General features: G+C 42.3%; 4 protein-coding genes across 7 annotated transcripts; all 4 read left to right on the top strand.

The window, feature by feature from the left end:
* Positions 1-28,838: 28,838 nt before the first annotated feature.
* LOC115170595 (aquaporin-5-like) lies at positions 28,839-30,956 on the top strand. The gene is made up of 4 exons (XM_029726856.1): positions 28,839-29,372; positions 29,697-29,858; positions 30,065-30,145; positions 30,272-30,956. The coding sequence occupies exons 1-4, from the start codon at positions 28,983-28,985 to the stop codon at positions 30,437-30,439; spliced, it is 801 nt and encodes a 266-aa protein (XP_029582716.1). The 5' UTR covers positions 28,839-28,982; the 3' UTR covers positions 30,440-30,956.
* A 745-nt stretch (positions 30,957-31,701) lies between these two features.
* itga2b (integrin, alpha 2b) lies at positions 31,702-45,849 on the top strand. The gene is made up of 31 exons (XM_029727337.1): positions 31,702-32,134; positions 33,705-33,835; positions 34,004-34,101; positions 34,502-34,673; positions 35,038-35,087; positions 35,268-35,313; positions 35,900-36,019; positions 36,279-36,323; positions 36,672-36,715; positions 36,806-36,871; positions 37,038-37,090; positions 37,264-37,339; positions 37,495-37,630; positions 37,941-38,126; positions 39,148-39,193; positions 39,332-39,439; positions 39,961-40,016; positions 40,115-40,266; positions 40,606-40,722; positions 40,882-40,949; positions 41,131-41,278; positions 41,563-41,655; positions 42,075-42,154; positions 42,468-42,548; positions 43,114-43,219; positions 43,458-43,610; positions 43,830-43,928; positions 44,209-44,325; positions 44,563-44,664; positions 44,847-44,969; positions 45,233-45,849. Exons 1-31 carry the CDS (start codon positions 31,962-31,964, stop codon positions 45,353-45,355), a joined length of 3,168 nt encoding a protein of 1,055 aa, XP_029583197.1. The 5' UTR covers positions 31,702-31,961; the 3' UTR covers positions 45,356-45,849.
* Positions 45,850-46,155: 306 nt separating this feature from the next.
* fam171a2a (family with sequence similarity 171 member A2a) lies at positions 46,156-114,617 on the top strand. Of its 2 annotated transcripts, none has more exons than XM_029727335.1 (8): positions 46,156-46,391; positions 62,690-62,917; positions 72,702-72,794; positions 95,652-95,810; positions 97,194-97,373; positions 104,936-105,049; positions 109,529-109,655; positions 110,105-114,617. In XM_029727335.1, exons 1-8 carry the CDS (start codon positions 46,226-46,228, stop codon positions 111,759-111,761), a joined length of 2,724 nt encoding a protein of 907 aa, XP_029583195.1. In that variant the 5' UTR covers positions 46,156-46,225; the 3' UTR covers positions 111,762-114,617. The 2 variants fall into 2 exon arrangements, with proteins under 2 accessions (XP_029583195.1, XP_029583196.1); XM_029727336.1 differs by lacking the exon at positions 46,156-46,391 and adding an exon at positions 60,437-60,715.
* Positions 114,618-114,916: 299 nt separating this feature from the next.
* On the top strand, positions 114,917-138,987 carry LOC115170936 (synaptogyrin-1). Of its 3 annotated transcripts, none has more exons than XM_029727331.1 (4): positions 114,917-115,548; positions 134,514-134,751; positions 135,730-135,875; positions 138,615-138,987. In XM_029727331.1, exons 1-4 carry the CDS (start codon positions 115,435-115,437, stop codon positions 138,822-138,824), a joined length of 708 nt encoding a protein of 235 aa, XP_029583191.1. In that variant the 5' UTR covers positions 114,917-115,434; the 3' UTR covers positions 138,825-138,987. The 3 variants fall into 3 exon arrangements, with proteins under 3 accessions (XP_029583191.1, XP_029583193.1, XP_029583192.1); XM_029727333.1 differs by lacking the exon at positions 138,615-138,987 and adding an exon at positions 137,192-138,056 and having other exon boundaries at positions 114,919-115,548; XM_029727332.1 differs by lacking the exon at positions 114,917-115,548 and adding an exon at positions 126,731-126,838.
* Positions 138,988-144,179: the final 5,192 nt, after the last annotated feature.

The following is a 144,179-nucleotide window of genomic DNA, read 5'->3' as shown; positions in this document are numbered from 1 at the left end:
TACTTAGGTATTTTTGTATTATATTTGGTCAGGACGTGGCAGAGTTATGTTTGGTTATGGTATAGTGGGGTTGTGAGTGTTGGTTTAGGTTCTAGGTTAGGTTTTCTATGTGTAGGTTGGGTGCTGGACTCTCAATTGAAGGCAGGTGTGTTGAGTTGCCTTTGATTGGGAGTCCTATATTAGTAGGGTGTGTTTGTCTGTGTGTTTGTGGGTAATTGTATTTTGCACTGTGTTTCGTTTCACCTGTGAAACTGTCACCTTTCTCCTTTGCGTGTTAATTTTGTTTTGTCATTTCCATCTATAATAAACATGATGTGGAACAGTCAACCCGCTGCGTATTGGTCATTGAGTGATTTCGACATATCTTCCGATGAGGGAGAATACGAGGAACGTGACAGTATCTCCTTTAGTTTTTGAGATAATGGGATCTCTGTCAAGGGAGGAGCTGGTTTTTACATATTGTGTATATTTATTTATTCTGAATACATTTCTGTTTGTTGTCAATGTAAATTCTTGCCAATTCTTTCAAAATGCTTACTTTTATTTTCACTAGCTGGACAGGCAAACACCTCTGAGTACTTAACTGTAAACCAATCAAAAATGGTGTACTATCCATCGTACTATCTCTGCTGATCACGTCTGCCAATCATGTTATCCAAGCCTATTGCTTCATCTTCATCATTAGAGTCAGTGTGCCGTGCTGGGCTACTCAAGGACATTCATAGACTTGTCCCGAAACCACTCCTGTGTTGTATTGTCTGTGTGCTTAGAATCTTTGTCCTGTTGGAAGGTGAACCTTCGCCCAGTCTGAGGTCCTGAGCAGGTTTTCACAAAGGATCTCTCTGTACTTTGCTCCATTCATCTTTCCCTCGATCCTGACTATTCTCCTACTCCCTGCTGCTGAAAAACATCCCCACAGCTTGATGCTGCCACCACCATGTTTCACCATAGGGATGGTGCCAGAATTCCTCCAGACGTGACACTTGGCATTGAGGCCGAAGAGTTCAATCTTGGTTTCATCAGACCAGAGAACCTTGTTTCTCATGATCTGAGAGTCCTTTAGGTGCGTTTTTGCAAACTCCAAGCAGGCTGTCCTATGTCTTTTACTGAGGAGTGGCTTCCGTCCGGCCACTCTACCATAAAGTCCTGATTGGTGGGGTCCTGCACAAATGGTTGTCCTTCTGGAAGGTTCTCCCATCTCCACAGAGGAACTCTGGAGCTCTGTCAAAGTGACATTGGGTTCTTGGTCACTTCCCTGACCAAGGCCCTTCTCCCCCGACTACAACAATCTATAGGACAAGTAGTGTAAATCTAATACAGTCATCAAGGCAGGACCCACTAATTCCATTCATACTGACAAATAAGACATGCCTCATTATCCCTGTCAATAGTTGGAGTAGGATGATTGCAGGATGTTAATTTAGCTCACAAACTACATTCCTTTGCTGTGATGATTTATTTGATTTATTCTTGTCTCTCACTTTTGTCTCACATGATCCCAGAGATCAGCCAAGTACTATTCACCAAGAAAGGGCTGATTCATTCATCTGTGAGGAGACCCAGCCCTCTGCAGTTTGAACTAGCCCTACTGTCACTATTTAAACATTGGGACCACATATGCATTTGCCTGTTTTATATTCTGGATTTTGTCTCACACAGTCTAATGCGTCTTAGAAGAACACCCACTTGAGATACACATGCTTGTTTGAGCATCTTTATTAATTGCCTCACTTTTCTCTCCCATGATCTATTCACCAAGTCCTTCAGTTTGAACTAGCCCTGCCGTCACTATTTAGACATTGAGACCACATGTGCATTTGCCTAGCAGTTAAGAGTGTTGGGCCTAGTAACTGAAAGGTTGCTGGTTTGAATCCCTGAGCCGACTATGTCAAAAATCAGTTTATATGCCCTTGAGGAAGGCACTTGTACTTAGTTCCTCCTGTAAATGGCTCTGGATACGAGTGTCTGCTAAATGACTAAAATGTCATGTAAATGTCTCACTCTACATCAATCAGCTACATTGGTGACCAGGGATCCTTTTGATATGCCTATGAGGCCTGGGCACACACATTTTCCTAGAGAGAAGCATGTGTTGATGACAGTTCTACAGTCTCCATTAGAGGCCCAGGCTTTTGGCATAGTTGTTAAAGCTCTCATTTCTGGACAGCAACATAGGATTGTGCCTTCCACAGCACTTGATATACATTGATTGGTAGGTTACACTACTGAACAAAAATATAAACACAACATGTAAACTGTTGATCCCATGTTTCATGAGCTGAAATAAAATACAATTTTCCATATGCACAGAAAGCTTATTTATCTCCAATTTTGTGCACAGATTTGTCGACATCCATGTCAGTGAGCATTTCTCCTTTCCCAAGATAATCCATCCACCTGACAGGTGTGTCATATCAAGAAGCTCATTAAACAGCATGATCATTACACAGGTGCACCTTCAGCTGTGGACAATAAAAGGCCACTCTAAAATGTGCAGTTTTGTCACAAAACACAATGCCACAGATGTCTCAAGATTTGAAGGAGGACACAATTTGCATGCTGACTGCAGGAATGTCCATGCAGAGCTTTTGCCAGAGAATTTAATGTAAATTGTTCTACCATAAGTTTACTCCAACATCATTTTAGATTTGGCAGTACGTCCAACCGGCCTCACAACAGCAAACCATGTGTAACCATGCCAGCCCAGAACCTCCACATTCAGCTTCTTCACCTGCAGGATCGTCTGAGACCAGCCACCTGGACAGCTGATGATACTGAGGATTATTTATTTTGCTAATTAAGACCTTTTGTGATGAAGCACTCATTCTGACTGGGCAGGGGCACAGCCATGGGTGGGCCTGGGAGGGCATAGGCCCACCCACTGGGGAGCCAGCCAGCCAGAATGTGAAATCTATAGATTAGGGCCTAATGAATTTATTTCAATTGACTGATTTCTTCCAGCCAGTCAGAATGTGAAATCCATAGATTAGGGCTTAATGAATTTATTCCAATTGATTGAGTGACTGAAGTTCAATTTCATTAAGAGAACAACAAGTGGCTGCCTCGCTAATACTCAGTCACATGGATTCCTAAATCATTGCTAAGAATATTGAACATTCATGCAGTTTTTAGATTGTTTACATTGGTACAAAATGTATAAATGTAAAGCTGAAATGTCCTGATTTAATAAGTATTCAACCCCTTTGTTATGGCAAGTCTAAATAAGTTCAGGATTCAACTTTTGCTTAACAAGTCGTAAGTTGAATGGACTCAGTCTGTGTGCAATAGTAGTGTTCAATATGATTTTTGAATGACTAAATCATCTCTGTACCCCACACTTACAATGACCTGTAAGGTCCCTCAAACGAGCAGTGAATTTCAAACACAAAGACCAGGGAGGTTTTCCAATGCCTCACAAAGAAGGTCACATATTGGTAGATGGGTAAAAAACAAAAAGGAGAAACCGAGGATAGAAACCGAGGATAGATCAACAACATGGTAGTTACTCCACAATCCTAACCTAATTCACAGAGTGAAAAGGAAGCCAGTACAGAATAAAACATATTCTAAAACTTGCATCCTGTTTGCAAAAAGGCGCTAAAGTAAAAAATGTGGCAAAACCCAAAAATGTTTGGGGAAAATCCAATACAACACCTTCCAGAGTACCATGCTCCATATTTTCGAGCATAGGGGTGGCTGTATCATGATATGGGTACGCTTGTAATCATTAAGGACTGGGGAGTTTTTCAGGATAAAAAAGAAACGGAATGGAGCTAAGCACAGGCAAAATCCTAGTGGAAAACCTGGTTCAGTCTGCTTTCCACCAGACAGAGATTCATTTACCTTTCAGGAGGACAATAACCTAAAACAGAAGGCCAAATCTACACTGTAGTTGCTTACCAAGAAGACAGTGAATGTTCCTGAGTGGCCGAGTTACAGTTTTGACTTAAATCTACTTGAAAATCTATGGCAAGACCTGAAAATGGTTGTGTAGCAATAATCAACAGCCAATTTGACAAAGCTTGTAGAATTGCAGAAAGAATTATGGCCAAATGTTGCACAATCCAAGTGTGGAAAGCTCTTAGAGACTTACCCAGAAAGACACACAGCTGTAATCACTGCCAAAGGTGCTTCTACAAAGTATTGACTCAGGGGTGTAGATACATATGCTGATCAAAAATATAAATGCAACATGCAACAACTGAAGATTTTACTGATTTACAGTTCATATAAGAAAATCAGTCAATTGAAATAAATTCATTAGGCCGTAATCTATGGATTTCACATGACTAGGAATACAGATATACATCTGTTGGTTACCTTTAAAAAAAGTACGGGGGTGGATCTGTAACCACCATTTGCCTCATGCAGCGAGTCATCTCATTTGCAGAGTTGATCCGGCTGTTGATTGTGACCTGTGGAATGTTGTCCCACTCTTCAATTGCTATGCGAAGTTGCTGGATATTGACGGGAACTGGAAAATGCTGTCGTACACATCAATCCATACCATCCCAAACATGCTCAATGGGTGACATGTCTGGTGAGTATGCAGGACATGGAAGAACTGGGACATTTTTCACCTTCCAGGAATTGTGTACAGATCCTTACAACATGGGATTGTGCATTATCATTATGAAACATATGGTAGATGACGGCGGATGATTGGCACGACAATAGGCCTCAGGATCTCGTTACGGTATCTCTGTGCATTCAAATTACAATCTATAAAATACAATTGTGATCGTTGTCTGTAGCTTATACCTGCCCATACCATAACCCCACCTCCATCATGGGACACTCTGTTCACAACATTGACATCAGCAAACCTCTCGTCCACACACGCAATACACACCATCTTCCCGGGACCGTTGAAACCGGGATTGATCCTTAAATAACACTTCTCCAGCATGCATACTAACGGCCATCGAAGGTGAGCATTTGCCCACTGAAGTCTGTAAGGAAGACGAGCATGCAGATGCGCTTTCCTGAGACGGGACAGTTTGAGCAGAAATTCTTCGGTTGTGCAAACCCTCAGTTTCATCAGCTGTCCAGGTGGCTGGTCTCAGACTATCCCGCAGGTGAAGAAGCCGGATTTGGAGGTCCTGGGCTGGTGTGGTTACACGGGGTCTGCGGTTGTGAATCCAGTTGGACGTACTGCCAAATTCTCTAAAACAGCTGAGGTGACTTATGGTAGAGAAATTAACATTCAATTCTCTGGCAACAGCTCTGGTGGACATTTCTGCAATCAGCATGCCAATTGCACCCTCCCTCAAAACTTGAGACATCTGTGGAATTATGTTGTGTGACAAAACTGCACATTTTAAAGTGGCCTTTTATTGTCCAAGGTGTAATGATCATGCTGTTTAATCATTTTCTCTATATGCCGCACCTGTTTGGTCGATGGCAAAGGAGAAATGCTCACTAACATGTAAACAAATGTGTGCAAACATTTTGTGATGTGCTTATAGAAAATGTAGGATATTTTATTTCCATAAATTTACATGTTGCGTTTATATTTTTGTTCAGCATAAATGAATTTCATTTAACAAATTTGCAAAGGTTTCTAAAAACATGTCTTCACTTTGTCATTATGGGGTATTGTATGTAGATGGGTGAGAAAATAAATAATTTTAATCAACTTTGAAATCAGGCTGTAACACAACAAAATGTGGAATAAGTCAATGGGTATGAATACTTTCTGTAGGCACTGTAGCTACCCCAGAAGTTGCTAATAACATCTGTATAAACTATATTTGTGAGTGACTTTGTTATGCTGCAAACCAAAGTCAAAGTACTAGGGACAATGTTGGCAAAATGATTGATTGATTATTTTTCTGTACTTTGACTAGCTAGAATGAATCAGGTGCAACTCTTTTGGATGTGGCTGGCTGGCAGGCAGAAGCATTTTACATGTCAAGTAGTGAATATTTGTTGTCCCGCAAAGACCCAAATGAAGTTCCATAACCTGGTGGCATATCTAGAACCAGACTAAAAGATGTCATGTCTAAAAACAGTGATGGCCCGGATGGAGAAATTGTATAAACTTCCATCATTGCTGAGTGGGTAGAGGACAGCAGGAAGGTGAGTGCCGTCTGGTAGCCATGACTGCAGTAGATGGAACTGCAGTTCTCCCTAGCAGTCATACGTAGGACCATATCTGCATTGTGAATTCACATGTCATTTTGTGATTTCTTTTTTTCTTATCCTTGAATAAACATTTAAGTATATAGCTTGGACGCATTTGTGACTTTCAGGTGAAAAGGGTCAAACTCTGTGATTAAAGAAATCTTCCTTTCCATTGAGCACCACTGTGCATAGGAAGTTAATGTATTGCTACCACCAATTCAGTCCTGAAACCATTTGGTCAAAAAAATAGATTGAGAAACTGGAAAGGATAAGAAAAAATATATATCATAAAAATTTTTCTTATCCTTTCCAGTTTCTCAATCGCTTTGGCTAATTTTTTTGAAGCAGTCTTAACATTCTCTAAACTGTAAGTGCAATTGTCACAACTGTTTTATGGGACAATTCTATTGCGTGTCTGCAAAATGTGGTAACTCACCCAAAACATTTAATTCATGCTTCAAAACCTAGTTATTGTGTCAGTAAATTGGCCAATGCCACCAAAATGAAACGTTTTTTTTGTCATCGTGTGTGTCGTACTGGTTTACAATGTTTAGATGTTTTTTCACCATGGCAGTCAACCCTGGAAATATTTGTTATATACAGCTTTTTAGATACCGATTTCAACAGTAGGTGAAAGTTTACTGGGAAAAGTCAATACTGTACAGTACTGTAGTACACAGAAAAGGACATGCATATTTGTATGTATACAGTACATTTGTTTTTGAGGCAATGTGTTACACGTAAACAGAAAATTCACATTTGCATGTCCATTTTTACATATTTCTTACATGTAAAGTCATATATAGGGAACAGAAAATTTGCCACAAAATGACATCCATGCAGCAACAAAAAAATACCCGCTACAATGAAAAAACCTGCTATAGCTCTGTAAAAAAACTATAAATTGTACCTCCTCACAGTACGTAACACTACAATTTCCCATCTTCTTGGTGGACCTCCTGTCACTATTGTTGGTCTGGCCAGAGATTTGTCAACGTCACATCTGATGTTTTCCCTTGCGATGCACCGGGGGGGGAAAAAATCTCCTTGCGTGGCGCAACCATCCCCTTCAATGATCGCCTGTGATGTCCTCACAAGCAGCATTCACGGCATCTAACAGGGACATCTGATCTTTTGTCTGATGGTCATATATTTCACCTCCATGCTGAAAAAACTCTATCGGATTCAGGAATGGGGAGGATGGTGTAAGGAACTCCATTGTTATCCTTTCATGCACAGCAAAATACGTCCCTAACAATGTTGGTTCGGGGGAAGCTGACATTATCCCACACAGTCACATCATTTGGCAAATCTGGTTTAACTCAATCTCTTTTGTGTTCTGGTACCAGGAGAATTTGGGTGTTGTAGGGCCCAATGTGTGGAATATGTGTGCTCACAGCATTCTCAGAAATGGCAGCACACATTGTCATATTGCCCCCACGTTGGCCTGGTGTGCCAATTGTGGCTCGGTGTCCAATGAGATTGCGGCCATGTCTCCTGCCTTTGGCTAGGTTGAACCCAGCCTCACCCACAAAAGCAAGAATGTGGGTCATTTCATGTCCTTCCAGCTACATTATTCTCTATATAGTAACACAGACACAAAATATACATTTAGTTTTACATAGCCTATTCTAGAATCAGACAGTTTAGTAAAGTAGAAATGTTTTCTGTTCTTATGGGTATCTACAACTTCAAGAAGTACATACAGGGATCATTGAAATACAGTAAAACTCCCTCCTAGTCATTTTATTTTTTTCACAACTCTGTCTACAGTGGAAATGCTGACAGAATTGATATTTGCGAAGATATTCTTGTCATTTATGATTGCACTTTGGATCTCTCTTAGCCTGATGGAATTGTTGGCTATGACCATGTTGCACATTTCTTGTTCTTGCTGATGGCTGCCACCAGCAGAGCAGCAGGTCATTGTGCAGTCCTATATATGACATGTAGAATTCACAAATAGATCATGTTACAGATAGTATATTGTATTTAATTTGTGCTGTATTATTGTATATTCCTCATACTTATCTTACAGTACATTGTGATTTTCAGATTTGCGTTTACCTTTACAATTGTTGCTGTATTGTTGTGAATGAAATTATGTAACAAAAGTTTTTTTTTTTTATTAAAAATGTTTTTAAGTAAAGGACAAGTACATATTTATCAGTTTTCCCTACGGAATGTTTGCACAATTGATGACACTGTGGACCAGTTTACATTAGGCTGTACTCACTGACCAGCCTCTTCCATTGTAAGACAATGGTTTATGACATGGTCCACAATTGTGGCTCTGATTTCCTCAGGGACTCTTATTCTTTGCCTTCTACCTCTTTGTCTATTATGTCTTCCCCTAACACCCCCACCACGCATTCTTTCTCTTCCACGAGCATGTAGCTGCTGTTCAGGGTTGTGATGTTCCTCCATGTTCAAAAATGGTAGTGATTGTGCCGCGGGCAAGCTAAGGGAAAAAAGTATTTGATCTCCTGCTGATTTTGTACGTTTGCCAACTGACAAAGAAATGATCAGTCTATCATTTTAATGGTAGGTTTATTTGAACAATGAGAGACAGAATAACAACAAAAAAATCCTGAAAAACGCATGTCAAAAATGTTATAAATTGATTTGCATTTTAATGAGGGAAATAAGTATTTGACCCCTCTGCAAAACATGACTTAGTACTTGGTGGCAAAACCCTTGTTAGCAATCACAGAGGTCAGACGTTTCTTGTAGTTGGCCACCAGGTTCGCACACATCTCAGGAAGGATTTTGTCCCACTCCTCTTTGCAGATCTTCTCCAAGTCATTATGGTTTCGAGGCTGACGTTTGGCAACTCGAACCTTCAGCTCCCTCCACAGATTTTCTATGGGATTAAGGTCTGGAGACTGGCTAGGCCACTCCAGGACCTTAATGTTCTTTTTCTTGAGGCACTCCTTTGTTGCCTTGATCATGTGTTTTTGGTCATTGTCATGCTGGAATACCCATCCACGACCCATTTTCAATGCCCTGGCTGAGGGAAGAAGGTTCTCACCCAAGATTTGACGGTACATGGCCCCGTCCATCGTCCCTTTGATGCGGTAGGACCTTTAATTGGAGGTCCTACCAAAACCCCAACATAGAAATAGAAAACTAGATTTAAACATAGAAATAGAAAACATAGAACCTAAACCAAAAACACCGAAACACACAAAACAAACACCCTCTGCCATGCCCTGACCAAACTACAATGACAAATAACCCCTTTTACTGGTCAGGACGTGACAGTACCCCCCCTCCCCAAAGGTGCAGACCCCGAACGCACCTCAAAAACAAAAACCCCACAAAAAAAAACCAAACTTAAAGGAAGGGAAGGGAGGGTGGCCACCGTCAACAACGGTCCCTGTGCTACACCCCCCCTTCCCAATCCTCCCACTACGGAGATGGCTCTGGGCGTAGCTCCCGTTCAAAAGACTCTAGGCTGAGGAGCATCGCTGGAGACTCCGGCCTGAGGAGCGTGGCTGGAGGCTCTGGGCTGAGGAGCGTCGCTGGAGGCTCAGGGCTGAGGAGCGTCGCTGGAGGCTCAGGGCTGAGGAGCGTCGCTGGAGGCTCCGGGCTGAGGAGCGTCGCTGGAGGCTCCGGGCTGAGGAGCGTCGCTGGAGGCTCAGGGCTGAGGAGCGTCACAGGAGGCTCAAGGCTGAGGAGCGTCGCTGGAGGCTCAGGGCTGAGGAGCGTTGCAGGAGGCTCAGGGCTGAGGAGTGTTGCTGGAGGGTGAGTGCGGGGAGCAGGAACAGGACGTACTAGTGACCGAGTGCTCACAGCAGGAACTGGCTGTACCGGGTTATGGAGGCGCATTGGAGGCCTGGTGCGTGGGGCTGGCTTTGGAGGCGCCAGACTAGTAACACGCACCTCAGGGCGAGTGCGGGGAGCAGGAACAGGACGTACTGGACTGGGCAGGCGCACTAGAGGCCTGACGCGTAGGGCTGGCTTTGGAGGCGCCAGACTAGTAACACGCACCTCAGGGCTAGTGCGGGGAGCAGGAACAGGACGTACTGGGCTGGTCAGGCGCACTGGAGGCCTGGTGCGTGGGGCTGGCTTTGGAGGCGCCAGACTAGTAACACACACCTCAGGGCTAGTGCAGGGAGCAGGAACAGGACATACTGGGCTGGGCAGGCGCACTGGAAGCCTTGTGCGTGGGGCTGGCTTTGTAGGCACCAGAGTAGTAACACGTACCTTAGGGCTAGTGCGGGGAGCAGGAACAGGGTAAGCTGGACCGAAGAGATGCACTGGTGGCCAGATGCGCTGCGCCGGCGCACTTCTCCCTGGCTGCCGGCCAACTCTCGCCCGGCAACGCTGCGGAGCCCGTACTAACCGCACTGGACTGTGCGTGCGTATCGGCGACACAGTGCGTATCTCCGCATAACAAGGTGCTTGCTTGATCAGTCGCTCCCCATAATAAGCACGAGGAGTTGGCTCAGTTCTCCATCCTGACTCTGCCCAACTCCCCGTGTGCCCCCCCAACATTTTTTGGGGGGATGCTTCTCGGCCTCATGTAGCTCCCTTAATTTCCTCTCCCAGAAACGTCGTTCTGCCTCCCACGTCCATCCTTCTCCTCGGTGCTCCAATCCTCGCTGCTTGGTCCTTGTTTGGTGGGTGGTTCTGACATAGGCGTCGTAAGGATAGAACCAAGGCGCAGCTGGTATAGTGATCATCTTCTTAATTTATTTAAAGATAACACTTAAACAAACTAAACAAAACAACGAAACAGTTCCGTAAGGTAACACAGGCTATACAGGAAAACATCCACCCACAAAACACAAGTGAAACAAACCCCAAGTAAATATGGCCTCCAATTAGAGACAACGACAACCAGCTGACTCTAATTGGAGGTCCTACCAAAACCCCAACATAGAAATAGAAAAATAGATTTAAACATAGATATAGAAAACAGAACCTAAACCAAACACACCGAAACACACAAAACAAACACGCCCTGCCACGCCCTGACCAAACTACAATGACAAATAACCCCTTTTTCTGGTCAGGACGTGACACCCTCAGGACACTAAAAAGATTTGGCATGGGTCCTGAGATCCTCAAAAGGTTCTACAGCTGCAACATCGAGAGCATCCTGACTGGTTGCATCACTGCCTGGTACGGCAGTTGCTCAGCCTCCGTCCGTAAGGCACTACAGAGGGTAGTGCGTACGGCCCAGTACATCACTGGGGCTAAGCTGCCTGCCATCCAGGACCTCTACACCAGGCGGTGTCAGAGGAAGGCCCTAAAAATTGTCAAAGACCCCAGCCACCCCAGATATAGACTGTTCTCTCTACTACCGCATGGCAAGCGGTACCGGAGTGCCAAGTCTAGGACAAAAAGGCTTCTCAACAGTTTTTACCCCCATGCCATAAGACTCCTGAACAGGTAATCAAATGGCTACGCGGACTATTTGCATTGTGTGCCCCCCCCGCCCCCAACTCCTCTTTTACGCTGCTGCTACTCTCTGTTTATCATATATGCATAGTCACTTTAACTATACATTCATGTACATACTACCTCAATTGGGCCGACCAACCAGTGCTCCCGCATTGTGTCCCGCCACCCACCACCCGCCAACCCCTCTTTTACGCTACTTCTGTTCATCATATATGCCTAGTCACTTTAACCATATCTACATGTACAGCCTGACTAACCGGTGTCTGTATGTGGCCTCGCTGCTTTTTTCACTGTCGTTTTCCCTGTTGTTTTTATTACTTTACTTACCTATTGTTCACCTAATACGTTTTTTTTTTCACTATTGGTTAGAGCCTGTAAGTAAGCATTTCACTGTAAGGTCTACACCTGCTGTATTCAGCGCATGTGACAAATAAGCTTTGATTTGATTTGATTTGATGTCTGACAGATTTTGATAATTGAATGGATCGTTTTGGCTCACATGATGAAAGAATGTTTAGAAGTTGTGAAGACTATGACAATTTCACTGAGAATCAACTCATCAGTTTTGATCAGCAAGCCATGTGCATGTAGTTATTGTGCAAATTGTAGACAATTTACTTACTCTTTTGCACACGTGCCAAAACACGTGCAATTTGCTTAAATGAATAAAAAAATGTAAATCTGGTGTGAACAAGAAACTTATTGTTCAGAGATTTTAACTTATTGTTTTGAAAAAATATATTCTAATTTGAAGATTGAGCCAAAGCGATTGCGAAAAACTGTAATAAACGTTTAAGTCTATAGCTTGGACGCATTTGTGACTTCCAGGTTCAAAGGGTCCCCCCTCCCTGTTTTTCCACATAAACATGGTTGACTGAAATTTCCAGCCCTCACTTTTTGAGGTAGCCTCTCGGGAGGACATTTTGGAAATAAGCCCTGAATATCCCTACTGATTTAATGTCCTTCTGGTCATAAAGAGCCAGTTGATGATGAAGAATGGCCTAGAAGACTGGTCTGGACTGGAGTATCCTCTGTCCAGCGTAAACCTGTTTTCCTGTAAAAACAGGGTGAAGTTAAGTCTCTCTCCAGTATAAACAAGCTGAGGGATTTATTGAGTGCCTGCTAAATTTTTTGGTTCCCCATCTTAGAAGATCCTCAATCTTGAAATAATAATGAAAACACATTATTTATGTGAGTGGAGTGTCATTGCATAGAATGCATACAATACATACCTGGAACTCAGCAGGTACAGTACATTATGGGGAGAGAGGTCTCGCTAAATATTACATAATTTTAGAAAATCTATCCGACACGATGAGACAATGAGTATGTGTTGTATTTCAACTTCAACTCTTCACGGTGATATGAACCTTCAGGGAGGATTCCAAGTATCATCGTAAAGTGGTTCCAAAGGGCCAATGTCTCTCATCGAGCACATTGTGATTGGTTAATGGGATGTGTAAGCTCCCATGGCTATTCCAGTGACATCTCTGGGTTTATGTACTTTGCAGTATTCCCACTATGTTGAGCATGTACTGTTTGACCACAGAGGATAGCGTTTGTTTTGGAATCACATTGTCAAAAATGACTACATGTAATATGTAGCATGATAAAGGCTACCAGAATATTGTGAATACTTGTGCAAATGTATCTGCTTTTGTGTTAATGATGAATATAACATTTTACAAATACGGACATAATGGTTCTTCTAGTGCTGAAAGTGTCCATTTAAGACCGTAAGTGGATGAAAATTGAACGTAAGAGTTTTGAACAGTTTGAAAAAAGGACAGATTATTCAAGAACAATTAAGCACTCTGTTCCAATCAGTGGCTTTATAGATATCAAAGACGAGCACAGCTCCTCAAACTAAAGCAACTGAATGGAGAGGAGTGACCGATAGAAGCCCTAATATTCTGCCACAGTTCACTGTAAACCCTCTCTAGGGCTTCTGCTGATGATCACCGTCTACCATTTAGCCATAGGAAACACTATCAAGCAATTGACCAGTTGAACAACACCCCTTGGCGACACTACCATTTATTCAGCTATTAGATCCTGGTCCAGTGTCATCGTGATGCGACGTGAACACTCCTGGCTATCACTAATCTGTCCAGAGCCGGAGGACAGAGAACGGGAGACCTTGAAGGCCGGTGCCTCAGCCTTGTTCGTTTTCTAAGGCATGCCACTTGCCTGCCAACATAAACTTCTCTCCACGTCAGCTCTTATTTCACTGTAATGTCAGAATACAATACTGAGCGAGGCACCATAGGATTGTTTGTGTTCCACTGGACCACTGCCTTTTCCCTATCCAGCAGTCTGCCTCTTGGATTCTTCCTGTCTCAATGTCTCTTTCTCTCTCTTGTATAGGAAGTAACATAAGAAATATGAACTAACATATTGTACAATTACTTGGCTTTTCATGTCATCTTTATAAATTGACATGTACCCTTTAAAAAAGATCATGGATACTCGGAGTTGTTTGATTAGGCTCACTGCTTTGTGTCGGTGGGAGCAATGAAGCTCTGTTTTAAATGAGTGCAGATGTTACCAAGGTAATGTCAATTACGTACAGACTTACTGTAGGAGAGGGATTTGTCGTCTTTTGGGGATGAAGGGTGGAGGAACTCTCAAAATCATGTTTTTGCACAGTTTATTTGCAAAACAAATCTGGAGCACTACATCAATGTACAAAAGAGATGAATGAACTACACTGTATTTTGAGAGAGGACCTGACGAGTGGATGATCAGTTCAGTTAAGTGTTATAGTGCTGGGCTGGAGTAAAAGCCTGCTTACTGAAGGTCTCCAGAACAAGGTTTGGTGAGTACTACTACAGTATATCTGACTGAGTTGGGATATTTCAAAGAAGCAATGTTGCCCTCTAGTGAAAATTGTCTTTAAAAGCATGCTGTTCAACATGTCCTTCTAAGCTTGTTTACTGACTTTCTGAAAGACATTAGAAAACTATGGTTTAAGAACACATGCGGCATGTATGCACAAGGGCATGCACACACACATTTTAAGCAGTCATCCATCTCCCCTTTTCTCCTTATCCCTCGTTTCCATTAATAATATTAAGGGTGTTTGACTGACGCATAGCTAATGTTTTCACAAACACAACTTAAACCATAACGCCTCTGAATGATTATTTAGCGTACCAAACATAGCATGAAAACAAGCTAACATTGACATTTTACCACATTTGTGATGGGCTTACTACAGCACACAAGCCTTTCCAAATAAGCTTTCCAGTCGTGCAATAAGAACGTGTTTATGATTCCTTCATTAGATTAGTTAAACTGCAATTAAAGAAAGCCAGAGAAGCTCGATAATAAATTCTCTGCTTCAGGAAACACTCTTTTTCATTAAGGTCTGACCATTTCCATCCTCAAATGGTTCTGGCAGTGTGCATTATGACTTCTGACTCTGCTGCCAAGGTCATATAGCCATCAACAAAATACAACTTAGCTGCTAAATGATGTTGGCTGCGTCGCAAATGCACCCATTGCCCTTGGTCAAAAGTAGGAGTGCCCTATGGACACTGGACAAAATAAGTGCACTATGTAGGGTGTCATTTGAGACGTAGGCTGTGACTCAGTTTTTCCAGCCCAGTAGAAAGACATAATGAGACAATCAGACCATGAACAGCACATTGGAACAGGTGTCATCAGGACTAATCACAATTTACAAGCCGTTTGCATTTGGCGTAACCCAACCCAGGACAGGCCAGGGGCCCCGAACAGGGCCTATATCAATGAGATCGTTGTGTTTTGTTTGAAGGGCCCCAAGGTAGACTCCTACACAGCTACAGTGCCTTCGGAAAGTATTCAGACCCCTTGACTTTTTCCACATTTTGTTAGTTTACAGCCTTATTCTAAAATGTATTAAATCATTTTTTTCCCTCATCAATCTACACAAAATCTTCTTGGGTATGCCGCTACAAGCCTGTACAGCTATTTTCAAGTCTCTCCAAAGATGTTCTATCGGGTTCAAGTCCGGGCTCTGACTGGGCCACTCAAGAACAGAGATTCAGAGACTTGTCCCGAAGCCACTCCTGGGTTGTCTTGGCTGTGTGCTTTGGGCCGTTGTCCTGTTGGAAGGTAAACCTTCACCCAAGTCTGAGGTCCTGAACGCTCTGGAGCAGGTTTTTATTAAGGATCTCTCTGTACTTTGCTCCTTTCATCTTTGCCTTGTACCTGACGCTCTGCCGCTGAATAACATCCCCACAGCATGATGCTGCCACCACCATGCGTCACCGTAGGGATGGTGCCAGTTTTCCTCCAGACGTGATGCTTGGTATTCAGGCCAAAGAGTTCAATCTTGGTTTCATCAGACCAGAGCATTTTGTTTCTCATGGTCTGAGAGTCCTTTAGGTCCTTTTGGCAAATTCCAAGCGGGCTGTGCCGTTTACTGAGAAGTGGCTTCCGTCTGGCCACTCTACCATAAAGGCCTGATTGGTGGAGTGCTGCAGAGATGGTTGTCCTTCTGGAAGGTTCTCCCATCTCCACAGAGGAATTCTGGAGCACTGTCAGAGTGACCATTGGGTTCTTGTTCACCTCCCTGACCAAGGCCCTTGTCCCCCGATTGCTCAGTTTGGCCGGTCGGCCAGCTCTAGGAAGAGTCTTGGTGGTTCCAAACTTCTTCCATTTAAGAACGTTGTAGGCCACTGTGTTCTTGGGAGCCTTCAATGCTGTAGACATTTTTTTGTATCCTTCCTCAAATCTGTGCCTTGACACAATCCTGTCTCGGAGCTCAATTAACAATTCCTTCGGCCTCATGGCTTGGTTTTTGTTTGCTCTGACATGCACTGTCAACTGTGGGACATTATATAGACAGGTGTATGCCTTACCAAATCATGTCCAATCTATTTAATTTACCACAGGTGGACTCCAATCAGGTTGTAGAAACATCTCAAGGATGAACCATGGAAACAGGATGCATCTGAGCTCAATTTCGAGTCTCAACCCAATTGAGATGGTTTGGGATTTGTTGGACCGCAGAGTGAAGGAAAAGCAGCCAACAAGTGCTCAGCATATGTGGGAACTGATTTAAGACTGTTGGAAAGACCATAATTGCGTTTGAGGTGTATTCTTTTTTTCAAAGTAGATAAGTTTAAGACTACCAAGAAACATTGTGTGACCCTGATTTAGCCCACTGCAGTAAAAGGTTAATGAGGGGGAAGACCTCAATCGGTATAAGACACAGGTTTGTGACAGGCCACCCATTGGATTGGGTCATGAGCAATACAATAGACCAGGCACAACTTTAAAAATCTATTTAAAATGTTATTACGATAAATACTTAGGACTACAATCACATTACTGTCACTTTTATAGCAATACGTGTCATCGTAGATCTTTTCATTATCATAACAACTCTACCTGGTGAAGCCACCATCATCACAAGTACAGGGGAGCACAGGGAGTGGTGCTTGGAGCAAGAACTACAAACAATAGCCTACAACCCTGAACACGGCGGGAACTACGTTTAGGAAGGATGCCAATATGAGTTAGCTCCAACCAGAGCTCCGCAGCTCAGACCATTGTAGTTTTGCCTGCCATCTTGTACTCCAGCACCATGGCCACACTCCTGCTCCCCCCCACTGTCCTAACAGCTGTGCACCACAGCTTATATAGGAGGCAGAGGGCGTTAACTGCAATGGAAGAGACAGTAGTTTAGGGGATGCTTCAATCACAGGAGGGTGGTTAAAAAGTTCAGACCTTTAGGCACAGCAAATTTCAAAGTCACAGCACACACATGCAATCAACTAAGGGCAATCAGCAATCAATTAAGGTCAATCATTTGTGAGAGCATGCAAATATCAGTGGAAATTCTATTCATAGAAGAGCTAAAGTCCACCCTATTATTTATTGAACTGCATTGTTGGTTAAGGGCTTGTAAGTAGGCATTTCATGATAATGTCTACACCTGTTGTATTATGCGCATGTGACAAATACAATTTGATTTGATTTGACATATACACACGCACCTTTATAGGGCCTATGGTGCTTCATAGATGGGAGGCCTGTCAGAAACTTATGGAGCTCTCTGGTTCTCACTCCATCAGTCAAAATAATGACTGATGGCTTTAGGTGCCACTGCCAATCAACTCTTACAACTGAGTTATGAATGGTTAACAACAAACATATTAATACTGTACATAAATTCGGCCTATTTGCTCTATCGTGAAGGTCAAGACATTGGTACAGTCTCAGGGTTTGGGGCCCTGAACAAGACTGGACATGATAGCTCATCTCATCCATGGCTCTTTCTGAATGATTTTCTATGATGAATTGGCACTAAAGAGTTTCACATGGGCATAGAGGGAACACTGGACTATTTGTGGGCACAGATTTTTGGCGCTGGAGAAAAACTGAAAGCCCAGGCAAACGCATGGCGCCAGAGTGTAGCCTACCAGACACCTCTTCTCTCTAAAGTAGGTCAACGGGATGCAATGTCTCCGTCCTTTAGGAAAAAAATATCAAAGAAGCAGTGTAGGCCTACCGTTGAGAGATGTTGGAATATCGTTAGAATTTTACAATTCTCCTGTTTTTTATTTCACAGGGTAAATATGTTTCCTTTAAATATGTTCCCTTTTGGCAGCAATTACAGATGTGAGTCTTTCTGGGTACGTCTCTAAGAGCTTTGCACACCTGGATTGTACCGTATTTGCACATTATTCTTTTCAAAATTCTTCAAGCTCTGTCAAGTTGGTTGTTGATCATTGCTAGACAGCTTGCCATACATTTTCAAGCCGAATTAAGTCAACACTGTAACTAGGCCACTCAGGAATATTAACTGTCATCTTGGTAATTAACTCCAGTGTGTATTTGGTCTTGAATTTTAGGTTATTGTCCTGATGAAAGGTGAATTTGTTTCCGTGTCTGAACCAGCAGACTGAACCAGGTTTTCCTCTTGGATTTTGCCTGTGCTTAACTCCCTAGTCCTTGCCAATGACAAGCATACCCATAACATGATGCAGCCACCACCATGCTTGAAAATATAAAAAGTAGTACTCAGTGATATGTTGTGTTGGATTTTCCCCAAACATAATGCTTTGTATTCAGGACAAAGTTAATTTCTTTGCCACATTTTTTGCAGTTTTACTTTAGTGCCTTATTGCAAACAGGATGCGCATTTTCAAACAGGCTTCATTCTTTTCACTCTGTCATTTAGGTTACTATTTTGGAGTAACTACAGTGTTGTTGATCCATCCTCAGTTTTCTTCGATCATGGCCTTTAAAGTTCCCATTGGCCTCATGGTGAAATCCCTGAGTGGTTTCCTTTCTCTCTAGCAACTGAGTTAAGATTAATATGATATTGCCCTCTTGCTCGATTGATAACTAAAGCAATAGATAAATGGATGTCAGCTCAACTGGATTTATAACTATTGCTGAGTGTTGAATTATACAAAAATAAAGCAGAAACATGTTATTTGGAGTCTCCTTTGGCATTCCAAATCACTGCTTAATTTTCATGCAAGGAAAACTGGGTCCGGTTTTATAAGGGTTAAACACCATATGACATGATTAGAAAAAATCTGGGCCCATCATAGCCCATATAAAACAATTTCACAGCTGATTTATTACTAGGGTCCGCAGTTGTATCTGGTTAGGTTAGTCTACCAGATCAGGAAAAACTCTGGGCCCCATGAAAATAAACTCACACCTCGAAATGTTGAGATAGTATTGACGTTTATATTTTAAACAATGAATGGTGGCAATGGGCATCCATACACTAGTGACATCTGCTGGTCAGGAATAAATATAAGCCTATTTGATGTTTACAGTTCCTTCAGAAAGTATTCACACCCCTTGACTTTTTCCACATTTTGTTATGATACAGCCTGAATGCAAATGTATGAAATTGAGATTTTTGTCACTGACTTACACACAATAACCCATAATGTCAAAGTGGAATTATATTTTTCTAAATGTTTACAAATTAATAAAACATTTTAAAGCTGAATTGTCTTGAGTCAATAAGTCCAGGAGTAAAAATGTGCTTAACAAGTCACAATAAGACACAATTCCTTTTGTGGTACTAGTTGCTCTCGTTCAGACTCACCACAAATCAAAGCCTTCAGTGATTGTCCAGAGGTTCAAATTGAACTTCCATTTTCGGAAATCAGGTCAGTCTGTTGGTAACTTTTGTAAGCTCTCTGAACATTGTGAGTTTGGGGCTATGTTAGAGGACATGCTCTGTGACTGATTAGTCTGTGGCATTAATGAGGACAGCACAGAGCGTCATTTGCTGGGGCAAGCCACACTGACTTTCAAGAGAGCATTGGAACTATCTCAAGGGATGGAGATGGCCGCTAGTAAGATATTCAAAAGACCAACAGTGTAAGTTGTGCAGTGCATCAGGTGACAAAAGAGGCGGCAGGAAAAATGGGAAAAGCAGTGTAAAGTTTCAGATGTGGGGAACACATTAAGCAAACAACTGTAAGTTCAAGGATACTGTATATCACAATTGCAACAAAAAGGGGTAATTAGCAAAACAATGCATGGGTCCTAGGAGCAAGCCAGATGGTGGGCAGACTGGGCAGATCATGTTCACAGCAACGAAGCAACAGTCAGCAGCGCACCACCTAGAGAACGCAGAGGAGGAAGAGCATTGTTCCTACAACATGTTTAATGTGAGTGAGCCGCGTGCAGAGCCTATCTATGCTACAGCGGAGGTAGATGAGGATGGAGGTTGACACGGGGGCCTCTACCTCTGTTATCAGCGAGGAGACCTACAAACAAATGTGGGGCTCAAAACAGGCTTCTGCCCTCACACCAGCAGGAATCAGACTGCGTACATACACCGTGGAGACCGTACCATTGCTGGGGGCTCTGGAGGTGGACATTGCATAAAACAGCCAGGAAGCGAGAACATGGCTCCTGGTGGTAAAAGGTAATGGGCCTAGTGTACTAGGGTGTGACCTGCTCACCAAAATACAACTGAACTGGGGTGAGATAAAACACACACCAGTGAGATTTTAAAAGATGAACTGGGCACACTGCAGAGCACTGCAGATAAACTGTTCGTGGATCCTCAAGCTGAGCCTTGCTTTTTCAAGCCCAGGACAGTGCCATACGCCATGAAAAAGAAAGTTGAGGATGAGTTGGAGGGGCTGCAGGAAACAAACATCATTACTCCCATTCAGTTCTCCCACTGTGCAGCTCCAATCGTCCCCGTTCTGAAAAGTGATGGCATGGTGCGTATATGTGAGGACTACAAGCTCACCATCAACAGAGCCTCTAAGCTGGATGCTTACCCGCTTGAGGACCTGTTCGCAACGCTTGCTGGAGGCAGGACGTTCTCAAAGCTTGACATGAGTCACGCTTACCAACAGCTCCTCCTGGACGAGGACTCAAAAGAGTATGTCACAGTCAACACGCACAAAGGCTTGTTCAGGTACAACCGCTTGGTTTTCAGTGGCATCCAGTCCAGCCATTTTCAAGAGGACAATGGACAATCTGCTGCAGGGGATCCTTCATGTAGCAGTGTACCTGGATGACATTCTGGTTACAGGGAGACGGAGGAGGAGGAGGACCTCCACCATCTGGATCAGGTGTTAGAGAGATTCTCCAAGGCAGGGATGCGCCTGAAGCGTAGCAAGTGCACATTCCAAGCACGGAGTGTGACATACCTAGGTCACAAGATCACACCGCAGGGTCAGCGCAGGGTCTGTGCCCTGTGGAGGACAAAGTCAGGCCAATCATGGATGCTCCAAATCCCAAGAATGTGTCTGAGCTCAGGTCATTCCTGGGCATGGTGATCTATGGTAAGTTCCTCCCGGAGCTGTCAACAGTGTTGGCTCCACTTTATCAGCTGCTCCACAAAGACTGTAAATGCAAGTGGGGGCCAACTCAAGCTTTCAAGGAAGTGAACTGCTGGTTAATTTTGACCAAGCCAAAGAGATCATTCTGTCATGTGACGACTCGCCATACAGTGTCGTAGCAGTACTCTCTCACCAGATGGAGGATGTTTCAGAGAAACTCATCGGATTCATTGAGAACTGTTATTCACAATTAGACATGGAAGGTCTGGCCATGGTTTTTGCTATGAAACTCTTTCATCAGTAACTCTATATGCACTGACCACAAACCACTGATGAGACTTTTCAGTGAATCACGATGCATTCCTCCCATTGGCTTCAGCAAGAATACAGTGCTGGGCCCTCACAATGTCAGTTTACCAGTACACTATTGTGTGCAGAGCAGGGAAGGACAATGCAAACACAGACGCATTCAGCCGTCTCCCACTACCAGAGATGCCCGCCACAACTGTTGTGCCTCCTGAGACAATTTTCCTAATGGAGAGATTGCCAAACTCACCTGTGAATGCCAAATAGGTCAAACAATGGACAGACCGGGATCCTATCCTGGCCCAAGTGAAAAGATTCCTTATGCAGGGCTGGCCTCCTGTAATAGAGGATGATGGACTGAGACCTGACGCCAAGCGCAAAACTGAGCTGAGTGTGCAGGATGGCTACATACTCTGGGGGTCCAGAGTGGTTGTTCCACCCCTGGCCGTTTACAAGTCATGGATGAGGTCCATGAGGCTCACCCGGGTGCCTCCCAGATGAAAAGTTTAGCCAGATCTTACATCTGGTGGCCTAACATGGATCACAAAATAGAAAACAGTGAAATCATGTTCTGAGTTCCAGCTCAACCAGAAGATGGCACCACCCGCGCCACTACATCTGTGGGAGTGGCCTGATCGCCCATGGTCCAGGCTGCACATAGATGTTGCAGGCCCTTTCGTGGGCCACATGTTCCTTGTCATGGTGGATGCGCTCTCCAAGTGGCTGGAGGCTCACATCATGAGCAACATCACAGCGACCACAACCATCGAAAAGCTTCGGCAGGTGTTTGCACCCAATGGTTTGCCTGACTCTCTTGTGTCCGACAACACAACAACCTTTACCTGTGATTTGTTCCAAGAATTCATGCGGAAAAACGCAATTCACCATGTCTGTAGCGCGCCGTTTCACCCGGCCTCGAACGGCTTAGCGGAGCGGGCTGTGCAGACACTGACAGAGGGGCTCAAAAAGATGACAGGGGGAACCATCACAACTAAGCTCTTTCGGTTCTTGTTCCAGTACCGTATCACGCCACAAACAACAACAGGACAGGCTCCAGCTGAGATGTTGACGGGCAGAAAGCCAAAAGCTCACTTGGATCTACTGCGTCTGGACATCAAAACACGAGTGGAACGGAAGCAGGAGAAACAAAAAGAGAGACAAGGTCACCACGCGAGGGATAGTTAAAACCCAATGACACTGTCTACATCCACAACTTCACATGCAGCTAACGTTGGTTCCCAGGTACCATTCTGAGTCAGGGTAGCCCAGTTTCCTTTGTGGTCAAACTGACTGATAGTCGAGTCATGCGCAGACACCAGCACCACATTCACCTGCGATATGACAAAGAAAACGGCATGTTTTCAGACAGAACAGCTGCATGTGGTAGTTTACAAGGGAAACCCCAGAGGAAACAGTATATGAGAAACAGGAGCATTCAGTGGATTCTGCAGAGGGTGATAGACTTCCTCTCACAAACACCCAACCCGCTCCTGTGCTCTCAGACCCAGCTCCACTGGGACACGCCTTACCTGTGTCTTGTGGCACACCAGGAGTACTGCGCAGATCACAACGTAGTCACAAGCCTCCTGAAAGACTAACTCTGTAGTTGAGACCGAGAGGCTTGTGTTGTTAGTGTTTGTTTGTAACAGCAGACTTAGTTGAAAATAAATAAGGACTGTCATTTTGTTTGTTTACATTTACAGTAACACTAGCAGAAGTTCTACAGTGTTGAAAAGAAAACTGTACCCTCTCTTCCCTCCCCCTGGCTCTTGAGGGCGTCAGTTTTCCCTGCATCACGCACTCCTGCCATCCATCACGCACACCTGCCTTCCCTCGTCACACGCATCAGCGATGTGTTCATGGTCATTATTGGCATTGACCTTGACCGTGACCTTTCCCCTTTGATGATGTCATCACCCAGAGTTGTACCTGCTCAATTCAACTCTACCACAGGTTGAGTGGGCTGTATCACTTTGCTGTGTTTGTATCGTTTGTACATGGCTGTACACCTTTCATTTATTAGGTTGAAAGTAAAGGAAAGTAATATTGAATTGCGTGTGGGCATTCCTTGTCAAGTTACTACAGGCTGTAATAAGAGAAAATTGAGGATCGATCAACAGCATTGTAGTTACTTTAAAAGCATTGTAGCTAATTTAAAAGTTAGAAATACATTTTAGCCAATATGGGGACCCGATCCTGTGCCTCCACAAAACAAGAATCTCACTTGTGACTCGTCGTTGCTCTACAGGCTGAGCAACCTGTCAAGTGATGGAGAAGAATATCTAGATGAATCTGTAAGTGGTGTCCAACAGCGTTCGATGTTTTGAAAGCCAACGTTGGATCAATTGAAGCATTATATGTCATTTATCACGTGGTAACTGCCTGTCGACTTTGCTTTGATTTTTAAATAAAAATGTTCAACTCCCCATTACATATTCACAAAATCTTTGGATAAATAATTAGCATACCAATAGCACCTAGAGCTGATTAATTTACAATCACTGTTTGAAAAAAAAATTCTAAATAGCCTCTCTCAAGATTCAAACTTAGTGTGCTGCGATTTCAAGGTAGATTGCTTTGCCGTGTAGTTTTCATTTGGTGGGGACTCAAACCCATGTCTAAGAGTTTTATGATGCACGACACTATCTGCTGTATTGTCGTTCAGGTGCTCTGTGTCCAATAGAGGTCAATGTTTGATAGCAACTTGGCATTGAAAGCATGGGATCTCACATTTTGCAAGACATGTTTTGAAAAAGCATGTGATCAAACAAAGCTTCGGACATAATAGATTTTTAATTTTTTTTTACAATGACGATCTACCAGGGCCTTGTTCAGGGACAGAACAACAGATTTTTACCTTGGGGATTCAATCCAGCAACCTTTCAGTTACTGGCCCAACACTCTAACCACTAGGCTACCTGCCGCCCAGATTGTGTGGTAATCTTACTTTAAAACCTGCGGGACACCTGTCGACAATTTACGGTGAAATTGGAGGGCACACGATTCAAATAAATAATCATAGAAATGATGGATATTAAACATTTAGGTACATACAACTGTCTTGCTCATCTAACTTCATTGTCCGATTTACAATAGGCTTAACAGCGAAAGCATGCCATGCGATTGTTTGAGGACGGTGCCCCACATCAAAATATTTTTCAACAAGCACAAGCTTCATGAAATCACAAATAGCGATTAAATATTCACTTACTTTTTGAAAATCTTCCTCTGATTTGCAATCCAAAGGGTCCCAGCTGTTAGATAAAATCCTTCTTTATATCCCAAAAAGTCTGTTTAGATGGCGCCATCGATTTGAGTAATCCACTCGTTCAACATGCAGAGAAAGGAATCCAAAAAGCTACCGCTAAACTTTGTTAAAACAAGTAAAAATACATGTATATTTAATCCTCAGGTACCCTAAAATGTAATTAAACTAAAATATTTCATATGGAAAGAAGTGTGTTCAATAGAAAAGCAAAATAAGCAGGTGCGCGTACAGACTGATTTCCAACTCTGACTCCCAGTACTAAAACAAAAAATTCTTCCTCGTTTGGGAAGAGACAAGCCTGAAACCTTGAACAAAGACTTTTGACATCGAGTGGAAGCCATAGGAATTGCAATCTGGGAGCTGGATTTGGATATGACCCTATACGTTCCATTGGAAGAGCATGGGCTCTCAAAAAAAAGAAACTGGTTGATTTTTCTTTGGATTTTTCTCCTACCATATCAATTGTGTTATAGTCTCATACATTATTTTAACATTTCTACAAACTTCAAAGTGTTTTCTATCCAATGGCACCAATTATATGCATATCCTGGCTTTTGGGCCTGAGTTACAGGCAGTTTACTTTGGGCACGTCAGTTAGACAGGAAGTGGAGAAAAATAGACCCTAGCCTGAAATAAAACGAGCATCGCTACATTGTGTTGGATCAGTAGTGATTTCAAACTGCATTGGACCATCGGTATCACTAGTATTCCAATGAGAGTTGTTCACAAACTAGTGCGGATGCAGCCACATCTAGGCCTTGTTTCAAAGCTATCAATAAATAACTGTCTTTGTACGCCTATCAATCACAAATGTACATTGTTTGTATCACTCTTTAAAAAGTCTGTTACAAATGACAGCTCCAAAAAGCCCCTTATTGTGAATGAGGCTTGTAGAATTTTTTTTTTTACATATTTATTTAACCTTTATTTAACTTGGCAAGTCAGTTAAGAACAAATTCTTATTTACAATGACTGCATACCCCGGCCAGACCCTAACTTGGACGACGTGATTCTCTCAAGTTTTTAGTTCGCTGTTGGAGGGTCCTGCCTGCTCTGGGCATTACTGAATAAAATTATTTATTATTTTTGTAATTTTTTGTTGGGGGGTTACAGGTACATTATCCATTTAAATGTTTACGTTTATAAAACATGTACCCGTATGCTGCCACAAAATGGAATAAAAGATAAAACAGTAAGAAATACATAGAGTTTAAGTAATAATACATTCTGTATAAACAGGAAAAGGAAAGAAAAAATAAGTGTCCTTCCACACCCAACCTCATCCCGTTCCACCAACCACCCCACATCCCCCACTCCCAGAAACCCTGTTTTCCACCCATTCCCACCTCCCCCATAGCAACTAGGGTTGTCCATCAAGGTCTTGAGAGGCAGTAGGGCTCATTTGTTTAGATTACTTTTATAATTTAAGATGAAGGTGAATTTATATATAATCTTCAATGCATTTGGGAGTGATTGAGATACATTGTCTATATATAGTAAAATATTGTCTGCGTATAATGAGATGAAGTGATCAATAGATTTTAGTGGAAATTGTTTTTTCCATCGATTGATGAATTGCCTTGTCCAGGGGTTCCATGGATAATAAAAATAGCAAAGGTGAAATTGGATTGCCCTGTCTGCTGCTTCCAGTGATTCTGAATGGAGCAAAGCAGATATTGCCTGTCTTTTGACTGAACAAGTTGAAAAGATCTGAGTTAGTATAAAGAGAAGAACTTGGTTGCGGTGCGTGTGCACGATGATATCAAGTCGATGTAAATTTTTTATGTGATTTCCTCATTTAATAGTATCGACTGTCCTGAGTTTTTAATAATGTTTTTAGCAATTAAATTAGACTTGTCATGTCCTTTTTTACAACAAGGCCTAGGCGTTTACAATCTATCTGGCACCCAATCTGTCCATTGCCCCTTTTTGCATTGGTCTTAATCTTATCTAAAACATGCAGAATTCCTGGGCACCTGCACATTTAATTCCCAGTGTGTCCCATGGCCATGCCAACGTCAAAAGTGAGTCTGGAGTCGAATGTGTTAGTGTGACCACTGCATGGGGAGTATTGTCAGGCCATTGAAAGTTCAGAACCTAATCTCCTAACTTACTCTCTGTTAGCTACAAACTGAGACAGAGTCCTCCTAACGTTTCTGGAGAGTGGAGAGGAGAGGGACTCACAAATAAGTGGGTCATCATCGGATACATGGGGAATGGGCCAGGCATGGGAAACAGAATAGGCACACGTAGCCATCTGAGAGAATCGGTCCCATAGAAGAAAAACAAGTTGCTTGACCTTTGCAGAAAAGCAAGGGAGAAGGGAGAAGTAAAAGGAACAAGTGCACAACACCTTAGATTCTGTTGCCGCTAATTCCCTGTGATGGTGCCATGGCACACGTGACTGTCACAGTCCTATACCCCTTTATCCATTAGTGGTAAGTACTGAGGGGCACTCAAAGCTGTTTTAATCAGGGGAGGGGGTGCATAAAGGAATTCTCTGTCAGTAAGGAAGACAGGAAAGCAAGAGAATGAGGAGACAAGGAGGCAGGAATCAGTAGAGATGATGGAGGATATGACAACGGATAGATGATTAATAACTGAAGGACAGCAGATTCTACACTAACTGAATTAATCAATATAATGTATTTCATTGCACAGCATCTGCAGCTAACCATTCTTAACTTTTGTTCTAGTTATAAGAAAAAAAGACTATAGTCTACTTTTTGAAGATATCCACCTCATGTTTTTATATGACAAACATTTCACAAATGCAGGCCTCAATAGTCTCCCCTTGTTAACACACGCACACACACACACACACACACACACACACACACACACACACACACACACACACACACACACACACACACACACATACACACACACACACACACACACACACACACACACACACACCAATTGATACTTTGTATAGTCTAAAGGCTCATACTGTAGTCTCCCTGTTTTCCGTTTTATGTATAATGTCCTACTATGACATTCCCTGTCATCTGCATTCATCCCCATCTCCACATGTTGTTGAAACACCATCTCTCCATATCATATTTTACACAGTTATCCCTGTCCTGACTCAACCAGCCTCAGGGACTGTATCAATTTCCATGACCTTGGTAGGAAGCTATCTCTGCAGGGGAATCTCAGTATAACTGTACTGCCATTGTTCCTAACTGACCTTCACATGCTTTACTGTGGTCGTGTTTAGTTCCCCCACCCTCTCTTAGTCACCCTGTTACACTAAAACTTCCCTGGCCACTCTCTGTGATGAGAGAGCTCCCTTTGAGGGGATTAAAAATGCCTCTCTCTTGGTATCCTTAAGCTGCTACGCTGGCTTAAAATGCTATATTTGGCTTGTTTTGGGGTGGACAGTATCTTGATCAGTTTATTTAAAATGATGATAATTGATCCTAAACTCTGGTTGACCCCAGGTTAGGAAAGTACACCTTTTGGATTAATCCCAGGGCACCACTAATTGCAATTCAGTTAGTTGGCTTTGGCTTGTTCAGCTCAATCCCCAGCCACACTCCTCTTCTACCTGAAAGATAGAAAGCTTCAGGTAACCATATATTCCTCTGTGGTGAAGCACTTTTCTTTGAGAAACAGAGGCAATGGTGTATGTGAGTTAGAAGAAGGAAGAAGGGAGACCCCCCCAGCTGCAAAGAGAGACCAGAAGCTAGCGGCCCCTCGCTAGTGGCCGCTCATTACCTATGGGTAAATCTGTGGCCCCCCAGAAAGAAGACACCACTCGACATTTACCGGCAGCCATCTGAGAGTACAGGAAAGCAGAAAGCCAAAACATGCATTGGCTAAGCTAAGCCTCCCCACCTCCCCACCTCCCCTCCAGGCTTACCCACCTTTAGAACACATCACAATACAAGCAGTATACTGAGGGGACAGGTAAGAGGCCATCTTCCTGATATATGCGTCACACAGCGGTAGATGCCCCCTCTATATATGTTCCCATTGCAGTCCCTTGTGGTTGTTTGGTTCTGCTGCTGCTGACTCCTGGATGTGTTTCATGGCAAAGCAACAAACAAACAGAGAAACAGGACAACAGAGAGACAGCGATTCATTCATCCATCATGCAAGTCCTTTCCAGTCTGGCGTTGGTTTTGAAGAACATTTGGACACTTTCCTTCCTCCGGGACCTCCTGTGTGAATTTGTGGGCACTACCATCTTCCTCTTCACCAGCCTGGCCTCGGTGGTGCTATGGCCCCAGCTTCCAGCCTGGGATGGGAGCCTCTCCAGTCCCACCAGTGATCATCATCTCCATGCCTTGTCCTCTGAGTCAGACCCATCCTTTCTCTCGGACGCCCAGCCCCTCTCCGAGTGCCACCCTGACCCCCTGCATGTGGCCCTGGCATTCGGGGCCTCCGTGGCTGTGGTGTCTGTGTGCCTGGGTCCTGCTACCTCTGGAGGAGGGGTCCACCTGAACCCGGCTGTGACCCTGGCTCTGGCTGCAGGACTGAGGGTGAGCCCCTGGAGAGCTGTCCTCTACGTGGGGGCACAGCTCCTCGGTGCACTCTGTGCTTGTGCGCTTCTCATGGGAATGGTGCCTGCTCCGCTCAGAGGGCATCTGGCGCTGAACGAGGTCACGAGTCACGTCTAATACATTTTTATTTGATTCTAGGTTGTAGTGAAGTATTGTTTTTCTGTAGTATTATAGCTATTATTAGAAATGTTTTGCCAAAAACGTCTTTGTATTTTTGTATGGGCTAAATTGATAATGGGTGTTTATAAACATTTTAACTCAATGAATCCAGGTCTGATATCTGTAAAGTGTTTATTTTTCCAGGTAGCTTTGGGTGTCCACCCATGCCAAGCCTTCACAGTGGAGACAGCCATCACCTTTCAGCTGGTAGTCTGTGTCCTCGCCACGTCTCGATCCAAATCAGCCTTCCACCTCTTGGGTCCTGTAGTGGTCGGCTTGTCTGTCATTTTGGGAAATCTAGTGGCAGTAAGGAAGATGCCAGATCCTATTTGTGTTAGTTTAAATTCTGTCTGACCATAATAGAATTTCTATGGGTAATTTGATGTATTTTGTCAATTAAAACATTTTGTAGATCTTTACATTTCTCCTATGACTTATCTTTTGATTTCATGCCCTCCTCTCTCACTCTCTTTTTCTCCCCCTCTCTCTCTTTACCTTAAACCTTTGACCAGATTGGGTACACTGGCTGTGGGATGAATCCTGCTAGGTCTTTTGGTCCAGCTGTGGTCACTTTAAAATTTCAAAACCATTGGGTGAGTCGGGCCAAACACAAGTTGACTCCATGAAATTACAAAAGTATATTGACACTATTTACTAACATCACACCACAGTTCACATATACAAATCTACTTACAAAAAACTTTCTCACTCCTCTGCAGGTGTATTGGGTGGGGCCGTGTGCGGGGGCGTTACTAGCTGGCCTACTACATGACTTGGTGCTCCACCCACGATGGGCTAGCCCTGGCGACTGGTTGGCTGAGTTTAAGGAACTGTTTCCCAAGGATCCACTCAAACAGCCCACCACCTTGGAACACACAGTGGAGTAGAGATGGAGGCAGTTATCTTACCATTTTCTGACCATTGACCAAAGGTGACCACACACCATTCTCTGATATCTGACAATTTGCCACTGGTGTACACAAGTGGTCATGCTAGCTGGGTCCATCGTTGAGTACCACTGAGTGAAGAAACTCAACATTTGTACACATCTACAGTATTCATGCACATCTACAATGTAGCTATGATAATATACTCTGCTGTATTCTCTGGGAGACTGCTTTCTTCTCTCTTTTCCTGAGTGTACTGGATAGTTTCCTTTCTGGCCAGTTCTCTGATATTTCAGAACTGAACAAAACACTAATCCACCATCTCAGGTTCTTCACAATCATGTTGTTTATCAGTTTGACTTCATTTTGTGAATCTTTGTACCTCTCTGAGGTGTTGAACCATCTGTAGAAGCAGATAATGTATATTCAGACCAAAGCCTAGACATGTCAATGAGTGTCCAAGGTGATTTCATTCAGGTCAGTTAAAGTACGGGTACCACCTGTATAATCATTCACATTATGGGACAGATCACTATAACATGTGTTTTTATATACCACTACCATGGGGTTTGTCTTGTTATACATATTTAAATGACAGCTGTATGACTCAGTAAAATGTTCTTTATTATATAATTAATTCTACATTTGTTTTTCACTATATTGAAACGGAACATAATGTTTTTCATGTCCTCTGTGCAAGAGTTTATTAAAGCTGAAAACCAAACTGAGTCGTTCTACCGTGTGTATGGGGGATGGGAGTGTAAAGTGAGTGTGAAGCTACAGGAGTCATTTTGTGACAGGTCCACTTACATTTTTCATCTGTTTCCATGAAATGTCATGCCCTGGGGAGGACTCATCTGGGAAGGAAGGGCTTGGGTGTAATTGACCAGGGTCTCCTTAATCTCTCAAACCCAGCAACCCTGCCCTGTGTGTGTTTCTGTGTGTCTGTATCTCTGTCTGTGTGTGTCTGTGTCTCTCTCTCTTTCTCTCTCTCTCTTTCTCTCTCCCAACTGAGAGAAGAAAATAGAAAAATGTGTATTTGGATGCACATCACGAGAGTTTTATACCTTGGTTATGCACACTCTTGAATCGTGTACTTATTTTTTCATTTATGTACTATGAGAGACATTGTTTACAAGTTAATATAACACTATAAATATAAGTGCCAATGTGTCTGAGAGCTGCAGTTCTGTTCTGACAGACTGACATCTCTTCACTTCATGTCACAAAATATTCTCTGCAAAGTCCTATCTGCAGGAAGCAGTTAGTTACACCCCACTCAACACAATGCAATGAGAGCCGCAAATACATTTTGCTTAGCAAGAAAAAAATCCTTCAACTCACATCAAAAACTCTGCACTATCTATGACAGCCCTCTCGACGTTACTGTGTAAGTTCCCTGCCTTGCGAAAAACAACTGAAGATGATAAGAATTACTCACATAGGAAGAAGAAATTTGGATTACAGTTTCACTTGCAGTGAGGGAGTTGACGGAGACATAGAAGAGCTGTAGCTGAAAAAGATGGAGGAACACCGGATTCATAGATCAATACAAATGATGGGTCTCCTGATATTTGCTCTCCCACATTACTCTGACACCTTAAATCTAAACCTGGTTAACTTCACTGAGTTCTCTGGCCCTGAGGGAAGCTTCTTTGGCTTCTCTGCAGATTTCTATCAGTATAGCAACAAAACGTGAGTATTGCAATATACTATTTGGTAAGTTTTGGCTTTGCTTCAATCAGTAGGAGTTGCATCGTTTTTATGGTATCTGTTAAACTACACTGTATAGTAAAAGTATGTGGACACCCCTTCAAATTAGTGGATTTGGCAATTTCAGCCACAGGTGTATAAAATTGAGCATACGGCCATGCAATCTCCATAGACAAACAATGGCAGTAAAATGGCCTTACTGAAGAGCTCAGTGACTTTCAACGTGACACTGTCATAGGATGCCACCTTTCCAATAAGTCAGTTTGTCAAACTTATGTCCTACAAGAGCTGCCCTGGTCAACTGTAAGTGCTGTTATTGTGAAGTGGAAACGTCTAGGAGCAACAACGGCCCAGCCGTGTAGTGCTAGACCACAGGAGCTCACAGAACGGGACCGTCAAGTGCTGAAGCGCGCAGCTCGCAAAAATTGTCTGTCCTCGTTTGCAACACTCACTACTGCCTCCGGAAGCAACGTCAGCCCAAGAAGTCTTTGTCGGGAGCTTCATGAAATGGGTTTCCATGGCCAAGCAGCCGCACACAAGCCTAAGATCACCATGAGGACTGCCAAGCGTCGGCTGGAGTGGTGTAAAGCTCGCCTCCATTGGACTCTGGAGCAGTGGAAACGTGTCATTGGAGTGATGAATCACGCTTCACCATCTGCAGACCGACAGATTGATCTGTGTTTGGCGAATGCCAGGAGAACGCTACCTGCCCCAATGCATTGTGCCAACTGTAAAGTTTGGTGGAGGAGGAATAATGGTCTGGGGCTGTTTTTCATGGTTCGGGTTAGGCCCTTAGTTCCAGTGAAGGGAAATGTTAATGCTACAGCATACAATGACATTCTAGACGATCCTGTGCTTCCAACTTTGTGGCAAAAGTTTGAGGAAGGCCCTTTCCTGTTTCAGCATGACAATGCCCCCATTGACATCCAGGCTGTATCACAACCGGCGGTGATTGAGAGGCCCAGCGTCGTCCGGGTTTGGCCGGTGTAGGCCGTCATTGTAATTAAGAATTTGTTCTTTAACTGACTTGCCTAGTTAAATAAAGGTTAAATGTAAAAATGTCAACAACAAAAAAATTGACAAAGCGAGGTCCGTACAGAAATGGCTTGTCGAAATCGGTGTTGAAGAACTTGACTCTCCTGCACAGAGCCCTGACCTCAACCCCATCGAACACCTTTCTGATGAATTGAAACGCCGACTGCAAGCCAGGCTTAAATCACCCAACATCAGTGCCCAACCTCACTAATGTTCTTGTGGATGAATGGAAGCAAGTCCCCGCAGCAATGTTCCAGTATCTAGTGGAAAGCCTTCCCAGAAGAGTGGAGGCTGTTACAGCAGCAAAGGGGAGAACAAATCCGGCTTAATGGCCATGGTCTTGGAATGAGATGTTTGACGAGCAGGTGTCCACATACTTTGGGTGATGTACTGTATATGCTGGTATTACTCTTATATTAAATTGGGAAAGGTATGTGGGGTTGGAATGGCTTTTCATCAGATGCTTGTCTGAAATCCCAAAGAGAATATTTTAACCCTAGTATTTTCTGTCCCACAGCATCAGTGTTGTGGTTGGGGCCCCCAGAGCCAACACCAGTCAGCCAAGAGTCACTGAGGCGGGGGCTGTGTATCTCTGTCCCTGGGCACAGGCAGGAGGGGCCTGTACTACCATGACCTTTGACACAAAAGGTAAACCTTTACTTATCAAAAGTTCTATTCATGCATTTCTCATTTTTTTCTAAAGCTGTGTACATATTAGCATACTGTAGATCAGTAAATAAGTAAAGTAGATATTTATTTATTCTGGGCTCAATTACAAAAAAGGTTGACAAACTGAGCTGTCTGATGTAACTACAGGTGATGAGGTTTATCCTCACCAGAACTTAGTGATAAGCTCTTCAAAGTCCCACCAGTGGTTTGGTGCTACTGTGCGATCCTCCGGAAACTACATTGTGGTGAGTTTTTCCAGACATTGTGGCACAATACTCTTCCCACTCTCTCACTCTTTGAATTCTCATAAACCAGTCACTCATTTTGCTGTGAGTCTGAAGGCCGCTGTATACAGTCACTGTGCATTATAGAATGCATCAGATATCCATCCTCTAAATCTTTTACAGAACCCCTCTCCCTCCCTCAATGTATTTTCTTTCCTCTCCCAACCACCGATCCCCTTTCTCTTCTACCAATGTTTGTATGACTCTGCTCTTTCTTAACTGACTTTCTTTCTCTCGCGGTTATTCTCTACATCACTTTGTTTTACCCTTCTCTTTATCTCTATATAACGTTCCTTCTCCTTCTCCCCCTCTTTTTCTTTCTCTCCTCCCTTCTCTCTCTCCCTCCCTCCCCCTGCGCCAGGCCTGTGCCCCTCTGTTCCACTGGAACGTAATAGACGTGGGGGAACGTGACGAGGCCCAGAATACTCCAGTGGGGACCTGCCTAGTGTTGAACACACTGACGGGGGAAACGGTCAACTTCTCCCCCTGCAGAGACGTCATGACTGAGAAAGTTTACGAAGCCCTGAAGTACAGTAAGAGATATTAGTCATGCCAGTAGTACCTGTACAGTACAGTAACAGGTTCCTCTGTTGTCCACTCAAAACTTAAAGGCTGCATTTACGCATGCAGCCCAATTTTGATCTTTTGCCACTAATTGCTATTTTGACCAATCAGATTGGGCAAAAGAACAGAATTAGGCTGCCTGTGTAAAAGCAGCCAAACAAGCATCTCGTCAGAACTGTGGCGGTAATTGAGTATCATTGTCACTGCTATGCCACAAAACTACTAGGATATTCCTTCTTAAAATAGCTGTTGACTTCATGTTCAAAAGTTTGCCTGCTGGTCTTTCTTTCTACTATGCGTGTTTTCATCTTTGATCCTGATCTTGATTCTCAGATAACGACAGACGATACTGTGAAGTGGGATTTAGCTCCGACATAACAAAGGTGCCCGCACTCCAAACATTTCTCATCAAAACTTTTTATTTTTTGATTCATATAATGTTATATACTACACGGTAATGTACAGTAGCAGAATAGATCAGTTAGATCCACATAGTTTATGATACTGTAAGGTAGTAATTACACCAACAATAATTTGATTTGTTTCTTGCTGTACTATTCTAGGATGGAAGGCTCCTTATCGGTGCTCCTGGAGGCTACTACTTTCAAGGTAACATGTGCCATCTGCTGCCATTATTAGCCTGGTTAAACTAGATTGCACGCTACACCTGAGGTATAACTGCTGGGGCATAACATTGCTGGGGCATAACATTTGCTGCTGGGGCATTGGAGCTGGATGCCACACTTGCTGATGCTGCTGGGGAATGGGGGTCGGTTGCTTCTGCTGCTGGAGCATTGAACAAAAATGGGGTGGACAAACACTAAAACACTAAGAACAAGAAATATAAAATGTCACTATATATGGTTCTTCGGCTGGTGGCTTCCATAATTATGGTGGCTTCCATTATTGCACTGTTCGACACTCCTAGGATAAATGTATACATTAATAGCCCTGTTGTTAGGACGTCTCTGGGAAGGTTGATGATGACTGAGCATGATTAATTATCATATTATTATATAGTCTCGGAAATGCCAGACCAACGGCAACAACATGTCAGAACATTGTTCATGTGGGAGGCAACCTGTCTGCTTAATTTGACTAATATTACTGAAAATATTCTGAAATATATATTTATAAACATTACCAAAGTGTCTTCTCCAAATGACGGTTGCGGTGCTTAACCTTTCTGTTGCAGGTCAGATCATCAGTGCAGGACTGCCTGACATCGTCAACAGTGCCAAGAGCCAGAATGCCAAACCTTATGTGGCAGGACAAACCTATTCCCCTGAGACTGGTGGATACGATCGTTACCATGGTAAGAGGGTTACACGCAAGACTTGTGGTCTAAAGCAATGGTTTTCAAGCCTCTTCTCAGAGACGCCAAGATGTTTCACAATTTTGTTGCAACCCTGAACTAGCAAACCAAATTCACCTAATCAAGGGCTTGATGATTAGTTGAATCAGGCGTGCTACCCCGAGAAGAGGTTTGAGAACCACTGGCCTAAAATATTCAGTACAATGATATTCAGTGACCTTCTCCTTAGTTCAATAAACCAGAAAGGTTTCGCCAACAGGGTATTCTGTGGCCACTGGCGAGTTCACTGGAGACTCAATACCAGGTGAGAAAGTTTCCGTCAAAAGTGTCCACACAACCAGATAAGTACTAGCCTGGTCCCAGTTTGTACTATCATTCCGACTCATTGTCATGCCAAACATTTGTTCATGTTTTGCATGACAAAGAATGGCAAGGAATGTAATATTAGCGTATAGGCCCATAGAGCAGTGCCCAGACTAGAGAATAACACTTCCTACACTTTATGTGCATGGTAGTGATGGTGACAGCTGTACACAACCTTCAAACATCTGTCAGTAAGATACAAAAGGTTGAAACATTTCTCAATAATGAATTAATGAAGTCTGTTTTATTGTGTTTTAAATCCGGTACAAGTATTTATTTTCTGTTTCAGATTATGTGGTTGGAGTGCCTAATGATCGCAACACAGCAGGCTCAGTATGTGCTCCCGATGGCGTTATGATCATTTACTTTTCATATTCATTTATTAGAGAGTGATCTAAGCTAACGCTGTGGCTTTGTATCCAGGTCAAAATCTATAATGGAAATACACGTGACTTTTTGGGAGTTAAACGCACATTCTTAGGCTCTCAGGTGAGACTACATTTCCATCACATTTTATTTTTATTTACTGGTTTACAGGAGAGTGATGAAGAAGTGATCCCTATGTGACATGTCTATACAGATATGCCTTTGTGTTGATATCTGAGTGATGAGCAACGTAGTCCACTCAAAACCACATGCAACTTTCACCTTGCAGGTGGCCTCTTACTTTGGCCACAGCGTTGCAGTGACTGATATTAACAATGATGGGTATGTCCGAACTCTCGTACTTACTTTTTTTAGTCCTTGATCATGGAAGTATTAAACATGAATGAACCACCTGATAACATCTAAGCCACTGGTTGCTGGCTTGCTGTCTCAAGGAGCCATGAAAAAGAGCTCAAATGTCCAGCCATTCTTGCTCTGTCCTCTGTCTACTACAGAATAGACGACATCCTAATCGGGGCGCCCCTCTTCATGGAGCGTGTGTCGGGCCAGCAGTTGCAGGAGGTGGGCCAGGTGAGTGAAAACCTGATGAGTCCTGGGTGGTCGAAATGTTATCAAATAAATCTAGCACATGGGAGCATAGTGTGCAGTCTCCATTCACCTTTTATTAACCTTTTAACCTTTTATACCCAGCTCCGAGACAATGGATGTGTGTAATCCTTTTGCAGGTGAGTGTGTACCTGCAGAGAGAGCGCTCCACCTTCCACTCCAAGCCAGACCAGAAGCTGACAGGTTCCCAGTTGTACGGACGCTTTGGCAGCACCATCGCCCCCCTCGGTGACCTGGACAAGGACGGTTTTAGGGGTGAGGCTCTGATATACAATCATTTGACTTATAATATACGTATCTTCCCTTTTAATATAGTAACTGCCTCAGGGGCAGCAGAATCAGTAGTATCTGCTTTTCTGGGTAACTTCACCAAGGAATGATATTAAATGTGAAAATATCCTCCGCAAAACACTTTAATCTCCTTTCGGAAACAATCTTTGATTTCATGATTCCCTCTTGAAATGCTAAATGTTCTAATGGTGGGGAATGCTTTTGTCATAGCAGTGTTTCAATGCACTCTGTCCATGGATTACTCATCACTATAAAGTGTTTCTGTCTCTCTCAGATGTTGCTGTGGGAGCCCCATCCTCAGACGTTGAAGGGAGGGTTTTCGTCTACATGGGGACTAGCGATGGACTGTCTCCCCAGTATACCCAGGTCATTGAGAGTCCCTTCCGGGCCCTAGGCTCTCCAGCACAGTTTGGCTTCACCCTGAGAGGGGCCACTGACATTGATTCAAATGGCTACCCAGGTTAGTCTGAAAACTAACTATTCGGAAACTGTAGGCTTGTTTACCTTGATTTAGAATAGATGTGGATTTGATTATTTTGGGTTATACATGTGTTTTGACTTGATTCTTTGATTCTAGCCCAAAAACGTGAAATAATAATCTCATCAAGATTTGAGAAGTTATGGAACAACAAACCTTACCCCGGCCAACAATTCCCAACAATGTCCCTAACTCTCTTGTCAAGCCACAGTGTCCATCCTGCCAAGACCACTTGGAGATGTCAACCTGCAAGATCACTTGGAGGTCACTCTCTTCCCTTACGACTCCACAATCAGCCTCTGGCGCAGTTCAAAAACAGCAGCAGCAAAGATTTCTGTTGTCTTTTTCATTGTAGCTGACTACTACCCAAGGACATATTGCCACTACTTAACAAAGTCCTCGTTCCTTTCAGTCCCAGTAAAAATGTCCTCTGACATATTGTTTGTCTCCCGTTCCCCTGGAGACGAAGGCAAAGTTTCTCGGACACACGAGAGAGAAACAGAAAGGTCACTCATCCAGTGGAGTGGCCAACATTTGTCGGGGGAGAGCACTAAATGGAGATATATTTAGTGTCCCTTGGAGACTAGTGAACTACTCTCAACACAGCAATGCTTTTTGATGTGCAACACCACTGGCTTTTAAAGACACTCATGGCGCTCTTTGTCTCTTGTCTCCCCAGTGAGACTGTTACAGTTCAACACTTTGAGACAAACTGGTCACTGTGAAAACTATTTCTTTTTTTCAGCTGACCTCTTTCCCTGAAAATAGTTTGGTTTCCTACTTTAAGTTTCTTAGGAGTCACTGTGATATGAAAGCAGAGGTCCTGGCTGTTACCAAAGAGCAATCAATCCCATGGACTAGTTTTTGATACCCTTTCATGAGAAAGTGCTATCAATCATGTCATTTTTTTCAAAGCTGTTTCATGACTGTATATTTCTTATGTTTCAAGACTAGAAAAATAAGAGCTTGCAACTTGTTATTATCAATCTTTGTTGCCTCACAGATCTAATTGTTGGTGCATGGGGAGTAAATAAGATTGCTGTGTACAGGTACAGTAGTGTGAGACAAACAAACAGTTTATTTGTTACTTTAAATTAACTTGAGAAATGTTATCTGGAGCAAGTTTAACATATGCGTTCACAATGTACCCACAACGTCTATTCTCTGTTTGTGTGGGGTGGTACCAGGGCTCAAGCCGTGGTGATGGCCAAGACCCAACTCTCCCTCTACCCTGACTTCCTGAACCCAGATCGGAAGGAGTGTCAGCGCCCCACCACCAACGAGCCTGTGGCCTGGTAAAGATTCTTCTCATACCAGAGTATCATACCATTAGTGTGGGCATTATCCATAGCCGCGGGAAGTTGTTTGGGGGTGGGGGTGCTGCGTTAATTATGATGTATATTTGATATTTTTGTATTTTCAAGGGGTGGGGGGGTGCTGAAAAAACATTTTGCCTGCACTAAAGACACTATATCGGTCCGCTAATACAGCACTATTAAAGGTCCAGTGGAATACTTTTGTGACAATTTTTTTAATCAATATTATTTTTTATTACGATTTTCAGGGGGTGCTGCAGCACCCAACTGGGAAGAACATTTATGATGGACAAATGTTTGTGGGCACGGCAAGCATGCACGTGTTGGCACTATGTAGAATTGCTGTAGTATCCTAGTGCCAAACATTTTATTAAGATATGTGACATGTCTGGACAGTTCCTGGTTGTGTTAGACTGATATTTCCCGTGATGATGTGTGAATTTGTTATTGTAAATTCAGAATGGCATTATGACTGATGCGGTCTGTCTCGCTCCAAACAGCTTCACAGTCACGATGTGCATTAGTGTGTCTGGCCACAGCATTCCAGAGGAGATAGGTAGGAGACGCATACTGAAGTCATTTACTCCTGTGGAAACATATTCTCCTTGAGTTTGAGTTTTCTGTTTGTTCAAGACACTAAATCCACTCTTGTAGTTCTAGATGCAGAGCTTCAGCTGGACAAGATGAAACAGACAATGGCCAGGAGGACCCTATTGCTGCAGACCAATCTGCCCCAAGAGTATTTTCAGCTAACCATTCAGAGAGATGTGGGAGTGGTCTGCAGGAACCAAACCGCTTACCTACGGGTGGGTTGCTTGTGCCAGTTTAGCCAATTTATAGGCCTGTATTTTGTATTACAATGGTCAGTGCTCAAAACCTGAAATAAAACCATAATGTTGCAGCAGTGTTCTTATCAGGCTGATGCCCCCAAGTGGCCATTCACAGAAGTGACACTACAAAAGGCTCCGATCACAATACTATTAGTAACCTCACAAAAGGTTGTGAACACTGCTATTGTCAGTGGCAACAGACAAACCTGAAAGGGGAATAGATTGATATTGTCGTAACACTACGTGATCCACTAAACTGCAGTAGATCTTTACTGAATTTCAATTTAATTGTGGGTTAATTGCATCAATGTCCAGCATGAATCAGAGTTCAAGGACAAGCTCAGCCCCATCTTCATCTCCTTGAACTACAGCCTGTCCAACTCCAACTCCCAGGAGGCCATGCTGCATGGCCAGAGAGCTGTTGTCACACAGGTAACATCACACATTACATTCTAAATCTATTAAAACATTTTAATTTGCAAAGGAATAACATTTTACAAGTGGTAATTACACAGTCGAAACCTATGCATTAGCATAGGTGTTTGTTTCTTTGGGCATAAAAATGTGTGCATGTGTCTGTGTGTTGTGCAGACCAGGATCATTCTGGACTGCGGAGAGGACAACGTCTGTGTCCCTGACCTGAGGCTGACTGCTGAAGCGTGAGTGTCAAACTCACCTGAGTTCCTCATCACTCAGTAGTGTCATCTGTTTTCTTGGTCATTCTACATTTTCAAGAATTTGACTAAGTAAGGTCTCGTGGGATCAGTGTGCGGGGAAAATAGGGTCTAGTTAGAGCATGTTATTCCTGTCTACTAATACAACCCTTTGACCCATCCTCAGAGGTACCGAGCGTCTTCTGATAGGGGATGACCACCCTGCCCTGTTGGTCATCACAGCGGAGAACAGAGGAGAGGGGGCCTACGAGACCGAGCTGGAGATACGCCCACCAGCTAACACACACTACCAGAGTATGGTGACTGACAGAAAGGTGACTGTGACTCTCCTGTTCATAATAAAAGGGAATTGTTAACAGAGTGACATCAACTGTCCCACACACGTGACCTGCAGGAAAAACTATGAGCCCAGAGTTTTGCTGGTCAGGTTATGTGGTCAGCATAGCCTACCGGCCCTACGTAAAACACACTGTCTGCGTCTGAAATGGCACCCTATTCCCTATATAGTGCACTACTTTTGACCAGAGCCTCATGGGCCCTGGTCAAAAACAGTGCACGATATAATGAATAGGCTATCTGAGTTTGCCATCTCTCCCAGGGCTTCAGCAGGTTGATCTGTGCTCAGAAGAAGGAGAACCAGACGGTGGTGGTGGTCTGTGAGTTGGGGAACCCTATGAAGCAGGGCCAGAAGGTAACCACCATGTAATTAAATATAGTAAAAGTAAATACCCTTGCACGTGCCTTGCATGAGTCAGAACGGCTCATTGGAGCAGGAGCCTATCTCCTGTTTCTGTAGCGTGAGGCAGCTTGATGGACACGACACTAATCTATCACCTTAATCTCCTTAAGGCTGTCTGAGTGCCAAGCAGAGACTCATTGGGTCCCATTTTTACAGTCTGTAGTATAACTTGGCCGGGGATCGAACCAACTTTCCAAACTCTGGCCGGACACACTGAGTTGGCATGGAATCACACATAGAATAATAGTGCCGTTCTGGGTCTTCACTGTCAACGGATGTGGGTGACATGTGATTGTGTGTTTGCAACAGCTCTGTTGTCCTGTCAGTCTGAATGATACAGTACAGTATGTTCTTCTCTCTGTCTGTCGTAGCTCCAGGCCGGTCTGTTCTTCAGCGTGGGGAACCTGGAGGAGGTGGAGAGCCACGTGTCCTTCACATTACAGATCAAAAGGCAAGAACAACACTTTTATCCCGTCTTGGGATTTTAATGCCTTCGATGCTACCAAGGCATTGTTTTTGTGTTTTTAATACAACATTTTAATGGGGAAATTCAAGATCACTAAAGTGAATGTTTAATGTAGAGTGATCAGCACAATGTAAGGTATATTTAGGGTCTTTGAGATACACATGGTTTACATGCTTGTTAATCCAGTTGTCTGTATTTTAGACATTCAAGGTGTCAGCTGAAGGTTCATGGCTTTTCTAATGACACAAGGGAAATGTTCAACATTCATTCAGCTTCTTCCTTCCTTTATAATCTCTAGCAAGAACAGCCAGAACCCTGACAGTAATGTGGCCCATCTGAGGATTGATGTCAGCGCTGAGGCAGCTCTGGAGATGCGGGGGTGGGTGGGCCTTCCTTCATTGTCCTCCAATTATCCTCCAATTATCATCAGAGCCATAAACTGTGCTGTTTTGTGCTACCATGGAAATGAGCACTCCTCCTGACTCCCGAGACACACTTTCTGTGTGGCAATTCAGAGCTGCCTTGCCAGACAAGTAGCAGACTGAATATCTAATATCCAAAAGGGATGAGTGACGTTTGCCATTGGAAGATGTTGTCTTAATGCGAGCGTATTACAGTACAGTAACACCATGGTTTCCTCTTGTCCTTGTAGTTATTGGCTTTCCTAGGACACGTAGTTACTAATTATCACCAGGACTATTTAACTATAAGACCAAGAGGTGCAAATTAAGCATCCTGAAGCAGTCTAATCCCTATATTCTACTAAGATCAGTGAGAAATGAGGCAATCTATTGGATCCCGGATCTGCTGTCCACGCTGCCATGCATGACAACAACCATATAATCATTGGCAAGACAGCACAAACCTATCTAGGACCAGGCTAGTGTTACCAGTGTTGTCCTCAGCATTTGGTCCACCCTTATAGCCTGTTGTTTTTTGGACAGGGGTTCCTCTCCACCTGAGTGTGTCCTGCCCATTGCCAAGTGGGAACAGAAGGAGCATCCTGCTGACCTAGAGGAGGTTGGCCCGCTAGTGGAACACGTCTATGAGGTAACCTTTTTACGGTTCACTCAGTGGTTCACTCAGAAAAGAATCAAAGCATTTAAGAAATTTGTCTCTCTGAGGTTGGTGCAGTTTTAGGTCAAAATGTGTGACATCTATTTGAAGAGTCCATAAGGCCCTTATAGATTATGTTTTGTATATGTTATGTCATATATAAGCAAAGACAATGAGATCCAACTTTGTGAGCGAAATCTGAAAGCATGTCTTTTTTTGTTGAAACACTCAGTTGAGAAACCTGGGTCCGAGCACGGTCAACGCTAGGGTGCAGGTAGAGTTTCCCACCCATCACCATGGAGACTTCCTGCTCTATGTGTTCGCCAACGCTTCTGAGGATTTCCTCACCTGCCACACTGACTCCCCTGACATCGACCCATATCAGGTGAGAGAGGTAGCATGATGTGGCCCTGCAGTATGCCAGACAGCAAATCTTTCTATAACGGGAAAACTGTTGTTTTTTCCATTAATTATGTTTAATTTAAAAGGAAATCACAATTTTATTTTATATTTGCCTTAAATAGATGCAAAACCAGCTTTTCTATTGTTCTTTTGATTATGTTTTGGTCATATGAAATTGGAGTACACTCTTTTGTTTTGGCAGTTGGTGAAAACCGGGAATGCTACTGTTGGTAAAGTGCACAAGGTCAAACAGAATGAGGTGGCACGGCAGGAGCCTCAGCGCAAAGAGACCGTTCACGTGGTAAACAAGTGTCGCCTCACGCGATTAACATAATGACATGCATCAGTGTACTTCTGACAGCAATACAATCAAACTGTCTTGTCTTTACTTGATACTGTACGATAGCCTAGTTCCTTTTTGCTGCAATTTCAGGGACAACTTGCATTATTCTGTATGTGCCACAAGAGGGGGCTGTACAACAAAATATTGCATCTCATGTGGATGGGTACATTCCATTGATGTGTAATGGGGGAAACAGGTTGACTCAGTTCGGTGTGTTCCTCTCTTGATTTCTCTACAGAACTGCACCAGTGGAAATACCTGTCTGAGGTTTGTGTGTGAGGCCAGAGGTCTGGAGAGAGGCTGGAGTGCTGTGGTGAAGGTGATGTCTCGACTCTGGGTACAGACCTTCCTGGAGGTGAGAGGGAAGAGGGAGGGAGAGGGAGGGAGGCAGGAAGAGGGAGGGAGAGATAGGGAAAGAGAGAATCACAGTGACATCTTTTCCACACAATTTTTCACTATATCTACATTCATAGGTGTAAAGGAAAAGCGCTCCAAGACAGCTCTGCATAATTTTGAGATAGCATTTTGTAAGATCTTACTTCTTTGACATTATTTCGTAACGATTATGGAAACCTCATTCTGTTTCCCCTAGAGGCCCTATGAGAATTATGTTCTCCACTCTACAGCACGCTATGAGGTTATAGGTATGCCCTCCAAGATCCAGCCTGAAGAGCTGCCAAGTGGACAGGCTGAGGTAAAAAAAAAGAAAAAAAAGTTTCCACTTCTACTAGTGTGCAGACAACACTTATTTACTAATCACATAAATGACTTACTTGAGGCACATACACAACCTTATCTCACAAAGTAACCATTTCTTCAGTAGTCATTGGACAGATTTAATTGGAGCCAGTTGACCATGTGTGTATGTGTGTGTAGACCCAGACCAGTGTGGTGTGGAGGGCTCCTGATGGAGAGAAGGAAGTGCCGGTGTGGTGGATCGTTGTGGCTGTGGTCTCTGGCCTCTTCCTCCTTGCCCTGCTAGCTCTGATCTTCTGGAAGGTAACGCACTGACATAGTTAAAACAGCAGGTGGCGCAAGATTGGGCCCTATAACTGGGTAGCATTTAGAAGGTGCTACTCAGCTATCATCTAAGTATTGATCACTCAGTCTTTTTTAATATGTTTTCTTAAACCTGTAACTCTTGTTTTAAATGGAGACAACTTAGAGGGGACATAAAGGAGAATGTCCTCAATGACACACAAATGAAACCGGAATCAGGAAACAATATGTGGAAATGTAAATGTTTTGTGTTTATGCTTCAGGTGGGGTTCTTTAATCGCAACCGTCCCCCGTGTGATGATGATGACGATGCAGAACACCTAGCTGGGGCTGGACAGTCAGAATATGCTGAGATGCCCCCAAACACAGATGACAAGCAAGCATAAACAACTGCTGTATCCCCCTGGAAGCCCTGGTGTTTTAAGTATTTATATGGTTTGACACAGACGCCCACACGTTTTCTGAGTGTTAAACTGTTTCACATGGTTTGTAAATGTTGCTGTGGGCTTCTTGTTTTACTCCGTATAACTGCACATTTTCTAAAGATGCACCCTAAAGATGTTTTTTAAAGGGTAACTTGTAGCTGTTGCATTTTGTATTAAAATGATAATATATTCGTGATTAAACACTTTGTGTCCTTTTGAAGCCAAACTGGCATTCCAATGTTCGCAGAGGGGATATCCTTGTTAGTGTGATGGCATCGACCTGCTCTCTAAGCAACCATTGTGTTGGGGAGACCATCATAACTCACTGAAGGCTGAGCCAGCTTCCTGTTGTTGTAGAGGGGAGACCCTAGTGACAATAACACTCAGACCCGGCAATCATGTGTTTATTATTAAAAAGAATAATAAATAAATACCCAGATATGGCAAGAAAAGTACAATACTTACACGTTTGTTTTTTTGTTACATTGACATTTTATATGCATTTCAAAACAACTGCAAAGTAATAGTGGCTATTGTGCATGCAAACAGATAGGTAGCCTACTCTTAAGTGAAATGGAACACTGTGTTCTTACATTTGTAATTACACTGTCCTCCTAATAGGGTTTGAGATGGACTTATAAGGGCCCAAAGACCTTCATATGAGCCCATCTGTGAACACACTACTTTGGTACCATTAGGGGGCGATCACGACCACCCACGAAGCAGAGCAAGCGTCCCCTCCCACGTAGGACAATGGAATTGTGAAGCCACTCCGGAGCGCGAGCCGAGCAAGGAGTAGGCATCCGAGGCAGCGCGAAAAGGGAGCAGTCAATGCCAACCTCAAAAGCAATATGGATGAATGGCCACCTAAGTGGAATTGATGATGTCGCAGTGAGAATGCCACCACCGCACATATCTCGTCTTCTTTTTATCTTTCTTTTTCTCGGCAATCTTTGGGAAGGACTTGCTAAATCCATTCCGGACCAGGGAGCACTTGGTGAGTTATTCGTAGAGATTCGTCAAGGTTCGAGTTTTGAGGGGAAAGTCTGTGGTGGCGAGTATGATAGGCTGCTATAGCTAACGCATTGGATGTTGTTATTATTTGTGCCCCTCTCAGTGATGAGGATGAGTTATTATGTAACCGTCGCATTTATTCGGCTATAACAGTCTACGCACGAATTAATATAATGTAGTCGCCGCATGCTCTGGTCTTGTGGCTACTTCATTGCAGAATAGGAAACAAAGGACACTGAACTGCAGCACCCTCCCCTGATGGGCCATCTGTAGGTTAAATCTGTAAATCAATGTAATTTAACGCTAGGCTATATATCCGCTCAATAGCAGTTGCATTATTCCGTTTCGATGTGCAATAGCAATTAGGCTATGATGAGGCGTCAGCTTAGTTCAAACTTCTATCCCAGCCCGTTAACTTTATGTAACTCTGGAAGATCCCAAATAGATCTTTTCAATTAGCAAACGGTCAATTGTCAGACACCAATGGTTAACAGAACTATTTAAAAAAATAATAATAATAATCATTCCATGCGAGAAAAATAGGCCTATAAGAGTTTCAAGTCTTACAGCCCGTATAGCGCAAGATATTGTGCATTAGTGAATGCGAGATGGTCGACAAGCTTGTTTTGACTACTGTCATTTGCACGCACCCATTGTTGACATTGTTCTTGTTGTTATGTCCCAAGAGGCATCATGAATGGCCAAAGGACATTATCATTTCAACAATGTTTGTTTTATGGTTCCCAGGACTTTTGACACATTTTATTTATCCTGTTTCAAATCAGTTTCTCAGCAGGAATCATTTCACCATTTTATACCACCATTTTATTATTATTATTATTAAATAGGCCGTCCTGGGACAGTAGACTATGGTTTGCAATTAAACAGACTGATATAGGCCTACTGTCTGTCATTGTAACTGAACAGGAGAATGGGGGACTTCCAAGGTGCTTGAAGTGGATGCTAGTGTCAATGCTTGGTAGTGATTTAGCCCCCCCTCTCCCATACAGTTCCCTATCCTTCAACTGGTCCAAGCACGGTTTAGTTCAGATGCTTTCAATATGTTGCAATTCCTTGTAGATGCCTCTTTTTATAGCTAAGAGGGCTTTTAAGAAGTCGTGTCAGCTATCTATATTTCATTAGCTAAGCTGTTTCCCCACCAAAGAAGCCTATTTCTGGAAGATGTGCTTATTGCTTAGTGCTTTGGACAAGATTGTCAAGACGGGTAGAGCTTCTTAACCCATACATGTCAAATTCAGTGTCATTTCATATTTTAGCTTCTCTAATATTATCTAGGAATAACCATAGATGATCCATGTGAATACCACTCGTTTCACAGACTGAGCAAACTGCTTGTGGTTGGTCTAATAGTTTGTCCTTGCAGAATAGCTATATAGATTCCACATTCTTGAAACACTTTCAAACGGGAAATCACATCAAAGTCTCTAGCACCTTGTCGTTACACCATGCTATTACACCGTGGGTTGATAGAAAGTATCCCAACTGGAGAGACAGGAAATGTTGATTCATTCATTTGAAGGTGTTGTCGTCAACCACGACCACACCTTCGCCCCATATTGATTTGTCAGACTGTGTTCTTTCATGACTTTATCATAGAGCTCATGACCTCAATCTCTCCTCAGAATTAGATGTCCCTTTGACGCAGTCAGAGAGTTTCCCATCCAAGCTAAGTCGAGTCGCTGAAAGAATTAGGCGTTTGTGGATTGAACTGAGGCCGGTGGGAAAAAGCTTGAGCTCTTTTTTATCGCAGTAGAAGTTCCTTTCTTTTAACAGCTCAGTAGCTCAGCAAGAATGAGATGAATCACCAGAGCCTATTAAAAAAAGTAGCACATTACCAATGAAATGCTTGGTCTAGGAAGTAAAAGGAAATTATTTCAGAGATCAGTGGAGGGTGATGCTGTGGACATAGTCAAATCGTGCCAGACTGTCGTCTTGTCAGCTCAGCTCCTCCTGAAGATTCATATTTAGTTATGGGTAGATGTTTGAATACGTCCCAAATGGCACCCTATGTCCGATATGCCCTGGTTAAAAGTAGTGCACTTCATAGGGAATAGGGTGCCATTTGGGATGCAGATTTTCGGTGCACACACTCTGCAGCATCAGTAATCAAGGCATACATATTAATGATATACTGTTGAAATTAATTATGTAGGGATTAAACCTAGCCATGGGGATGTTATTTATTCATAATTTAGTCTAATAGCACAATATTCAATGTAAGCCTGATGTCCCCAGAGAGCAGGTTTGTATGGTAGAAGAGTTAAGGATACTTAGAAATAATATATATGAAAATGGTCATACGGAAATCGGAAATCCTGATATCTGAATTATTGTCCTGAAAAGGAACTTTTGATTCCAGGTCATCTTCCGTATGATGTAAACCGTGATCTTGGTTTGTCTTAACATTATTCCATGCTGAATTCTGAGATCAGAGTGACTGAGTGGAACGTGTCTTCTCTTTGTAACTTGATGTTGTTGCCATTGTAATTTGTCCATGGTGAGTCCTGCCCCTTCCCCTCTCAGTGACCTCAATGTTGTCTCCTACCCAGTTGAGGCAGTTTGTCACATGTCCATTTGTGGCTTTCTTTTGAAGTTTGTGTTTATCTGTCTTACAAGAGCCAGGTGCTGTCTGTCATTCAGACAGAGATACTCATGCAATCGTTGATGCTTCTATGGCACGTCTCCATGAATTTTCAAACGTCTGTGGTGTATTTCTAGCCACTTAGCGCCTGAGGTTGGTTAGATTTTTTTTGGGTGAGGACGGAGGCAGTGTTGCTGTTGTTGAGTTCAGGGGTTTATGTAAAAGCATCAGCTGTGTATACTTGCGGACTGACTGTGCCCACTGCCCAGAGCAACAACCAAAGCATGAAAAATGTGTGTTATTCTTGGGCTGTTTCTGCATGACCAACACCTGACTGTTCTAATCGGTCTGACAACCTTTGCCGCCTGCCCAGGTCTGCGGACAATAGCCGGCTGAGGCCTGGCCAGGCAGGGGTCTAATGTGAGCTGACTGCCATGGATTTGTGTTGTCTGTACCCCCCATCTTTCTCTCCACTGCCGCTGGGCAGGTGAACCATACAGGCTCAAATTCATAATTGGTCAGATTTGTAATTGTTTAGCAGAAAAGTCCCTTCTGTACCCTGAGATCTAGGTTTTATTGTGTTTTTATTGAGCAAAATTATACATTTTCTTGTTTGTTTTCTATCGATGTCATGGGGTAGTTCAGTGACAGGGTGGTTGTTCTGTATAGCTACACTTCAGGGGTAGTCTGTACATATCTATACACTGCTGCACTTTGAGCCTCTATGGCAGTGGTCGACAACAGGCGGAAAGTGGGCCAAAACTTTTTCGGTCCAGAAAAACTGTACAATCACCAGGAATTTAGCTAAAGTTAGTTTAATTTAGGAAAACTATTCACATGAATAAAAATGTAAAAGACACGTGATCAAGGTATGAATTGCTAGTTATTTTAAAATACAATCTATTTTTGGGCTAAATTGTGGTCGATTTGCAGTGTACAAATTATTATAATTATGTTTCCGGCCCCCCGAACCATACGCTCCAACAAAAATTGCCGGTTGGTGTTTTATCTTTTTATGCCTCCAGCATCCATATACAGCTTTTATGGAGTTTTTCCTTCATTGTGGTCATCGGGGACCCCTTTTTTCTGATGGCTTAGGGCGACAACCTCTCCAGGTCAAATTATTTGATATTTAGCCACCAAAAAAAATCTGGATTGTGGATCTTTTGAAAATCTCAAAAAATGGCTGGTTAAATTGTGATGTGAAAATGCTGTCTCACTAATCCGTCCAGGGGAAATAGCAGGCAGTGTAGAGTCGACATACACTTATGTCAAATATGGAAGCAATGTCAAGAAGAGGTCAGTTGTAATTAGCAATTCAATCATTTATTTTTAATTATACATTCTACTGCTGGGAGTGGAGCTGAGACATGGGCAAATGAGTTGGTTTCTACTGAAGAGTTGTAGCCTGGTCCCAGATCAGTTTGTGCTGTCTTGCCAAATCATATGGTCCCAATGACCATAAGAGTTGGCAAGACAGTACAATAATGATCTAGGACCAGGCTAGAAAGAGTGGGTCTATCTGACTCAGGAACTTGCTCTGACTGACATCCTGTATTAGGATTCAGAGCACCGTGGACCAGGACCAGCCAGGCTGTTTTGCTTTAGCGGTAGCCTATGAAGGGGGGCTGGCTGTCTGCCAAGGAATTTTTGCTCAGGCAGCTGTACAGTGGGAGGAATCCGACTGTTGACACCTAACACCCTCTCTCCTCTCAGAGGAGACTAGTAGAGCTGTCTGGACATAGCATAGCATAGTAACACAGCATAGCACCCCTTTGGAAATATAGACAGCCTAACACACCCGGCGCAGTCCTGCTAAGACAGAGACACGCCCTACTCATTGAGTACTCAATCTTTTCTTCTATAGAATGTCTTTACTGGTTGGTCTTAAAGTACAAAGAAAGTCATGTCCGTACATGGATTACTTCACAGCAAAAGTGTTCCATGGTTTTTGTGTGCAGGACACAGGTTAATGGTGGTGCTTATTTTTTAGACCATACAATACTGTGTATATATAGGTGGACCGTCATTCAAGTTATACACACATGCACGTATTCTTCCTAGGCTGATGATAGCATATTTGAACAAATAGGATTCGTACTGGACATTGTTGACACAGGTTGCATTTATTTTTTGGAAATCTTTTAAGACCAACAACTGTTTCTTGTTTCCGCACAATGGGTGGATCCCTGAACCGTGGCTCTTTCCTCGAATTCTTGCCTTGTGATTTTATTTTCCTCCTAATGACAAGTTTAATCTGGAATGAGATTCATTTACTCCAAAAGTGAGCCAGATAAAATCTAAAACAACCTGCCTTGTCTCTAAGCAAGGACCGCCAGCAAGCAATACCTAAGTATATCGTTTGACTTGCTATATAGTATTCAGTTTGGCTAGGATACTCACAGTTCATATCCAACTTTCCTGCCCTCAGTAATGGATGAAATTCTGCTCCTTGGAAAATGTGATATTTGGAAAGGCTTACAGTAAGAAACCATATCAAATCCTCTGTGGATTGGCATTTAAAACTAAGTCCCCTCATTATTTTCTGTTTCTATTATCTCACTTGTGTTAAGTAGGCTTCCACATTTTAATATGGATTATGTTTGAGAACAGTTGACTAATTTGGCATGTAAGATTATTTGCCACACACACCCGTTTTATAAAAATATCCAAAGAGAATTTGCTTCCATATTCCCAAAATACAAGTTGGCACACAACGTATTTTGTAAAGAAAGAATGACTCAAAAAGACTGGTAAGAAAATAAACTATTTTTTGACGCTCTTATCCAGAGCGATTTACAGGAGCAATGAGGGTTAAGTGCCTTGCTCAAGGGCACATCGAAAGGTTTTTCACCTAGTCGGCTCAGGGTTTCGAAACAGCGACCTTTCAGTTACTGGCCCAAGACTCTTACCTGCCGCTTTATGACATTGCAAAGAAAATGCAAAAAAGTTGCAGGAAATGATGGACACAGCAATGTTGTTAGTTTCGCAACTACCCTTTCTCGGTGTGAGGGTGGGTGAGCTACATCGTCGTATAACCGTCATGATATCTTTCCTTGATTTATTATGTTGTTAGGTTAACGCATGATTATCCATAATTCAATTGTGAGATACTGACACTGTACAAGGTTGTTGTATGTATGTCAGTGCCATATACTGTCTGGAGACACTGTATGAAAGGCTCTGTGTATGTAATTCACCTCCACATGCTAGTTTCTCTAGCTACTCCTCTTAATCCTCTCACTGACCACATGCAGTACAAGCCGATGTGATGTCCCGGGCCAGCTTTAAACATCTGGGCTAGGCTGCAGAGATCCAAAACATCTGGACATGATGACCAAGTTGTATTACTGCATCCCAGCAAGCTGCCGTGGCCTCACTCTGACCACAGATTATTCCGAGTGTAACCAGATCGTGCAATTGTGTTTTTTTTCCCCTTCCAGCAGCTGTTTGATTCAGATATCACTCTTTTGCTCTGAGTGCTATGAGTGCCTAAACACCATGTAGATTCAACAGTCTTCTGTGAGTTATGTATTACTATGTAACACAAAAGCTTTTGATACCATTAATATGTACTAGCTGGGGTTTTGTGTGGGCGCGGGTGAGCGTGTTCGTCCATGATTGCCATGGTAACAAATTGCCGCATTCGGCCTGTTGTGTAGACATCAGGTTCTGTGGAATCGTGACTGTTAACTATGGAAGTATCGGTCATTTGCACGCCACTCATTCATGGGGTGAAATCATGTGATTTTATTGGATTATTCGCCACTTCCTTCTTGTGCAAATGAGCAGAAACAATTACTGTTACCCAGCAATGAAAAGTAGTGACCCCCTTAATGATATGAATCAGTGTTCATAATTACAGATCGGGAAATTACTATTCGTTTCATATGGAGCAGGATGGCACCGGTAAAGAAAAAGCAGGGATGGTGCATTAACTCTGAGTTGATTGTAACAATTATGTTTCTACTTCATCAATCAGAAATTGTGCCATCTGTTTGATTGGTGTGTATTATCCTGTTTTCTCATACCGAGTGTATTTAGTGTCCTCTCCTTTTTCCTCTGTGGTAATCAAGGGGACTAGCCTCTTGTCACTGGGATCCTGGCTCTCAAGGAGAGCACAGTAGGGGGAACTGTTTGTGGACTTTGGCTTGGAACTGTGTTTTCCTGTTCTAGAACAGCCTTGATGTGTCCTGTGATTCCACATGGAACAATGCCCTGCACCAGGGCCAACACTGTCTGACCGGTGGATGGGTTTCCTCTCTGGGGACACTAAGCAGTAGTTTATGACACTTCGAAATCAGCATTATCAACCTGTGTGTACTGCACTGTTAACCTGCTGCTGAGGAAGCTACAATCTTTTTCATTTAATCGAAACTTTTACTCATGTAATGACAAGCTAAGCGATCATCGCTTGCAGAGTTAGTCAGAAACCTCCACGCATGTTACGACAAAAGCAGCAAACCATTCACTTTCTAAGCTCATCTCATCTCACGCTGGAGAGTGGAGCTGTAATTGTGCTGAAATGTCTTGGTAAAGATCTCAATGTTACACATTAAATGCTTTTGGGGCCCTGCTTGTGTGTAACCAAATATAACTTTTTTAGCATGTAGGTGGTAGGGTTCAAGCTGAAAGTCTCATCCAAAGCTGTAACCCAACTTTAAGGACCCCTAACAACCTTCACACACCATATAACTCTCCCCCTGGGCCCTGGTAGATAATGGTGTTGAGGCCTGAGAGAGATCCTCTCTACTGATGTACTCCAGCTGTGGACCTAACCATCGACCCCCCCCACCCACCAAGTCTCTCTCTTTCCAGCTCTCTCTCTCCTCTCCCCCTCTATGTGTAGCCTGAGGAAGTCCCTCATGATGACTTCCAGCAGGTCGATGTGCGTAGGGAGGAGGTGGAGGTGATTTGGTTTGATTTATCTTCTCTTAACTCTCTCCTCGCCCTTGGTACCTCTACCTCAAACCCTTTGTGTTTCATTTGGGGTAAGAGTGAGTCTCCTAAGATCAAAGAGTTTCCAAGGAGGTTTGACCTTGCTCACAGCAGAAGGACAGACTGTGATTGTGACACGTCAGCCTTCCATCCTATCTGCCCTCTCAGGAAACTCACCCAAACAGTTTTACAAGGCTGTCCAGGTTGAGGAAGCCCTTGTGGTAAAAAGAAACACATGATTTCACATGTGGAAAATCACCAGATTTCACATATTCTGCACATGCATCATTTTATTTTGTAATGTTATTATTGTTATTATTATAAATAATGTACAACCATGTGGTTTTGGAAAACTTCACGTGATGCTATTTCACATGAAGTTCTGTGAAATCTGACTATTCTCTCATCATTGATTTAATTTTTTTATCTGAGGGTTTTCAAATTGCTGAGATAATTTGATCAATGATGAGAAAATTGTCAGATTAACAAATAACGAAAATAGCAGTGCAGATGGCACTCATTTGCTAAGTGAAGAGATGTACTGTATTATAGGTGACTTCTGAGAATTCTACAAAAAAAATGCATTTCACAGTTTAGCTCAACAGTGTGCCATTTAGCTTAAAGCTAAAAACCTTAATTGAAACAATACCAAAGCTGTCACTCCACCTGTGTTTTGGAGAAAAGCTGAGGGATGGGCCTGGAGTAATGTAACCACTCTCAAATTCATAGACCGAGCAAAATTATATTTTTAGCCATGTTTTGAGGCTATACAGTGTTTGTTTACATTTGTTGTTTATAAACATTGTAGTAAAACAAGCTTGTATTTTGGGTTGAACTAAGCTGATGAGGCATTTATAAGTTATATTCTTCAAGAATCAATGGGTATAGTATATACAGTTGAAGTCAGAAGTTTACATACACCTTAGCCAAATACATTTAAACTCAGTTTTTCACAATTCCTGACATTTAATCCTAGTAAAAATTAGGTTAGGATCACCACTTTATTTTAAGAATGTGAAATCTCAGAATAATAGTAGAGAGTGATTTATTTCAGCTTTTAAGTCTTTAACTAACATTCCCAGTGGTTCGGAAGTTTACATACACTCAATTAGTATTTGGTAGCATTGTTTTTAAATTGTTTAACTGGGTTCAAACGTCTCGGGTAGCCTTCCACAAGCTTCCCACAATAAGTTGGGTGAATTTTGGGTGAGGTCAGAGCTTTGTGATGGCCACTCCAATACCTCGACTTTGTTGTCCTTAAGCCATTTTGCCACAACTTAGGAAGTATGCTTGGGGTCATTGTCCATTTGGAAGACTCATTTGCGACCAAGCTTTAACTTCCTGACGGATGTCTTGAGATGTTGCTTAACTATATCCACATAATTTTTCTTCCCTCATGATGCCATCTATTTTGTGAAGTGCACCAGTCCATCCTGCAGCAAAGCACCCCCACAACATGATGCTGCCACCCCCGTGCTTCATGGTTGGGATGGTGTTCTTCGGCTTGCAAGCCCCCTTTTTCCTCCAAACATAACGATGGTCATTATGGCCAAACAGTTCTATTTTTGTTTCATCAGACCAGAGGACATTTCTCCAAAAAGTACGATCTTTGTCCCCATGTGCAGTTGCAAACCATAGTCTGGCTTTTTTTATGGCGGTTTTGGAGCAGTGGTTTCTTCCTTGCTGAGCGGCCTTTCAAGTTATGTCGATATAGGACTCGTTTTACTGTGGATATAGATACTTTTGTACCTGTTCCTCCAGCATCTTCACAAGGTCCTTGCACTTTTCGCACCGAAGTACGTTCATCTCTAGGAGACAGAGCGCGTCTCCTTTCTGAGCGGTATGACGGCTGCGTGGTCCCATGGTGTTTATACTTGGGTACTATTGTTTGTACAGATGAACGTGGTACCTTCAGGCGTTTGGAAATTGCTACCAAGGATGAACCTGACTTGTGGAGATCTACATTTTTTTGCCTATCAGAAGCTTCTAAAGCCATGACATCATTTCTGGAATTTTCCAAGCTGTTTAAAGGCCCAGTCAATTTAGTGTATGTAAACTTCTGATCCACTGGAATTGTGATACAGTGAATTATAAGTGAAATAATCTGTCTGTAAACAATTGTTGGAAAAAGTACTTGTGTCATGCACAAAGTAGATGTCCTAACCGACTTGTCAAAACTATAGTTTGTTAACAAGAAATTTGTGGAGTGGTTGAAAAACAAGTTTTACTGACTCCAACCTAAGTGTATGTAAACTTCCGACTTCAACTGTATCATTAATTGATAAGTCCAAAAATAGATATAGCAACTAAGGATTCCAGCTTTAAAAACCCCATACCATTTCATTACTTACCAAAAAAATTTATGAAATCATATTTTCACATATGAAATAACTGTTCACACATTGAGCTGAAATGTTTATGTGAAAACATAAGAGACACGTGAGGTCAGTTGTTCACATGTATTCAATGTAGAGTTCACATGATACCACCACCTTTTCACATATGAGGAGAATACCATTTTTCACCTCACATGTGAATTGCAGTTTAACAAGAAATTAGCATTTGTTCTTTACAAACATTGTAGTAAAACAAGCTTGTATTTTGGGTTGAACTAAGGCATTTCTAAGTTATATAATGTTTTTATAAGTTAAAAACATTCAAATGTTGTCATGTGTAGTTTCATGGTATCACATGTTGAAATGTTGCATCCCCATTCATTTCACATTAGATCATGTTATCACATGTGCTCAAATGTTTTCACATGTGTAGTTTCTTGTTATCGCATGTTGCTTTTACATTTTGTCACATTATCACATTAACTTCACATAAGATCACGTGAAATTCATGTGGTTTTTCCGTAAGGGAAGTTCTTACCCCACGTCAGATACAAATTCTAAGGAGCTATTCATCAGTCAAAGTGCTCCACCATATCCCCCAGTCTCAGGAGAGCTGTGTGTCTGTCTGTCTGTCTGTCTGTCTGACTGGATGGAGTGCCCAGAGTCTGCTGGCTACTGATGAGGGTCACAGGCAAGGACAGACATTCCTGCATGGCTGGGGTCTGTATGCTCCTGCTCCCCCCACCTCTCTCTCCTTTAACAAACAAGACCGCTATCTCTCTTTGGCTCTTCCTGTGGCCCGCGGAGCCCTTGTCACTGCATTGCATTCTGGAACAATTACTGCTTGCACTGAGACCACCTGATAGTGAGTGTGTAATCGATGGCACATTTTTACAAGAAGAGACAGCAGCAGTGTGTTTAGGCATCGGGACAGAGGAGCGAAAGACACACAATGAAGATGATCTCCGTTTTACACCCTCGTTCAGTGGAGGCATCCTCCTCAGTGAATTTCATAAAAATAGTGAAACATAAAAAAAGTTATCCTTTTTAGATTGAACTAAACTGAATATATTCACATCACCAAATAATTGATTAAAACACACTGTTTTGCAATCAAGGTCTACAGTAGCTGCCGGAACTCTATAGGGTAGCACCATGTTATAGCCGGAGGACAGATAGTTTCTGTCCTCCTCTGGGTACATTGCCTTCAATACAAAACCTAGGAGGCTCATGATTCTCATCCCCTTCCAAAGACATGCACAGTAATTACGACAACTTCCGGAGGACGTCCTTCAACCTATCAGAGCTCTTGTAGCATGAACTAACATGTTGTCCACCCAATCAAAGGATCAGATAATGAATCTAGCTAGTTTGCACAGCAGTGCATAAAATGAAGAAGCAAGAGAGAGAAAGAGAGCTAGCTATATTTCTTTTTTTTCTCACTTTCACTTAGCTAGTGAATGCAGCTAGCTTGTTCAGCCTACTCAAACACCAGGCTCTAACGGCGAGGGATGCTATGTTAGATAGCTGGTTATGGCTATCCAACACTGGAACTCTTCCAAGTTAAGGTAAGCTTTTGGTTTTATTAATTTATTGCAACCCGGGCCCACCGGTGTAATTACTAAACTGCTAGCTGACTGTACACTGTACTGCATGATTCTAGCGGGTTTACAACACGTTAGTTATAGTAGTTATGTTGACAACGATGTAGGCTGTGTGTAACAGTCATATGGTTTGGCTTGGATTTTTTTTTCTCACCTGATCTGAGACAGCTGGTATGTTGTGCACTGAAGTCCACAAGCGAAGGGAAAAGGTAAGAGAAGGAGAGTGCGTAGATTCGAGTAGGAGTTATACAACGAGCAAAAATTATCATGCTGTTTGTATGTGGCTGCTATGAAAGTGAACTGTGTTTGCGTGTGATCAAGTGTGTATTCATTCCACCGATTCTGTTGAAAAACATTTCTTAAATTGACACAAACGGAACCAAACTGGGATTACAATAGAAACTCTCTTTTGCAATTGTTGGACTGATGATCACACCCTAGATCAGCTTGATGCAGGCAAGAGTGTGCAAGGCGGTATCGAATGTGATTACTCAAATGAATTCCCTCGACCTGTGTACCTACGTTATAAACTTTCATTCATAGACTTTTAGATTGTTGCAACCTCATGATGGGTATAGGGAAAATTTGAGTGTCATTTTGTAGCCTAAATCTATTGACGATACATTGAGCTGGGTGAATGGAATATGAATGACAGTCATATTCTGTAATAGAAATAAGGCCATGCTCAACAACAACAACAAAAATACTCCTCCCTCATCTTAAACGTCACCGACAGGAACTGTCCTCGTTCACCCCCTAAACCTCATCGTTAGTAACACACATGTATGCTTGAATAGGTTTGTGCGTCATGTCTAGGGAGGCTAAAGAAAGAAAGTGTATGAACGTTGAATAACAGATGATTTCTATTCAAACAGCCTACAGTTAGTACCTCAATCAGAAAAATCACCAATTTTATATTGAGTTGTGTAGTGTGAGCGAGGTGTGAAGTGACTAGATGAGATTTGGCCCGTAGCCAGAATGAGATGGCACAGATCAGATTGTGGTGGGTAATGTGTGTGTTAAACAATGGAATGGAAATGAACCTACTGTACATACAGGAAGAGCTGGCTGTGAGCAAACATGGAAATGGGATGTTGGATTGCAGGAATACTTACCTTTCTATTCCAAGGCCACCCTTGCTGCTCAGCTTCCCTCAGCCTTTTCTGAATACCCATCTGCAGAGGGAGGAAGGGAAGGGGGGAGAGAGGGAGGTGGGAAAAATAGAGAGGTACCAGAGGGAGGGAGAGAGAAAGAGGAGTGAGCGAGGGTATGGGGAGCCTATTCTCCCTATTCTCATTGACGAAAGTTGAAGGAGAGGCACTGCAACAAGATTTTAATTGACATACACTTTTCAATTTACATCACATCTTTGCCGTACCTTTTGTTGAAGCTGGCAACTTGACATTCTTGCTCTGCAGCTCCAATTTCCCTTAAACATCACAGTAGCCACTAGCCAATAAACAAGTGTAACGGAGTTAAGAATGTGCCATAAACTCACTCCAGAGCTAGCTTGAAATGTTGCAGATGTAGCCATCCAATCAGTAACTTTTAGGTGTCTCAAACTGTTGGTACGTTGTCAAGGAGGGCGGTCACGTGTGTTGCAAAGCAGAGAATCATTGGTTCGAGCCCAGTATGGGGCAATTGGACAGTGGAGGAAGCAAGCAACTTTTCATCTAAAACATAACGCTTTTACACTCTTAAATAATACAACCAAACCATATTGCAATAATTCACAACCATATGCAAACAATTAAAGGGTTTATTTCTTGTTCGTACATGCATTAAATGAGCTTGCATAGCTGGCTAGCTACTAACGTTTGCATATCAAACATGAACGTTGACCCCTCTCATACGAATATAAAGGTACAGTAACTTTATCATACGGTGTCGTTCATAGTATAATAGCTACAGAGCTTGCTAGGTAGCAAACAAAACGAAATGATTTCTGCATTTTCCTATTTAGCTGAATGCTGACATTAGCTGAACCATAGCTAGATGGCGCTTAGGCCTACATTACAACTTCAGCGTATTACATGAAAGGTTCACCCATTTTGAATGTTCTATTGTTTTTGTGCATCTCTGAGTGATGTTCTATTGATTCCCTGGGGCATTTCATGTTTTCATGTGTATCTGAATTATTGGCATTCAAGCAGGCAAAATTCACGCCAGTTATGACATAGCACTGTGATAAAGTCGCTCTCACTACACTGGAAGTTAATAGGAATACGATTTTTAGATAGCGAAAATGTCTTTCATACATGTCAGATTTCAATACTGGCTGATGTCATAACTCGGGAGGATGTCTTCTCTCGAATAAGCCATTGATCATATTTTTGCGATATTCCTACCTCGAGAAATGTGTAATTTAATGGAGGGTCTAGCACATTTTTCCTACTTGTCTGCCTCTTTAGTCCAGGGTGCATTGCATGGTGCGGTTCCCAGAGATATAGAAATGAGATAGGAATCCAATTAATGAAGAATCGAATAACGCCCGACTGGTCGACCAATCGCGTTCATGCTGTGTCATGCGGTTGCTAAACTAATCTCGAAAGTACGAAATTGAATGATTCCAAAGCTATACGATATTACAGATAGCAAGTTAATTATCTCAGAAATTCATGCACATGTTGGGTTTTTGAGCTAGCGCTCAATAGACTCCCATTCACACCTTGAAGGAGAGCGCGCCTCGTCCCAGAATCGTCCAGAATGCAACGCGTGGACCATTGGCGTATCATTTTCAACGTTTCCGATCTCCTCAAAAGTATATCTACGGTGGCGAATGTTAGACTCCACTCTGTGAGGCACATTGATCTGCAGGTTGGACATGGTGAGATTGTAGACTCCTAATTTGATAGCTGTAAAATCACCTAAACAAACTGTGCTAGCTAGCTACTTTACATGCTGATATTGTCTTTGGTATTGTGTGTAGTTACATTTGCTAGCGTGTACGAACAAGAAATAAACCCTTTAATTGTTTGCATGTGGTTGTGAATTGTTGCAATATTCAAGAGTGTAATATTTGCAAATATAATATATGTCTATACATTTCAGTTGTTTCAAAAACATTGCTGTGCTATTGCAATTTATACAGCACTAGTGTTGGGCTCAACGAGAAAGTTCTGTTTATATTTCCCTGCTTGGAGAGGAGCGAGTGTCGTACACAACTTCAGGACATAGTGGTCAGTACATGACAAGTTTGCAAGTTTACATTACAGTAATAAGTCCATTCCCAGGATTTTGTTTGATACCTCTCGAGAATCTCCTTCAACTTTCATCAATATAACAAGAACCAAAGAGATATGTACCAGAGAGGGTGGTTGGAAAGATAGCGAGAGAAGGGGGGTACTGTAAGCCAGTCAGTGTCCAGTTTAATATGACATTTAATTTGCTTCTCCTTGTATTTCCTGCAATAATTTCAGCCTTTTAGCTCTTGGCTCTGTATCCTCAAAAATCAAGGAGGCACTCTCAACAACCTCAGCTTGCTGCATTGGCACAATAATATTCTGCCTAGCACTACAGTATATGGTGGACCACCAACAACCTACTGAAGTCACAGAGAAAGTGTTTTTGTAATCTGGGCACATAGAGGAATTGAGTACCGGTTCATACAATGTGATTTCCCTCATAGCTTCATGTGGGTTGTTGTGTTTGTTGATTCATGTTGTATGTTAATTATGGAGATGATATCATCTTCTCGGTATGGAATCACTGGGCCTTGTCCTCCATGCTAGATGTAGCTGCCAAGCGACCCATTTTCCCAACATTCTTATCTGGGGACACCTCATAGCAACCTGCATCAATTGAGCCATTGACCCATTTAGAATCCAAAGAGTTTTGTGAAGGACTCTCTGGAGCATGTGAAAATGTGAACTGGGCCAATCAATGGTCCTGTGAATTGGCTAGCCGTACACACTTTTTAAATGGTTTTATTTATCTCACATTTATAAAACCAGATAGGCCAGTTAAGAACAAGTTCTCATTTACAGCTGCGACCTGGCCAAGATAAAGCAAAGCAGTGCGACAAAAACAACACACACATGATTCTGCAAAGTGCGTAGTGTTACCCCCTATAGAGTCTGTATGTTGAGAGAGAGTATCACAGCCATTAAAAGCAACTGTTAACTTTCTGTCAAAAGACCTTGGACTGTGTGTGTGTGTGTGATCTCATGATCATGAGAGAGGATGTTTTCCATGGAATATATTCTTGAACTGAATAACTAGAATTGTTCTGAACAGCTTATGAGGAGTATGCCTGTATGATCCAGGTCATCACCATGGGTACTAGAAAGCACATGGTCATAGCAGTGGAATCAGCCAGCAGTTCTGCCCCTCCAGACAGTTTGGCTGGGGTTTGGAGGATCAATCGAATCTGATGGCAGAAGTCCCAGCATGTCCTCATAGGGTCGGGCACTGTACCGCTAAACTCCATGAAATGCTTTTTGATCTCATGGTAAACAACGATGAGTCATCATGCCTTGTCAGCTGAGAACTAGAACACCTGAACAGAGACAAGCTTGCCCGGTCACTTACTTTATGTAGGGCAAGATGACGCTTACATTTTTTATATAAGAGCAACGCATTTCCTATCGTTAGCTGCAAGGGAACTTAGAAATTACAACCCAACTATATGTGAAAAAGCAGAACAATCTGTATATTCTCAGATTGTACGATGGCCTACAAGTGTAGCCTCCAACTTTTAATCAAAACCAAACAATACTTTTGTGCGTTCACTGCAAATGATCCTGTTGATTTCTGATTTAGTTTGAATAATTGAATCATTCTATTTCCTGTCTCTCCACAGAGGTGCTCATCAGAGTCCAGGTGTTTGACAACAGTGACCTTTCACCTCTGGCAGAGGCTGCAGTGGAGGTTTATGGGAACCAGTCTACCTTGGCATCCAGCAAGGCTGGCAAAGATGGCGTCGTCATGGTCACCTTCCTGTACCGCCCTGGCACCTGGGTCATTGTCACGGCAACAAAACAGGGCTTTGTCACTAACTCCGCCCCCTGGCATGCCAGCCGCATCCCCTGTGAGTATTGTGTTTCATCCCTAACATATCACTCTTTCACCTCAGGAATGAAAAGAATGTTGTGTTGTTGTGGTTTACAACCATTCCATCAAAATCTTATTCATACTACTTTGTGCGATCACGTTATGAGAACTTAGTCCTCACAAAGCTATGTTTTAAATACTGATGGTTAAACTATGCAAGTAACGGAAGTATTACAAGAATAATTACCAGAATCCTTTTGGACGTTTGATGGAATCCAACAAGCCGTCTCTGCCGATCTATCCTCTGTGGGGTGTGGACAGTCCTACCCAGTTATTGTTGTTTAACCTCAAATCCCCCACCCCATTTCCCCTCCATTGCCTTCTCTTCTCTGGGTCCACTGCCAGGGCGTTATCCATGTAACACAGTCAGCAGTATCTCTGTGTCCAACCGCCCACCCCATCTCACCCAGTTGTTGCTGTAGTTATATCCCACCCTCGGAGCAGCAAATTCAGCGGTAAGGGAAAGAGCTGTCCTGTCGGCGCTAGCGGCTGGAAGCCACTTAGCTGTGCTGGTCTACTTTTAGCATTAGAGACGAAAAGTGACAGGAGCCCGGGCCTGTATGAACTGTATGTTGTCCTCCACCATCCACCCTTAAGAGTTAAGAAACCCCATGGTTGCATCATGGGCCCTGATCAAAAGTAGTACACTACATAGGGAATAGGGTGCCATTTGGGATGCAGACCATGGCTGTGGTGTTTTTAGAGCATCTCTCTGATATGGCACTGGTTCTTGAGGGTGAAATTGCATGGATGCCAATGCCATGGATAGGGCTGTGCCGATTTTTTTTTTTTAATAACCGTGTAATCAACGATTATGGATGAAAAGAAAATAACCGTCATAACTGTTTAAATATAATATATATTTTTTTTTTATCAATTTCATATTCAAGTCGACAAACTTTACCCAAAAGCAGCAAAGTAAAAGTAATCCTGATTTTACATCTAACAGCCAATATAAGGACAAATGAGAGGAAGAAAAACTAGCCAGTTTTAGAATTTGATGTTGTGGAACAAATAGCAAACTGAAGATGGGATAACCGGGGAACCAAAAAGATGACGTGCGGTAGGGTTGGGCGGTATCCAGGTTTTCATACCGTCATAGGTTTCTGTACCATACAGGGGTAAACGATATTACCAGAAGTGCACACAAGGGCCGCTATTTACATTTCTTTTTTTATGATATATTTTTTTGGGACGCACAAAGCAATTTAGGCAACAGGGATCTTGATCCAGGAGGGGATTGAATGTCTCTGCTGTAACCAAGAAGCTTGATCTTGACCTCTAGCCACTTAGCTAACAAATTAGAAAAACCAAATGTATAGCTGGAGCCCTGAGCTGGATATAATTTATTTTACACATTAGATTTGTTATACTTAACTTATAATCAGTGCTTAATTTGACCCGGATCCTGCTGGAACAGATTTGACTTAGTTTGTTCCGGCACCTATTTGCACAGATCCGGTACCTCTCACGGCATGATTTATTCATTGTTTCACAGTTCGCACTATAAACATTCTAGTAAAAGTGATCAGAGTTAAGTAAAGTTGCCTCCTCGATATTTCTACCGCCCACTCAGAAAAACCATCTTGTCAAAGCGCAGCAATCCTTCACTGATTACAGACCTGCTCTCTCATTTCTACATAGAGGTTATGGGGAAGGCCGGTGGGGTAAGTAGCTGATCATGACACAGGTCTTGGTAGTGGTGATCAGCTAATGAAGAGGTCCCTATGTAATCTTGTCACTTAGCCTAGGCTAGTCATCTTCCTACTGAATTTGAAACGTGGGAAAGCCAAATCCCAAAAATTATTAAAAAAAGACAATCGAGTTTTCTGACATTTTGATGTCCAAAAATCAAGAGAAAGATAGTGACTCGAACCCGAAACAAGCCGGAGAACGGTCAGTGCCGGAGGAGAGGAATGAGGGGCAAATTGCTCCTGATCGCAATGCCTTAGCTAGCAGCGCTGCTAATCCCACCAGGTCAGCACCACCACTGGCATTTCCGCTAGCTAGTAGGCCTACTGGTGAGTCATACTCGGCGGGAGAGGGGGACTGGGAGCTGGGGAGGGTTTGGGGGACAGTGAATCCACCAACGAAGTGCTTGGAGCAGGTGCAGTTTGGACGGAAGCTCAGTTCAAGAACACGCAAATTTATAACTCCTGGTGTTTCATGCAAAATTCAAAGCTGGGCTGTACAACATGCAAAAAGGTAGGGAATTTGGATCTAGAAAAGACTAGAGGGATTAAATTAGCAAAAGAGTAGGTGGAATGTACAGTAACATACCTGAACCAAGGTGCGTTTGGTGGCAGCAAGCATTGTAGACAAGGCTAAAGAGGGTACCCAGGTTATAGTTAACATTCAAAATTGAAAAATAGACACTACAGCCAAAGTCTTCCAAACAGCCTTACAAGGAGTCTAAACGGCATGGCTTTGAGAAAGAAACTTACTGTCAGGAGTTAAATGAACTTGACATGGGGAGAGTCATTGTGGGAGATTTTGAAAACTAAGGTAGGAATACATTTTTCCTTTACAAACTTGTTCTGTACTGTGATGTTTATCTGAATATGCGCTTCATATTATCACATAGGCAGGAGGCCTATGTATTCTTATATATGTGTTCTGCTGTAGCCTACATTGATTTATTTTATTTAAAGTCATATTCCAATATTGTGATATTTCTTCTACTGCTACATTGATGTCTTGAAAATTATATGAAATTTGGGTCTTGTAAGCTCCACAGCTGAGTATGTGTGCACATGTTTTTAGCGGGTGATTTACAGTGACGTCAATTTTTTTTGCAATACATTTATATCCTGAAAATTAGGCTAGAAGAAATTCGGACTTGTGTAAGCCCCACAGCTACAGTGGCTTGCAAAAGTATTCACCCCCCTTGGCATTTTCCCTATTTTGATGCCTTTGAACCTGGAATTAAAATTGATTTTTGGGGGGGTTGTATCATTTGATTTACACAACATGCCTATATCACTTTGAAGATAAAAATATTTATTATTGTGAAACAAATAAGACAAAATAACAGAACTTGAGCGTGCACAACTATTCACCCCCCCCCCCCTCCACTTTGTAGAGCCACCTTTTGCAGCAATTACAGCTGCAAGTCTCTTGGGGTATGTCTCTATAAGCTTGGCACATCTAGCCACTGGGATTTTTGCCCATTCTTCAAGGAAAAACTGCTCCAGCTCCTTCAAGTTGGATGGGTTCCTGCTGGTGTACAGAAATTTTTAAGTCATACCACAGATTCTTAATTGGATTGAGGTCTGGACTTTGACTAGGCCATTCCAAGACATTTAAATGTTTCCCCCTAAACCACTCAAGTGTTGATTTAGCAGTATGCTTAGAGTCATTGTCCTGCTGGAAGGTGAACCTCCGTCCCAGTCTCAAATCTCTGGAAGACCCGAAGCCTTAGCTTTGTGCTTAGGGTCATTGTCCTGTTGGAAGGTGAACCTTCACCCCAGTCTGAGGTCCTGAACACTCTGGAGCAGGTTTCCCTCAATAATTTCCCTGTATTTAGCGCCATCCGTCATTCCTTCAATTCTGACCAGTTTCCCAGTCCTTGCCGATGAAAAACATCCCCACAGCATGATGCTGCCGCCACCATGCTTCACTGTGGGGATGGTGTTCTCAGGGTGATGAGAAGTGTTGGGTTTGCGCCAGACGTAGCGTTTTCCTTGATGGCCAAAAAGCTCAATTTTAGTCTCATCTGACCAGAATTCCTTCTTCTATATGTTTGGGGAGTCTCCCACATGCCTTTTGGCGAATACCAAACATGTTTCCTAATTTTTTTTCTTTAAGCAATGGCTTTTTTCTGGCTACTCTTCCGTAAAGCCCAGCTCTGTGGAGTGTACGGCTTAAAGTGGTCCTATGGACAGATACTCCAATCTCCGCTGTGGAGCTTTGCAGCTCCTTCAGGGTTATCTTTGGTGTCTTTGTTGCCTCTCTGATTAATGCCCTCCTTGCCTGGTCTGTGAGTTTTGGTGGGCGGCCCTCTCTTGGCAGGTTTGTTGTGGTGCTATATTCTTTCAACTTTTTTAATAACGGATTTAAAGGTTCTCCGTGGGATGTTCAAAGTTTGGGATATTTTTTTATAACCCAACCCTGATCTGTACTTCTCCACAACTTTGTCCCTGACCTGTTTGGAGAGTTTCTTGGTATTCATGGTGCCACTTGCTTGATGGTACCCCTTGCTTAGTGGTGTTGCAGACTCTGGGGCCTTTCAGAACAGGTGTATATATACTGAGATCATGTGAGACTTAGATTGCACACAGGTGGACTTTATTTAACTAATTATGTGACTTCTGAAGGTAATTGGTTGCACCAGATCTTATTTAGGGGCTTCATAGCAAAGGGGGTGAATACATATGTACGCACCACTTTTCTGTTTTTTATTTTTTTGAATTTTTTGAAACAAGTAATTTTTTTTCATTTCACTTCACCAATTTAGACTTTGTGTATGTATATTACATAAAATCCAAATAAAAATCAATTTAAATTACAGGTTGTAATGCAACAAAGTAGGAAAAACGCCAAGGGGGATGAATACTTTTGCAAGGCACTGTATACTCGAGTATGTGGGGTGTTCTGCAGTGACATCTAAAATGCTTTGAATTAATCAGCACCTTGGAGAGCTCTGTCCATTTCACCACCATAGATAGTAGTCTACTTGGCTCTTTAGTCTGCCTGCTTCAGAAGGGATGGAGCGTTACTGTAGCTCTTTCCTCCATTATACCAACTGCAGCATGTTTTTTTTACCTGCGCTCTCTGATACTTTAGCCTACATTCAATGGCATATGGTCATAATGATTTAATGAGAAACAATGTTCATCCAAGTGGTAAACCTCTTGTCTTTTTAGTTATTTTTGTTTTCTCTTTTTGTATTTCTTTTTGTGTTTCTCATTTTCACAAACCCTTTTAATTACTCTTTCATTTCATGCCTGCATTTGTCCCCAGCCATTGTTGTCTCTGTCAACAAGTTCTCTCCATAGAGCACACACACTGTCAGCAGACCTTAACATTGTCTATTTCTGTATACCCATAATTCCAAACGTCATTGTCCCCAAGTTATCCCCCTGGGCCCTGCCTATTAACCCAATTAAGTTTCCATGGATTCTGGAATCATTCTGAAGTGAACTGGATTGATTAAATTAACTTCACTTGGAATATATTTCATAATATATGTATTCTCTATAGGTCTATACTATAATCCTATTCTATTTAATTACAGTATATCCATATAAATTCCTGAGCCATTTTAACAAGGCATTATATGGAAATTGGAGAGGGCTGCAGAGTGCTGACAACAGAACAGAATCATGTCTTTGATGATTGTGATAATGAGAATCCGCTCAGTCTGTTTGCATTTCACAAACTTTATAGACATTTAAGCCATTATGACATTGCAGAAATCTGAAGAGGGATGCTAGCCTGGTCCCAGATCTGTTTATATAGTCAACTCATATGGTCGTTTATCATAGGGTAGGATTTGGCAAGACAGCACAAACAGATCTGGGACAAGGCTGGAGATATACACCATTGTCTCCCTATCACAATAACTACCATATATTAAACAATAACTATGGGTAACTGTTAACGTACTATAACCATGACTCAACAATCTGAGAGAGGATGTGGGTCAGCCCTGCATCCTTTGTCCCTTATGCTTTCAAACCCAAAACGCCTTCCCCCTTAGAGAGATGTCTCTTCAACAGTCTCCATCAGTAGTGTTCTGTTTATCGCTGACTTTGTTCGCCCCTCTATTCTTCTCTCGTATTTTATTATCGTTGGTCTAAGAGAGACAAAATGGTTCTTTAAAAACTGCGGTGTCCTACAGCCCGGCTAGGCTATCCCCTCCAGCCCTTCTATAATCTGTGGTTGTCATGCAAGTCCCAGGGATGGATGACTCACTGCCATCGCTCATATGTTTCCTTGTGCAGCGAGACGAGGTGCCTCTTGCTCACAGCTCTTGATTGACTCAGCTGAAGTCAGGGGACCGAACCCGAACTGAACACAACCTGGAAGGATGGATGATAAAACTGGTGTCTTGGGGGCATTTTAGCGTTGCTTTCTTGTTATGTTGATTCTCTTTCCCCTAATGTGGATTCTCTCTCTCTCACTTTTTCCATCTGTCTTTCCTCCCCAGTGTCAAATTCACACATTTTTTTTCTCCCTCTGTTGCACAGTCTTTTCTGGCTCTAGCTCTGGCTCTTGTCTCTCCCCCCATCTGTGCCTCAGGCCCAGTGTTGTATATGCTCTGGTCTGACAAGCAGTCACCTTCCCTTTTCTCTGCTTCCCATGGTGGAGAATAATAAGCACTGTGGGATCTGCCTGTGTGTGTGCGTGTGTGATCTCTCTGTGTGTGTGTGTGTGTGTGTGTGTGTGTGTGTGCGCGCGCGCGCGTTTGCGATCTGTGTGCGTGCGTACGTGTCTGTGTGTGTGCTTGAGAGAAAGGGGCGAATGTCCCAGTTCTCTCAGTTAAAGCAGCGTCTATGAACCGTGGCTGGCGTAACCTGCCAGGCTCACTCTAACTGTAGCTCTTAGCTCTTGGAAAGCATCCACCCACACACAGAGCATACTCATACAGCCTAATAATTCAAGCTGCAGGGAATGGTGTAAACACTGCATGCTGCATCGACTCTCCTTGTCAACCACAGTGACTTCAATACAGACATCTGCACACAAAGCTTTCCCTTTATGGAGTGATCAGCATTTAACATACAATACACACTCTATATCTTCCCAAGCTGTAGACATATTGTGCATCCAGTATAATAAAATATATGATGCTAATTTTAATTATTGTCTTTTTAGCTCTTGCAGATTGTATCAAGCAAATGACAACTGTATACCAATTGACTTATGCAGATGAGTGCGCACTTTTACTGTGAGGATCTGTGCAATGAAAGAATTCACAAAAAGCTTGATAAATGTTATGTTTTGAGTCCTTGATGTCTCTGCTGCCTTATGCACACAGGCTCATAGCTCAGGGGGTACATCAGTATCAGCAACACCCTGATTCTTCTCAATAACAGATTTTTTCAAATTAATTGGACCTTTATTTAACAAGGCAATTCAATTAAGAACAAATTCTGATTTTCGATGATGGCTTAGGAACAGTGGGTTACCTGCCTTGTTCAGGGGCAGAACGACAGATTTTTACCTTGTCAGCTTGGGTATTCGATCTTGCAACCTTTCGGTTACAAGTCCAACACTCTAACCACTAGGCTACCTGCCGCCCCAATGGGCATTAACCTGGTTAACCCAGACTGATCACTGTTCTCAAATGTGCATTCATGGTTCATTCTGGTTAAACCAGGCTAGGTAGGCACTGGGCACTGCAGCTTACTCCAGCCACCATGCTAATGTGTCCTGGAGAGTAGCCAGCACTTGCTACAGCTTCAGAGGGTCCAGACAGCCCAAGGCTATAACTGGTCAATGGGTATAGTCAGATCCCTAGAGACAGGTGGGGGGTGGGACATTCTGGAGAAAACAATGCCCAAATGCCACACAGTTGTCATTTCTGCTGATGCTGAGCCAAGTAAACAATGCCATTCAATAACCTTACTCTACTTCAGTGGTTCCCAAACTGTGGGGCGCGAATGGCCCCCAAAAACTCAGTCCTGCTTTCAACTTACTTACTGAAAGTTGTGATAGTATAATGCACAAGGTGCAATTTTGAAATTGGGTAGTGCATCAGCAGTTTTCCTCTTGTCAGTTATTGCAGAGAGCTATTTGTAACTCAGAAATGTCCAGATCAGCTAACGTTTTTTAGCAAGGTTTTTTAACCCATTGATTTTGGGAAAATGGGAAAATTTGTAGAAAATGAGCCATAAAACTGAAAAGTGTTCTCTACACCCCATGACAAAGTGTATAGAATTGCAGCAAATTAGCTTTAACACTAGAACCGCTAGGCCTTTAAGCTAATGAGCAGTCATTCTGACTGCAACGTTCTAACAGTGTAATTAATACATTTCATACATGCTATCGCAAAAAATAATAATTTGATTGTGTTTATGAAGGTCTTGGGTAAGATAAGAATTTTCTTATTTTTTTATTTTTTTCAAATAAAAATAGGATTTTCATTAGTTTTTGTTACTGTAGGCTATATTTAAAAACAAAAACAACTAAAAACACCAACATTCAAGTGTTCAATCAATCTGTTTCCAGGCGTCGCGTTCTAGTTTCTTAGTCATCAAAATGGAGGTAACGCATGATCTCTCTGTAGCCATCCCGTGACATGCTTTCTCCAAAGAAAGGTATCCCATACATTTTGGGCTGATAATCGTCCCGTTGCTTTGTCACCGGCTTGTTCTATCCAAACTTCAAACCAAATTTCTTCCCCACCATTTTTAAGTTGTTTTTATTCAGATTTTGAAAATGTACGCACACGCTCACTGTGTACTCCAAGTAGGTCAGAATAGACTGGACTGCTGTTCTTCATTCACCATTGATGATTACATGATTATGCATCATTCGCTTCCCCTCTCTAATCAACTCACCTATTCTCCCCCATTATACTACTTTATTTATTTCATCTGTTGTAATATGTGTGAAATTATACTCGACACGGCACTTTCAAGTGTCGTGAGAAGGAGCGGAGCAAGCACTACTGTCAGGAGAAGGAGAGGCAATAGTGGAAAACCATAAAAAAAATGACATGCCCTCTTAAAACTGGTTATAACTTCAGTTCTGTTTGTGATTTTAAGATTCTAACAACGACAGTGTGTTATGTAGATTTGTTAGGAAATGGCATGGACAGAGGGGGACATGACTTAACAAATGGAAGAATAATATTTATTTTTCTTTCATGAGCAGTCCAAATGGACAACAACAAAAAAGCCTCCATCCCATGGCAAAATGTGTAGAATGGCAGGAAATAAGCTTTAAACCTGCAAAATGTTTTCTCCACCAACAAGAGGGGTGTGAACAGTTTGTGTCATGAACAGTGCTTGTACCCATAGAAATATATACCCGGTGTGGGATTTTCCCAATGCTGGAAGGGGGGCCTGAGTGAAAACGTTTGAATGGCAGGAACCATGCTCTCCTTAATACCTCACTTATACCTAATGCTAATACCTGACAACAAACAGAGACAGGTCCTAGGTTTCACCGAATAGTGCTGGTTGTTTAGTCTACACCCTTTCGAGATATAATCCAATACATGTAACTCTCTTGACCAGCAAAGCATACACCTGTCACGAGTGTAAAGACAGCACACATCCTTCCACGCCCCCCTGAACACAAAGTCGAAAGGATAGAGATGCTTTGCAATGTCAAGAGTGTTTTGAATCTATCCTGAGCTCTTTCCCTCTGGGTGGATTTCAATGCCTCGTCACAACTGTTATTGCTCATTGCCAGTGTCTCCTCCCCTAGTGGACTCGGGTTGCAGACACACACACACACACACACGAGCACACACTCCTTTCAGTCTGCCTGTCAGGGAGGGAACTCTCAGGTGGGATGCACTAGGATTTCCTCACCACACGTATATAATATCCTCTGTGGACCGCTGATGAATGAGGTGGCCTGGTTTCCTTATATAACCCCACGCTGGCTGTATTTTTGTCTTGCTGCACAGCTGGAAACACTTTGAAGGGAGCAAAATAGGTCATGACTGTCTCTCTGTGTTTGACAAACATTGTTTTGTTATGACTGGGGGTGGGGGGGACAAAACGGCAGCAGTCAACAGAGACAGGTGTCTGTCTGATGACTGATCTGTCATACCTAACTCTCTCTCTCTCTCTCTCTCTAAGTGTATGCTTCAGTAAGCCTCTACCTGCTCCCCCAGCGGCCTGCCACCCTGATCCTGTATGATGATGTAGTCCAGGTGCTGCTAGGATCCCCAGGTGAGTCTCTACATACTATACCTGCCTGGTCCTGTTTGTGGTTCTGTATGGCTCAGGTGGTAGAGCATGGCACTTGCAGCACCGGGATTGTAGGTTTGTTTCTCAGGCCCACCCATTTGTGAAATGTATGTATGCAAAATTGCTGGCTTGTGGCTTTTTAACACTTCTCCATATGGCCTTAGATCAGTAATCACACATTTTGTAAATAGAAATACTATACATTTTCACATGGTTGAGGGCCCAAATATATTTTCACAGTGGACTGTTAGGGTAGTAGCACTGCTTGATCTAACACATAAAGCATAGCATTGGGTTCAGTACACCCTAGCACAGACAGAACAGATACTGTATTACTATAGCCAACGGGCATCCGACATTGCCGTCAGCCGTCAACCATTGAGGAAATGCTTCCTTTGTAATCAATGAACGCTGCTTCACTGCCCGTGATGCGCTCATGTTGCGTCAAGTCCAACGGCAGCGGCCTGGCCTCCCGAGTGGCGCAGTGGTCTAAGGCACTGCATCGCAGTGTTGCGGTGTCACTACAGCCTGGGGTTCGATCCCAAGCTGTGTCTCAACCGACCGTAACTGGGAGTCTCATATGGCGTTGCACAATTGGCCTAGCATCACCCGGGTTTGGGTGGGGGGGGCTTTACTTGGCTCACCGCCCTAGCGACTGCAGGATGACTATGGTTGTCATTTGAACGATGTTTCTGCCGACACATTGGTGCTTCTGGGTTAAGCGAGCGAGTGTTAAGAAGTGCGGTTTGGCGGGTCATGCTTCTTAGACTTACTTTCAATGAGAATGACAGATCTATAACTCTTGAGAATTTGGTCAGGTCGCCCAAAAAGTTACACATTGCAGATTTAATGAGTACCTGCGAAAAACTGGACCAAAGCTATTGTACTTACTCATAATCGAATAGAAAGAAGATGCTCTCCCCCTCTGCTCTTCTCCGCTCTCAAAACAACGCCCGGTGTAGCAGGTAAAACGCAACAGCAACACAACCCTTATAGTGGAGCTGAAGAGTAATTGGCAGAACAAATGGAGCGTGCTGTCCTCTGACAACGCGGCCCTCTCTGTATTCAAAGTCAGTTACATCGCTAATACATCACTCGGCCGCTACACTACAGCAAAAGAGAAACAGGCTTTTATTGTCTAATCAGCTAATCACAGCTCTTAATTGTGTGTGTGCGTGTGTGTGCGGGCATGCGTGCGTGTGCAGATGGTGTGCGTGTGTGTTGTGTTTATTACCCGACCGGTAATCGAACAGATCTGATCAAATACACTCGTAATTTTCCACATTGTTGATAGGGCCAATAAACCATCAATACAGAAGATGAAGCATCCAAACAAAATTGACCTAGATACAGCACTCTATCTGCCTCAAGGCATTTCTAGGCAAACCAAACAGGCTGTAAATGTCTTCCAGAATTTACACCTGTTTAGGAATGGGCTGGGTGTAAAGTCCATGCTTTGTTCATCTCTATTAAATAAATTAAAGAAAGACCTATAGATTCACCAGTCGTTGTTCCATTTGATTTTAACAATTGCTTTCACAGCAGCAGCAGCAGCACGTACTATTGTTGTGTTGTTATAGCCCACATTATGGGATGCGATAAACGTGATAGATACTGTCTCTGTTTAGTGATACCCTCTGGGTGTGAACATCTAATTTAATCATATGTATCTTTTAAACCCCTTTTTACATCAGCACTTGTCACAAAGTGCTTTACATATACCCAGCCTCAAACCCAAAAGAGCAAGCAATGCAAAGTTAGACGCACAGTGGCTAGGAAAACAATCATGACATGCAGTTGGGGGTGTGTGTGTGTTCCGGGGAATGCTGGGTAGGAACAATACCCAATAATTTAAGAAATGTTCCATCTTTCCCTCTGTATTCCTCTTAAACATACAGTACGAGGTGTTAGCAATATGCACAGTGTACACCTCCCTGTCTTCTCGCCCTCCTTCATCCTCATTCTCTTCATCTCTGTCAGTTTCTCTGCTTACGCTGCCAGTACGATGCTGTACGTGGTGTCACAGCCCTCAACGTCCTGTCACCTGTCCAGTCCAATGAGGGAGCCAGAATGATGTAATCCGCTCCAACCAAGGCCCCTTAAGAAAGCTGTACATGTGAATGTGACATGCTCCCACTTTCTCTGTAGTTCATGCTCTCTCTATTTCTCTCTCTCTCTCGCTTTCTCTCCCAGACCCACACAACACACATTCTCTTTACTGTCTATCAACTGAATCTCCATAGCTCCTAAATCTCTCTCTCTTCCCCCTCCTCTCTGAACTGTCAAGCCCAGGGCCCCTGATGCAGCGGTTTTCCCTTATCTCCTTAACGATCCCAGAATCCGGGACTGACGTGACTGTATGTGTGCGCGTGCGTGACAGGATGAGAGGCATTTATTGTGACTGCAGCACATTGATTTTGGTAGCAACAGCCTCAATGAGAGCCCTGTCTGTCCACTTTAATTATGCCCCAGACAGTTTTCTCTCTTCCTTTGCTATTCTCTTTGTCAAAAGCGCCTTTCATGCCATAATTGACTACATATTACTCCACCCCCCCGTAGAGTTTTAGTAGTGTGTTGGGGATTTATGTGGCGAGGAGAGGCATCCTTTACTTGTTCAATTGATTTGGGTCTACCTGAGGTAGTTGTATGTACAACTGTTGTACAAACTTACCCCACCAGACATGCCACCAGGGGTCTTTTCACTGTCCCCAAATTCAGAAAAAACTCCCTTCCATCTCATATTGCGCAAATCAACAGCCAGCCTGATAAAGCAACACCTCACATTGTCTCTCCCCCATTTTACCAAGATATTTTGTGTGTACTGTATGTATTGATATGTAGGCTGTGTGTGCCATTTCTTTTATTTACGTAGTTCTGTCCTTGAGCCGTTCTTGTCTATTAAGTTCTGTATTTTGTTTCATGTTTTGTGTGGACCCCAGGAATAGTAGCTGCTGCTTTCGCAAAAGCAAAAAATACCTAACCAGCTCCAATAACCAGATACCCCTGTGTTCTTATGTCACGTCCTGACCAGTAAAAGAGGTTATTTGTTATTGTAGTTCGGTCAGGCCGTGGCAGGGGTGTGTTTGTTTTGTGTTTTCAGGGTTTTTGGGTTGTGTTCTATGTTTTGTATTTCTATGTTCTATTTTCTAGTTTTTCTATGTCTAGTTTATTGTTTTGACCTTCAATTGGAGGCAGCTGTTCCTCGTTGCCTCTAATTGAAGGTCCTATTTAGTAGGGGTGTTTTTTCTATGGGATTTGTGGGTAGTTGTTTAGTGTTTGTTGCACCTAACAAGACTGTTTTCGTCGGTCTTTTTGTTAAGTGTTAATTTTTTTGTTTAATAAAGAAGATAATGAGCATTCACATTCCCGCTGCGTTTTGGTCCAATTCATACGACGCCCGTGACATCTTAGTTAGTTAGTCAGGTTTGAATAATACTTAATTGAATCAGGATGAGATACAGTTACACAACTCTCTTGTTAACACGTTGGAGCATCTGGTAACTTTTATAGAGGTACATGAATGGAGGATGTGGTCGTTTTGCTGACACACATACACTTACACACACTCTCCCACTCTCTCCCACTCTCTCAATGCCTCCAGGGTAGTCTCGCTCAGTCAGTTAAGCGAGGAGCAGTTTGGTACGTTTTCTCTGCTGTCTCTTTAAGCGCTAGAGACGGGTCTCTCAGGAGGACTAAGCACGGTAGTGTGTCATGACGAGGGCTCTAGTAACAGGGAGAAGAAAGACAGTAGATCCCTGTGCTGATGGATAGGAACTGATGAGAGGCCATCTGAAAGTGCAGCTCTCAGTGCTGAGGCTAGTCACCATGGAGACGACCCGGTGGCAGGAAACTAAAGTGTTTTGAAGAGGTGGAGGAGTGCCAGTGAGGGGGGAGAGGAGAGGGGGTGCTTTTCAAGCTGTGTTTGACAAAACCCAAAATGCTGTGTTTGGTAGAATGAGAATGTTGGTGTGACTGTGTACTTGAAAGTATGCGGCACGTGATTGGTGTAATTAAGCTGTGTAATCACAAGGTATGTTAGTTATTTAGTAAACACTAGCCTGTTTGAGTGTTAGTCCATTCTGTGTTATTGTCATTATGGTTGAAACATCACTGCTCTAGTAGTAGCAGCTAATGTATATCATTCAAGGACAGCCTGCAATGAATGCATCATTGTACAACCTTGATCTTTTTACCTCTTTTGTTACATTGTTTTCAAGATGATTCAATATACGTTACCCACTTAACACTATCTTTGCCCATAAAGCCTACCTTTCTCTTTCTCTCAGAACCCCCCCCCCCCCCCCCCCCCCCATTGTCATGTGGGTTCAGAACAGAGCTACTGTAACAGGCCATGGTTGAGTTGACTGCTACATTTTCTGTTGCTTAGCGTGTGTTAAGTCTCTTGGGTCAGACGTCATAATAATGCATTACTGGTGATGAAGCCGTGTTACACACAATTCATTGGAGCAACACGGAAGGCTAAGTTATCCCCTCGACAGTCTTTCGGTGGAGGCATATTCAGGCTCTGAAGGTACTATGCTGTGAGTGGTTGTTAGCCAGTCATAGGCCCTAGAAGTGTGTCTAAACTTTTACTCATCTGGTTGTGTAGTCCCTTGTGGCTCAGTTGGTAGAGCATGTTGTTTGCAATGCCAGGGTTGTGGGTTCGATTCCCACGGGGGACCAGTACGGGGAAAACATTTATGCAATGTATGCATTCACTACTGTAAGTCGCTCTGGATAAGAGCGTCTGCTAAATGACTAAAATGTAAAATGTTGTGTGTCTTATCTGTGTGCTTCATGATTTAAACCATAGCAGGGATATCAACAAGGCTATTTCTCAGCTATGGCATTGAGCCCGATGTGTCCACATTGACAGAAAAACCTCCAGGGAAGTCAATTGGTTGTCTCAAAAAATGGGCGAACACATACATATTCGAACACGAATCATGCTGTGATTCAATCAATCACTGCATCCCAGCTGCACTTCTAACTCAAATGTCATGCCTTTACAACACACAGACACATAACATTATGTACATTTAGAGCGGCCTCCGCGTCTGGCATATGCTGCTCTGTGGTGGCTACGCTCGGTGATCACACTTTCCCATCATGCCTCCCTCCATACGCTCTGCCCTGTCCATTGTTTTTCTCGATGCTCTGTGATGTCTTACTGAACACCTGGGCCTTGTCCGTTGGTATGGAAATGAGGGAACAAAGGGTACAGAGCGTTCAGTAAAATCTCAACTTGTTCATTCCGCTGTCTCTAAGCCAAGCCATGTCGCAGCATCAAGCCATTTTATATGTTGATTAGTGCTGTGGCATATAGCACAATTATTCAGCAGCACCCATTTAGTACGAAGCCCTGTCTTTGAGTCTGGATGAGGTAGGGGCATACATTTTTGTGAGTATGGAACATTTCTGGGATCTTTTATTTCAGCTCATGAACCATGGGACCAACACTTTACACGTTGCGTTTATATTTTAATTCAGTGTGAATATATACAGTTAAAGTCGGAAATTTCCATACACTTAGGTTGGAGTCATTAAAACTCGTTTTTCAACCACTTCACAAATGTCTTGTTAAACTATAGTTTTGGCAAGTCGGTTAGGACATCTACTTTGTGCATGACACAAGTAAAATGTTCCAACAGTTGTTTACAGACAGATTATTACACTTATATAATTCACTGTATCACAATTCCAGTGGGTCAGAAGTTTACATACAACCCCCAAAGCCAATTCCTCCGTTGGTTGTCTTTCCTTCCAGTTCTCTGCTGCCAATGACTGGAACGAACTGCAAAAATCTCTGAAGCTGGAGACTCATATCTCCCTCACTAGCTTTAAGCACCAGCTGTCAGAGCAGCTCACAGATCACTGCACCTGTACATAGCCCATCTGTAAACAGCCCATCCAAATTCCTCATCCCCATACTGTGTTTATTTATTTATCTTGCTCCTTTGCACCCCAGTATCTCTACTTGCACATTCATCTTCTGCACATCTACCATTCCAGTGTTTAATTGCTATATTGTAATTACTTCGCCACCATGGCCTATTTATTGCCTTAACTTACCTCATTTGCACTCACTGTATATAGACTTTTTGTTTTCTTTTGTTCTACTGTATTATTGACTGCATGTTTTGTTTATTCCATGTGTAACTCTGTGTTGTTGTATGTGTCGAATTGCTATGCTTTATCTTGGCCAGGTCGCAGTTGCAAATGAGAACTTGTTCTCAACTAGCCTACCTGGTTAAATAAAGGTGAAATTAAAATTTAATTAATTAATTAATTAAAAAAACGGCGGCGCGCATGCGCCATCGTGCATAAATGTATTTTGTCCCCCTACACCAAACCCGATCACAACACGCAGGTTAAAATATCAAAACAAACTCTGAACCAATTCTATTAATTTAGGGACAGGTCGAAAAGCATTAAACATATATGGCAATTTAGCTAGTTAGCTTGCACTTGCAAGCTAATTTGTCCTATTTAGCTAGCTTGCTGTTGCTAGTTAATTTGTCCTTGGATATAAACATTAGGTTGTTATTTTACCTGAAATGCACAAGGTCCTCTACTCCGACAATTAAACCACACATAAAACGGTCAACCGAATTGTTTCTAGTCATCTCTGCTCCTTCCAGGCTTTTTCATCTTTGAACTTATATGGTGATTGGCATCTAAACATTCATTGTATTACTACACCGACCGGCAACACAGTTCATCATTCAATCACCCACATGGGTATAACCAATAAGGAGATGGGACGTGGGTACCTGCTTCTATAAACCAATGAGGAGATGGGAGAGGCAGGACTTGCAGCGCGATCTGCGTCAGAAATAGGATTGACTTCTATTTTAGCCCTTGGCAACGCAGATACTCGTTGACACGCGCGAGTAGTGTGGGTGCAACATTTGATTTTTGCAACGCACTCGACACGAGCGGTGTGGTCAACAGCTTGAAAAATTACAGAGAATTATGTCACGGCTTTAGAAGCTTCTGATAGTCTAATTGACATCCTTTGAGTCAATTGGAGGTGTACCTGTGGATATATTTCAAGCCTACCTTCAAACTCAGTGCCTCTTTGCTTGACATCATGGGAAAATCAAAATAAATCAGCCAAGACCTCAGAAAAAATTGTAGACCTCCACAAGTCTGGTTCATCCTTGGAAGCAATTTCCAAATGCCTGAAGGTACCACGTTAATCTGTTCAAACAATAGTACGCAAGTATAAACACCATGGGACCACGCATCCGAAATACCGCTCAGGAAGGAGACACGTTCCGGCTCCTACAGATGAATGTACTTTGGTGCGAAAAGTGCAAATCAATCCCAGAACAACAGCAAAGGACCTTGTGAAGATGCTGGAGGAAACGGGTACAAAAGTATCTATATCCACAGAAAAACGAGTCCTATATCAACATAACCTGAAAGGCCGCTCAGCAAGGAAGAAGCCACTGCTCCAAAATCGCCATAATAAAGCCAGACTACGGATTGCAACTGCACATGGGGACAAAGATTGTACTTTTTGGAGAGATGTCCTCTGGTCTGATGAAACAAAAATAGAACTGTTTGGCCATAATGACCATCGTTATGTTTGGAGGAAAAAGGGGGAGGCTTGCAAGCCGAAGAACACCATCCCAACCTTGAAGCACGGGGGTGACAGCATCATGTTGTGGTGGTGCTTTGCTGCAAGAGGGACTGGTGCACTTCACAAAATAGATGGCATCATGAGGTAGGAAAATTATGTGGATATATTGAAGCAACATCTCAAGAGGGACTGGTGCACTTCACAAAATAGATGGCATCATGAGGTAGGAAAATTATGTGGATATATTGAAGCAACATCTCAAGACATCAGTCAGGAAGTTAAAGCTTGGTCGCAAATGGGTCTTCCAAATGGACAATGACTCCAAGCATACTTCCAAAGTGGTGGCAAAATGGCTTCAGGACAACAAAGTCAAGGTATTGGAGTGGCCATCACAAAGCCCTGACCTCAATCATATAGAAAATGTGTGGGCAGAACTGAAAAAGTGTGTGCGAGCAAGGAGGCCTACAAACCTGACTCGGTTACATCAGCTCTGTCAAGAGGAATGGGCCAAAATTCACCCAACTTATTGTGGGAAGCTTTTTAAAGGCTACCTGAAACGTTTGACCCAAGTTAAACAATTTTAAAGGCAATGTTACCAAATACTAATGGAGTGCATGTAAACTTCTGAACCACTGGGAATGTGATGAAAGAAATAACAGCTGAAAGAAATAATTCTCTGCTATTATTCTGACATTTCACATTCTTAAAATAAGGTGCTGATCCTAACTGACCTAAGACAGGGAATGTATTTGGCTAATGTGAATGTAAACTTCCTACTTCAACTGTGTGTGTCTGTGTGTGTGTGTATGTATATATATGTGTATATATATATATATATATGTGTGTGTGTGTGTATATATATATATATATATATATATATACATACATACATACATACATACATACATACATACATACATACATACATACATACATACATACATACATACATACATACATACATACATACATATGTATGCACGCAGTACCAATCAAAAGTTGGGACACACCTACTTTTTCAAGGGTTTTTCTTTATTTTTACTATTTTGTACATTTATATAATAATAGTGAAGACATCAAAACTATGAAATAACACATATGGAATCATGTATTAACCAAAAAAAAGTGTTAAACAAATATATATTTTAGATCTTAGATTCTTAAAAGTAGCCACCTTTTGTCTTCATGACTGCTTTTCCAACAGTCTTGAAGGAGTTCCCACATATGCTGAGCACTTGTTGGCTGCTTTTCCTTCACTCTGGGGTCCAACTTATCCCAAACCATCTCAAATGGGTTGAGGTCGGGTGATTGAAGAGGCCAGGTCATCTGATGCTGCACTCCATCACTCTCCTTCTTGGTTAAATAGCCCTTACACAGCCTGGAGGTGTGTTGGGCCATTGTCCTGTTGAAAAACAAATGACAGTCCTACTAAGCGCAAACCAGTTGGGATGGCAAATCGCTGCAGAATGCTGTGGTAGACATGCTGGTAAAGTATGCATTGAATTCTAAATAAATCACCGGCAAAGCACCCCCACACCGTCATACATCCTCCTCCATGCTTCACAGTGGGAACCACACATGCGGAGATCATCCGTTCACCTACTCTGCATCTCACAAAGACAAGGCGGATGAAACCAAAAATCTCAAATTTGTACTCATCAGACCAAGGGACAGATTTCCACCGGACTAATGTCTCCATTGCTCATGTTTCTTGGCACAAGCAAGTTTGTTATTCTTATTGTTGTCCTTTTAAGTAGTCGTTTCTTTGCAGCAATTCGACAATGAAGGCCTGATTCACATAGTCTCCTCTGAACAGTTGATGTTGAGATGTGTCTCTTGAACTCTGTGAAGCATTTATTTGTTTCTGAAGCTGGTAACTGTAATGGACTTATCCTCTGCAGCAGAGGTACATCTGGGTCTTCCTTTCCTGTGGTGGTCCTCATGAGAGCCAGTTTCATCATAGATCTTGTTGGTATTTGAGACTGCACCTGAAGAAACTTTCAAAGTTCTTGAAATTGTAAGGTTTGACTGACCTTCATGTCTTAAAGTAATGATGGACTGTCGTTTCTCTTTGCTTATTTGAGCTCTTCTTGCCATGATATGGACTTATCTTATGTATACCACCCCTACCTTGTTACAACACAACTGATTGGCTCAAATGCATTAACAAGGAAAGAAATTCCACAAATTAACTTTTAAGAAGGCACACCTGTTAATCGAAATGCATTCCAGGTGATGAACCTCATGAAGTTGTTTGAGAGAATGGGTGGCTACTTTGAAGAATCTCAAATATAACATATATTTTGATTTCTTTAACACCTTTGGTTACTACATGATTCCATATGTGTTATTTCATAGTTTTGATGTGTTCACTATCATTATACAATGTAGAAAAAGTACAAATAAAGAAAAATCCGTTAATGAGTAGGTGTGTCCAAACTTTTGACTGGTACTCTTTATGTATTATTACTATTATTGTATTTTGTTTTTTTGGGGGAGGGGGGACAATTTCAACCAGCCCACTTTAATAGAAGATGGTCTGGCCCTTCTGATAATTGTCAGAATTGCCAATCCGCCCATGCCATGGGAGTTTGGACATGGTGTGTCCAGCATGATAAAATACCTAGAGAGTCCCTGCAGACAGACATTGGAAAGCTGTCAAACAATCCCAGACCACAGGCACCTCTGCCCCCTCAGCCAGCCACTGAACTCTAAACTCAGTGGGGTTAGCGTTAGCATTGGCTTTACAGCGCAGCACACAAAGAGGCACTCCCCAGTCCTCACTCCTGTGTGTTTTCCAGTCTAGTTGACAGATGGCACGCTTAGGCTGAACTTTCACCCCCAGCCAAACCCTGGCTCTGGGCGGCATCAATAAGACGAGATCACACAATGCAGGGCACCGCCATTCATTTGTCACCTCTAATGGTGGTACCCCCTCAAGGTCATAAGCACTCAGTTGTATGCCTGCACCTTTAATGCAGAAGGCAATGCGTCTTCTATCTTCTATGCATGGCCTTACTTTTTGTGAGTGAATGAGTAATTACATTATATGGCCCAATGAAACTCCAACACGCTTTGTGAAATGGAGTGCAGTACTTTTAACTGATGAATGGCTGGGTGGAATGAATCAGTGTCCTATTCCCTCTGGGGGTCTCTTCTTAATCTTACTCAACCAGGCTTTCAGCAGGGGGACATTTAGGTGATGGATGACCCATGTTCTCTCTTGGGACCCCTACTGCCACTCTCCCCCTTTGATCCCTTTGACCCCTGCAACCACCCCACCACTCCCTCCTTGGCCCTTCCCTCCTCTCAGAGCAGAACCCAAGGAGTGATCCAGTCTGCCTGCCTCTCAGGGCCATTGCAGAGTCCTTTGAGGTTTGTTTGTGTGAGTCTTCAAACTCCCCTCTCCTCAGTCCTCTTCTCTCTCCAGCTTTCCTTTATGCCATTGCTTCCTCCTCAGTCTGGCTGGGATCCTGCTCTGCTTAACAGACGGGCACTGTTCAGGGCTCCTCATGGCAAGAGGACCCAGAAAGGACCACCTGTACCAACCAATCAGCTCTGTGTTTTCTAGAGCAATGCCCCAGATCACGTCCCTGTCCTGGGCTGGCTTCAGTGAAGGAAGGGCAGCAGCTTGGCCCCTCAGATGGAGGGGGGCTACAGAAAGGAAGGAGCACAGAGGCAGGAAAGGGATGGTGAAGAATAAGAAGTTAAAGCACAGCTCTGAGGGGACATAGTCTGATAAGGAGTGGTCTGGCTTCTATGAGGAAGTCCGTTCTTCACCGGTCCATATAATTATACTGAACACAAATATAAACACACCTGACAGGTGTGGCATATCAAGAAGCTGATTAAACAGCATGATCATTACACTGGTACACCTTGTGCTGGGGACAATAAAAGGTCGCTATAACATGTGCAGTTTTGTCACACAACACAGATAATTTAATGTTCATTTCTCTACCATGATAGCAATGACAAGTTTCAAGTTCATAGACCACAATGGGGTGGATTTACAGTGGTTTAAATGGACACGTAAAATCAGATTTAGCTTTTTTTCTCAAACTGTGTTAACTTCTTGGGGCTATGTGGGACGTTAGTGTGCCACCCGTGGCGCACCCTATCAACAGCAGGTGCATTTCAAGAGCGGCAAATTTGAAACCAAATAAATGTCAAAATTCAAATTTCTCAAACATACAACTAACTTACACCCTTTGAAAGATAAACATCTCCTTAATCTAACCACGTTGTCCGATTTCAAAAAGGTTTTACGGGGAAAGCATAAAGTTAGGTTATGTTAGGAGAGTACATTGACAATAGCTGTGTGTACTGTATTGTCAATTCAAAGACAGGCGTCACCAAAACCATAAAATCAGCTAAAATTATGCACTAACCTTTTACAATCTCCATCAGATGACACTCCTAGGACATTATGTTAGACAATGCATGCATTTTTAGTTCTATCTAGTTCATATTTATATCTAAAAACAGCGTTTTACTATGGCGTTGATGTTCAGGAAATCGTTTCCCTCCAATACCGGCAGTCAAGTCATGACAACAAAATAATTAATTCATATTAGAAAACATTGGTAAAATATTATATTGTCATTCAAAGAATTATAGATTTACATCTCTTGAACGCAATGGACTTGCCAGATTTAAAATTAACCTTACTGGGAAATCACACTTTGCAATAATCTGAGCACTGCGCCCAGAAAAATACGCATTGCGATACAGACTAACCGCCATGTTGGAGAGATCTAAAATCGAAAATACTATGTAAATAATCCATTACCTTTGATTCTCTTCATCAGATGTCACTTCCAAAGAATCCCAGGTCCATAACGAATGTAGTTTTGTTCAAAAAAGCTCATCATTTATGTCCAAAAACCTCCGTGTTGTTAGCACATGATCTAAGCCAGCCGGACTTCACTTCACTTCACGAACGGAAAAAATATATTTACGTTCGTTCAAACATGTCAAACGTTGTATCGCATAAATCATTAGGGCCTTTTTTAACCTCTCTGGCACATGTGGGACGAACTCGTCCCACCTACATAACAGCCACTGAAATCCAGTGGCGCGATTTTTGAATCGTTAGAAATACTATTACTTCAATTTCTCAAACATATGACTATTTTACAGCTATTTAAAGACAAGAATCTCGTTAATCTAACCCCACTGTCCGATTTCAAAAAGGCTTTACAACGAAAGCAAAACATTAGATTATGTCAGCAGAGTGCCCAGCCAGAAATAATCAGACACCCATTTTTCAAGCTAGCATATCATGTCACATAAACCCAAACCACAGCTAAATACAGCACTAACCTTTTATGATCTTCATCAGATGACACACCTAGGACATTGTGTTATACAATACATGCATGTCTGTTCAATCAAGTTCATATTTATATAAAAAAACAGCTTTTTACATTAGCATGTGACGTTCAGAAAAAGCATAACCCCCGAATTTACTAACAGTTTGCTAAATTACTCACGATAAACGTTCACAAAAAGCATAACAATTATTTTAAGAATTATAGATACATTACTCCTCTATGCACTCGATATGTCCGATTTTAAAATAGCTTTTCGGATGAAGCACATTTTGCAGTAATCTAAGTACATAGCCCGGCATCACAGGGCTAGCTATTTAGACACCCACCCAGGTCAGCCTCCACCAAAATCACATTTCCTATAAGAAAAATGTTCTTACCTTGCTTGTTCTTTGTCAGAATACACTGCCAGGACTTCTACTTCAATAACAAATGTTGGTTTGGTCCCAAATAATCCATCGTTATATCCAAACAGCGACGTTTTGTTCGTGAGTTCTAGACACTATCAGAATGCTACATCACGGTCTCGCGCATGGCGCATTGGCGTGACAAAAAATTTCTAAATATTCCATTACCGTACTTCGAAGCATGTCAACCGCTGTTTAAAACCAATTTTTATGCCATTTATCTCGTAGAAAAGCGATAATATTCCGACCGGGAATATGCATTGAGCCTAAACAGCCGAATTAAATTTCTCCTCAGGAGCAAATCGTGCACGCGCCTCATTCAAAGGTCCTCTGATCCGCCACTTACCAAAGGCGATAATGTGTTTCAGCCTGAGGCTGCCTCGTCAACCTTCAGGTATTTCCCGGGTTCTGAGAGCCTATCGGAGCCCTGGGAATTGTCACGTTACAGCTAAGATCCTTACTTTTCAATAAACAGATGCAAGACGCACGACTCCTTGTCAGACAGGGTACTTCCTGCATGAAACCTTGTCAGGTTTTTGCCTGCCATAGGAGTTCTGTTATACTCACAGACACCATTCAAACAGTTTTAGAAAATTCAGAGTGTTTTCTATCCAAACCAACAATAATATGCATATTCTAGCTTCTGAGTTGGTGTAGGAGGCAGTTAAAAATGGGCACATATTTTTTCAAAAATTCTCAATACTGCCCCCTATCCCAAACAGGTTAACCAGAACATGAATAAAATTCAAGGCGGACCATTGGGTTCTCTTTTAAAACGTTTCGGAATGAGAGTACCCACCATCAACTCGCGCGCAAGGTGTCTAATGGGCCATCACCGTTCCAAGGCTCTTCTTCAGTCAGATCTCAGAGTAGAAGACTCAAAACACTTTGTAAAGGCTGGGGACATCTTGTGGAAGCAATAGGAAGTGCCAAAACATTCCTCAGCCCCTTTGTTTTTCAATGGTATAGGCTTAAAGTCAATTCAACACATCAGGTATCCACTTCCTGTCAGAATCTGTCTCAGGGTATTGCCTGCCAAATGAGTTCTGTTATACTCACAGACACCATTCAAACAGTTTTAGAAACTTTAGGGTGTTTTCTATCCATATATAATAAGTATATGCATATTGTAGTTACTGGGTAGGATTAGTAACCAGATTAAATCGGGTACATTTTTTTATCCAGCCGTGAAAATACTGCCCCCTATACCCTAACAGGTTAAGCCGTGTACCATTTAGTCTCATTTGGTCATATGATTCATGAGAGGAAGATTTTTTTTAAATCATATTTTAGCATATTCGCGTATGTGCTAATAAGTATCTAATGGTATAGTGTGGCCATATTTGTATGCATCAGCATTATTTTCTCAATCTCTTTAGGGACTATTGTGATGAGTCCAAAGACCAAATTTGGAGTGAATCTGACTTTTAGTCTATGAGAAGACAATGTTTTGTGATTATTTTAAGCATTAGCGTTACATAGTCCAAAAGTTTTATTTAAAGATATCAATGCCAAACTTAATTGTTCATCATGTTAATGTCTTTGATCACCTAAAAAGTTTCAGGTTGATAGGCCATTCAGGAGTGGATTTACAAAGGATTTACACTGAACAAAAATATAAATGCAACATGTAACAATTTATAAGATTTTACTGAGTTACAGTTCATATAAAAAATCAGTCAATTGAAATAAATTCATTAAGCCCTAATCTATGGATTTCACTTGACTGGGAGTACAGATATGCATCTGTTGGTCACAGATAGCTTTAAAAAAATAAAGTAGTTGTGTGGCTCAGAAAACCAGTCAGTATCTGGTGTGACCACCATTTGCTTCATGCAGCGCAACACATCTCCTTCACATATTGATCAGGCTGTTGATTGTGTCATGGGGACTGTTGTCCCACTCCTCTTCAATAGCTGTTCGAAGTTGCTGGATATTGGCGGGAACTGGAACACGCTGTCATACACATTGATCCAGAGCATCCCAAACATGTTCAATGGGTGGCATACTCTGGTGAGTAAGAACTGGGATATTTTCAGTTTCGAGGAATTGTATACAGATCCTTGCGACATGTGGGCGTGCCTTATCATGCTGAAACATGAAACGATGGCGGCTGAATGGCACAACAGTACGCCTCAGGATCTCGTCACAGTATCTCTGTGCATTCAAATTGCCATCGATAAAATGCAAGCGTGTTTGTTGTCCGCAGCTTATGCCTGTCACCGCCACAATGGGGCACTCTGTTCACAACGTTGACATCAGCAAACCGCTCGCCCACACAACGCCATACACGCCATCAGCCCGGAACAGTTTAAACTAGCATTCGTCCGTGAAGAGCACATTTCTCCAGCGTGCCAGTGACCACCGAAGGTCAGAATTTGCCCACTGAAGTCGGTTACGAAGCCGAACTGCAGTCAGGTCAAGACCCTGGTGTGGACGACGAGCACGCAGATGAGCATCCCATGTGTTCTGCGGTTGTGAGGCCAGTTGGACATACTGGCAAATTCTCTAAAACGAAGTTGGAGGCAGCTTTTTGTAGAGAAATTAACATTAAATTCTCTGGCAACAGCTCTGGTGGACATTCCTGCAGTCGGTATGCCAATTGCACGCGCCCTCAACTTGAGACATCTGTGGCATTGTGTTGTGTGACAAAACTGCACATTTTAGAGTGGTCTTTTATTGTCCCAGCACAAAGTGCACCGGTGTAATGATCATGCTGTTTAATCAGATTCTTGATATGCCACACCTGTCAGGTGGATGGATTATCTTGGCAAAGTTGAAATGCTCACTAACAGGGATGTAAACAAATTTGTGCACAACATTTTAGAGAAATACCTGGGACCAACACTTTACATCTTGCATTGATATTTTTGTTCGCTATAAATGGACACCTAAAATCAGATTTCCTGTTTTATCAATAACTCAGCCATATCTTAACCAAGCTTTTCTCAAATTATGTTAAAAGATGTACCATGAGCCTACATACCGAATGTTGTGTTATTTGCACTTATGGTTCATGAGAAGAAGTTCCACGATAGAGGAAAATCTATCCTGAAAGACCTAATGGGTCTTTGAGGCAAATTTGTTCAGCATGAGGAAAGACGCCTACATACAATGACTGTTCAATGATCCAAGACCAGCTCAGTTAATCCATACCATTGTGACAATGAGTCGTCATAATGGTGCATCAAATGTACATGATTCTAGGGGCATTGGCAAACACAATGTAAGTAACTTAATTTATGTGCCCCTAATTGCACCGAATACTTCTGTTTATCCTACAGCTATTGTATGCAGTAATCATGAGCCTATGAACCGGAGTTACACTGTTAGCACTGAGGCGGTGTGCCCTAGTAGGAAGACCACTTTGTGCAGCTCACCCTGCACTATCACCTCCAATATAACTAACATGAGTAAGTCTACTTCTGATAAACTTACCAGTAAAGCATTAAAAACAATCAAGCAACCCAGAAAAGTGCTAAAAATAGCCCATATTAACATAAGCAGCCTGAGAAACAAGGTCCATGAAGTCAATAACTTGCTTGTAACAGATGACATTCATATTCTGACTATCTCTGAAACACACTTTCATAATACATTTGATGATACAGTGGTAGCAATACATGGTTATAACATCTACCGAAAATACAGAAATGCCAACGGGGGCGGTGTTGTGGTCTATATTCAAAACCACATTCCTGTTAAGCTTAGAGACAATCTAATGTTAAATACTGTTGAAGTAATATGGCTACAGGTTCATCTGCCTCACCTAAAGCCCATTCTTGTGGGAAGCTGCTATAGACCACCAAGTGCTAACAATCAGTATCTGGATAATATGTGTGAAATGCTTGATAATGTATGTGATATCAAAAGAGAAGTATATTTTCTGGGTGATTTAAATGTTGACTGGCTATCATCAAGCTGCCCGCTCAAGAAAAAACGTCAAACTGTAACCAGTGCCTGCAACCTGGTTCAGGTTGTCAGTCAACCTACCAGGGTAGTTACAAACAGCACAGGAATTAAATCATCAACATGTATTGATCACATCTTTACTAATGCTGAAGAAATTTGCTTTAAAGCGGTATCCAAATCCATAGGATGTAGTGATCACAATATAATAGCCATATCTAGGAAAACCAAAGTTCCAGAGGCTGGGCCTAATATAAGAGGTCACACAATAAGTTTTGTAGTCATTCATATGTTGATGATGTAAATAATATTTGCTGGTCTGTGGTGTGAAATGAGGAGCAACCAAACGCTGCACTTGACACATTTATGAAATTGCTTATTCCAGTTACTAATAAGTATGCAACCATTTAAGAAAATTACTGTTAAAATTGTTAAATCCCCTTGGCTTGATGAGGAAATGACTAATTGTATGGTTGAGAGGGATGAGGCAAAAGGTATGGCAAATAAGTCTGGCAGCCCAACTGATTGGCCAACATACTGCAAATTAAGAAATCATGTGACTAAATAAACTATACTATGAAACAGAAATTATATAAAGAATGATAGTAAAAAGCTTTGGGGCACCTTAAATGACATTTTGGGGGGGGAAAGCCAACTCGGCTCCATCATTCATTGAATCAGATGGCTCATTCATCACAAAGCCTGATATTGCCAACTACTTTAATGACTTTTTCATTGGCAAGATAAGCAAACTCCACAACAAACGCTGATGCTACACATCCAAGTACATCGGACCAAATTATGAAAGACAAGATTTGTACTTTTGAATTCCGTAAAGCCAGTGTGGAAGAGGTGAAAAAATTGTTGTCGATCAACAATGACAAGCCACAGGCTCTGACAATCTGGATGGGAAATTACTGAAGATAATAGCAGATGATATTGCCACATCTTCAATTTAAGCCTACTAGAAAGTGTGTGCCCTCAAGACTGGAGAGAAGCTAAAGTCATTCCGCTACCCAAGAATAGTAAAGCCCCCTTTACTGGCTCAAATAGCCGATCAAACAGCCTGTTACCAACCCTTAGTAATCTTCTGGGAAAAAAATGTGTTTTACCAGATACAATGCTATTTCACAGTAAACAAATTGACAACAGAATTTCAGCATGCTTATAGGGAAGGACACTCAACAAGCACAGCACTTACACAAATGACTGATGATTGGCTGAGAGAAATCAATGATAAAATGATTGTAGGGTCTTGTTAGACTTCAGTGCAGCTTATGACATTATCGATCATAGTTTGTTGCTGGAAAAACATGTGTTATGGCTTTAATGTGGATAAATAGTTACTTGTCTAACAGAACACAGAGGGTGTTCTTTAATGAAAGCCTCTCAAACAATATCGAGGTAGAATCAGGAATTCCCCAGGATAGCTCTTAAGGCCCCTTGCTTTTTTACATTTTTACTAACGACATGCCACTGACTTTGAGGAAAGCCAGAGTGTCTATGTTTGCGGATGACTCAACACTATACACGTCAGCTACTCCAGCGACTGAAATGACTGCAACACTTAACAAAGAGTTGCAGTTAGTTTCAGAGTGGGTGGCAAGGAATAAGTTAGCCTTACAGTGGGGGAAAAAAGTATTTGATCCCCTGCTGATTTTGTACGTTTGCCCACTGACAAAGAAAGGATCAGTCTATAATTTTAATGGTAGGTTTATTTAAACAGTGAGAGAAGGAATAACAACAAAAATATCCAGAAAAACACATGTCAAAAATGTTATAAATTGATTTGCATTTTAATGAGGGAAATAAGTATTTGACCCCCTCTCAATCAGAAAGATTTCTGGCTCCCAGGTGTCTTTTATACAGGTAACGAGCTGAGATTAGGAGCACACTCTTAAAGGGAGTGCTCCTAACCGCAGCTTGTTACCTGTAAAAAAGACACCTGTCCACAGAAGCAATCAATCATTCAGATTCCAAACTCTCCACCATGGCCAAGACCAAAGAGCTCTCCAAGGATGTCAGGGACAAGATTGTAGACCTACACAAGGCTGGAATGGGCTACAAGACAATCGCCAAGCATCTTGGTGAGAAGGTGACAACAGTTGGTGCGATTATTCGCAAATGGAAGAAACACAAAAGAACTGTCAATATCCCTCGGCCTGGGGCTCCATGCAAGATCTCACCTCGTGGAGTTGCAATGATCATGAGAACGGTGAGGAGTCAGCCCAGAACTACATGGGAGGATCTTGTCAATGATCTCAAGGCAGCTGGGACCATAGTCACCAAGAAAACAATTGGTAACACACTACACCGTGAAGAACTGAAATCCTACAGCGCCCGCAAGGTCCCCCTGCTCAAGAATAAATATACAGGCCCGTCTGAAGTCTGCCAATGAACATCTGAATGACTCAGAGGACAACTGGTGAAAGTGTTGTGGTCAGATGAGACCAAAATGGAGCTCGTTGACATCAACTCAACTCGCCGTGTTTGGAGGAGGAGGAATGCTGCCTATGACCCCAAGAACACCATCCCCACCGTCAAACATGGAGGTAGAAACATGCTTTGGGGGTGTTTTTCTGCCAAGGGGACAGGACAACTTCACCGCATCAAAGGGACGATGGACGGGGCCATGTACCGTCAAATCTTGGGTGAGTACCTCCTTCCCTCAGCCAGGGCATTGAAAATGGGTCGTGGATGGGTATTCCAGCATGACAATGACCCAAAACACACGGCCAAGGCAACAAAGGAGTGGCTCAAGAAGAAGCACATTAAGGTCCTGGAGTGGCCTTGCCAGTCTCCAGACCTTAATCCCATAGAAAATCTGTGGAGGGAGCTGAAGGTTCGAGTTGCCAAACGTCTGCCTCAAAACCTTAATGACTTGGAGAAGACCTGCAAAGAGGAGTGGAACAAAATCCCTCCTGAGATGTGTGCAAACCTGGTGGCCAACTACAAGAAACGTCGGACCTCTGTGATTGCCAACAAGGGTTTTGCCACCAAGTACTAAGTCATGTTTTGCAGAGGGGTCAAATACTTATTTCCCTCATTTAAAATGCAAATCAATTTATAACATTTTTGACGTGTTTTTCAGGATTTTTGTTGTTATTCTGTCTCTCACTGTTCAAATAAACCTACCATTAAAATGATAGACTGATCATTTCTTTGTCAGTTGGCAAACGTACAAAATCAGCAGGAGATCAAATACTTTTTTCCCTTACTGTATGTAGCTTGCCCACGGCACAATCACTACCATTTTTGAACATGGAGGAACATCACAACCCTGAACAGCAGCTACATGCTCGTGGAAGAGAAAGAATGTGTGGTGGTGGTGTTAGGGGAAGACATAATAGACAAAGAGGTAGAAGGCAAAGAATAAGAGTCCCAGAGCAAATCATTTTATAACATTTTTGACATGCGTTTTTCTGGATTTTTGTTGTTGTTATTCTGTCTCTCACTGTTCAAATAAACCTACCATTAAAATGATAGACTGATCATTTCTTTGTAAGTGGGCAAACGTACAAAATCAGCAGGGATCAAATAATTTTTTCCCCCACTGTAAATATTTCTAAAAGTAAAATCATTGTATTTGGGACAAAACATTCACTAAACCCTAAACCTTAACTAAATCTTGTAATATATAATGTGGAAATTGAGCAAGTTGAGGTGACTAAACTGCTTGGAGTAATCCTGGATTGTAAACTGTTATGGTCAAAACATATTGATATAATAGTAGCTTCTACCTTCTTATCAACAAGGTAGGTCCTACTGGCTCTAGTTTTGTCGCACCTTGACTACTGTTCAGTCGTGTGGTCAGGTGTCACAAAAAAGGACTTAGGAAAATTGCAATTGGCTCACAACTGGGCAGCATGGCTGGCCTTTGGATGTACACAGAGAGCTAATATTAATAATATGCATGTCAATCTCTCCTGGCTCAAAGTGGAAGAGAGATTGACTTCATCACTATTTATGCGAGGTACTGACATGTTGAATGCACCGAGCTATCTGTCTAAACTACTGGCACACAGCTCGGACACCCATGCATACACCACAAGACATGCCACAAGGGGTCTCTTCACAGTCCCCAAGTCCAGCACAGACTAGGTGAGGCACATAGTACTACGTAGAGCCATGACTACATGGAACTCTATTCCACATCAAGTAACTGATGCAAGCAGTAAAATTTGATTTAAAAACACCTTATGGAACAGCGGGGACTGTGAAGCAACACAAACATAGACACATGCATAAAAACACGATAACATACGCACTATATACACACATACACATGGATTTAGTACTGTAGATATGTGGTATTGGTAGAGTAGGGACCTGAGGGCACACAGTGTGTTGTGAAATCTGTGAATGTATTGTAATGTTTAAAAAAATGTATAAACTGCCATAATTTTGCTGGACCCCAGGAAGAGTAGCTGCTGCCTTGGCAAATACAACGTTTCAAGTCTTTAGGTCAAACAGGACGACATATGAGGGTTTAAGTGAGACCGCTTATAGCAAACGGTGGCATTCTTATTGACCAAGTTACTCATGGCATCTAGTTACTCATGGCATCTAGTTTCTATGTGCCAAATTAGAAAAATAGTTACCAATCTATGCTTGAGTTATTTGACAATGTCAACAACAACAACTATTCAGAGAATAATAATAGGTTTCACAGCTTTGCTGTGAACCCGTAATGAGAGTAGAAAAAAGATAAGAGAGATATCATGTCCAATTCAGGGACAGAGAAGGTGTCAAATGGGGATATGTGAGTGAAAAGACAGAAACTGAACACGTCTCACAGAGATTGACAAAGAGAACCTGAGAAAAGAAGTGGCAACAAGCTACTCTAGAGATGAGGTGGAATGGAACGATGAGCACAGGAATGGATACACACAGTTCAGTAGTCAGAGAAAGAGAGAGATAGAGATGGATGCTACAATACAGCCGGCCTGGGGTGTTCAGTATAGTATAGACCCTCTGCATGGACACGCTTGCCTGGCTGTCTGCACAGATCAGGCCCCATGCTCACCAAATACTAATCATATTAGACAAGTGGCACTGTTACAAGGGGCCAGTGTATTTTTAGGCCTCTTTTTTCCCTTGTGGCAAGCCAAATCAAACAGGGAGAATGGGATTATAGTATGACAGGCAGGTGGACTTTTGTCCAACCTGCAGGGTTAGTCTCTATTGTCTTACTATAGACCAGCAAATCCTGCTAGCTGCCACAATCCCTGGATGCTGCTACTGTACTGTATGTGCTGGTTGTCATTTCAATTTAAGGGTTGGATTGATCCCGTGTTTAGGTTCTGTATAATCGGAAAATAAATTACACATCATTAATTTAGTGTCTCTCTAAAACTGTTTTGTGGGAGGAAATATTGTTATTCTATTATTACTAGTATTATAAACAGTACTATCTATATTTAATGAAAACTGTCTACTACTCTTCACTTTGTATTATCCTATTTCATAGTCCATATGATTGCCACACCAATGCCTTAAACTTTATGCTTCTTGTTCAGTTGCACCCCCAATCTCACAGACTCCTTCTCTCTCTCCCCTCCTTCCCCCACTTTCTCTCCTCTCTCACCCCTTCCCCCTCCAGGAGTCAAAAACCAGCCATGGATACAGCTCCAGAGGAAAGCAGTGACTCTGGCCCTCAACTCTACCAACCCAGAGCTCTCTGCTGTGCTGACCTCTGCACAGAGTCAGTATGAGATAGGAGGTTTCCCCTACCCATTGGGTCTGGAGAGCAATGCCACCGGTGAGAAATAGAGGGAGGGGGTGGAGGGTGGTTTGGGACGGTGGAAGAAGAGAGGGCGGACAGAGGGAGGGGGGAGAGAAAAGGGGAGAGGGGAACAGGAGGATTGAAAAGGAGAGGGAAGGTGGGAAACAGGAGATGAGATAGGAAGAGAAGGATGGATGGAGGGAGGGAAATACATGGGTAAAATGCAGAATTGCTCAAGTGGAAAATCCAGAGATTTTGACCAAGATAGATTTCTGTCAAAAACTCCCAAATTATGAGAAATGATGGCAGGAAACCATGGGAGAAGTATGATGACATAGTATTATGTCTGAGTGTCATGAATGATGAGAAGCCAATGGATAGTGTCTGTTGGAAAGACTCTTCTGACAAGTTGTCACTGGAGTTTTCAATCCCAATGATAATAATTAACAATCAATAAGCCTTGACTAATCCCCAAGGTTTGTAAGACACTGGGTTAAGAATAATTAGGCAAGGACTCAGCTTTCTGCAAAAGGCTCATACAGTTTATTCAGAGAACGTTCTGAAGTACATTACACAAAGATGTTCATTTTATGCTCACTCCCCGCTTACGCACATACCTACACACAAACAATAGATATCCTACGCACATACATACACACGAACAGTAGGTGAATTGTATCCCTCCCCGGACTGCTCACCACTGTTAATCACTACCCAGCGCTGCCTGTTCCTTTCCCCGGAGATTAGGGGGACCTTGAAGGTTACTCCCTGTTTTCTCCTAAGTCTCTTCATGTCGGGTCAAACACATGTCTACAGTTCCCTTAGTCTAACTAACACACACACACACATTTCCCTTCCTCCCGGGTCTTCTACTAGACCTTATGGGACTTACGTTCAGTACTTTAATTATTCCATTACACATGCTACATAACTATGAATTACTAATCAGTTACGTTTCAGGGATGGATTCTTTATTCATTTACCTTTATTATATCATTCCCTTATCACAAGTGTAAACCAGGTCAACCATGACGATGATGATGATGATGCCTTAGAATGGTGAACAAACAGTAAATTGCTGAGGGTGAATATTGTGACATTTGCATGATGATGGTAGCGTTAGCGTTATTTGTGTTGAGAGGCATGGTAGCAAGCCTTGTTTGGGATTTTCTACTGTTGGGTTCAACAAAACACTGGTGTTTGGTCTAAAGCCCTTCCCCGTAGCTCAGTTGGTAGAGCATGGTGTTTGCAACACCAGGGTTGTGGGTTCGATTCCCACGGGGGGCCAAGTACGAAGAAAAAAAAAAATGTATGAAATGAAAATGAAATGTATGCATTCAATACTGTAAGTCGCTCTGGATAAGAGCGTCTGCTAAAATGACTAAAATGTAAAAATGTAAATGTGTCGTCTCTCCCCAGGGGCTAACAGTAGCTGGGTGGGGCTGACGGCGGTGGCGGCGGTCAATGCCCAGCTCTTCAGTCGTAACGGGACCAGTGTTCAGGTGTGGGACCCCGTCCATATCTGCATCCCCCTGCCCTTAGACACACCCCTGCAGACAGCCACCAGTGTCCCCGTGTGGAGGTTCGACGACAAGACAGGTAAAGGGAACCACCCACCATCATAGCTGACCAATACCGAAAGCCCTCCATGTACAAGTGTCGTCAATTTGTTTGATAAGAGTGCTGTCAGTTGAAAACGGTTTCCCTAAAAAAACATCCTTGTATACAGACACATACAGAAACATCCTCGTACATACTTTCCCAGTTTCATTTGTTCATCAACAGTGGGCTTACTGCTATACTCAAATATATACATAAAAATGCCTGTCAATAAAAAACTGCCATTGATAGTAAGCCACCATCCGTCAGACCACAAATCTAAGGCATATAAATGGTCTGAGCTTAGAAGGGGGGAATAAGAGGAACCTCCAGTCCATCTGCTCTAACTATGGCTGCCTGGACCCCCAGCTGGTCACAGCTAGCCTGGTTCAACCAGACTGAACGCTGTGCCCAGCAGTGTTTTCCTCACTTCAGTGTGGTTTACCCAGGCTAGCTGTTCCTGTCTCAAATGGGTTAATCCTCTTCCTCGCTGCTCCTCAGTATCTGAAATATCGCAGTTCACTTGGCTGACAATACTGTTATACAACTGCTGTGCATGCTTTCATAGGGAGGGAGCCACACAACGCTCTCCATCTCTTTCTCTCTCTCTCTCATACACATTTCTCTCTTTCTGTCTCTCTCACACACACAAACACTCTCTCTCCCCCTCTCTGTCTCTCTCTCTCTAGTTCATTCTGTCTCCCCCTTTCACTCTCTCTTTCGCTCTCTCTTTCTCTCACACACACTCTCGCTGCCTCTCTCTTGCTCTGCATCTGCCTCCCTCTCTCTCCGTCTTGCTTTCTCTCTTTTTTATTTTTTTATTTAAATGTAACCTTTATTTAACTAGGCAAGTCAGTTAAGAACAAATTCTTATTTACAATAACGGCCTACCCCGGCCAAACCCGGACGACGTTGTGCGCTGCCCTATGGGATTCCCAATCACGGCCGGATGTAATACAGCCTGGAATCGAACCAGGGACTGTAGTGACGCCTCTTGCACTGAGATGCAGTGCCTTAGACCACTGCTCCACTCGGGAACCCCCTCTCTCACGCACACACTCTCTCTCTGCATCTCTTTCTCTCTCTCATACACTCACTTTCCCCCGTTGCTTTATGCAGTGGTGTAAAGTACTTAACCTCTCTGGGGTATGTGGGACGCTAGCGTCCCACCTGCGGGACACACTCGCCAACAGCCAGTGAAATAGCAGGGCGTCAAATTCAAAACAACAAAATCTCATAATTCAAATTTCTCAAACATACAACTATTATATCCCATTTTAAAGATACACTCGTTAATCCAACCACACTGTCCGATTTCAAAAAGGCTTTACGACGAAAGCATAACATTAGATGATGTTAGGACATCGCCTAGACAAGAAAAACCACACAGCCATTTTCCAAGCAAGGAGAGGCGTCACAAAAACCAGAAATACAGCTAAAATTAATCACTAACCTTTGATGAGCTTCATCAGATGGCACTCATAGGACTTCATGTTACACAATACATGTATGTTTTGCTCGATAAAGTTCATATTTATATCCAAAAAAAACATTTTACATTGGCGTGTAATGTTCAGAAATGTTTTGGAGTCAACAGAAGTCACAAATAACATTATAAATATTCACTTACCTTTGATGATCTTCATCGGAATGCACTCCCAGGTATCCCAGTTCCAGAATAAATGTTTGTTTTGTTCGATAAAGTTCCTCTTTATGTCCAAATACCTCCATTTTGTTCGCACGTTCAGTGGAATAATCCAAATGCACTGTGCTCGCGCAGTAAGTTCAGACAAAAAGTCAAAAAAGTTATATTACAGTTCGTTGAAACATGTCAAACGATGTATAGAATCAATCTTTAGGATGTTTTTATCATAAATCTTCAATAATATTCCAACCGGACAATTACTTTGTCTTTAGAAATGTAAAGGAACTCACCTAACTCTCACGGGAGCGCGCGAGATTGAGCTCATGTCATTTTCTCAGTCATCTGACTCCATATGCTCTTATTCTCTCCCCATTCACAGTAGAAGCATGAAACAATGTTCTAAAGACTGTTGACATCTAGTGGAAGCCTTAGGAAGTGCAAAATGGCCCCACAGACACTGTGCATTAGATAGGCAATCACTTGAAAACTACAAACCTCAGATTTGCACACTTCCGGTTGGATTTTTTCTCAGGTTTTTGCCTGCCATATGAGTTCTGTTATACTCACAGACATCAATCAAACAGTTTTAGAAACTTCAGAGTGTTGTCTATTCAAATCTAATAATATGCATATCCTACCTTCTGGGCCTGAGTAGCAGGCAGTTTACTACGGGGATGCGTTTCATCCGGATTTCAAAATACTGCCCCCTACCCCGATGAAGTTAAGTAAAAATACTTTCAAGTGCTACTTAAGTCGTTTTTTGGGTTATCTGTACTTTACTTTTATATATTTTTTGACTGCTTTTACTTTTTTTACATTCCTTAGGAAAATATTGTACTTATTACTCCATACATTTTCCCTGACACCCAAAAGTACTCGTTACATTTTAAATGCTTAGCAGAACAGGAAAATAGTCCAATTCACACACTTATCAACCGAACATCCCTGGTCATCCCTACTGCCTCTGATCTGGCGGACTCACTAAACACACATGCTTTGTTTGTAAATTATGTCTGAATGTTGGAGTGTGCCCGTGGCTTTCTGTAAATTAAAAAAAAAAGAAAATGGTGCCATCTGGTTTGCTTAATATAAGGAATTTGAAATGATTGATACTTTTGATACTTAAGTATATTTTAAACCAAATACTTTTATACTTTTACTCAAGTAGAATTTTACTGGGTGACTTTTACTTTTACTTGAGTCATTTTCTATTAAGGTATCTTTACTTTTACTCAAGTATGATAGTTGGGTACTTTTTCCACCACTGGCTTTATGGAACCGATGTCTAAAAACTCCAGACCAGGGTTGTTTCTTGTCTTGACAACCGGTCCGGACTTCCCATGGCAGCCATTGTTCTAGTGTGTCTGAACCGGAAACTGCAGATCTCATTGACATGCCTGGCATTTCCCTACCGAGATTCACATTACCATAACTATGCTGAAGAAACCCTGGTAAACACTTCCTTTGAATGCCCTCTTCATAACGCATTATGGATTTAGTCATAGATGTTTAGGAGCAGTTAATAGTGCCTATGTTGTGCATTATTATGCATGATTCATAGCTCAGGCGTTCTAAATGTGCTTATAATACATTATGAAGAGGGTATTAATAGGAAGTGTTACCGAAGCCATGGGCCTATTTCTACAGATCTCCATGATAACCTCAACTTCTTGAAGTTGGATTTCAAGAATGGGACAGTACACAATGAACTGAGAAGAGCAAGCCTAATGAATAAAAAGTAATAACCAACCAGTCACTTGCCAAGTCTGGATATGTCTTCCCAAGGGTAGATGATGGAGCACCTATCTGGCAGGCTCCATTTGGATGCCCAGGATCCTTCCATGATGGTATTTTCAATACAGAGAGCAATATATACAACTCGAACTATCGCATTTAGAAATCATGGCCATGCATTGATCGGCAGATCCCAATGATGCACAAAAGATGGGTGTGTCATTCTGATACCATAGTTGTGGGTTCAATGTGCAGAAAACATGAAAGCAGACTTAGTGTAAACATCCCTTTTTAACACCCTGTGGAAAACTGCAGCTGAAGAGTGTTGTTGTCCTGAAGCCTGATGATGTGATTAGGCCTGTTATGTAGCTCCAGGAGGCCTGGGACAGAGGAGGCAATGTTCCCCACCTCTCTCGTCCTATGTTGCCACGGTAACATGTTATGAGATGCAAACAGAGACACAGATGGACGGAGGGGAGGAGGGGGGGAGGAGAGGGTTTGAAGGGCTAGTGTTTTTGAGTAGAGGAGAAAGGGGACAACAAAGCTGTGGTGGAGGGAGAGATTTTGGATAGTGGGATGAGCTGGTCTGTTGGAGTTAGCTGTAGGCTATTGCTCACATCCTGTTAGGATGGCTAAGATAACTGAGGATTAATGGTTGTGAGTGCTGTGAGTATTGGGACAAAACAAGTTACTGAGCTTGGACAAAACAGGTTACTGCCAATTGACTAGGCACCCGCCACTAACAACAATCTCTCACTCTCGCGCTCCATTAAGTGGCTTATATTGTGGGTATTTGTGGGTGTTGAATTTAGTAGTTTGCTAAAATTCGATGTATGCAAATGTTTTACTCTGTACCGTAGCTGAGAGTAAAGGAAAATCAAATCTTTACAGTAAAACCCAAAAGAACAATATAGCACAGGATTTAAGCAAACTGATTAGTCAAACAGAGCGTTGCAGCGTTAGGTTCATGCATTATTTAACTGTATGGGTTTTTATTCAACCATCCGCTAAGTGGGAGGCCCAGAGCTCATATCTCATTATCTGCAGTGACGAACCAACAGTTAGCTAGGTGGTGAGAGGCTTACTGATTATAATGTGGACACCAGGGTGAATGTGTTGTTAACTGTGTCATCTCTAAAGGGGTCACCTCTAATTCCACCATGCACACACACACACACACACACCCTGCTCTGGGGGTGTGGGCTTTTATTTGCTTAAGAGGGAAGAGTGCCCCCCACTGACCCTCATGTAGTACTGCAGCAAGTGGTGTCCTACAGTATGTCTCAAGTGCTCTATACAGTATTTCAGTATATATTGTATACATAAAAGCTGGTTCACTTCTGGATGACAGCATGTAGGAATAAGGAATTCTTTGTTTCCATCATGGTTTAGTTTACGTCCAACAAAGTAACGTTCTTTCCCTGAGTTTTCCTGAGTTTTCCCTGACCTATGCAGAAGCAGTAAACCTGAAAGTTTCTACTCAAAACAAATCAAGTAACATCGCAGGTTCACCCAATGTCAACAAGTACTAGACAGGTAGAATCCCACACATAATCCCACACAGAGCAATAAAATAAACTCCTGTGGAGCTTTAGATCAGTGTTGAGTAGAGAAATGGGCCTCTAGTCTAGTATGCCCAGGGGGTCCTCTAGATTTATGAGTTACTGTAAGTCTGGATGCCTGGGCCTCTCTTCCAGAGTCAGGTTTTACACCAGATTTCTCCCACACACACACCCCCACACACACACACACACACACACACACACACACACACACACACACACACACACACACACACTCCACTCTTCCAGTGTGCCAGGTTACACTTGCAAGACTTTGTGCTAAGGCTTTACATTTACAATGGGTTTTGTAGATGTTTGGGGCAGAAGGGGAGGTTTGGGGACACCTGCCAGGAGCACTCGGAATACTCTAGCAAATAGAATCGGGTGCTGCAGCGGAAGCCTTTAATTGGTGGGTGCTGTAGTGTACTGTGGCACTGTGACAGATCTATCAAGGGAGCGCTAAATGGGCTGTAACGCCAGGCTGCTGACTGTCAGTCAGGATTGAGACCGAGAGGAAAACATGTTGAAGATGAATATTCATTGGACGTGGGTGGATGGCTAGAGTGAGCTGCCGCTGAAGAGAGAAATTGATTTGTTTCGGACTGAATCACAAGTTTGTGCGTATGTGGGTGTGTGTACAGTCTGTGCATGACAAATGAGTACAAGAGAAAATACAGTGTGATGATGAGTCAAAAAAGTTGAATCAAAGTTGAACATGACCCTTTCGTCAGGCGGGAGGAAAACTCTTTCTCTCTTTCTCTGTCCATGATGACCCCTCCCATGTGATCTCCTCCCATCCTCCTCCTTCAAGGCGTCTTTAAAAGGGAAAGGAGGAGGAAGAAGGATGACACAGTGTTTCTTGTTCCATATAGCCCAGGAGACTCTAAATCAAAGGCGCCATTATCTCTCCAGACTCAGCTGTGAGTCTGTGTTTGTTTTGGAGACGGATCACATGCGCGCACACACTATGTCAGGGGGTAGTGGGGAGTGGCTTGGAAATCCCCCTGCCTTATACTGAGGAGATGAACAGTAGTAGGGGCTTTTTGTTTGTCTGTGTGCATGACAACCCCTAGTGGTCGACATACAGCATTACATCCATGGTCGAGCACTTCCTAGATAAGTGATCTGGCATGACACACATTCACACTTCAATTCACTCTCACCTCCCTTTTACCCCTACTTTAGAGGATTGTTGAGTGTGTTTCTATTCACACCACTGAGGGTGTGTTAATTAGAGCTTGGCTCAATATGTAGCCTAGAAGTCCTAGGTTGACTTCTCAGGTGGTTCAATGTTTGAGGTTGTGGATGCCAGATCGTCTATTAATGTCTAAAAATAGATGTACTGTAGCCAATGGGCAGTAAAGCTGGCCTAATGGATTTTCAGGCCTGCGTCTGTATTCACAAAGCGTCAGAAGAAGTGCTGATCTAGGATCAGTTTTGACTTTTAGATCATAATGAATAAGATGACCTGATCCTAGATGAGCACTTTTAATTAATACAGGCCCTGGTTGTATTGCTGCTGTGATGACAAAGGCAATATATTCACAGACTTCCCTTGCCTGGGGCACTAAAAGAGGAGTCCAACAAATGTTTGTAGTCTAAACAGATGATATTAATCTAATAGTTATTTAAACTAATAGTTGTATTGCTTATTTGAATTGAAAGGCAATGTTATGTTTATTTTTTTCAAATATGTTATTAATCATAAGCTATATCTTACTGTAAACTTGACATTTTTATTTTAGGCCACTGTTTGCATTCTCCCCTACAATGTGTTAAAATCATTCAGGACACTTGCATAAGTAACATGTAGGCCTAATCACAACCTGCTTCTGTGTTTATGTTTTCTGCAAAGTGAAAATGCTAACGAGAATGACAGAAATTAAAACTATTTTAGGAGCGGGAGGATGATGTAGAAGGGGAACTTGGGTGTACTATGGGCAGAGGTCTCCCTGTCAAGACCCATTAAGCTACTGAATCCTGACCCTCTCCTCGGGGTGCCTGGCATCATGGGAAATGGTTCTTCCTTTCTTCTTTTCTCTTTTTTTTGTGACCAAGTTTTTATTTATTTTGTATTTTTTTTGTTCTTTTTTTTCCCTCTTTCGTTATTGTGGTTATGGTCGGAAAGCATCTGCCTGGACTCAAAGCTGTCTTCCTTCCCTGAATCACGTTATTCGCTCATCATTTGTGTATGTTCTATCCCGACGAGCTACGCGTCACTGGATATGAATGCCTAACACCGCTGGCCCTCATAATGTGAAGTAATAGATTCACAGCACATGTTCAGTACAGTAACTATGGAGCTGTTCCATCTGCTCACTCCAGGATTAAATAGAATATACTGTGTATATGTGATTATCCTTGAAATTATTGTGTACAGGGATTATGAGCATGCATTGGGAGAAAAAACTATTGGAAATCAGAATTTTGTTAGTGCATAGCAGGGATACTCACAAAAATATATATTTTCAGTTTTGGGAATATATTTTGGATTGATAAGGATCTTAATGGAAATTTACACACATCTCTTAAATTGTTAAGGAAGTTGACATACAATGTTTAATGTAATTCCTACTCTACTCTAACTAATTCTGTCCTCATGCTGACTTGTACTTCAACAGGACTCTGGGTCAGGAAAGGAACCGGCTATATCAAGAAAGAAGGAGCACAGCTGACATGGAGTTTTGTGGCCAACCAGCTAGGATACTGGTTGGCTGCCTTTCCCTCAACCACAGGTACAGTAACTATGTCCAGAGATGGGCAGTATTTCCGTTACATGTATTTGAAATATGTATTTAAATTACTTCTGAATATTTTCCCATTTGTATTACAATGGGCTGAATTACACTCCAAAGTATTTTGTAACAAGATACTTTCGAGAGCTGTAATTTGTATTTTCAAAATACAAAATAATTGATACCTTTTTTTTTTATAGCTGTTCACAATTTTTGTCTCCCTTTCCACCCTACATTGGTATCAGAAGTCTGATGGCACTATGGTGTGATAAGAGCATAAACGTACATGTAAAAATGAACAATATCAATGCACGCTGAGTATTATTCTAATGAGCTCCGTCCCGAAACAAGGCCAATAATAGTACCTAGTGTGCTTTGCAGTTAATTTTGCTATGTTCATTTTCACATATACATATTGGTAATTTAGCAGACATTCTTATCCAGAGTGACTTACAGTCCCTGCATTCAACTAATCTAGATAAACAGCATATCACAGTCATAGCAAGTAAAACGATTCTGTAACCATTACTGAGAATGTTGTTGCTGCTCGGGCCAACTACTTGGAAGTGTATTTTCTTGTTTTAAAATACATAATACGTGCATTTGAATGAAATAAATGACAAAATACAAGTATTTTGTCATTTATTTTTGATACATAGATTTTTATATGGTATTTTGTAATTGTATTTTGTGAGTTTTGCCCATCCCTGACTATGTCAACAATGTTGACATAGATCAGGGCTGCATCAGTCTGACATTTGTTTACACAGCCCCACTGTCATCTTGGTTGTCTTAGAGAGATATGTGATTGTATACAAATGTAAGCAAGGTTTGAAATTATTATGCTTTAGTCTGTTTGAACTTTTTGAGGTCAATTTGCAGTCTAATGATTATTTCTAATTATGTTACAGCCCCCTGACCATCCGCTCAATAAAATAAAAAATAAAAACATTGGTGATGCCTGTCTTAAGACTATGTCAATATGAGATAGAAATTGAATAATGAACACTTGTTTGTGCACTTTGCGATGAAACTATATAGCTAGGGGTTGTGGTCTGTCCATTACAAAGCTTTTTGTAGGGAGTCCTGTTGCAGACTTGGCCCATCCTAGTATCTTATTTATCACTAACATATTTCTGTAAATTTACTGCAAAACATTATGTTAGCTATTGTAATTCTATATTAATGTACAGTACTCTAAAGAGCAATGCATTATGGTGGCTCAATGGCATTCTGCTACACTGCGGTAAAATTACAGTAACGTACTGTATTACCCGTTTTGCTGTATATTTACAGCAGCATAATGTGAATGATGGTATATTGTGGGAAAATGTTGTGGGCGGGGAAAGAATCTGTCTCATTAACATTTTAAAGCATTCCTTGTAATACGCTATATTTGTTGCACCCGTTTGTAACAGCCGTTGAAAGGATGGGACCAAGGCGCAGCGTGGTTAGTGCTCATCATGACATTTATTTGAATGAACACTGAATCAAAAAACCAAAGTGCAACAGCTAAACAGTTCTGTCAGGTAACAAATGACTAAACAGAAAATAACCACCAACAAAATCCAAAGGAAAACAGGCTGCCTAAGTATGGCTCCCAATCAGCAACAACGATATACAGCTGTCCCTGATTGAGAGCCATACCCGGCCGAAACAAAGAAATACCAAACATAGAAAAAAGGACATAGAATGTCCACCCCAACTCACACCCTGACCAACCAAAATAGAGACATAAAAGGATCTCTAAGGTCAGGGCGTGACACCGTTAGTGAGAACGCTGTACCCCACAGAATACACTACCATACCGTATTTTTGGAATCTAAAAACCTTGACCTGTAAATGGACAGTAATTTACTAGCTAATGTGCTGCCAGTAATTTACTGTAGTACAGTACTAGATTGTATTTTTGGAATCTAAAACCTGTTCCGGTAATTTACTGGCTACAGTGCTGCCAGTAATTTATTGTAATTCATTACCACCCCACAGAATACAGTACCACAGTCACGCCCTGACCTGAGAGATCCTTTTTATGTCTCTATTTAGGTTTGGTCAGGGTGTGATTTGGGTGGGCATTCTATGTCTGTTTTTCTATGTTTGGGATTGCTTTGTTTCGGCCGGGTATGGCTCCCAATCAGGAACAGCTGTACATTGTTGTTGCTTATTGGGAGTCATACTTAGGCCGCCTGTTTTTCCTTTGGGTTTTGTGGGTGAATATTTTTCCTGTTTAGTTTTGTTAAACCTGACAGAACTGTTGCTGGTCGTTTTTGGTTTATTTTTGTAAAGTGTTCATTCGGTCCATTAAAATTATTCATGATGAACACATCCTCCGCTGCACCTTGGTCTCATTTTGATGACGGCCGTTACAACCATACTCTATTTTTGGAGCACCAAACACCTTTTGAACACTAGTGTTATTGTTGTTTCTGGGTCATTAACATATTTTGAGGCATGCAATGTAAGAGGCTATTTTTCACACCTTTTAATGAGAGTGCTGTACCAATTTAACTGATATGTGGTAGTAGTTCCCTAACAATTTAATGTTTGTAGTGGACAAATCAGAGTGGCAGCATGTCGCAAACATTTAATGGTTGAGTGTTTAGCTATCTCCTTTTGATTGGTTTTGCCCTGGAGTCACTGCCAGTTTAGAAGCTTTTGTTAAGGCCTCTACAAATGCAAAGTTTAGAAGCCTTTGTTAATTAAGGCCTCTACAAGTGCAAGTGATATAAAACACCAAATATTCATTGGTATGCTGTAATATATAATTGCATATTCACTGTTACCATTTGCTGTAACTTTATTACAATACAATTTCACAAACTACTGTATTGCTGTTTTGCTATATATTTACTGCAGCATTCTGTAAATTATAGTGCATTGTGGAAACATGTTGTGGGCGGGGAACAATATTTAGATCATTAACATATTCCGAGGCATGCCTTGTAAGTAGCTATATTTATTGCACCCGTTAGTAAGAATACTGTACCATCTAAACTAATATGTGGCAGTAGTGCCCTAACAATTGAATGTGTATAGGGACAGGTCAGAGTGGCAGCAAGTCTTACATCTTTAGTGTTTGAGTGTTTTGCCAAGTCCGTTTTGCCCTGTAATCTATCAATGTTACGTTTGATACCGGCGCTCCGAGATGTATCACTTTATCAGAAGCACATGATCAATGACTTCCGAAGCTTCATTTTTTTGTCGAACAACCACCTGATTGGTTTTGGTAGAAGACGTCATCTATATCATTTGTCTGTTCTAAATTATTTTGACCAGCAGGTGCCACTAGTGTACACTGTGTTGATCAAAGCCTTGAGTAATGAACCTGTTTTTGACACAATTGGCTGGAAAGCCTCAATGCTTCTAGAAGCTTCTTTTCCCCACCACTACTGTATTCACAGACAGTTTAGAAGCCTTTGTTTAGGCCTCTAGAAGTGCAAGTGATATAAAATACCAAATATTCATAAATATGCTGTAATATACACATACCTAGCAGCCAACTCCCATGTAATTGCAGTAAAATACCAATATTACGATTACAGTAGCATTTACTTTCTTACAGTATTGTACTGTATCGTTGCTCTGATATTACAGTAATTTACAGGAATCTGGTAGCAAGTTACTCTGAATATTACGGTAATGTGCTTGGCACTAGCCAGAGCTGGACAAAGATACATCAAAAGGTATCTTGTTACAAATAAAAAATACCTTGAAGACCAATGTATCCTTAACTACAACAACATTCTTAGTAACAGTTACAGAAACCTTTTACTTGCAATGACTGTGATATGTTTTTTGTTTAATGCTCTGGACAGAAACGTCTGCTAAATGACCCAAATGTCAATTTAAAAAGGAACACATGCAAAGCAAACTGCTGGGTATTATTCTAGTGAGTTCCACACTCAAACTATTTGTTTGGGGGTGGAGCTCATTAGAATAATACCCAGCAGTGTGTGTTGCAATTGTTAATTTTTACATTTTGGTAATTCACTCATCCAGAGTGACTTACAGTGGGTGTATTAAACAAGAATGTTGTTGTAGTTAAGCGGGCTACTTGCAGGTTTATTTTTGTATTAGAAAATACAAATACATGTATTATAATGAAACTGTTACAAAATACATTAATTGTACTTCAGGCCAGTGAAATACAAATGACTAAATAGGTATTGAAATACCTAACAGAAATACTGCCCATTATTGGCGCTAGCTGCCTGCACTGTAAATCTGCAACAGTTTACCAACCACTACAGTAATGCACTGTAAATTTGGGAAAGACAGCATGTAGCTGTAGTCAGGTGTTACAGTAATATTTTGTACATTTGTGTTTCAGTAAAGGTCCTGTAAATCTACAGTAATTTACTAGCTTCTGTGCTGCCAGTATTTTACTGTAGATTTACAGTAACCTACAGGCTACTGTGCTACCAGTAATTTACTATAAAAATGACAGGAAATGTTTTACAGTGTACCCCTGTGTTGCAGGCTCAGCTTTGAACCCCATGGGCCTGCGAGATATCACCACCTACCACACCATCTTCCTCCTAACCATCCTGGGCTCCATGGCTCTGCTGGTTCTGGTGCTGCTCTGTCTGCTGCTCTACTACTGCAGGTTGGTATCAGGCCCAGCATGTCTCAACTCAGGTCCTGGAGTAGTCAGTCCCAGTGTGGCACATTTTTGATCCAACCCAGCACTAGTTTTGAACAAGCTACTCTACGAGTCATCAAAGCACCAGGTTTAGGGTAAATTCCATTTAAATTCCAGTCACTTCAGGAAGTACACTGAAATTCCAATGCCAATTCTCTTCAATGCTTTTCAACAAGGAAAATGTGGAACTACTTTCTGAATTTAAATGGAATTGACCCCAACCCTGTCGGGCACTTGCTCAGTTGAATCAGTGGCGTTATTACTGGCCTGGGTCCAAAATGTAAAATACAAATATAACCAATCCGGGACTCTATTTGTTGTTTCATTTCCTGTTTACAGGGAGTCAAAATGTGATATATGGATGTGTGTGTTTGGTTGCATTCTCCCTTTAATCCTTCCCTGTTTTGTTTTAGGCGGAGATGTCTGAAACCACGGCAGCAGTACCGTCACGGCAAGATGCACGTCTCCTCCGGCATGGACGGCTCCAAAAGAGATCAATGCACCTCCATGTCCCACCTCAACCTCATCAGCTCAGGCCACATCCACATCGACACAGCTTCCTCCACCGGAGGTGACCCAGATGCCCTCAAATCAGACCTGTCCTCCACCCGGGATCTCCACAGCTCCAGGGAGGATTTCTTCCGGCACACTCCCCCAGGAAAGGCCCAGCGCCACTCCAAGGTGAACACGGACAGTATCACCAGACGTGGCGGTGGGGAGAGTTTTCCCATGAAGGTGACAACACGCTCTACTAACACTAACAACTTGGATCCTCAGCTGCTGCTCCGCAACGACACCCGCAGCTTCAGCTCAGCGGAGGATAATACCCATGATCCTCGACGTCGCCACAATGCCAATGACAACCAGGCTTACTCCTCAGATCCACCATCTCCACCACCTTTACTGCCTCCCTTCGCCGGGCACTACCAGGAGTACTCTGGCCTGCCCCCGGAGTACTCAGCGTCCCAGACCGGGGACCTCTTAGCCAGGCCCAACTCTCTAAACACCCAGCCCGGCCAGCTCATCTTCTGCCACTCCATGGACCAGATGAAGGAGAGCATGTACCGGAGTGTGGTGCCCACGCTGGTCATCCCGGCCCACTACATGCGCCTGTCGTCGGACCTGTCGGCTGTGGAGCAGGCTTTGGAGAGGCAGCAACAGATGCAGCATGACATGGAGGGAATCCAGGTTAGCATGACCCTGCCCAGGCAGCAGGGACAGGTACACCAGAATCAGCAGCAGAAACCACAGAACCAGCAACAACAGAATCATCAACAGGAGGACGAGGAAGGGGAAGAACCAGGCCAGCAGAGGGAGGACTCAGAGGGACACTCCAACTGGGCCTCGGACCCTAACGCTGCTCCAGTCCACATCCCGGTCCTGTTCAACGACAACACCATATCTCAGATGAACGGAGAGCTGCAGGCGCTGACGGAGAAGAAGCTTCTGGAGCTGGGGGTGAAGCCGCACCCCCGGGCCTGGTTCGTCTCCCTGGACGGTCGCTCCAACTCCCTGGTTCGCCACTCCTACATCGAGCTGGGGGGAGACTCTCTCAGCATCCCTGGAGGAGGGGGAGGTGGAGGAGCCACGGGGAGTCATCATGACAACAGAGTAGACGTCGCTCGCGAAGCCAACATTAAGCAGCGGAAGGGAAAGGAGGAGAGGAAGGCCAAGGAAGCTAAGGAAGCAAAGGAGGCTGCAGCTGCGGTTGAGAGGAAGGGTCACGCAGGTAAGACCTATACTAAACTCCCCTGCATCGACACCACAGACCCCCCCAGCAGCAGCAGCGAGAGCCACACTGCCATGTACTCTCCAGAGGACAATTCTCTGGCACCGCTGCTGGACGAGGCCCCAGAGACGACCCCCCGTGGGGGCACGTTCCCCCGGAAGGGCCGCAGCCGGGATAACAGCGCCCGGACCAGTACCACCACTACCACCAGCGAGGTGACACGCAGGGACTCAGCCACCAGCCCCGAGGATGGGGAGGATGCCGATGATAAAGACGAGGAGGGGAACAAGAAGAGTCCCTGGCAGAAGCGCGAGGAGAGACCCCTCATGGTGTGGAAGTAAGGTATACCTAGGGCTCTCAGGGAACATTGAGCTACAAGAGAACAGGGGGAGAAGAACCACTGTGTCAATGAATGCCTAATTTCTGACTGTGTCCCTTGTAGATTCTCTACAGAAAGAAGAGCAGAGAATGTGAGAGGTCTGTCTTTGAGAACAAAGAGAAAGATGTGTGTGAAAGATATTATGAAGTGAGAATGGAAATCAAACAAAGAAGCACAATTGTCACATCAGTCGAGAAAGGACCAGGTGTTTTGAAGTCCCACTTTTGCTTGTAGTCATCACTCAGATCAGTAGCTATATCTGCATCTCTAAAAACATCATTGAGATCGGTAGCTATATCCGTATCTCTAGAAGTTTCACATGGCTGTGGATTTATTTATTTTTTAAATCATGATCCCTAAGCATGTGGATGGGAACAGAATGGGAGAGGGAACAAATGGGAGAGTTCCTCTGACTGGTTGGTATTCTGAGATTCTTGAGAAATGCTCAACAATGTTTTTCTCCACTGTGCTGTTAGTAGAATTCCTTGGAAATGTTACCTATCCGATTTTGCTGTTACCTTAGCATTAACCTCAAGTCATTTTTACAGACCTTTTGGGAGGCGTCAGCTGGCCAAACAGAAACTTTTGATTCCTATGGAAAACCAAGACTGTCGGCCAGAACTGGAATGAATTAGTATTTTTTTTTCACTCTTTAATCTTGTTTTTTTAACAGATTAGATGGCCTTCTTTTTATGACTGAGTGGTACTTAATGTCATTGAGGAGACAGATCAATGTATTAAACATTGGAGAAAAAGGTTGCTGTTGTGATTGTGAAATCCTAATAAGTAAGTCCTAGATCCCAGGGTTTACAACAATGTTGTTGTTTCATTTTGTACCTTGGAGATAATGGCAGAAAACCACCTCTACGTTACTATCACTGAAGCCTGGAGAATAATGCAAACCGTTTTGGTTGCCATTTTCCTTACTGACAGAAAATGTTAGTCATGTTTTTTTCTTGCTTTACTAACCTGCTGACCTGGTGACTTGTAACATGAATATCTATGGAAGCATGGACCTGACAAAATTATTTGAAATGTTCATTAAGCTGCGTGGCTGGAAACAAATTAGAGCATCATAGAACATTTTTGTTAGCTTAGCATTGCAAGTCTGTACCTTTTGTTGCAATATCAATTTATAGTCAGACATGGATTGGATGATACCGACATGTAAAATATTAGCTTAAAAAAACAGAATAATTGGGTATTATTGCAAACTTGAAAGATGTTGTGAAAGGAAAAGACATTGAGTTGACTGAGTGGAAATCACAATTACCTAATGTTCCCATAAACTGTGCCATATTAGATTGTCAGTAATCTCCACTGGCTCATATTCTCAAAACATCTAATTATTAGCCTTCAGATAAATAAGACAGGAATCCATCCAGGTTTTCTCAGACCTAAAAATGTTAATGTCCAACAAATCACACCAAACAATTAGTCTCTTAAGTGCCTTTTTTAGCATAAAAAAGAATGGCTTGGATTCAAGGCCTCAGTATGTAAACCCAGCAGTTGTACCATTTGTACAACCATTCAGAAAGCTACTGGCTAAACCAGGGGTTTAACACATACTCTGTAACACGTTTTTCTCATTATTTTCAGGTTACGATATTGAGTCATACACAATGTTAAGCTATTGTTAGCTAATCAACTTTGATTTAAACAAACAGTACTCAACCTTGATGATCAGGGGTCATTTGAAGGCAATCAAGCCATACACTTGCTATCAGGTTTATGAAGTCCAGCTGAAGTTCTATCACGTTGCCTTGTGGATTAATATACAGCACGGCCTAAAGAAAATCAGGTGTAGGACCATGCCTAAGATGCACAGCAATGGTCCTCTTCATTTCAAACCTGCATTGTCACAATCCCTGTTTTAAACCCACTGTTTTTTTTATTTGATAACAACACTGTCACTGTTCTCTCCCCCCCCCCCCCTTTCTCCATTCAAAAGTATGTGAATGACCCTTGAAAGTCTCTTTTTAAAGATTGATACTTTCCACATTTTGAGTTACTGAGTTGATGCTAGTATGTGAAGTGGTTTCCTTGTGGTTTGAGACTCAGGATCACAACGAACATGCATGTTCCTCCTCTCATGAGCATTTGTGCTGTTGTGGTCTTTTTTTGTCATAGAATCAGCTTCTCTCAACTTCAAAATGGTTTGATGCTTAAGCTTGCAGAATTGAGCCACCTGTCTCTGTGAATAAACCAGCTCAGCTCTGATATGGAATCTCCTTAGCATCTCTCTCTGAAATAGTCTGTTTGTTTCTTTTTTGGGGGCCAGGGTATGTTTTTGGGATGAAGTTAACCTCCAATGTCATTTAAGGGATGAGGTTGGCTCAAGAACACTAATAGCTATATTGGCCCTACGAGGCACTACTGAATAGTGTGTTCTATGTGGTGTCATCAGAAATTGACATCAGAAATTGTTCTGAGGACAAGGATAATACTGGTGTTTGACATCTATAAACAAGACAGTCAGAGCTTTGAAAGTGTGCCAAGTCTCTCCACACCTGTCAGTGCAGTGTTCTGATTAAATATGACTTCAGAAAGGTTTTTTTTTGTTTTTTTTTAACCATTCTTTTTGTATATGTGAATGCCTGGCTAATCTTAATTCCTATAGGCCTACTGTTTGAGTGTTTATACAAGGTCAGTTGTCTCCTAGGCAACAGACAGAGGGATGATGTGCTGTTATGGTAAACTGGTGCCACCTCCTTTCCCCCTCAGATCTATATTTCTGAGGCAAATCTTTGCTAACTTTTATTGCTTGTTATTAATAATGTTAATATACAATCCAATAATTAAAGCATTTAACAAGTAATCTGTGTGCCTGGAATTTGTACTGTGTGCGTGGCATCAGCAGCTCACTTACAATTATTTTTCGATGCATTTTTTGTCCTAATGTCATTCAGTTAGCTTTGAACAAGAACACAATGCATTAACCATTTTTGCCTAGTGAGAGCCACTGCCAATAGTTATCCGCCAGGTGGCATAGGCCTCTCCTACACCGTAGACTGGGGAGACAAACAGATTGAGCAAAGCAGTTGATCCCATTTGTAAATCAGGAAGAGATCTCTGATTATCCATGCATATAATGATTATGTGAGCCTGTAGTGAGTGGGCTTGTGTTTCTACCCACTTCAAGTACTAGCGTGTAGGCTTCTTTTTAAATAGTGATTTCTTTTTTTTGTTATTGAATAAGATACTGTTTTCTGTCAGGAGCGCGCCTCGATAAAAACATGGCAAGGAGCTTTCTGTGATTGTCGAGAGTGAGTGCGCGTCAAAAACTTGACTGCGCCGTGTGCGCGCGCTACTCACAAGAATGCGTGTCTGCTCGGCTTATTTCTCTCCACCTTTCAGCTGAGAAAGGGCTATATAGGGAGAAGGGGAAGAGGTTGTTGAGGGAAATAAATTAGCTTCAAAACCACAGAAGGCAGCCACGGATGGAAGGTTTTGGATTGGCAAAGGGGCAGAGCAGATACTAGAATAAATTAAACCCGAGTCAATACCGTTTCAACGGGCAGCGTTATAATCATACCAAGGTCAATACACCGAACGAGCGCACAAAACCACGTCATTTAACGTTTTAGGCTGGGTACTGAATTCGGAGACGGGGAAATCACCACCAGAAGCTGAAGATGGAGGGGGTGATGCAGGGGATGCAAGCATACGGAGCGGGTAAGGCTGGAGGAGCCTTCGACCCTTTGACGTTCTTTCAACAGCCTCAAACTATCCTTCGGCTTGTGTGCTGGGTGAGTGGTCATGTTTTGTGTTAATTTGAGCATGTCGTTTAAATAATTCAAAAGTGGAGGACACGGGCATCTGTGTACAGCAAAATATCTCCAAACATTCGAGAAATGTGTAGGATTTAAAAGCAAACCGATTGTGTGCCTAGGAATCAATCTGTTAACCCCATAGGTAAGGCTATATACCCTGCTTACGCACACATTTGAGTGGAAGGGCGTTATTGAAACGCACAGAATAAATATTGTTTTCAGTCATAATATTTGACTACTGACTCTATAGCTACCTTGTCTTGAAAACCATTTGTGTTCAATTAAAATGTTATGGCTACCACTGAATTAAAGACCCCTATTTTATAGACTACTAGATGTCAGTTAAAGTGGCAGTCAGTAGTTCAAACAATTCAAAGCCACACACGCAGCCACTATTACCCTAAAAAGCTGAGGAATGGAGCTGGAGTAATGTAACCACTCTCAAATTCATAGACAGAGCTATGGATCCAAGGACTGACCATCCATACTATTAACATTCTAGTTTTAACCATGTTTTGAGGGTATAGAGTGTTTGTTTACATTTACTTTGTTTACAAACATTGGCGTAAAAAAAAGCTTATATTATGTTATTATGGGGTAAGACAGTTGAACTAAGCTCATGGGGTATTTATAAGTTATATTCTTAAAGAATCAATGGGTACATATCAATAATTTGTTTGTCCAAAAATGGATGTAGCAACTGCAGATGGCCCCTTTTACCAGGCTGCGTTTACACAGGCCAACCTGGAATCAGGGGTAGACGTAACATACTAAACCAAAATCCGGGACATTGAAATAAGCGTGATTTGTTACGTTAGGTATTAATTTGTCGATGTCATCGATTTCGAATGATACAAATTACAATTCGTATGATATTTTACGAATTGCAATTAATACAATGTGTTACGAATTTGCAATATGTATGATATGTTACCAATTCCAATTTGTTGTGGCTAACATTAGCTAGGTAGCTAGGTGGCTAACGTTAAGAAATGGGTTAAGTGTAACCTGTGTGAAATGGCTAGTTAGTTAGCGGTGCATGCATCACTCGCTCTGAGACCTTGAAGTAGTTGTTTCCCTTGCTCTGCAAGGGCCACGTCTTTTGTGGAGCAGTAGGTAACAATGCTTTGTGGGAGGCACTTGTTGGTGTGTTCAGAGGGTCCTTTGTTCAAGCCCAAGTTGGGGTGAGGAGAGGGATGTAAGCAACACTGTTACGTTGGTGCCGTGACCCGGATCACTGGTTGCAGTGGAAAAGGAGGTTGTCAAAAGGGGAGGAGTTGGTGTAACTGGTGTGAAATGACTAGCTAGTTAGTGGTGCGCGCTAATAGCGTTTCAATCGGTGACATCACACCCTCAGACCTTGAAGTAGTTGTTTCCCTTGCTCTGCAAGGGCTGTGGCTTTTGTGGAGCGATAGGTAACGATGCTTCGTGGGAGGCAGTTGTTGATATGTTCACAGGGTCCCTGATTCGAGCCCAGGTTGGGGAGAGGAGAGGGATGGAATCAGCACTGTTACATAAGGATGGGGTTAAGGATAGGAGTTAGGTTAAGGTTAGGGAAGGGTTAGCCTCTCTAGGGTAGGTGGGACGAAATCGTCCCACCTACTCAACAGCCAGTGGAATCCCGTGGCGCGTTATTCAAGTACCTTAGAAATGCTATTACTTCAATTTCTCAAACATATGACTATTTTACACCATTTTAAACACAAGACTCTCGTTAATCTAACCACACTGTCCGATTTCAAAAAGGCTTTACAACGAAAGCAAAACATTAGATTATGTCAGCAGAGTACCCAGCCAGAAATAATCAGACACCCATTTTTCAAGCTAGCATATAATGTCACATAAACCCAAACCACAGCTAAATGCAGCACTAACCTTTGATGATCTTCATCAGATGACAATCCTAGGACATTATGTTATACAATACATGCATGTTTTGTTCAATCAAGTTGATATTTATATCAAAAACCAGCTATTTACATTAGCGTGTGACGTTCAGAACTAGCATACCCAGAGCAAACTTCCGGTGAATTTACTAAATTACTCACGATAAACGTTCACAAAAAACATAATTATTTTAAGAATTATAGATACAGAACTCCTTTATGCACTCGCTATGTCCGATTTTAAAATAGCTTTTCGGTGAAAGCACATTTTGCAATTTTCTGAGTAGATAGCCCAGCCATCACGGGCTAGCTATTTAGACACCCACCAAGTTTAGCCCTCACCAAAGTCAGATTTACTATAATAAAAATGTGATTACCTTTGCTGTTCTTCGTCAGAATGCACTCCCAGGACTTCTACTTAAATAACAAATGTTGGTTTGGTTCAAAATAATCCATAGTTATGTTCAAATATCCTCTGTTTTATTCGTGCGTTCAAGACACTATCCGAAGGGTAAAGAAGGGTGATGCGCCCGACGTGTTTCGTGACAAAAAGAATCTAAATATTCCATTACCGTACTTCGAAGCATGTCAACCGATGTTTAAAATCAATTTTTATGCCATTTTTCTCGTAAAAAAGCGATAATATTCCGACCGGGAGTCGTTGTTTTAGTTCAAAGACAGAGAAAATAAAAACATGGGGTCGCCTCGTGCACGCACCTCAGTCTCATTGTACTCTGATCGACCACCATCCAAATGCGCTAATGTTTTTCAGCCAGGGGCTCCAAAGACATCATTCAGCTTTTTCCCGGTTTCTGAGAGCCTATGGGAGCCGTAGGAAGTGTCACGTTATAGCAGAGATCCTCAGTTTTCAATAGAGTCAAGAAGCCCAAGAAATTGTCAGACAGGCCACTTCCTGTAAGGAATCTTCTCAGGTTTTGGCCTGCCATATGAGTTCTGTTATACTCACAGACATCATTCAAACAGTTTTAGAAACTTTAGGGTGTTTTCTATCCAAAGCCAATAATTATATGCATATTCTAGTTTCTGGGCAGTAGTAATAACCAGATTAAATCGGGTAGTTTTTTTATCCGGCCGTGTAAATACTGCCCCCTATCCCTAACAGGTTAGCTAACATGCAAAGTAAACTCAGCAAAAAAGAAAGGTCCTCTCACTGTAAACTGCGTTTTATTTTCAGCAAACTTAACATGTGTAAATATGTGTATGAGCATAACAAGATTTAACAACTGAGACATAAACTGAACAAGTTCCACAGACATGTGAGTAACAGAAATTGAATGTGTCCCTAAACAAAGGGACACAGGGGGGGTCAAAATCAAAAGTAACAGTCAGTATCTGGTGTGGCCACCAGCTGCATTAAGTACTGCAGTGCATCTCCTCATGGACTGCACCAGATTTGCCAGTTCTTGCTGCGAGATGTTTCCCCACTCTTCCACAAAGGTACCTGCAAGTTCCCGGACATTTCTAGGGGGAATGGCCCTAGCCCTCACCCTCTGATCCAACAGGTCCCAGATGTGCTCAATGGAATTGAGATCCGGGCTCTTCACTGGCCATGGCAGAACACTGACATTCCTGTCTTGCAGGAAATCACGCACAAAATGAGCAGTATGGCTGGTGGCATTGTCATGCTGGAGGGTCATGTCAGGATGAGCCTGCAGGAGGGGTACCACGTGAGGGAGGAGGATGTCTTCCCTGTAATGCACAGCGTTTAGATTGCCTGCATTGACAACAAGCTCAGTCCGATGATGCTATGACACACCGCCCAAGACCGTGACGGACCCTTCACCTCCAAATCGATCCCGCTCCAGAGTACAGGCCTAGGTGTAACGCTCATTCCTTCGACGATAAACGCGAATCCGACCATCACCCCTGGTGAGACAAAACTGTGACTCGTCAGTGAAGAGCACTTTTTGCCAGTCCTGTCTGGTCCAGCGACAGTGGGTTTGTGCCCATAGGCGACGTTGTTGCCGGTGATGTCTGGTGAGGACCTGCCTTACAACAGTCCTACAGGCCCTCAGTCCAGCCTCTCTCAGCCTATTGCGGACAGTCTGAGCACTGATGGAGGGATTGTGCGTTCCTGGTGTAACTTGGGCAGTTGTTGTTGTCATCCTGTACCTGTCCCGCAGGTGTGATGTTCGGATGTACCGATTCTGTGCAGGTGTTACACGTGGTCTTCCACTGCGAGGACGATCAGCTGTCAATCCTGTCTCCCTACAGCGCTGTCTTAGGCGTCTCACAGTACGGACATTGCAATTTATTGCCCTGGCCACATCTGCAGTCCTCATGCCTCCTTGCAGAATGCCTAAGGCACTTTCACGCAGATGAGCAGGGACCCTGGGCATCTTTCTTTTGGTGTTTTACAGAGTGAGTAGAAAGGCCTCTTTAGTTTCCTAAGTTTTCATAACTGTGACCTTAATTGCCTTCTGTCTGTAAGCTGTTATTGTCTTAACGACCATTCTACAGGTGCATGTTCATTAATTGTTTATGGTTCATTGAACAAGCATGGGAAACAGTGTTTAACCTCTCTGGCGCAGGCGTGCCGCTAGCGACCCACCTCGACAACATCCGGTGAAATTGCCGAGCGCCAAATTCAAAATACAGAAATATTCATAAAAATACAAGTGTTATACATCAGTTTAAAGATGAACTTGTTAATCCAGCCGCTTTGTCAGATTTCAAAAAGACTTTACAGCGAAAGCTTTCCATGCGATTATCTGAGGACAGCGCCTCGCTTACAAAAGCATACAAACATTTTCCAACCAAGTAGAGGAGTCACGAAAGTCAGAAATAGCGGTAAAATTAATCACTTACCTTTGAAGATCTTCATCTGGTTGCAGTCACAAGTGTCCCAGATACACAATAAATGTTTGTTTTATTCGATAAAGTCCCTCTTTATATCCCAAAAACTCAGTTTTGTTGGCGCATTTGTTCAGTAATCCACTGGCTCAAAGGCGGTCAAAACATGCAGACGAATACATCCTAATAGTACCGGTAAAGTTCGTCGAAACGTGTCAAATGATGTTTATAATTAATCCTCAGGTTCTCAATTGTCTAAATAATCGATTATATTTCAACCGGACAATAGCGTATTCAATAGAAAGGAAAAAGAACGAAGGTTGCGCAAACCAGCACTGCATGCTTCCCCAGTCCCCTGACAGAAAGGTGTCATTCTTCTTCATTTTTCAGAAAACAAGCCTGGAAGAATGTCTAAAGACTGCTGACATCTAGTGGAAGCCATAGGAACTGCAATCTGGGTCCTAACCCATTAGATACTCAATAGGCATTCAATTGAAAACCACCCACATAAAAGAAATCCCACTTCCTGGATGGATTTTCCTCAGGTTTTCGCCTGCCATATCAGTTCTGTTACACTCACAGACATTATTTTAACAGTTTTGGAAACTTTAGTGTTTTCTATCCACTTCCTGGATTTTCCTTTTAAAAAGTTAAAAGGGACATTTCTTTTTTACTGAGTTTAGTTGCAGAGTAGCAAAAAAAGTGTACTTCAAATACATTGTAGGTCAGATAATTTATATTAATGTCTAAAGGCTTGATTTTTGTCATACTAGAGGCACTGTAAATTCTGATTGAGAAAGGCCAGTGCCTGTTGCACACTGCAACATCACCCACCTTGCAATCTGAATGGAGGCAGTCAACATTTTGAAACTACTTAATTAAACGTAACTGTTTATAACCTGGATGTTTTTTGAGGCATATCTTACCCTCTTCCAACCATAGGAATGTTAAGGGGATTATTTTATAAACACTTACCCATATCCCATTGATACCAGTATTTCTTTAATGTTCTCAACTTTCGTTCATTGTCCAGCAGCCAAAGACGGTCTTTGTCATATTAACCTTTTCATGCGTGACTGTCGCCCCAGCGTGAGTTGTTTTATGAGCATGGTGTCATTATGTGTACACTGTTCAAAAATGTGATTATTACGCAACAGGACAGTTAACACTTGCTGCCTGATAATTATCTATTGGCTATGTTTCAACTTGTCAATTTCTAATTATTTTAAAACAACAGTTTGGATTGAGGTGTGTTCCGCCGCCTCATTAATTCGCATAGAAGTAGCCCATATCAGCGTTGCGGACAATTTATGTTTGAGGCTTTACTGAGCCGGAGAGAGCCTGCACATCAATCATGTTTGTGCAGTCTTGCACGAATTGGAACATTTTCTGGCTGGCGCTTGCATTGCCTTCCTTGTTGTTTTCCTTACGAATAATAACTTTGGACATGTGTGCGTTCCTATCAAAGTAAGTTTCTTATTTTCTGTATATCGTGTTGTCATTTCTACTGTAGGCGCATTCCGTATGTACAGTCGTGGCCAAAACTTTTGAGAATGACACAAATATTAATTTTCACAAAGTTTGCTGCCTCAGTTTGTATGATGGCAATTTGTATATACTCCAGGAGAAACATTAGGGACACTGATATTCTGCAAAAGGTACAGGGATTGGACTGCTAAGGACTGGGGTAAAGTCATTTTCTCTGATGAATCCCCTTTCCGATTGTTTGGGGCATCCGGAGAAAAGCTTGTCCGGAGGAGAAAAGCTTGTCCGGAGAAGACAAGGTGAGCGCTACCATCAGTCCTGTGACATGCCAACAGTAAAGCATCCTGAGACCATTCATGTGTGGGGTTGCTTCTCAGCCAAGGGAGTGGGCTCACTCACAATTTTGCCTAAGGACACAGCCATGAATAAAGAATGGTACCAACACATCCTCCGAGAGCAACTTCTCCCAACCATCCAAGAACAGTTTGGTGACGAACAATGCCTTTTCCAACATGATGGAGCACCTTGCCATAAGGCAAAAGTGATAACTAAGTGGCTCGGGGAACAAAACTTCGATATTTTGGGTCCATGGCCAGGAAACTCCCCAGACCTTAATCCCATTGAGAACTTGTGGTCAATCCTCAAGAGGCGGGTGGACAAACAAAAACCCACAAATTCTGACAAACTGCCATCAGTCAGGATGTGGCCCAGAAGTTAATTGACAGCATGCCAGGGCGGATTGCAGAGATCTTGAAAAAGAAGGGTCAACACTGCAAATATGGACTCTTTGAATCAACTTCATATAATTGTCAATAAAAGCTTTTGACACTTATGAAATGCAGCAAACTTTGAAAATTAATATTTGTGTCATTCTCAATGCTTTTGGCCACGACTGTATGTATGGAGCATAATGTATTTAGTTTTTTTCAGATGTTTTCAAGTGACAAATAATGCATTCCAATTATTGCATATATTGTAATGAACACCTAAAAAATACTTTTTTTAAAGGTTGTACTGACCAACATGGCGGCCCGCACAAACTACCCATTGTCGGATCACTTTCGATTTTCTAAAAAGTGTTTTACTCAATTATTTCGATCAATGGTGAGCTCACCAGTGATGTGATTTAATTATAAATAGTAATTGCTATTAGCAAATTCATATTGTAGTTTCTGTCAGCCAAGAATTATAAAAATATAACCGCTTGTGTTATGTCAGTCTTTCCTCAGTTAGCGCTAGGACAAATGTAGCCTACATTTTCCAGTTTGGATGATTTTGTGTTCTGCTGTAGCTATTTCTGTGAATGTCTGAACATTGCATCCAAAAATAAACTGGTCACATTCTGGACATAACTTTGTAAGGTCTGTGTTTGTGCAAAATGTTTCTGAAAAACCATTGTGGCCAGCTCAAATGCTAATTGTTGCGTCAATCGAAACTGGACGTTGTAATCACACCGGTTTGAGCGTATGCTCCAGGGAACAATGTAGAATAATCACACCAGTTTGTTAGTACGTGTGAAAAGGTTAACAACCCATGCGGTGCGCTTTGTAGAACAATGTTTTCCAGCTAATTGCATTTTGGAACATTCACTCTAGTAGCCGTGTGTGCATTTCTGCGCTTATAATGTGAAGAAATAGTCTAATAGTTTATCAACATTTTAAGCTAAAATATCTGTTGCATCAGCCTCATTGCTTTTAAAAAGTTTTGATGTACAGTGGTTGTATTAATTTGGGATCTATTGTCCCCCACCTCTCCCAGAGTCTTTTTAAAAAATATTTATTTCAAGCACAGAAAGACAAGGACACACACAGTTGCATCCCCGATGTCTGTCTTCACTAGTAGCCTACTTTGGAGCTGCGATAGCTTTGAGAAGGGCCCGATTATGTGACGGGCATTGGCTAATAAGAATAGAAATATCTGAGAGAGCCATGTGAGTGAGAGGTGCTTCGGAGCAGGCTAATTGGCAGCCGGGAGAAAGGAATTATAATTACTATGTTCAGCCGACGGGCACAACGGCCACTTTGGCCACAAGGCATGGATTTTTTTAGGGGGCATTATGGCCATACAAGGGGGCATTGACGGGCCATCAATGCCACCAGGAAATTCAAGCCCTGGTAACCGTACCAAATGTAACATATCATACTAATTTCAGGGGGCCCGGATTTTCGTTTACTATGTTACGTCTAGTCTGAGACCAACCTGCACAGGCAGCTCAATTATTTTTTTTATTTTTTTTCTCACTAATAGGTTTTTTGACCAATCAGATCAGCTTTGTAAAAGAGCTGATGTGTAAAGATCTGATTGGTCAAAAGACCATTACTTGGCAAAATATTAGAATTGGTCTGTCTGTGTAAATGCAGACAGGCTATTTTTGGAACCATCTCAGAACTCAATAGACAAGCATGGAAGGATTTTCAGTCTGACACAAATCCATGTGATAACCAGAGCTTGATTTCCTCTCGTTAAAGGGAGATTTCGGGATTTTGGCAATGAGCATGCTAGCGCAATGACTATATGGGTATCTACTAATGCAAGTTAGCATTGGCTCGCAAAACTACCTCTAACTTCCTTCGTACTGGACACAGAGACATAAAAATGGTATCCACAAGTTAATCTGACTAGATAAAGGGCTTCATTGCCAAAATCCCAAAGTATCCCTTTAAAGTTATTGTTATTATGGAACTCTCCGTGCACAATTAGTAGTGACAAGGCCTTTTTTAGGCTAGTATTTACACAGACAATGATCAGCAAGCTTAGGATTTAAAGAGTTAGTAAGGACAAGGCTTTGTAGGCTGTGATTACAAGCTCAGGTACAGTGGCGGCACGAGCCTGGCGCCTCGTCAGTGCCTGCGGACGGTCAGGTTCAATTACTGGAGCCAAAGATTCCTGTCTGCTGTAGACTAGGTTCAATTACAGGGGTGGCAGGTAGCCTAGTGGTTAGAGCGTTGGACTAGTAACCGGAAGGTTGCAAGATCGAATCCCCGAGCTAACAAGGTAAAAATCTGTCGTTCTGCCCTGAACAAGGAAGTTAACCCACTGTTCCAAGGCCGTCATTGAAAATAAGAATTTGTTCTTAACTGACTTGCCTAGTTAAATAAAGTTTTTTTTTTTTTTTATAAAAAAATGTGCAGGTTCTTACATTTACATTTTAGTCATTTAGCAGACGATCTTATCCAGAGCGACTTACAGTAGCGAATGCATACATTTCATTAAACAATGTTTTCGTACTGGTCCCCCGTGGGAATTGAACCCACAACCCTGGCGTTGCAAACACCATGCTCTACCAACAGAGCCACTCAGGCCCTTAATGTTGCAAACAGATGTAAATGAACATGAAGGCTATTATTTGTTATCTAAACTAACCAGAGACAAAAATAATTTATTTTCTCTTGTTCTGGTGTTTCATTTAGTACTGAGAAATGACTTGAATCATGCATAATGAATGATGTTTCCAAATAGTCCTAATCAATAACTGTAGTAATCAATAGCCAAGCCTAAGACACAGCTTCTCTCAAGAGTGTGTGTCTCTGTGATGTGTGAGTGCAGGAATTGACAAAATACCATAAACATCAATGTATCAAAATAAACTACAAAATGCTTGTAGTTTGAAATGTATTTAAATGTAGTGTAGCCCAGTGCAATACAAATGACAAAATACTCAGAAATAATTTAAATACATGTAACAGAAATAGTGTGTGTGTGTCAGTCTGTCAAGCATAGTGATTAGAGAAAAGGTGTATAGGACTGCAGCATATTTGATGTTCCGCAGATTGGGGTGGGAACTCCAATGATCATGGAGGTTTTATTCCTCATTCAGCTACCATCCAGAAATGTGTGATCAGAACCTGCTTCCACGAATACTAAGGCAAAACAAAGATGGACACCAACACATTTGTCTTGGTGGAAAGAAATCTGCCATTGTATATCGAGAAAGGGAATGTAAGCTCAGCCACTCCCATTTTAAAGTCTGCCATTGTAGCCCTCCGTGCTGTGGTGATGATGATAGGTTAGTATTAACTTGCTGAACCACAGCCCTCCCCCAACCGAGATCCTGATTGGCTGATTGAGGTCTGCTGCGTTGGCATGATGACTGTCAGAGACCACCGGCAAGATGTCACCGGCAAGCACACTCATGAGAAAGGGAGGGAGGAATGGGGACAAATGAGAGGAGGCTTGCTCACGACACAAGTATGTTATTCACCAGAGGAAGGGGACAGGGACGGTCTTCAGAATGGCTGGATCTTTGTATCATGGCAACCTTGTAACTAGGGGTGTTATAGGATGTACTAAACTGTCACGTCACATGACCTATCATCCCCCCTTTTAGTTCAGCTTTCTTTTCCTTGTCCGATCATGTGCTGCCTTTTCAGTGTGAAGCCTTTGTCTGAGCAAATAGAATAGTTGTGCTTGCGAGTCATGAGGGAATGTAGAATGAGTTGTCTGTTATTTTTTTCTTCATTCCATTGAAGCATTCTCTGAATAACTTGCTTATTTTTCTCTGCTACTCCTGTTAATGTTGTCACTGGGATCTGTCGAATGATATGCATGATGGTGTCCCATTGGGAAACTCCTCAGTCACCAGATCAATACAAGCTTTATTGAGCTAATTGATGAAGGGGGACCTGGAAATAGAGAAGTATTTTCTTTGGGTGGATCTTCGGTCCTGGAAGGCTGCAATGTCTGCTACTTTGTCAATGTTGTTACCTTGTAATTAGCAACTGATGTTTAGGTTTGATAAATCAAAGGAGTGTAGTCTCTATTTAGTCAATGTGTTTAATTTACCAATTGGGCACAGAGGCTCAATTAAAAAAAACAAAATGGACACTTACACCCTATTCACAATACTGAGCAGAGCCGAGCCAAACTCTACTGCACTGGCCTGATGACACATCCACCATAGTTAATGGAACCGTATTAGACAAGACTGTGTGGGTGGGTGGGTGGCATGTTCATTCAGATGTCTGAGTCACTATAGCTGGAGCACTATTAGTTCATTTCCACAGTCAGGCTTTGCACCGGTGTTTGGCAGTAATGCTGGGGACATTGGGACAGATTTCCAAAGAGGAATGTTTGTTTGTTTGGTATGTAAGATTAAAAGGTGACAAGGTTTGAATGTTGAGCTTTTTTACCTCTGCAGAATGTTGCTAATCCTGGTCCTTTGACTCTCGCTTGCTTTCCAAACCATGTTCAGTAGGGAGAATTGTAAAAGAAAATGTGGTGTAACCGACTGGAACTTGTTTTTGTTTTTCGTTGCAAAACGTTTTGCTACGGTGTGTCCTGCTAAAAGCCACAGACTGTTCTGTCTTATGCCACATGGCAAGCGGTACCACTGCACAAAGTCTGGGACCAACAGGACCCTGAACAGCTTCTACCCCCAAGCCATAAGACTACTAAATAAGACTGCTAAATAGCTAATGAAATGGCTACCCGGACTACCTGCGTTTACTTTTTTGTTGCTGTTGCACTAACTCTTTTACACTGGCACACACCAACTTTTACACTCTACTGTTACTATCCATCCTGTTGCCTTGTCATTTTACCCCTACCTATATGTACCTAGCCACCTCAATTACCTCGTACCCCTGCACATCCAGTCGGTACTGGTACTATATAGCCATGTTATTTTTTTTAAATCTTTGTTATTCATTATTTACTGTGTATTTAAATGTGTCACTATTTAATTTGGTTGGAGAATGACCCGTAAGTATGCATTTCATTGTTAGTGTACACCTGTTCTTTACGAAACATGACAAATACATTTGATTCCAATTTTTTATTTCAACATGACCCTGATTGATCTGAAATGTTGGTTGACCCTCGTTAAAACTTGTTGGAGTTACCAGGAGCCCCAGAGTGCAGTAGTTTCTTTTTCACATATTAACTAGAGGCCAGGGATACCGTAAAATGTGTCAATATTTTTTTTTTTTTTTTGAATGGAAGTCTGAAGAGTAGTAGTCTGAAGTGAATTTTAGTCTTGTGTTGTTGGATATATATTAATTCCCAGCAGCTGTTGAGGTAATAAGCCAGATGACTCTGCTGGGACTTTAACCCGGTGAAATGTGGTCTAGTGTTCATGTTTTGGATGCTCTCTGTTATTTTTCAGCTAGCAAATGGATAAAATGTGGTCTGTTTCATTTGACAGTTCAAATTGAATAAGTGTGTGTGTGTGTGCCATGAGTGTATATACACACTATGGTACAGCAGCTAAATATCATTCTAAAGCTACACTTCACCACCACAATACCAATGCTATCTTTCTCTTCTCTGTTACGAGCACGAGATTCTCGACTAGCCGTCTCTTTTCCTTCCCTCTCTCCTTGTGCTTTGTGTGATGATGATGATTCGCTGCGATGTGGAGAGGACCTCGGAGTCTGTGTGTGTGTGCGGCTCGTTGGAGCACAGTTACCCAAAACAACAATGACAGTGTGGTTTTCACACTTGTTTTTGGATAATCGTTGTCCTGCCAAAACCAGCATCTGGATCTAGACGCTCTACAGGGCACAGCGTTTTCGCCACAGCCTTTTAGGTACCGATGGACTGGGACATTTTATAAGGGCTTATGATGTAAGTAGCTGAGGCCAATCTACTCCGAGAAGACTAGTGGAGAATATGGACATCGCTTAGCTTTCCAGGGACATGGTTGTAGTAGGTCGTGGTGTGTTCAAAAACACTGTTTAGCGTTTTTGTTTTTGAAGTTGCAAGTACCAACCTTGCTCTAGCAATCGGTTTTAATTTTGTAACTGGTTTTCGTTCTGTTTTTACTGTAACTAGTTGAAAGCATTGTTCTGTTGATATTGCCATAGCAAACATTGGGTTTGAAGGTTAGTTTGTCTAGGATGGATGTGCCTTTTTCCTCATGTGTTTTTGTTTTTTTGTTGAGCTGTATGCTAACTATGTGTGCAAGTGTAAACCTGTAACCTCATGGTAGGCCTATATTCAGCTAGTCATCTCTATGTAGGGAGTTGGTGTTTCTGGTTTCCTGGTAGTACTTATGTGGGCATTAGGATGGAGAAAGACTTCCAGTCTTGTGACTCAAAGAATCTGGCAGTCTTGGTTGGTCCGGCTCGCTCTCTCTCTCCATCTCTGTGTGTGTGAACACAAGGTCACAGAGATTAAAATGGAATGATTGTGGGGGAGGGCAGAAATGTGGTGCCTGGCCAGCAAGCGGTCTGTGTAATAGTGTGTGTGTCCATGTTTGTTTGTTTGTTTGTTAAGGACTCCTTTGTGTACATCTGTATCAATGGTACTCCATGATGGAGGAGACTACACTGACGACTGAAGGAGACTAGCACAAGCAGATTCATTGAGTGGAGAGAGGGCATCCAGTGCAGTCTGCTCACAGTATTGCTATGATGGCAAGAGTGAATGGCCTCTGTTGTAGCTTGCAGCAAAGCTAAGGGGCTCTAGCTGTGATGGAGTGCATAGCCTGATTGACTGGTAGGCCTGCCTGAAAGACACCCTGCACACTAATAGGCACAACCTGGAACTCAGACAGTAATGCAACAGGATGTATTTCATTGTTAGGTTGTGGTGGTAGTGGTGCAGCAGTGAAACTGTAACACAGCCAGTGCTGCTCATCTTGAGAAAGTCATGCATAAGCAAAGTTGTATTCTTTTTTGATCTCATGATACACACACACACACACACACACACACTAAATCCCATCAGGAGCATAAAAGGCCTACTGCTAATGATCACAGGATCAGGATCCCACGTGGTGCCAGCCACAATGCCTGCTTTCATATGTCTGTGAGGTGCTGGGGCCCTTGTGATCCAGACAAGACTGAGAGCTGTGCTGCTAGCCTGGTAATTATAGATCGGAGTAGGCGAATGGACCAGGAGGGAGACCACACCAGCAGTCAAAACTAGAAAGTAGGGAATTCACAGATTTACGAGATCCTGACTAAAGATCATGTCCACAAACAGAACCGCTATCCTCTTTGCATTATTAAAGTTTGTCATACGCACAGGCTACAGTGTAAACGGTGCAATGAAATGCTTACATTATGAACTATAAAACGTGGTTCAGAGGAGTTTGGGATGAGAAATGAGGGCAAAGGAAGACTATCACTATTGGGATCAAATAAAGCAGGAAATTATGGAGCAGATTTTTTTTATTTAACCTTTTTTATTTAACTAGGCAAGTCCGTTAAGAACAAATTCTTATTTACAATGGCAGCCTACCACGGCCAAGCCCTAACCCGGACGACGCTGGGCCAATTGTGCGCCACCCTATGGGACTCCCAATCACGGCTGGTTGTGATACAGCCTGGAATCGAACCAGGGTCTGTAGTGACGCCTCTAGCACTGAGATGCAGTGCCTTAGACCGCTGCGCCACTCGGGAGCCCAAAATAGCAGCCAGGAGGCAGTACTCTTATTTATTTTTGTAATTTTCAGAACATGGAAGAAAGGAGGCAACGATACAATCTTCATATAAATACTGGACGGTTGAAACTAGGCATTGTGAAGAGATGCTAACAAGCATGTGAGCTCTTATAGTATTGAGAATGTAATACCTCTTCTGTCAAAGGATCTGGTTATGTAGTCTTTGTAGTATTCAGCTTTCAGTTCGCCTTGTACCTTCGACATATTGTGTATTACACATTGTCTGTATACACACTATATATTGTGTCTGTTTCGAAGGTAGCATATTCACATTGAATGAGAATATCAGTTTAGTCAAAGAGCAGTGAGCGTACAGCACTCGGTTGGTTATGAGCCTGAGGTGTTGGGAGTTCCTGACAACCAGGGTGGGCCAGCTTCAGCACAGCTAATGATGGTTCAATGGGAAAGATGCACATTGAAAGAAGGCTAAAGGCCATTACACTCTAGCTTTCTTTTTCTCTCTCTCTCCTTCCTCTCGTACATATAGTGTTTTTATCCACTCATCTGGATGCTTACCAGCCACGATCCATCAGATTCCCATGCTTCACTTGACAGATGGGAATGGGTAACCATCACACACACTCACACTGTGTATAGGGAATTGATTCACAGCCAATGGAAAAACTCTACCGAATTACAATCTATTTTGTAAAGGCATTACAGTGTGTATTTTCTGATCGAACACACACACACACACACACACACACACACACACACACTTGCATTCTCACTCGCGGCTCACCAACACATACAGTATTACGTCAGAGATGCTCTGCCATACCACCCCACCCCCTTGTGCATGCTCTCTCTCTGTCTTCCACATACATGCGCGCGCACACACACAGTGCTGTCTGATGAAGAGGCCAGCTGTTAAAACTAGGGATGCACCGATATAAAAAATTTGGCCGATACTGATATCTGATATTTTCCTTGCCAAAGAAACACGATACCGATGTTTAAAATTGTAGCGGCCTTTTAAGCATTCTAGTACAGTTAAATAGTTGAAACACACACACACAGACCAAATTGTTATTTTGTTGGAATTTACGTTTTACCAGTAAAACATAATCAAAACATATCTCTTTCACTTGCTGTGCTGTTTCGTTGTTCAGTTGTTTCATTCTCAACCAGGATTTCATCATAAATGTCAAGCAGTGAAGTTTCAGCTCTGTCTGTCCATGGCCTCTTCTGTCGTGGGTCCTCTTCCTCGGTGCGTACTGTCACTGTGTCCATTTCCATCTTGTCCAGATGTGTCTGTAACATTTCATGTAAACCCTCTTTCTTGTCTGCATCGAAGTAGCGGTCCTTGTACCTACAATCGAACATGGTGTAGACACCGTAAAGAGGCTCAGAGAATGCCACCGAATCGCTTGTTCACAGCCTCTAGTAGAGAACTTTTGCAAGTTTTAGGGGGGTAGCGTTTCAATGCCATGACAGAGGGTATCACGTCTGCTGCAGATGCAGTTGATGAGCTTATTTCTCGAGTCAATTGTTCGAATGGAGCTTGGAGTGTGTTCATGTTCTCAAATGCCATTGAAATGGCAGCAGCGGTATGAAAACCAGCACATTCTTGAGCATGCAATACGGCTTTCCTCAGTACGAAATCCTCGCCGACCCACTGTGCTGTCAGACTCAGAATGCTCCTGGGCCTGACATTGCTGGTCCAAATGTCAGTTGTGAAGCTAATAGCAGTGACGCCCATTAGAAAGTAGCTCATGGATGCGCGTATCAACAATACTGTGTAACTCCAGTAGGGCAACATCTGAAAAATAGCACCTACTTGCTAGTGTGTACCGGGGCTCGAGGTGCTCGACCAGTCGGCGAAAGCCAACATCATCCACGAAAGAGACAGGTTGATTGTCAAGGGCAGGGGTTCTTAAACCTTTTCAGCCTGAGACCCAAATGAGAAATTCTGTGTTTTCCTGGGAGCCAAGTGTAGGAAAATATGCAACTGTACATAAATATCGGTACATTTCATTGCCCTTATGCCTAAAACAAATGCAATATAGACAAAAACAAAAAACAATTTGGGGGGGGGGTGGTGGCGCACTTGACATCACAACAAATGGGCAAAGGGTTCAGAACAACAACGACAAAACCTTATACATAAAATAATAATTATACCTCCACGCAAAAAGGCACTTGGCGAGTGGCAGTTCAAAGGGGCATGTGCTGGGCACAGGTTGACTCCTATCTGTGCACGTGCCTGAGCGCAATAGATACAGTAGTATACACAAGCCCCCTAAAATCATTCCATCTCATCAACAAAACAAACATCAACACTGGCCTGAACCTGGATTAAAGCAGTTGGGACTACTCCAGTATATGAGTCATTTTTCTAATGTATGTGAATTAAATGAGTAGATGTTTTTGATGCTGCTGTAGTTCTATATGGTTTTATGATGTAGTAACTGGCATTGGTGCAAAAGGGGCCAGTTTTGACTTTGCTTACTGTTTCACATTGTGTCATTAGGATCTTCCTTCATCTACACTCATGTCAGATCCTGTCATACATGTATCTGAATGTAGACAACTGGGTACACGTGACTCTGGATGTGTAGGTTTTGGATTCACCTTACACCAAATTGTCAGTTAGCCTTATTGAGGTGGTTGGTGCGACGATAGGATCATGTTGTGTCTTCGCTGCATTACGCCATACGTTACTACAGTGCATTCGGAAAGTATTCAGACCCCTAGACTTTTTCGACATTTTGTTACGTTACAGCCTTGCTTGGTTAAGAAAAACATTTATTTAATCTACACACAATACCCTATAATGACAAAGCGAAAACAAAAATACCTTATTTACATAAGTATTCAGACCCTTTGCTATGAGACTCAATTGAACTCGGGTGCATCCTATTTCCATTGATCATCCTTGATATGTTTCTACATCTTGATTGGAGTCCACCTGTGGTAAATTCAATTGATTGGACATGATTTGGAAAGGCACACACCTGTCTATATAAGGTCCCACAGTTGACAGTGCATGTCGGAGCCAAACCAAAGCCATGAGGTCGAAGGAATTGTTCGTTGAGCTCCAAGACAGGATTGTGTCAAGGCACAGATCTGGGGAAGGGTACAAAAAAATGGCTGCAGCATTGAAGGTCCCCAAGAACACAGTGGCCTCCATCATTCTTAAATGGAAGACGTTTGGAATAACCTAGACTCTTCCTAGAGCTGGCCGCCCGGCCAAATTGAGCAATTGGGGGACAAGGGCCTTGGTCAGGGAGGTGATCAAGAATCCAATGGTCCCTCTGACAGAGCTCCAGAGTTCCTCTGTGGAGATGGGAGAACCTTCCAGAAGGACGACCATCTCTGCAGCACTCTAACAATCAGGCCCTTATGGTAGAGTGGCCAGACAAAAGCCACTCTTCAGTAAAAAGCACATGACAGCAAGCTTGGACTCTGACCATGAAAAACAAGATTCTCTGGTCTGAAACCAAGATTCAACTCTTTGGTTTGAATGCCAAGTGTCACGTCTGGAGGAAACCTTGCACCATCCCTATGGTGGTGGCAGCATCCTGCTGTGGGGATGTTTTGCAGCGGAAGGGAGTGGGAGACTAGTCAGGATCGAGGGAAAGATGAACGGAACAAAGTACAGAGAGTTCGTTGATGGAAACCTGCTCCAGAGCGCTCAGACTGGGACGAAGGTTCACCTTCCAACAGGAAGTCAACGCAGGAGTGGCTTTGGGACAAGTCTCTGAATGTCCTTGAGTGGCCCAGTCAGAGCTCAAACATCTCTGGAGAGACGTGTAAATAGCTGTGCAGCGACGCTCCCAACATGACAGAGCTTGAGAGGATCTACAGAGAAGAATAGGAGAAAGTCCCCAAATACAGGTGTGCCAAGCTTGTAGTGTCATACCCAAGAAGACTCGAGGCTGTAATCGCTGCCAAATGTGCTTCAACAAAGTACTGAGTAAAGGGTCTGAATACTTGTGTAAATTAGATATTGAAAAAAATAATAAAATATATATATATATATATTACACATACACAACTTTTTACTTTGTCATTATGGGGTATTGTGTGTAGATTTGAGGAAAAACATTAATTTAATACATTTTAGAACAAGGCTGTAACGTAACAATGTGAAAAGTCAAGGGGTCTGAATACTTTCCGAATACGCCATATGACAGATTTATATAGGATGCAAAAAATGATCAGCTTGTCCTACTGATGTACCATGCACATTGATTTTACTACTATATGCAGTAGATCAGGGGTTGCCAACTTTCTTCCTGGAGCTACTGATTTTTGCCGGGTTCTTTTCCTTTGCATTTCTCCTTTTCTCCCTACCCAACCCTCTCTCCTCAATCCACTTCTTTCTCACACCCTTTCTATCTTCCCTTCCTCTCTTCTTCCCCCAGCTCTTCTCCATCGTGATCTTTGGCTGTATAGCCAACGAGGGCTATGTGAACCGGCCTGACGAGATTGAGGAGTTCTGCATCTTCAACAGGAACCAGAATGCCTGTAACTACGCCGTGGGGATGGGCACCCTAGCTTTCCTAAGTTGTGCTGCCTTCCTGGCCCTGGATGTCTACTTCCCCCAGATCAGCAGCGTCAAGGACCGCAAGAAGGCTGTGCTTGCTGACATCGGAGTGTCTGGTAAGCTCTGGGGTGTAGTTTCCCCTAGGCACCGATCTAGGAACAGCCTAACCTTAACCATTACCATGGTAAATGCAAAACTGAACACAGATCTGAACTGTGAACTCACTTCACCCCACACAGGAAGGATGTTAGTGTGGGTCTACGCTATCTTTGACTGGGGGATGGGGGAGGTTCTTGTGTGTTCGTTAACAGCAAAGATGGGTTGTTTTAGTTGAGAAGTTGGTCATCATAAGAGTTTGGTGTGTGTCTGGAGGCACGTGGTTTTTCTGGAGGCTCTGTGGAGATTCGGTTCAGGGGTGGGGAGGTGGATGTGGCCTTTGTCTTTAGCCTTTCTAAACTCTTAGGAAACACTGATCAATACATGAACATTGATAAAGGTCTTGTTTCTTCAATAGCCATTACGTGTGCTGGGCCCTGTCTGTATAATACCTCCTTCCTCCTTTCCTTGATGCAATCACTCCGACGTGACTGGATTGGCGTAGAAGCAAGCTCTTCACTGCATTGCTCTCACAAATTATATTATATCAGGTTGGTGATTACTTCAAGGAAAGGATTAAAGAAGGATGCATATTAATAGTATTGGAACAGAGCCCTGGAGTTTGAATCACCGCTCTAGGACATTGGCAGACTTGAGTACTGTAGGTGCCATTTTGTATGTGCACAGGTGCCCCCCTCTGGTTAGTTGTGTGACTGATAAACCCTAACATACTCGTTATGAACTTAGAGGCTCGGTTTAGATTACTGTGAGGCTTGTAAAATGGTTGCAAAATATGTTGTGTATCAGTAGTTGATCTAATGTTTTTTATATTGTTGCATGACCCGTCTGTTATTGGCATGACATTTGTAATCTTGCATTATTGAGTATGTTACATTTTAAGAGCAGATTTTCTTCTTTAGTTTTACCACCCATAGTATTAATGATTTCTGTTTGTAATTCTCCCTTTTTCTCTCTCTATCTCTCTATCCTTCCTGTAGCATTCTGGTCATTTGTCTGGTTTGTGGGGTTCTGTTTCCTGGCCAACCAGTGGCAGGTTGCCAAGGAGGAGGACAACCCTTTAAGGGAGGGCGCGGACGCAGCCCGAGCCGCCATTACCTTCGCCTTCTTCTCCATCTTCACCTGGGTACATACAGTACACAGCCCACCATTTCATTAACCTTCCTGTCTGGCGTAATGGCCATTTGTGCGTCTATAATATTATGTATATTACACAAAATGTATTCATATGACATTTTTCCATCAGTGCCCCTTCAAATAAATTGGTTAAATAACACCTCTGCCTTCTTCATCAGGCTTTAATTCTGCTGTGTCTGAAGCTTGGTCCTAACATTCTGCTCCTCTTTGTCAGTCTTAACTTACATCTGTTTAACACTGCTTTTCTTCATCTTTAGAAGTGTCTACTGTCTTCTGTTTTTCTGCAGTTTTGTAACCTGGATCTAAACTTTCTCTCCTTATTTTATCTTCTCCTTTGGGCCTTTTTCGATTCCTCTTTTTTTCAATTTTAGTCTTTGTCTATGCTATATTGTTGTCTACAATAACGCCTAATCTCTGTTTTAGCAGATCTGAACAAAGTGTCTCCCTCTTTGCCAATTTAATCTTTGCCCCTCTGTCTTTTTAGAAAAAGCTTACTGTAATTTCCGGACTATTAAGCGCACCTGAATATAAGCCGCACCCACTGAATTTTAAAAAATTATTATTTTGAACATAAATAAGCCGCACAGGTGCCTACCGGTACATTGAAACAAATGAACTTTACACAGGCTTTAACGAAACACGGCTTGTAACAAAAATAAATAGCCTTTAACGAAACACGGCTTGTAACAAAAAAATAATAATTAGCAGTAAGCTTTAGTTGTCTTTTTGCACTGAGTCAATTCCTAACGCTGCTGTTTCCAACGTCTTATCATCGACTCATTAAGACCAAGCTCCCGTGCAGCAGCTCTATTTCCTTTTCCAACAGCCAGATCAATCGCCTTCAACTTGAAAGCTGCATCATATGCATTTCTCCGTGTCTTTGCCATGATGAGGGTGACAAAATGACTACCGTAATCAGAATGATGGGAAGTTTGAGAGCGCTCGATTTAATCTAAACAGTAAACAAAAAAGTTGTTTGACCTTAACCCGTTCGGCAATTTCATTGGTCTAAAGCTTCATGCCGCCAAAAAACGGAGCACGTTACAGAATGTTTTTTTGGAGATAAAAAAATTGAAAGCAGGAAAAATCCATATATTACCCGCGTCATTGTTTAAGCCGCGAGGTTCAAAGCCTGGGAAAAAAGTTGCGGCTTATAGTCCGGAATTTACGGTAAGGTTTTTTTTTTTGTTACAATCCTTCCATAAAGTAACGTATTATATCTGGTGAATATTGGGGTCATCCTCACCACCCTTTCTACCATAACTGTCCACTGACCCAGTCCCTGACCGGTCTGTCTCTCTCTAGGGTGCTCTGACACTGCTGTCCCTGGAGAGGATAAAGAGAGTGTCGTTCGAAGAAGAGTACAACAAACTATTCATTCCACAGCCCACACCACCACTAGCCTAATGATAGATATCCTGACCCTCATCCTTAACATTGTTTCCCTCACACCAACTTCCCATCCAGGCTGTCTGAATGATGTCCTCCTTAGATGGCCAAACACAGTGAAGAAGTACCTTGTATTTGTTTACTATGATTGGCTAGTGTTTACAGCTAGGATATGCTTGCTGGGTTCAGATTGCACTGCCAAAGTGCCTTGATATCAAACCATTGCCGGAAATGAGTGTCTTTTGTGGTGTTAAAACAGTGGTACTGTTGACATACCAGGTTCTCATTTCCTTGCATAGTAATCCACCATTTTATCTATGTTTACCTTTGCTGGTTGTCTCAATTCAGGAAATTATTAGAAAGTGACAAATATTTACAGAGTTCATACCAGTTTGACCCCAGACCTTGTTAGATTGTTTCTTAGATATGTAGTAATTGTTAATTTTTCACATTGTATTTCAATGCCAAAACTGCAAATCTGTGAAGGAAAAGCCTAGCTATGAACTCTGTTCACCTCCTCTCCCTAATCTAGCCTTATGCTCCCCCATACACACATGCCACAGCTGTAGCTAACTACTACAGCTTACTGACGTGCCGTTAGTGTTACCTGGTCCAGCTGGCTGCAACCACTGTGAATATTTGTCTGTTATTTTGTATTATGAGTTAGGATTAAAATCAGATTTTTTTAAAAATTTTGTTTGGGTATTTTTGCTTTGTATATGACACTGGGATAATTTGTGAATGTTTATTATTAAATCGTTGTTGTGTTGAAAAGACAAAACAAAGACGGTGCCTGATCAGGTGAAAGGTTACTTGCTTCATTCCAAGACCACTGACTGTAATCTGCTTTGACACTCCCCACTAACGGATTTAATCCTCCCGCTCTAACATTTTTTCCTTCCTTCCTTCCTTCCTTCCTTCCTTTCTTTCTTTTTCTCTCTCGTTATCCCACCCTTCTTATCATCTAACTACCATTCATCCTCCTAATCTTACTTCATACCTTTTTAACAAATGGCATGCTACCTGATATACCCCCCTCCCCCACTATCATTGGTTGAGTCTATCGTGTCATCTCATTCTGCCCATCTGTCATATTCAAATCCCACCCACACAACCCCATGTCTCCACCTTTCCTGTTTATCCCCCCACCCACATACATATTGTTTTGCTATTGCTTTCATGTTGTTGCCCATCCCCTTTCCAATCGCTCGCTGCCCCCTATGGTCTGTGCTCCCTCTTCCCTTCTCCACGCATACATTGTTTTGCTATCGCCTCTATACTATTGCCCATTCCCTTTTCAATTGCTCTCCCGCCCCATAACACCCTCTCTGCTCTGAAGGCGGTGCAGGCCTTCCTGGGCTTTCAGAAGTACAAGCTGGGGGCTGACTCGGCCCTCTTCTCCCAGGAGTATGTTGACCCTACCGCCGACCCCAACGCTGCGGCCCCCATGGGCACTGACTACACGGGCTACACCACCGACATTGACCCCGCGGCCAGCACAGAGCTAGCCTTTGATGGCTCCGCTGGCTACCAGGGCCAGGAGTACTGAGCCAGAGGGCCAAGGGAGGAGGAGAAGGCCCAGGGAGGGGTATTCAGCATCAGGGGTGGTTTAAGGGGACATGTTTATGGGCCATGGGGTGGCTTAAAGGTAGCCAAGTCCCAGATCTGTTTGTGTTAGGTGTGATAATGAAATACAGAGCCTTCAGAAAGTATTCAAACCTTTTGACTTTTTCCACATTTTGTGGTGTTACAGCCTAAATTTCAAATACATTAAACTTAGATTGTGTCACTGGCCTACACATAGTAGCCCATCTTGTCAAAGTAGAATTATGTTTTTAGAAATGTTTACATATTTAAAAAATTAAAGCTGAAATGTCTTGAGTAAATATGTATTCAACCCTTTTTTTTATGTCAAGCCTAAATAAGTTCAGGAGCAAAAATTTGCTTCGTTTGAGCATGGTGAATTTATTAATTAGACTTTGCATGTTGTATCAATACACCCGGTCACTTTAAAGACACAGGCATCCTCCTAACTCAAGGAATCCACTCAGAGATTTCACCACGAGGCCAATGGTGACTTTAAAACAGAGTTTAATGGCAGTGATAGGGGAGAACTGAGAATGGATCAACATTGTAGTCACTCCATAATACTAACCTAAATGATAGAGTGAAAAGGAGGCCTGTACAGAATTCAAATATTCCTGTTTGCAATAAGGCACTTAAGTAAAACCTGCAAAAAAGGTGTCAAAGAAATGAACTTTATGTCCTAAATACAAAGTGTTATGTTTGGGGTAAATCCAACAAAAAATAGCACTGACCACCACATTATTCATATTTTCAAGCATGGTGGTGGTGTCTGCAACATGTTGTGTATGCTTGTCATCGGCAAGGACTAGGAAGTTTAAAAAAATAAATAAATGTATATAAAAAATAAATGGAATAGAGCTAAGCACAGGAAAAATATTAGAGGAAAATCTGGTTCAGTCTGCTTTCCAACATACACAGGGAGACAAATTCCCCTTTCAGCAGGACAATAACCTAAATCACAAGGGAAAATATACACTGGTGTTGCTTACCAAGACGGCATTGAATGTTCCTTAATGGCCTAGTTACAATTTTGACTTAAATCAACTTGAACATCTATGACAAGACTTGAAAAGGCTGTCTAGCAATGATCAACAACCAACTGGACAGCGCTTGAAGAATTTAAAAAAAGAATAATGTGTAAATATTGTACAATTAAGGTGTGCAAAGCTCTTAGACTTACCCAGAAAGACTCATAGCTGTAATCGCTGCCAAAGGATCTAACATGTATTGACTCAGGGGAGTAAATACTTATGTAAATTAGATATTTCTGTATTTAATTTTCAATACATTTCCTAAACTTTTTAAAAACATGTTTTAACTTTGTCATTATAAGGTATAAGGTACATTATTTAATCAATTTTGAATTCAGGCTGTAACACATCAAAATGTGGAATAAATCGAGGGCTATGAATACTTTCTGAAGGCACTGTAGGAGTTGGCAAGATGGCACTAACAGATCTGAGACTTGAATAGCTGTCAGGAACTTTGGGTGGCTAACGGGGTGGGACAGGATCAAGGGTTGGTAATCACTGTGTGTGTGAGTGAGTGCTACAACATTGCCGGCGAGGTGAAGGCACGGTATGGGGGAGAGTGAGGGACTTCTCAGAGACCATGGTCGGTGTATGTGTCGGTGTCCGGAAGCAGTTTGCCTTTAGTGTGGGGGGGTGCAGTTTTGGTTGGCCACCTCCATGGGATCAGACAGAGTTCTAACCAGAAGAGGGGTTCTTTGCTGCAGCCTTAATTCACTTGTGTGTGTCCCAATTGTCCACCCTTCTCCCAAAGTGTGCACCTGCATACTCCCCATCATGGATAAAATGGGATTGGTGTAAGCATTGGCTGGAAGGAGTTTCCACCAACCCTTGATGGGGAGTGCGCAAATGTTCACTTTGGGAGAAAGGTGGAGAATTGGGATGCAGTCTTGGAACTCATACACACCTATATTCCCACATATATCAACACAAATTAAAGAAGGAACCTTAGGAATGTAATTGGTGTGCATAACTTCTTTCTGGCAAACATAAAGGGACTAGTCGCCTGATGATATAGGTGATGAGACCTGAACAACACAAGTCATACTTAACACCACTGTGTTTTGTGGGCCTCAACACTGTGGCCCGGTCATTGCACAATGACCTAGGACCTGCTTGCCATATCTTTTCTGCCAGTTTAGCTTTCTTTGTTTGGTGTCTACTCTTGGTCATGGAGGACTGCATTGTTTAATGTTTTCTGCCTATCTATGCCAAGTTAACACCCAAGCCAAACCCAGTGTTAACAGTGCTAAATCTGGAAGGTTATCCCATCATACAGGCCAAAGGACAGGGTATGACATACAGGAACCGAACAACTAACAGTAAAGCACAACTATAGACAAGCCACAATTACACAAATTGAGCTGTTACAGATGTGTAACCAAATTCTATAATGATGACATGAACGCACCAATAAAGAAGACCGACGTACACAACCAACTTAGAAGCCAAGGCCTTTTCCACCAATAACCAACCCCCATGCACCAACGTTGACAGCCAACCAAAATGTGACCAACACTGGCTTGACACTAGTAACTGACAGAGTATGTCCTTAAAATCAAAGTGAGAATGTCAATTGCATACCACTGTCCTCTCTCTTCACCTTCTCAAAACCTATTGGAGGAGAAAGTCAGAGGGGTGGGATCTCTGGTTTTCTCATCCAATGGGTTAAAGAGAAGGAGGTGAGGAGAGAGGACACGAGGAGTATGCAATTGAGATTCTCCCAAAGTGGCCTCGGAAGCCTCTCATTTCACTTAGCACTAGAATACCAGCAGTTGATTTCAGACATACCAGTGCTTGTTATCTCTTCTTTCATGCCAACAGCTGAAGACCTTAGTGATTTCTGTTTCCAAATGTTCGTAATGATCACTGTATGTGTGACTGAGTGTTTTTTTTTCAAGGCAAAACATGCTCAAAAATTGTATATATATTCAACAATTATTTGTTTGAGATTTTTAAGTATATATACGATACCAGTCCAAAGTTTGGACACACCTACTCATTCAAGGGTTTTTCTTTATTTGTACTATTTTCTACATTGTGGAATAATAGTGAAGACATCAAAACTATGAAATAACACATGGAATCATGTAGTAACCAAAAAAGAGTGTGCAAAGCTGTCATCAAGGCAAAGGGTGGCTACTTTGAAGAATCTCAAATATAAAATATATTTAGATTTTGGTTACTACATGATTGTGTTATTTCATAGTTTTGATGTCTTCACTATTATTCTACAATGTAGGCAATAGTAAAAAATAAAGAAAAACCCTTGAATGAGTAGGTGTGTCCAAACATTTGACTGGCAATCTATATACTACAGATATGAAAAAACAGGACATTTTTATTTTGTGGCATACATAACAAATGTGTAATTATATATGTATGAAATAACATTTTTAATACTTTATTATTAACCAGATATTACTGTTATAAACTTAGATAATATATTGTACCTATTATTAAAATAGCATATGTCTATATGTATTAATGCATTTAAAGTGTGTGTGTTTCAAAGTAACTGACATCTTCGGCTTTCATTATGTGAGGTACGGCATTGTTTTCTGAATCAGGAAACATTTTATTTGTCATGTTTTACTGTTGCAAACCTTTCTGGGGCGAAACATTTAGGTAAAACTTTGTTTGGATAGTCCGAAGTAGATGGGTTGTAGATGGTCAGTAGATTTTCAGTAACTGTCAACAACATGTCAACTAACTATCCACTAACCCTAACATTAACCCTAATCTTAACCCTTATTCTAAACCTAACCCTAACCGTAACCTTAGCAGACATTTGCTTATCAAGAGCTACTTAGTTGATACTATAACCATCTGTAGTTCCATCTATATGGGACTATACAAATAAAGTGTGACCAACAATGATAAATAAAAACTGGGATAACGGGACAAAACTACCAATTATATAGACATTGTGTAAGAATTATGTGGTCTTTGTGTGCTACTACAGAGTTGAAAAAAAAGATAGTTGTAATGCTTTTGATGTAATGATTTTTGATTAAATTAATCAGATAATTAATTAGGGATAAATGTAAATAATTATTTCCTGTTTGTTGCTTGTTTGTGAAAGATCTGATGTAGATGTGGTGGACTTTGTCTGGAGACGATCAATAAAGGAAAAGCTGTGGTATGGTTGAACTTGAGTGCAATTATGTTTATTTATTCATGTGGGTTTTACTATTTAAACCCAGCGTTGAAATATGTCTGGTGTTAACCTTTGTGGCTGATATGATTCTCTACTGTCTGATCTTCTTCTTGCTACCACAGCATCCAAAAAATAACCTGGCGAAGGCAGCAGACAAGCGGGAGCTAAACGAGGGTTTCTTGTGTTTCTCTGCAGCAGCTGAAACTACAGATCAACAAGAGATCAGTACTCTGACAGGCCTGTAATAGCTGCTGTCACCTGTATTTAAATGGTACACAGATTAACACAATTCCCCACAATGGATTTAGCTGATTTCCACACAAAATTAAAAGGTAACCTGTAACGTGAGCATGTGTTATGTTAGGACAAATTACCATTCAGGGGTGCCACTGAATTATTGAATTTCTTTCCTTTACGAGGCTTGGAAGATTTCTTCTGGCTTTCGTTCTGAAGCTTCGCTGTCTTCGATAGAGTTGTAGGCACCTTAGGCTGCTGTTAACAGCAGAAGTACAACGTGACATTGACTTGACATTAATTTGTTTGCTATAATGTAGTTCTCTAATCTATTCATTGAAATGAAGATACTTCATTTCAATGTATTTGAACCTATAATAGTCTGTGAGATATAGTGATAACTGTGTTGTTACCTCAATGGGAGTCCCCTCAGCAGTCTGGCAGCAGGGGATGCAGTGCCAGCCTTTGTGACCTGCTGCCCCTGTCCTGCTCTGAGTTACGGCCATGTTCTGACGGTCAGCTGTTAATGCAGCATTGTTAGCAGAGCTGAGATTTACCACCGTCTCCAGTGAGGCCAGCGAGGAGGCATCTGATGCCTTGAAGGAAGCCTGGCTGGGAATTGACTGCCAGAAGGATGAGGTGCTGTGCTCTGTCTTGGCTGAGTCCACTGATTCAACTCTGGACTCGTCCAGTTCCCCTGTCATCCAAAGGGAGTCAGGGTTCTTCTCACAGCCAGTGGCATCACTATTGGTGGCCTCAGCTTGAAGACAATACTTAGACGAAGTCTCTGACATCATGGCCGGCATCATGCAATCTGGAGATGCACAACAGTTACATCACAAAGACAATTGTGACCTTATGTCATGTTGATACCATCAATACTCTATACATGCAC

Source organism: Salmo trutta, chromosome 32 (genome assembly GCF_901001165.1).
Source record: "Salmo trutta chromosome 32, fSalTru1.1, whole genome shotgun sequence".
Classification (NCBI taxonomy): Eukaryota; Metazoa; Chordata; class Actinopteri; order Salmoniformes; family Salmonidae; genus Salmo; species Salmo trutta.
Note: the sequence above shows the minus strand (reverse complement) of the source record. Positions and strands in the feature narration are given on the sequence as shown.

Excerpts from the sequence above, each read along its gene's own strand:
- LOC115170936 (XM_029727331.1), top strand. The coding sequence starts at position 115,435 with ATGGAGGGGGTGATGCAGGGGATGCAAGCATACGGAGCGGGTAAGGCT. Across the intron at positions 115,549-134,513 it reads TCCTTCGGCTTGTGTGCTGG|CTCTTCTCCATCGTGATCTT; the intron begins GTGAGTGGTCAT and ends TTCTTCCCCCAG. Across the intron at positions 134,752-135,729 it reads TGCTGACATCGGAGTGTCTG|CATTCTGGTCATTTGTCTGG; the intron begins GTAAGCTCTGGG and ends TCCTTCCTGTAG.
- itga2b (XM_029727337.1), top strand. The coding sequence starts at position 31,962 with ATGGAGGAACACCGGATTCATAGATCAATACAAATGATGGGTCTCCTG. Across the intron at positions 35,088-35,267 it reads TTAGCTCCGACATAACAAAG|GATGGAAGGCTCCTTATCGG; the intron begins GTGCCCGCACTC and ends GTACTATTCTAG. Across the intron at positions 36,872-37,037 it reads GCACATTCTTAGGCTCTCAG|GTGGCCTCTTACTTTGGCCA; the intron begins GTGAGACTACAT and ends TTCACCTTGCAG.
- fam171a2a (XM_029727335.1), top strand. The coding sequence starts at position 46,226 with ATGCCAACCTCAAAAGCAATATGGATGAATGGCCACCTAAGTGGAATT. Across the intron at positions 95,811-97,193 it reads TCTGGAGAGCAATGCCACCG|GGGCTAACAGTAGCTGGGTG; the intron begins GTGAGAAATAGA and ends GTCTCTCCCCAG. Across the intron at positions 105,050-109,528 it reads TGCCTTTCCCTCAACCACAG|GCTCAGCTTTGAACCCCATG; the intron begins GTACAGTAACTA and ends CCTGTGTTGCAG.
- LOC115170595 (XM_029726856.1), top strand. The coding sequence starts at position 28,983 with ATGCAAGTCCTTTCCAGTCTGGCGTTGGTTTTGAAGAACATTTGGACA. Across the intron at positions 29,373-29,696 it reads CTCTGGCTGCAGGACTGAGG|GTAGCTTTGGGTGTCCACCC; the intron begins GTGAGCCCCTGG and ends TTATTTTTCCAG. Across the intron at positions 30,146-30,271 it reads TAAAATTTCAAAACCATTGG|GTGTATTGGGTGGGGCCGTG; the intron begins GTGAGTCGGGCC and ends ACTCCTCTGCAG.